This window comes from Salvia hispanica, chromosome 1 (assembly GCF_029641045.1).
Source record: "Salvia hispanica isolate PSC_SH4W2 chromosome 1, Shi_PSC_v1, whole genome shotgun sequence".
Lineage (NCBI taxonomy): Eukaryota > Viridiplantae > Streptophyta > Magnoliopsida > Lamiales > Lamiaceae > Salvia > Salvia hispanica.
The window spans coordinates 41,232,464-41,367,998 of record NC_142692.1 but is presented as its reverse complement, the minus strand read 5'-3'; the positions used below and the strand labels follow the sequence as shown (position 1 = coordinate 41,367,998).

Sequence of the window (135,535 nt, the reverse complement as noted above, 5' to 3'; positions counted from 1 at the left end):
GACACATCTCTTGAGACAACTGGATGCCATGTCTAAAAGGTAGGAAACCTTTCTTGGCATCTTGCATGCTAAAGCGTCTAAGTACCGTTTCGATGTAAGATTCTTGGGATAAGCACAACATTTTCTTACCTCGGTTCCTAAGAACCTTGATACCGAGAATGTGTCCCGCATCACCCATATCTTTCATCTCGAACTGGCTGGACAACCAAGTTCGCACTGATGACAACATCTTCTTATTGTTTCCAATTAGAAGAATGTCATCTACATACAAAACTAAGAACACAACATTTCCTTTTTCAACCTTCTTATACACGCAGCTTTCATTAGGGCATTTTTCGAATCCAAACTTTTGAACAGTTTGATCGAAACACTGGTTCCATGATCTAGATGCTTGCTTGAGACCATAAATGGCCTTCTTAAGCTTCCAAACCATGTGTTCCTTGCCCTTCACTACATAGCCTTCGGGTTGTTCCATGTAGATGGTCTCCTCAAGACTCCCGTTTAGAAACGCAGTCTTAACGTCCATCTGCCATACTTCCCAATCCATGTAAGCTGCTATAGACAAAAGTATACGGATCGATTTGAGCATGGCCACTGGGGAGAAGGTCTCATCGTAATCGATACCTTCCTTTTGGGTATACCCCTTAGCCACTAGTCTTGCCTTGAAGACTTTAACTCGTCCATCGGGTCCACGTTTACGTTTGTATATCCACTTGCTCCCAATGGCAGTACAGCCTTCGGGTAGGACAGACAAATCGTAGACGTCTTTGTCTAACATAGATTGTAGTTCCGAATCCATTGCTTTCACCCATTCGCAATGATCGACATCAGCCTGCGCCTCTTCAAAATTCCAGGGATCCAGTACATTGCTGTCCGAGGAGTGATCCATACACTCACCCAAACCAATGTATCTATCGGGCTCATGAGAGACCCTCCCACTGCGGCGCGGCACTACAATATCTGGAGTATTAGTTGAAGTTTCTGGAATTGTTGTTACACTTGGTAATTGTTCTTGGTTAATGGAAGTTGAAACTTGAGTTAGCTCTTCTAGAGCAATCTCACTGCTGGACTTATGATTCATTACATAGTCTTCCTCTAAGAATGTGGCATGAGTGCTCACAATCACTTTCTGATCTCTGAGACTATAGAATTCATAAGCTTTCGTTCCTCTAGGGTATCCTATAAACACGCAAACCTCAGTCCTAGATTCCAGCTTAGTTGGATCCTTTTCCAATACATGAGCCGGACACCCCCATACTCTGAGATGTTCTAGATTGGGCTTACGCCCATTCCACAACTCATATGGGGTAGTAGGAACAGATTTAGAAGGTAAGACGTCTAAGAGATAGTTTGCAGAAAGCAAAGCATGACCCCAAAACGAAACAGGTAACCGTGCATAACTCATCATCGATCTGACCATATTTAATAAGGTCCTATTCCTTCTTTCAGCCATGCCATTCTGCTGGGGTGTGCCCGGCGCAGTCGTTTGGGATTCAATCCCAGCTACCGATAAATAGTCCAAAAACTCGGCACTTAGGTATTCGCCTCCGCGATCAGATCGCAGGCATTTGATACTCTTACCATGTTGCGTCTCTACTTTAGCCTTAAACTCCTTGAACTTGTCAAAAGTTTCAGACTTGTAGCGCATCAAATAGATGTATCCGATTTTCGAGTAGTCATCTGTAAAGGTGACGAAATATCGAAAACCGCCCCTTGCCTCGGTTGACATTGGTCCACACACATCAGTATGAATGAGCTCAAGTACTTCTTTGGCCCTATTCCCCTTTGATCTAAAAGATCTCTTAGTCATCTTGCCTTCGAGACAGGACTCACACTTCGAAAACGGTTCCTTCTCAAGACCTTTAATAAGATCTTGATCAACCATCGCATGAATCCTTCTTTCGTTGGCATGACCAAGTCTAAGGTGCCATAAGTACGTTTCATTCATTGAAGTTGAAGGTTCTTTTCTTTTCTTAGAAATTTTCGATGTAGCATTGAGTTCTGATTTACGTTGATTAAATTGTGTAGAAGTGATCGTGTACAGATTGTTTTCCATGATACCGCGACAGATATAAGAACCATCTTTCTTAATAACGTAATTGTCATTAAAAGAAATCGAATATCCATCATAAGACAATTTAGAAACTGAAATTAAATTTCTTCTAAAAGAGGGTATCAACAAAACATTCTTCAAAATCAAAAATCTATCACTAGAAAAACGTAAATAAACGTCTCCCACTGCAACGGCCGCCACTTTCGTAGCGTCGCCCAGCTGGACCTCTATCTCACGATCATGTAGCCGTCTTGTCACCTGCATCAAGTCAGGATCAAAACATATATGATCAGTTGCTCCAGTATCAATAACCCAAGTATGAGTAGATGTCAAAGCCAAACATGACTCGACTACTAGAGCATGGTGCATACCTGTAGCCTTGCCCTTTTTAGGACAATCTGGCTTCCAATGACCTTTCTCTCCACACTTGAAGCATTTTCCAGTTTGCTTCTTGTCACCCCGCTGTTTCTTCTTTCCCTTAGCATTGTTGACTGCTACTTGGTTCGGTGCCTTTTTCTTTCCTCTTCTAGCCTTAGAGCCAGAGGAATTAGGCGCGATACTCATCATAGCTACTTTAGCTTGAACCATAAGGTCCTCCGCCGACTGAAGTTCAGTCAGCAACTCTGCTAAAGTATAATTCCGTTTGTTCATCTCAAAGTTGAGCTTGAACTGCTGGAAGCTAGGGGGAAGACTCTGAAGGATTATAGTAACCTGGGACTCGGGATCGATCGTCCCTCCCAATACCTCAATCTGGTTGAGGTGACTCATCATCTCGAGGACGTGTTGCCTCACAGACGAGCCTTCCTTCATAGACTTCGTCATGATACTCCGAAAGGCTTGAGACTTAGCCGTTCGATTCTGAGTACCAAAAAGATTTGCGAGATTTGTCATGATCTCGGCGGCAGTTTCCATGGCAGAATGCTGATGCTTGAGTACTGATGACATAGAAGCCAACATGTAGCACTTAGCCATCTCATTCGCCTTATGCCACCGTCTATGCGCATCTCGCAATGCTTGGCTGGCACTAGCAGCCGGGACAGCTGGGCGTGGAGTAGTGAGTACGAACTTGTACTCTTCTGCTGTGAGAACGATATCCAAGTTTTGTTTCCATTCGATGTAATTTTGGCCTTCGAGTTTGTTTTCTTTGAGAATGGCAGAAAGAGGATTAAAAGACATCTTGACGAATTTTATTGCACTGCTAACAGAAGATTTTACTATTTGTCATAAACTTATGTAAGGAAATTGAGTAGATTAACCATAAAACTTTTCAAAATCTTACAACAGCAAAATTAATAAATTGTATCCTCCTCAGGAGGTTAATACGCATTAAAATTTCGACAATTTACTGGTCACAACACCGACATATCAATAGCTTCCTCCTCTGGAGGTTGACATGTCAAATGCTTCCTAAGCACGACCACCTGGTTTAGCATTACAGTATTTTATTTCTACAACACACTCCCATAACAATGTTCATGTGTTGATAACAAAATCAAGCTATCTCATAAATTCCGATTGAACCCTGAAACTCGCAATTCCTTAGGATTATTGTCCCTACTCTGTAGGTGGCGATAATATTAGGAATCACTTTCTAGTTCACTCTATTCATTATTTGAGAAGTCCGCCCTTATGAACTTACTGTTTTCGTAGGATTATTGTCCCTACTCTGTAGGTGGCGATAATATTAGAAAATCAGCTTCACAAAATTTGGCAGTCCAACCGATGGAGACCATATATAAACCATTAGTTCATAATTATCGCTTAGATATTTGGGTTATGGTTTTAATTAATTATCCTTTAGCCTTAAGGCAGATTAAGACTAATTAAATTCTGTTGGTATTTAATTTACTGGATAATTAAATCTTTTATAATCTTTAATATCTTAATATAGAAACTATTAATCTAGAATTTAATTCTCATTCATGTCTTACTATAAGATATATCTAAAATAAAATACATTATTTATAATCTTAATTAGACATGAAAAATCAAATTCATATAATTTCCAAGTTCAAGATTAGGAAGAATATCAATTATATTATTTAATGTATTCTTATATATATCATATCTTATAATAGATTCTAGATATATATTATAATTAGGAAACTATTAAATTATTCTTATCTATATCATCTAGGATATAAAATATTCATAGATATAGAAAATAATCCAAATATTCCTAAAATCTAGGGAAATCTTCCCAAAATGTTTTATTTCATTAAATAATATTATTTTTAATGATATCTATTAATTAAACAATTAAATAATCATTAAAATAATCTTTCGTCAATTTCTAGAGATTCGAGGTTGGCACGAATCTACACAACGAAGATACGAAGATATCCCCGGAGATTCTCGCCGGGACGGCGTGTTCGCCCCCCGACGACCGCCGGAAAACCCGCGCCTTACGGCGCGCTCTTCCTTCTCCCTTCTTCCTCCCGGCGGACAACCGCCGAGATTTCACCCTCCGTCGTCGTCGAGCCAGAAGGCGCAGCCAGAGCCACGACCTCCCGGCGATCTCCCACTGCCCGACGAGCTCGCGCGCACCAGCAGCCGGCGGCTGCTCTCGGTTGCGCCTCGCTAGGGCTGGGTCGGCTAGGGTTTCGGTATTAGGGTTAGGGTTAGGGTTTTGCGAAGAAGACCGGCGCCTCGGTGGTTCTCGGACGAGCCACCGTGCCAGGCTTCCTCCGTCCGACGCGTCTGGTGCCGCCTGGGCTCGCGGTCTCGATCGGCGGCGCGCGCGAGCCCCTGCTCGCATGCGCGTCGCCGCGTGATCGCACGTCCTCGGCTCCTGTCGCGTCGCATCGCGTTTGATCGGGGCCGGCTAGGGTTTGGCGGGCTTGGCCGGTGGCGCGCGCGAGCCCTTGCTCGCCGGCGCGTCGCCCCATGCCCGTCGCCCTCGGCTCCCACTCGATTGGCAACCCTCTTCGATCGATCATAGCGCAATTCGTCCCGGCGCAAGCGCCGACGAATCGCACATCTAGTTCGTTCGAATAATTCAAGTTCTATGATTCGAATGTTCTTGAGTTCAACATGCATAAACATAAAAAATAAAAACACAAGAACATGCTTCGTAATCAATCAAGACATGCATACATGAATTTCGCGAAATTTAAATCCAAATAATCAGAGCCAAAGACTGGCTCTGATACCAATTGTTGGTGCACGCAGCGGAAGAGCATGTAAATAAATCACATAATAATCAGATCTATTTAGCAGATTATTTAGACAAAATCTATTCGCGTAATTATCACATGTATCATGCTCATAACTTGAATTAATCATGCTTTAAGAATATTGAAAACCTAAAACATGCTTTTCTACGGAGTAGAATAATACCTAATTAATTCTCCAAAGAATTGAAGATGGCTAGCGACTTCTCCACGTGTAGCTTTAAGTACTAGACCACAAATCTTCTCTCTGGTTCCCGAACTGTACTCTAATATCAGTGTGGGCTGATCTTACTAGAATACTAGGACTTAAATAAAGAAGACAGAAGAAATCCTTTTTGGAATAGGACTCAAATTCGAAATCTCCTACAGCTGGGAGAGATCGAAATTTTCGAAAATTGCAATATGAGATATTGTGTATTTTCTGTCTCCTTTATTCTCCTATTTATATTAAGTTCCTTTTGGGCCCAGACAGGGATCTATGGAAGGCTTTGGATATGGGCTCATCCAATTTACTTTTTACTAATTAAATTGAACCCACAATTTAATATAAGTTATAATTGGAATATTACGAGCAGCCACTACAGAAGTAATATTGAACTCTCCCCATCCAAATCCGAAATTATAAGTAATCCGGGTTTCCGTTTATCTTTCATTTCCCGTGCTTAAGATTAATATGTCCATTAATTAATTAATGTCTGCTATTGACTTAATTAATTAACTTCTTATTAATTCCAAGAGTGGACTTAGCATGAAACACTCATTTATTATTCATAGAGTAATCATACTCCAACTAGCTAGGTTCCGAATAATAAAACTTAGTTTCGCGCTCCTCTTGAGGACATTATCAAACGAGACTCACCTCGTGCACGATTCAATATAATAGCAATCCTAGCACCGCTAGATATCGATCACCACTGCCCAATATATCAGGATAATTGGGCTACGAAAAACCCGCACCATTTGATAAGTCAAAGCAATGCATAATCAATACCGTATGCTCAATGCTAACCTACATTGATTAAGAAATAAATATTTATCAAGACCTCGCCTTTCAGTAGATAGCCCAAGGCAAGTCTTGCTGTTAGATCCGTTCAGTGCTATACCACACCAATGTCATCTTATTTCAGTAAGGCTTAGAAATATACGGACTGACATTGCAACCTTTCTCGATGGGTAGTCTAATTCCATCTAGGTTGTGAAATTCATATTTTTCTTTGTTTAGAACTGACCGTATTACCTTAAAGTGGACGACGCCCACAACCGGTCTACTAAAACAAAGACTTAGACTTTGTTAAGTTAACTTATACATTTAAACATGCATTAACATCCATTAAATGTAAAACATAACAACATTATGACAAAAATAATCTGTTTTATTCATTGGAAAATAAAATAAGAGTTTTACAGTATTCAATCACTCGAAACGTGATTTCTAGTATACAAACTCTAACATTTGGTGCCTCGGGTCTTTCTAAAGTTAAAACCCCGATGGACACTTGAAAATGGCATGATAATTACTATTGTTGATAAAACTGTTTTTGTCCACTGAGTATGATTATAAGTACTCAGCCCTGCATGTGTTTTCCCTATGTGCAGGTTGAGCAGTGGCGAGCGGGCGGCGGTGTTGAGAAGGAAATAATATCATGATCTGTTGGAACTTTAAGTGTCGTTGTGTCTCCATACATAGCTTCACTTCTCTCTTGATCGCTTCCGCTATATTATGAAAACTTGTGATCTTTTGGTTGGGTTAAACTCTTTTATCTCGTGGGAATATTTTGGATATGGAACAGTTGAGAATATTTTGGAAACGTTGATAAGCATTTATTGCGATAGCCTTTTGTTGGATTCCTTTGCTAAGGCATTATTCTTCTTCTACTTAATTGTTCATTAAATGTTTTGGTTAAATCCCTTTTTAAATGGAACCCTAGCCTATGATCTTTGATGCATTTAAGTCCGCCTAGTTAACGATCGCCGCATTTATTATACCCTAGATGGGCGGGTCGTTACAGTTTATGGTTTCTTGTACTCCGCAACCATCTTCTCCACATCTATCGGTCCTCTCTTTTTTGCCTCCTCGAACTGATGTGACGCAATTCTCCTCAACACATAGTCAAAGGCCCTATTGTCGTTGTTATACAGCATTGTTGTACAATATTTGGCACGAAGAAACTACAAAGACTTTGATTGTTTGTTTGTATGATAACATTTCCGGTCGGTGACCTTCGTTCCCATACGACGCATTGCATAAAGGTCACAATCTATGGTGTCATCTTTTGTACTCCGTTTCAGCTCTAGAACATTCACTTTTTCTTTTCGAGCGATTTTTCCGTAGCTAGAACATTCACCTAAACTACAAAAAAAGATAGTATTTCCATCATGATAACCAATACTGCAATATTGTAAACGATGCACTGCAATCTATAACTTACAATACTGCAATATTATAAATGATGCACTGCAATATTTGGTGATATACAATACTGCAATATTGTAAATAATGCACTGCAATATATAATCAGCAAAATTGCAATATCAGTATACATATATAACTAGAACAACTCAGTAGTTTGGGAATGCAACTGTACAAATATGTAAAAGATGAACTATATGAAACTAGAATTCCAATATGAACATCACAATAAACATGAATCAAGATAGGGCACAATGCACTACACAAACTCCATAAATCAGTCAGTAAACAAAAAGCATAGAGCAAGCAACATAATTCAGATTCATCAATGTTTAGTAATACTAAACATATTACATAACTTAGATTCATCAATAGTTTGAGAAAGCAAACAATTGAGTCATGAATCGAAATTGAGAAACCAAACATGCAAAGAATAAAAATTCTCAAAAAATATACATGTTCAAAATTCATTACACATGACACCAACCACAAACATGCACTATATAGTGCATTAGTATGCAATCACATAATATAAGATATGCGATTTTTCAAACCAACATGAACTACGCAAAATAGAATTACAAACCTACCAAAATGAACATAATATAAACAAACATCTTCTAAATTAAAGTAATTAGTGAGTAGAAAAATAGGAAAAAAAAAAAAAAAAAAAAAAAAAGAAGAATCAAGTACTAGTCCACAAATCATATAGCAAGCAAAAAACATAGATCTAGCAACATAGTTCAGATTCATCAATGTTTAGTTATACTCCCTCCGTCTCCCATAATTTGTCACATTTGACCCGGCACGGGTTTTAACAAATGTAACAGAACGTGGGTTGAAAAAGTTGGTGGCATGTGGGTCCTACTTTTATATATTAGTTTTATAATAAAATGTGAGTAGGAATGAGTTAGTGGAATATGGGGTCCACTACCAAAAATGGTAAAAGTGAAAGGTGACAAATTTTTAGGGATGGACGAAAAAGGAAATAGGTGACAAATTTTCAGGGACTGGGGGAGTACTAAACACATTACATAACTCAGATTCATCAATAGTTTGAAAAAAAAAAGAGCAATTGAGTCATGAATCAGGATTGAGAAAGCAAACATAATCATAAACCAACCAAATCAGAATTGAGAAACACAAACCCTCCAATTGCACCGCTAAACAGAGTAACTCAGATATTTACCTAGGTGTAGTCAGAGAAACAAGCAACTAAACTCAATTCACAATCGCCAACAAAATTTCTTCATTTGGACAAGCAAATTCCTTCTAATCGTCGATGAAATTGGATTTTTGAGGGTTTCCTTTCGATTCACCATCGTCGTCCCTTCGTAATCGCAATTATTCACCGATCATTGATGGCAATTCACGTTAGGTTTCAGAAAAGAGTCAGAGTGGTAGGAGAATTTGGGTAATGGGGAGAGAGAAAGGGTTTTGGCAGAGAGAGAGCATCGCTGATTTTGTGGAGTGAATCATCACACCTAATTTGGGGGATTTACCATATTAGTTATTATTTGATGTGACAAATTATGGGTTGTGAGGATGACAAAGAAATGCAGCTATTTCTGAGGCCGGCTCAAATTGGTTTTATAACTTTATTTGTTCTTTAGGATGAATTAATTAGTATTTAATGATTATTAGTATTTAATGATTATGTATTACAATGATTATAGTTTCTAGAAGGTGTTACTCCTCCGTCCTACAAAATAGTCTCATTTTGACTCGGCATGGGTTTTAAGAAATGTAATGAAAAGTGAGTTGAAAAAGTTGGTGGGATGTGGGTCCTACTTTTAAAGTATTGGTTTTATAATAAAATGTGAGTAGGAATGAGTTAGTGGAATATGGGGTCCACTACTAAAAATGGTAAAAGTGAAATGGGAAAAACTTTGAGGGACAGACGGAAATGGAAAAATAGGACAATCTTTGTGGTGACGGAGGGAGTATGATTTATTTCTTATTTTTTTGTTAGTAAATAAACATAAATTTTAAAGGTGGATAGTGGAGATTGAGATGTTATGAACTTGTGATTTAATTATTGATTTATGATCATGTATTCATAGTAAATCTTATTTACTTATTTTATTTTTATTTTGTAAATAGACTACATAGTTTACAAAATTATTACACTCACATTTTATTACTCTCTCTGTCCGCTATTAGAAGACATTTAAGTTTGGCATGGATTTTTAAAAATATGAATGTCAAACTCATTTATTTATATATATATAGAGAGGTGTATTCATATACTTTTCCTATATTATATGCTTTTTCCTTTTTAATCCCATCCATTTATTCTTATCATCTAATGGCCGAAATTAAGGCCTGATCATGCATTTTTTATTAATTAAAAAAAGGGAAAAGGACTTTTAAGGGAATGACAATGTTGGTGGTTATGGAAAGTCCATGGTTTTCTCCTCACTGAATATTGCGTCGTTTGTTCTCTTCTTCTCCCAGAAATTTTTCTTCTCTTTCCACGATAAATTAACCTTTCTTCTATTTCATCTTTCAACGTTTCTTCTTTGTTAAAAATCAAATCGCACGATTGTGCGTTTGTGCGCTTTTTTTGGGAGTGTTCCCGGAATATTATCGTTAATACAATGGAGAAGGTGGTTCTTCAACAATGGACGAAGCTTATGATTCAAACATGGACGAAGGTAATTTTTTTCGAGAAGTCATAGTTTTTTGGTAAAGGGGGGCGCCTAGGGTTTAGAATTGAGCATGAGTTTGCTTAAGGGAGTCGCCTAGGGTTTAGAATTGAGTTTGCATGGGCTAGGGTTTAGGGACGGGCGGCTTGGATGTTGTATTATTTTTTAATCTTAATGTTCATTCATTACTGGATAATGTAAGGTTGTGAAAAAATAATTCAAGTAGTAGTTTCTCTTGTTTATGGTTTTCAAACGTTGATTAATCTAGGGTGTTGTGTTATTAGCTAAAAATAATGTAGTTTTAGTACTATATAATGTACATTATAAGATAGCTAATGCACGTTTTATGTTGCCTTTGTTATGGTTTAGACACGTTAATTAAACTAGGGTGTTGTGTTATTAGATACATATAATGTACATTTAGTTCTGGATAATGTAAATTTGTAGATAGATAATGCAAGTTTTATGGTTCATAATGTTTGTGTTAGCTGAGTTTTGTTTTTTGTGATTGTGTGCAGTGGTTGTTGTACCTGAGTGTTCGAAAGAGTTGAAGCCTGTGGTTGGCCAGAAGTTCAAATCACTGGATTTTTGTTTTGCGTTCTACAATGTGTATGCGCGGGTTGTTGGTTTTGATACTCGCAAATCACAAATGAGGAAAACTGATGGTATAATTACTTGGTACAACGTGGTATGCAACAGGGAAGGCAGTAAGAAGTCGAGCGAGGATGACCAAGCAAATGCACGGTCTGGTTTTTCGTTAAAACGTCGACGTTTATCCAAGCGTTGTGGTTGTAAAGCCAGTATCTCATTCAAGTTCTTCTCCGACGAAGGATTTTCAGGTTATGCTGTTGAGGAGTTTAACGAAGTTCATAACCTTTACATGGTTGGGACCGAGCATCAGCAGTTTATGTCAATCAATCGAAAGTTGGACGACGTACATCACCAATTTATCCTTGATTGTTCAAAGGCTAACATAGGTCCCACGCTCACGTTTAATGTGCTGAAGGAAATTATGGGTGGTTTTCAGCTCGTTGGCTGCAATGTTGGGGATATAAGGAATGCTTCACGAGACATCAAGGCATACGCTCATGGTTTTGACGTACAAATGGTTTTGGATGATATGGCTAGGAAGAAGGAGATGTCTGAAGCATTCACATACAAGTACGAGGTTAATGCTAGCAACCAGCTTGTTGCTTTGTTCTGGTGTGATGGTTTGATGAAGAGGAATTACCACATGTTCGGTGATATTGTGGCTTTTGACACCACCTACAACACCAATAGGTATACCTGCCGTGCATTATAACATTTCAATATGTACATTATTGTATGCATTACAATGTATTTTGCATGGATTATATATGCAATTTTCTTGAATTATGTTGGCTTATGTTACGCAGGTATTGTATGATCTTCGCGCCATTCACGGGAAAGGACAATCATGGACGACCAGTGACTTTTGCTGCTGGTTTGGTAAGCAACGAGAAGACAGGCGCTTTTGCATGGCTGTTTAGACATTTTGTCCAATGTATGGGGTTTGCTCCGAAGATGATTGTTACAGATCAAGATTTGGGGATGAGATCGGCTATTGAAGAGATTCTTGTCGGGACTCGCCACAGATGGTGTATGTGGCATATCATGCATAAGTTGGCCAATAAAGTTCCTGGTCGGTTGTTGCGGGACGAAGATTTCAAGAAAGAGTTCAATGCCTGCGTCTGGTCGGATCTGCTTGAACCCGACGAGTTCGAAGAAGAGTGGAATGGAGTACTTGAACGTTACGACCTGGAAGACCATGGTTAGTTGAAGACATTGTACGAGTACAGGCAATTATGGATACCTGCATACTTCAGAGATTTCCCGATGGGCTCGATGATTAGGACCACCTCTATTTCTGAGTCAGAGAACAGCTTCTATAAAAAATTTCTCAAGCCACGCAACAACATTGCCGAATTCTACTTGAATTTCAACCAAGCTGTGGATTTTCAGCGGAATAGTAGAACAAAGCTGGACTACCAAGACGCGACTGCCCTGCCTATATTGGCCACTACTCTGCCTTTCGAGAAACATGCTTCTACTTTGTACACAGATAGTATGTTCAAGAAAATACAAGAGGAGATCGTTGAGGGAAATGATAGATGTCGCGTTTTGGGGTTCTCATCCGCAGACAGTGTTGACACCTACAAACTTGGAGACAGCCTTCGCCATTCCTACTTTGTGAGACATGATAGGACTGACGACTCATATTCTTGTGATTGCAAACTATTCAGTAGGCAGGGCTATCTGTGCAGCCATGTCTTCTTTTTGTTCCGTAACAATGAAGTAAAAAAGATTCATGATAACTACTGTGCAAGTAGATGGATGAAGACTCTGCTGGTTAAGGCTGTCCATGGACATGTTGATGAGACTTTACCTACACAGTCCGTTTTTTATGAAAGGCAAAACGTTTCAAAGCAAGGGATCTCACTGTTCTATGGATTTCTTCGTCGATTTGAGACGGACATTGATGTGCTTCGTGCATTCGTTGGTGGATTGGAGGAACTTGGTAATTCACTTCACGCTGGAACTCCTTTGCCAACCGCTTCCGAAAAGAGGCGAATGATTGAACAGTTTTATGGAATGGAAAGGCCGGAAGTCGTCGAGGTCCACCCACCGGATGTGGTAAAGACGAAGGGGCACGCGAGCAGCTCCGCTAGTCGTCTGATTTCGAAGAGAGAAAAGGCTATCAAGGATGCTACTAGGCCCCTTAGACGGTGTAAGGCGTGCGATGAGTTGTGTCATCACGACTCTAGAAATTGTCCTATGCTTAAAGAGCTTGAAACGGAGAATGAGATGCGTAAGGAAAAGAGGAAATGTTGACTAATTTTCATTATAACATCATTATTGTTCTTGGTTTTGCGTTTTATGCTTAGTGTTTTAGTCTATTTATTCCCACTTTGAACTAGATTGTGTAAATGAATATTCATTATAAAAGTTTTATTGTGCATTATTGTTATCTATTTGTTACATTATTTGTTATATGCACTGGTATGTCACTTCATTAACCTCACGAAAAATTGCATTATAAATCAATTTATTTACATTATTTGTATAGTTATATGCATTGTAGTTTGCATAATGTATAACATTAATATGTTCGACAGCTTTGTTATACATTATTCCTTGTATATTGTTCATTATTAGGCATAATGTTGTAATTATTAAGCTATCTGAAGCAATTACCACTTTTCTGGAGCAAACATTTTGTACCTACATATCCAAAACATTCTAAATCACCTAGTTCAGGAGTATCCAAAACATTTAGTTCCAAAAAATCGAAAACATTTCAAGATATCCAAAGCATTCGAACCCACAAATTCGATGTTCACCCTTCCCATCCTAAAAAAACATCTAGTTCATATCCAAATCAAAAACCATCAAATTCACTCGAGCCCATAATTCTCGACCCACTTTTCAAAGCTGAATTTAGGCGGCCTATCCATCCAATGCTTCGTGGCTTGTGTTTGGTTGGTCCCAGTCTTCGAGTTGTGTGGAGAAGTTAGCAGCGCCGTCGCAAACTTCATGCGCAACAATTCCAGGCTCTTTGTTCCTTTTGCAGTTAGACCGCAGTCCCAATCCTTCTCCTTCTCTTCGAAGTACGTCTCCATATGCCTCATCACATACACCCCCGTGTCCACGGTGCCACCGTTGTTCCTCCACGGCATTGTCACGACATGCGCCCTACATTTTTTTACTTGAGCCGCCATTTTTGAAACCTTGGACTTCGTAAGTGCTGCTGCAAAGAATTTTTTCTACACGCCAAAACAAAACAAATTTGAACAATTGAACATAATGTACAATTTGTGATGTATAATGCACGAAATATAATGTGTAATGTATATTACCAGAACAGAGGGTGTGTCCCCATATTTCTCTCCAAATGTCCTGTGTGTCTCAGCCAATGTGTGATCAATGATGTTCATCTTGGAATCACCAATATCAAAACAGATCACATACTGATGGGATGCCCCCCAAACTGGGAAGAAAAACTGCACAACGGAAGCAGCATTAGCAAACACAATTCTCTCCAGTACATATAAGAAATGACTACATTATTTAACTACAACTCACCATTTCATACTTGTCCCACTGATAGCTTCCCGTTCCAATTGTTTCCTCCAACACCCTGGTCCAGAATGTATCGAACTGGAATTCTTGTGTCCATTCGGGTTGTGCGTCCACCATTGACTGAATCTGTAGTTTGTTTGTGTTAGCCGTTACAAACTTTAGATAATTATAGTAACGAGACATAAACATGGAGAGAATGGTGTTCACTCACGCATGGTCTTGTTGAGAAGAAAAGCCTGGAAACTGTCTCCGGCGCCTTGTTCTTTTCCATTGTATTCAGGTAAGAGCTCCATGTGTCGATAACATCGGGGCTCACAAGCTTGAATGGCGCTAATGACTACATCTCAATCTGCACAGTACTCTTCCAGTTGTCGTGGTACACAACTTGATTCATGTACATGTTTAACCAGTTAAAACAGTTTCATATGTCCCAAAAGTAAGAATATCTAAAGTATAAATTTTACCTGTTCGTTTTCGCCGTGCTAAGCACCCAGTAGTACAGTTGCTTGTCCACTGTGTGTGGCTTGGCGGTCAGTCTAACAGCTCTCTCGTGGAATGGAGACCGGGTAGCCAGACTTGGCTTCTTCATTCGTCTGGTTGCTTTCTGCAAAATAATAAAGACACATAACAATCGTTTAGTAGATCTATTACTTTAGTCCTTGTATTAACTACACTATTCGATACCTCATCCGCATCCGAATCCTGTGCGATCTGTTTCCCTCTTGCCTTTTTTTTATCACCAGCCTTTCCACCTGCATGTTTTGGATCTACAAGTTGCAGTGGCTCACTTGTTCGCACAACACCAATCACTACGCCCTTACGGGGTGCAGCAGCCTGTACCTATAAACAAGAAATAATATAACATTTCAATAATGCATGGCTACAAACTAATAATGCAGAAAATGAAGGCTTCCTTTAGATACTCAACCTCCTGCCGAATGTCCATCTGTTTGTCCATTGCTGCCTTTGAAGGTCCATCCCTAGCTGGCTGTTTTCTCTTCGCTGCCGGAACCTCAGCCCGTTTCCCTTTAGTTGTCTGGTTTTTTTTCAAAAATTAAATAATCTAAATGCACTGAATAATGCATACATATATACATATAATGTACAGAAGTTCTGAAAATAATGCAAGTTATACTTGAGATTATATTATTACACAATGCAAGTTGTGATTGAGATTTTTTTACCTTGACGGTGTCCCCTACTGCTGCACTCTTTGTTTTGTCTTTATTTTTCTCGGCTTTACTCGTTGCTGCTGCATCCACCCTATCCTTCACTTCATTGTCACCACTGCTTCTAGGCACCTTCAAACAAACGACCAAAAAAGAAAAACTGTAATATTGTTACTAATTAATAACACTTAATAATTTAGTATCTTACAACATACCTCAGTCGCTGCTAAACTGGAAGTTTTCTCATGCTGGCCACCACCATCTTTTGCTGTTGTGTCCCCACCCTGGTCAGCAGCGCCACCCGGTTCATCTTGTGCTGTATCATCAGTGGTTTTAGTCCCTAAACCACCAGCCCCGTCTGTCGTGTGTAGCAAACGGGTCAGGACATTCAAACCCGTCCAGCACAAAAGATGGCCTATCGAAGCCTCTTGCAATCGTCTTCTTCTTGTCGTATGCCGACATCATCTTTTCCATCTCATCAATCCACTCTTGACTGTACTCCTCTTCATCCTCCCTCGCTTGAGTCAAACGTGTAACTATCTTTTCTTGCTCAACCACATGTTCCTCCTCCAACCCCAACAACTTCTTCCCAATTTGAGTACCTACTCGTACGCAGTCATCCTCCATCATTTCAATAGGAATCATTTTGAAATCATCTATCCACGTTGAAATCGCGTAGCCCAAGAGAGTGCTTGACTTGATAAACTTATCTCTTATACGCTTAGCTCTGTTCTGGCTGGGTCCTGCACCGCCTCCTTTGTTCACATCTTCCACTCTCCTTGCTTCCTCTTCCACCAAATACTTATCTTTGTCTATCCGGTCCTCCAATCTCCCAGTACCGAATTGGTCTCGCTCAGCCTCCTCTCTTTGTTTTAAAGTTTTCCATCGTCCAGCCTTTTACTGTTGGCCAGGCCCGGCTGACTCGCCTCCGGATGTGAACCACGCGGTCCACATACGCCAACTGGTAAATACAGAGGTACTGAAATCCATTTTCTGGTATGCTTAATGCATGAATACACTATTTTTAATGCAAGAAATGACGGACAGTAATGCATAAGTAAAACAAAATATGAAATATGCTTCAATATGACCAAAATTCACTTTTAATGCAGAAAGGGTTTCACTTACCAATAAAAAGTGCATAGGCCCGGTGAAATATACAGTGTCCCCTTCTTCCATGTAGGATAGGTGGCCTCCAATACTGATAAGACGTAGCCGCACCAGTTGAGGCTCCTAATCTCATCAACATCGTCGATGAAGTGTAGAATCTTCGGCTTCAAGTTACCGTCCGCCGGTGTCTCAATTACTGCATTTTCTAGCATGAACATGAACATCCGCTTGAAATCAGGACCACCGTTCACCTCCTGCTTAATCACTTTCGCAACATCACCCGCTGTCATTTTGTAACGACTCTTTCCACAACGTTCTGCAACGTAGTCGTTGAACTGGAATTCGATTTGCTTATCAACTGGCCTTAAGATTGGTGTTGGCCCTTTTGGAAAACCTAACGTCAGATGGACATCGTCCTCATCGATCGTCAAGCCTCCACCCCCACACAACGGTATCTAGCAGCGTGCAAGATTCAATGAGTTGAGAACCCAGTAGGTGATGTACCCGGGGATCTCGCTGATGTTGTAGTGTAGCATGGCCCCGAATCCAAGTTCTTCCACTGCTTCCTTTTGCCGTGGGGTCAGCTCTTTCAAACAATTCACAAAGTCTGTGATGCTCCTTGTGTATAAATGGTCAACCTTTTTCCCTCGAGTCTTCCTCTTGTCCGCATCTTCAGTTGAGGTACTAGCCTCTGCCCTCTGCTGTTCCTTAAGTCTATCTCTAAACTTTTGTGCTACTGATAAAGGCAGTACATCATCCACAGCCTGATCTATATCCAATCTTGGGTGTTTGGAAGCTGCAAAAAGGAATAAGTGCACATTTACAATTAATGCATAATAATAACTAGATAATGTTAATGAACCGTATCATAATGCAGAAACTGTACTTAATAATGTAGCAATCACGTTTACAATCAGCTATGGAATACAGTTGTAATGCAAAAAAACATGACCAAAATGCAAAAAAAATGTTAAATAATGTTGAAATATTGACTGCAATGCACCAAATAAGCACTACAACTATACACCTTCATCAACAAAACTAACACAAACACAAATAATGCAGAAAAAGAACTGAATAATGTAAAAAAAAAAAGGTAAACCACTTCTAGCAACATTAAAGCAGAGATGGAATACAGTTGTAATGCAAAAAAATAGGAACAAAATGCACCAAAAATGTTAAATCATGCAGTAAATTTTTCTCTACCCACATTGTAGAATAATAATGATGCAAACCAAACAAATAATTCAGAAAATTTAATGAATACTTTTTAAAAATTTGCAACCAACTTCTATAATGTTGATATCCAACCGAATAATGCAGAAAAATAACTGCATAATGTAAACAAAAGGTAAAGCACTTCTAGCAACATTATGTCAGATATGGAATACAGTTTTACTGTCAAAAAACATGAACAAAATGCACAAAAACTGTTAAATAATGTTGAAATATTGACTGCAATGCACCAAATAAGCACTACAACTACACACCTTCATCAACAAAACTAACACAAACACAAAGAATGCAGAAAAAGAAGTGAATAATTAAAAAAAAGGTAAACCACTTCTAGCAACATTAAAGCAGAGATGGAATACAGTTGTAATGCAAAAAAACAGGAATAAAATGCACCAAAAATTTTGAATACAGTATGAAACTTCTCCTTAGCCGCACTGCAGAACAATAATGATGAAACCCAAACGAATAACCATAAAATGCACAACAAACGTTAAATAATGAAACAAACAATGGAAAAACACACAATCAGTTTCTTATAATGGCGCAGCATTCTCACCTTCGGTCTGCGTGGGCTGGCTCTTGTAGGGGCGGCCTCTTTTCGACATCGCAAAACTAACACACACAACAACACCACCAGAAAGCGCGTTAGAAAATACACCAGAACCACAAAATTCGAACATTTAAAGCAAAGTCGACAATAATCGTCAAATTGAGGACGAATACAACCGAAAACCCTAAAATCAAACCAAATTCTACTCAGAAACCAACAATAAACATCCAAATATTGATAACCCATCATCTAATGCTCACTATTTCACATTTTTCAAAGAAAATTTACTAAAAAGCGAGACTTAATACTCATACCTTACACGAAGAACGGAGATGTATACTTGACCGACGGCGCTCGCGCTCTTAATACTGAACTTTGAGACCCGGAATCGTCGACCCACGTCGCTTTTCACTGTCAAATTCTGCTTCGAAGTCGCCGCCGGTTCAAAGCTATTTCAACGGCGGCGGTTCAATGGCGGCGGCTAGGGTTCGGCTTGTTTGGAAAAATGAGAGAATTTTGGTTGATCGTGTTTGATTTGATAGAATGAGAGAGAGAGAGTAAAAAGTTGGAAGGTGTATCAAAATCCCGCTTAATTATCGGAACTGCCGTTTTGAAACGTGCTCCAGACATTATATTTTTACTATTATAACCTTATAATGCACAGAATGCTAATCATAATGCAACACGGGATTAATTTCATAAATCTAATCTTGACCGTCCACTACTATAATCTAATGGATGTGATTAAGAAGGAAATAGTACTCTAAGGGGTAAAAGTAGCTTAATGCTCCCCTATATATATATATATATATATATATATATATAGGGGAGCACTAGGGTGCCCCCTTATTTAGAGTCAAACGTACATCCAATCTAGTACTGCCATGTGGCACAAAACATGCAATATTTTATACACAAAAATGCAATCTAGTTGTATATGCATTTTCGCAGATTGCATTTTTGTTGTATGTAAATTGCATTTTATAGTGTTGAGTTTTGCATTTTCACATAAATTGCATTTTTTATTGTTAAGTTTTGCATTTTCACATATAAAAATGCAATCCGTCTATATATAAAATGCAATTTAAACAGTCAATATCTAAAATGCAAAACTTAGCAATAAAAAATGCAATCTGCATATAACAAAAATGCAATCTGCCGAAATTCATTTATACCTTCTACAAATGCATATTGCATTTTTCTGTATACAATATTGCATTTTTCGTGCCATGTGGCAGCACGTGGTTGGATGTACGTTGTAACTTTAAAATTAGTTGTTATACTAGTACACCCCTATATATATATATATATATATATTATATATATATATATATATATATTATATATATATATATATATATATATCAGTTTTATAATAAAACGTGAGTGAAATGAGTTAATGGAATATGGACTCTATCATTTAACTTTCTATCACTTTATCTTATAAAATCAAACAATTTTTTAAAATTTAAGCTGATAAAAAAATAAGACATTTATCGGCAGACTACCTAAGCAAAAGTTCCTCAACAAAATTCTGAATATTACTAGTAGAAGTCCCACCACATCCCACTGCCTCCTTAGCCAATCTCTTCAACTCACAAGCCTTCCTTCTCAACCCAACCCCTCTCTCCCCTCCCACAACTCCTTCAATGCACACAGCAATCTCCTTCCTCCCCACAATCCCACTCTCACACAATCCCATCCCAACCCCAACTCCCCACACATCCTCAATAAACTTGGCGTCCGTCTTCTGGTCCATCCACTGTGGCACGGCCACGACGGGCACCCCGTGCCCGACCGCCTCCAGAGTCGAGTTCCACCCGCAGTGGCTCAAGAAGCACGCCACGGCGCGGTGGGCCAGCACTGCGGGCTGGTCGCACCACGCCACCACGAGGCCCCTCTCCCCCGGGTCAAAGTCCCGGGGGAGCTTGTTGGCCTCGGACGCCCTGACCACCCACAGGAAGGGGCGGTTGGTGGCTGCGAGGCCGTGCGCGAGCTCCTCCATCTGCGGCTTTCCGAGGGAGGCGACGCTGCCGAAGGAGACGTAGACGACGGAGGCGGGTTCTTTCGAGTCGAGCCATTGTGTGATGCAGGCGTCGTGTTTCGGTTCGAACATGTTGATGGTGGTGTGCTTGTTGTTGTTGTCGTCTTTGTGGTTTAGGAGGATGGTTGGGCCGATGGTCTTAATTGGCCATTTTTTGGTCATCCACTCTAATATCTGGTTTTCACATATAATAAGAATTAAAATGGTTTAAGTCAGACTATGAACAACTTAGATGGTAAAACGTTTTATGATTAATTAATATGCATCCAGTGCTAATAGTATTGGTAGTGGAAAAAATAGAAAATAGAATGATTGATTCAAAACTAATAAAGTATTTATCAATTGTAGAAAATTCCCGTGGAAAAAAAACAGAAAGTTCAGTCAAATTTTAGCCTATTGTGTGACGCTAAAAATCCCCAGGAATAATCATGAATTTTAGATTTGTTCTCCATCATCACATCAAGTTTGTGTAATATGGCAGCCAAAACAATTTTATACCAATGAGGTAAACGATGTCGTCAACAATATATTATTAGGCAAACGGATTGTTTCACCGTGAGATACAAACTTGATGTTTTCTAGGTGATTTTTTAAAAGTTGTCCGGCGAACCAAAATTTGACGTTTTAAGGTAATTAGCCCAATTTAATTTGTTACATGAATCTGAACAAATTTTCAACCATGATTTTGGTTGGGTATTATTAGACGACGACAATCAAATTCCAACACGCACACACCTCTTTCTCGAGCATGTCGAACGTGTTGATGAAGATCCAATCCGCCTTGTCAAGATTCAAGAACTGGCCACAGAGATGTTTGAGAATGGTCTGCTTGTCATCCATAAACGCAGCGAGGTAAGGCAAATCCTTGACCCCAAGACAAGGCAGCGAAGGCAGCCTCACCTCCCCACGTTCCTCATAAGGATACCTCAAACCCCCATTCCCCAAATGGTAGAAAATCGCGGAGGCCGCCGCGGACATCGTGAAGAGCGACGCGCAGAGCAGGCCCCGGGCCCGGGCCACGTCGAGGGCCCAGGGCATGGTGGAGTCGTAGACGAGGAGCTTGGCGGGGGAGGCGGAGCGCTGGTTTTGGTCGAGGAATTGGGCGAGGCTGGCTGGGAGGATGGATGTGAAGCGGCGGAAGTAGGCCTCGAAGGACTCGGAGGCGGGGATATTCTCCTTGCCGTCGGAGATGGGGGCGATGGAGACGGAGGGGGAGGAGGAGGAGGAGGAGACGGTTGCTTTGGTGATGAAGTCGGTGGTGACGAGGACGGTGACAGAGAGGCGCATGGAGGCGAGGCGGGTGGCCAAGGCGAGGGCCGGGTTGATGTGGCCCTGCGCCGGGTAGGGGAGGATTAGGACGTGTGGTGGTGCTGCCATTGTTGTGTGTGGAGATTTGAGAAATTTGGTTACAAAGATATGCAGCTCTTTATGAGGCTGGTGCAATTGTGCGGTGATTAATGTTAAGTGGATATTTGTGATATTTTTATAGTCTCATTTTTACATGATACAAGTTTTATACTATAATTTTTTGACTTTATGCAAAAATAAATTTAAAAAAATTAAATTAATGAAATATGGATTCTATTTTAATATATTAATTTTAAAATAAAATATAAGTGTTATGATTTAGTTGAGGGGTATTAAAAATCAAACAGGACTCTTATGATTTATTGATTTATATGTATAGATGGTGTTATGATTATATTACTCCCTCTGTCTCATAAAATTATGTGCACTATTTATTTTCGTCCGTCTTACAAATATATGTGCATTTCGTTTTTGGAAAGAATTATCAATCTAATAATGTAGGTCTCACTATCTACTATCACAGTTTTAACTACCATTCTCATCCTCTCTCTTATTTTACCATACAATTCTCTTCATCTTTCTTAGCGCAGTTGGTTCCGGAGGAGCAGATATTACTACAAGGAGCTGGATTCGAATCCCACTACTGGCGTGTGGGAGCTTCCATCTCTCAGGCACAAGTGTGAGGCCTTGGGAGATGGGCTCCTGTCAGGATAGTGGGTTGAAGGTCTCCTCTCTAACGGGCCGCTGTGTACCCTGATTGAACCCCCTCATAAACTGTCGGGCCGGGGTGTGGGGGCGGCCAGGGTGACCACGTCACCTTTTGCTACAAGGAGGCAAAACTTTTCGGCACGGAGATTAAGAAAAATTGTGTTAGGTGAATTAAGTAAAGAGATAATAAAGTGGAAAATGAAAAAGGTAGAGAGATGAAGATAGAAAAAAGTAAGAGAGAGTAAAGTAGATGTGGAAAAATGTGTTGACTTTTACTAAAAGGGGAAATGACTCTATTACTATGGAACGGACGGAAATGATAAAACGCCCCTATTACATGGAAAGGGGGGAGTACAATTTTAATTGGGAAAATTCCAAGGATTTATGACGTCGTGAATTAGAAACCGATGCCCCAATTTTCCCTTTTCATCAAATATCAACATAATTTTTGTAGAAGGTAATTTATGCGATGATTAAAGATTCACGTGAAATTTACTAGTATAATTTTTGCATGAATTTATACTATCGCACCAAATTACTTGTTTGCACGATATCGTTGGTATTTATATTGTGTTAATATAATTTATTTATACAAGTATAGCAAAACTAGGTGCTGATTTAACCTATAAGATAGAAATGTGACAGTGTTTATGCAGGGGTGGCAACCGTCCAATCTTGGAATTTAGCAGCCATCCAAACCCCACCCACATTCTATTATTTTTCTAGAAAATTCGAATAAATCGAGATCTTCCTAAGAAAAGAAATTGGGCCAAAAGACTTAACAATTCTGTAGTTATTCTTTTCCATTTTTTAAAATTGATTTCTTCACCATATTTATATGGTAGAAGTATCTAATTACTAACTTGACTCCCTTTAACAAAGTAAATCTCGTCATCCATGAATCATTGTCCTCAAAACAGGAAAGAGAAATATAAATTCTAATCTTGTCTGTGAATTTGCACAATTTTGTCATTATGCCTGTTGGAAATAAATCAAGAAGTTGTCTCTTTCAAAATACGGGTCAGTTTTTATTTTTTAAGTAATCAAATTTTTTTAGGAAAACAAGAATGCATTTAATCTCATCATTAAGGAATTTATCATAATATTAAAGTGACTTCCGTAGCATATTTGGTATGAAATTTGTATGCAGTTCTCATAATATTAGTATTGGTCTATTTGTAATTCATAAATCAGGTTAAAGCATGGTTAAATTGTTAATCGTTACTTCATTTTTTTAGAAAATTATTAAATATGAACCAAAATATATCGACTATAAGCTAACACATTTAATGTGTTATCAAAAAAGTGTCTTTGAGCAAATGTACAATACTAATTTTTTACTTTAGTCTAAAGGAAATGGGTGGAAAAATTAGTAAAATATTAATAACATTTTTATATATTAATATTATTGTAGAATGTGATTGTAACTAATTAGTGGAACTGGATTATGTGGTCTATTCACTATAAATGAAAAAGAGTAAATATGTATTTTATTAACGAATATCCCAAAATGACAAAAGGCCTCTTTTATTCGCAGGCAAATAGAGTACTTTTATCCATTATTAATAATCTTGGTATGGATTGTACGAATTTTAATCCCAATCTAGTACTATGAAAGAGATGAAAAACATAAAATTATCTCATCCATTATTAGTGAAAAATAGTCTATCTTGTTAGACAGAAGAATCTATCAAATATGGAATGAAATTAATTTTAGAGTCTATCTCAATCCCAATAGATAGAAACACCTACTCAAATGAATTAAATTATTTTTATGGACGAATTAAAATGAAAAATCAGAATGTATTAGTCGATAAATTATAGAATATACTGTTACAAATTAAAAAATAAAAATCGTAAGAAATAAGCAGAGACAAGAAAATCATACTATCAAATGATTATATAGTGCTAAAACAACAACTCAAAATTCTAAAGCTATGGTGAATATTAGGTATACATACGCCAAATCATGAATCTTGTCAGTTGAAATTAGTGGTCGGAGAAAAACAATAAATGAATCCACGTCATTCATCGAAAAAGCAAAGACTATTCACAAGACTTTCTAAAGCCATCCACCACCAACAGCCAAAAACCTTCTCTTTCTCTATTACAGTTCACAAATATTGAGTTTATCTCCACAGCCACCTTTTCTCCATTTCTTTTCCCTTGATTTCAGCTACAAAAGCTGCATTCACCAATTGTATTTTGATAATTAATCAAATTGATCAAAAAAAATCACTTGTCACTCTGTTTTGAGGTAAGCTTCACAGCTTGTGCTCTGTTTTCTACTGTTGCATTTATGAATTATTGGTTCCTTTTTTGGATTGGTTGAATGTGGCGTGCATATTTTGGCTCTTTGATTCTGAATGTGTGAAAAGTTTTGATCTTTAAAAGAGGGAAGCTTTGTTTTCAATGGTTTAGATTGTAAAGCTTTGATCTTTTAATGTTTCTTGAAGAAGACAATCTTGATACTTAGATTTTCTGATGTTTGGTTTATGTCTACAATTTTGTTTAATTCAACAGTTAGAATATTGATATTCATTAATTGCAAGGCCTGTTTATCTGGATTTCAATGGTGAGCTTGAGTTAATCTTCAATGGCGGATGGGAGGGTTCGAGGGGGGTGGGGTTAAGGGAAAATTTCCGAAAGAATCAACAAGTTTGGTCGATTTCTGGTCAATCCCGCAACTTTTAAAAATAGTTTTAGAACATATGTAAATTATGGACTTTGTTGAGAAAACCTTGATTTACTTTTCTCATTAGTTGATGATGAAGCGCATCTTAGTTGGTAGGACGTTTTCCGTTGATCCTTTCCACTGATAGGTCGGGGTTCTGAACCATTATTGATCATTTAGAAAACCAGTGTGGACAATTCTTTTCTTTTGATGGAAGTTCTTTCAAGAAAAGTGTATATGTGGTGGGGCACCTGAAATGAATTTTGTGCTGTCTTAATCCTCTTAGCCAATGGTAGTCCTCTTAGTTGGATCTCTTTCCAAGAATAGGTTGTTTCCATTGCAAGCTTCCCACAAACCTCAAATGGAAAAATTCTTAGACTTTTGCTCTTGTAAGGAGAAGCCTCAAAGCTTTCTAATGCTGCTGATTCCATACCCGTTTCCTTCCGTGCTGGATTTGTCACGCCTTGTTACTTACTTATAATGTTCCACAATGCAGGTAAACAATAGAGGTTCATGGGCTCTTCGGCTGTTGAGATCTCGTGGCCATCCTCCTCTATTGACTCGTTTGAGCCCTCTTTCGTTATACAGATAGAGGGAGGGAATTCATCGGATAATTTGGACTTCCTTGAGAGTGCAAGGCCTTCACCACGTCCCCGTCTAGATATTCCAAAACCTCCTCCACTTCCTAGGAGAAGATCGAATAGGGGACTTGCAGCATCATGTTTCGTTCCAAAGGAAACGAAAGATATATGGGAGAAGCTCTTCAGTGAGGGGTATGGAGCCGATGTGCACATTTTGACAGACTATGAATCGATAATTGCTGCTCATCAAAGTATTCTGGTGAGCATAGTTTAGCAATCACTCCATTGTTTTATATTCAAAGTTTTGAGTTTCTGATTAGTTTGTTTTTTTTGTTTTTCGTTTCGTTGATCTGTAGAGCATTGCATCTCCAGTCCTTAGGAATCTTTTACAGCAGTCTAAAATCAAGAATCATGTGAGAACTATTCGGATTCCTGGTGTACCGTGTGATGCGGTTCGTGCATTCATCCGTTTCCTCTATTCATCTTGGTAGGAAAAAAAGCATTCACTCTTTCATATTCTGATGATTTCAGATGTCAAAATTCTGGTTTTTATGGTGCAGCTATGGAGAAGAGGTGATGCAGAAGTTTGTCCTCCATTTACTGGTTCTATCACACTCTTACGTCGTTCCATCGCTTAAAAGAGTCTGTGAACAAACGCTCGAACGAGGCTGGCTGACCAAAGAAAACGTTATTGACGTGCTGCAGCTAGCTAGAGGTTGTGACGCTCCACGCCTTGCCTTCGTCTGCTTGCGTATGATAGTTCGCGACTTCAAAAGCATCTCCACTACCGAGGCGTGGAAGGTGATGAGGCACGCTGATCCCACCCTCGAGCAAGAGCTAGTGGAGTCCGTTGTCGAAGAAGATTCAGTGAGTCACCAATCCTTTACTACATACTAGTGGAAAGTGACCTCGAAGAGAGCTGTCTTATGTTCTAACCGTGTCGCAGAGGAGGCAAGAGAGGTCGAAGAAAGTCGAAGAGAAGAAGGTGTACGTCCAGCTGTACGAGGCAATGGAGGCTCTGCTCCACATCTGCAAGGACGGGTGCAGGACAATCGGGCCTCGCGACAAGGCTCTCAAAGGGAGCCAGGTTGCCTGTGGCTTTCCCGCGTGCAAGGGGCTCGAGGCCCTGATCCGCCATTTCTCGGGATGCAGGACGAAAGTCCCCGGCGGGTGCGTGCACTGCAAGCGCATGTGGCAGCTGCTCGAGCTGCACTCGCGCATGTGCAACGACCCCGACTTCTGCAAGGTCCCTCTTTGCAGGTAAGAGTGACATGACACACCACTTTTGTGAATGTAAATTGATTTTTATCAAAGATTTGATTGGAAATGTTTGGAAAATGTTAGGCATTTTAAGGTGAAGATGATGCAACAGAGCAAGAAAGAGGAGGTTAAGTGGAAAATGTTGGTGAGAAAAGTGACAGCAGCAAAGAATGCTCAGAAACTGCTCTCATTTAGAAGGTTTTAGTTTTTAGTAATGTGAATACATATGGCCAATATTTTAGCAGGCCTTATTCAGATTGAAATAATCAATGTAATAATTTAGATGAAATGAAAAAAATATAAATGTACAGAACAATTTAAGTGTCTTCTTATAAAGTTGTTGTCTTGGATTTCTTCTGTTAATTTTCCCTTTTTCTCCTTGCATTTCATGTGTTCATGCTACCATTTTCATCAGCAGAAATGTCGAAACATCGCAATCGAAAAGCAAAAAGTGGAAATGAATGAACATTATGATTCATGTTCAATTGAATTCATAACTTATTCAAAGGCAATTCTGGTGAAAACACACATCTACTGAGATGGAGATGTTTCTTGAATGACCTTTCCTTTATCTCTAAGCTTAGCAATGGTTTCCTTCAAGGCTTCTTTCCTCTTCTTGCTAGCAAGAACCTTTGCTGCCAAACCAGTCACATTTGGGTCCTTCTTCTCCTCGGGCGGGGGAGGAGGAGGCCTTCTCGCGGCTCCCCACGCATTTCCACCACCAACACTCAGTCCCAACAACACACCAGCCAACCCCATTGCAACATCCCTACATTCCACACATTCTTACTTAGAAAATATAATCAAGAGTCTTAAAAAAAATGTAGTGATCAAGAAAATCAGACACAAACCTCCTTTGCACAGATGTTTTCTGATGAGGAAGTGCAGCATTGCAAGCATAGAATCTTGTGGAGGTTGAGGGTTTTGGTGCATGGGGAGTAATAGGGGCTATGCCTATATGGCTCATGCTTATTTTACCTAGCTTTATTTTTGGGGGAATTTGGAACTTTGAAGAGTATATATTTTTATGTGCATCAAGAAATTTAGTTTGTGGATAGTGTTGGCCTTTACATCCTTTGATTAACTAGGTGGTGAGACTTCATTGGTTGCTATTTGATAAGAGGGCTAAATCTTGTGGCCCTAATTCAATGAAATTTGACCCTTTACAACATGTGTATGTGTGCTCTTTATCAATTTGTCAAAATTTTATTCCAAATAAAATTTAAGGTAAGGGAATATTATTTTGGCACCCCTTCAACGAAATACTCCATATGTCTTCCTCAAACCAAATGTGCGAAACATACTTTTGTAAAAAAGTCATAAATTGAGTGAACTATAACTATATTTTGATGTTTGCACATTCATGATCCCTTAAAGAATTTGTGGGAAGTCCTTGAACTTGAATTCAAAAAAATGTAAGAGAATCTAAAATGCAAAGCACAAAGCTCAATAAATTTCCAATAATATGGTGATTTGCATTATTATTTATTTTTTACTTCTTAATGATTTGAATTTTGACATGGGAAATGAAAGTTCCAACAAAAGTGGAGGCCCAAGAAAAAAGGATGGGCCCAATCTAGCCCATTATTGAAGGCCCACCAAAATAAAAAATTTCCTTTCCCCTCCATTTTTTCCAATCAAATCTTCAGCTGTTCCAGACTTCCAGTGTTGAAGAGCCCTAGGTTAGGGTTTCGGAACTACCTCTTAAACCAAGGTAATGTTTCTACGATTGCATAATTTTAGTGTTTACGAGCTTCTCTTTGATGCATAATTCATACTTTTCCCCGATTGTAATGTGCATAATTTTGCTCTGCGTCTTCCCCATTTCGGGTTTGTTAATTAGATGATCGATTTTCATTTTTGTCGTGGCTGGTTGTTTTCTCTCTATTCGTTTACTTTTTTATGGTTGATTTGCGCTGTGCGTACTGGAATTTGTAATTGCCACTGGAGATTTAGTTTTGCTTGTTTTAGATTTGGCAAGTCATTGCTTTGGATAGCTGTGGACTGTTTTCAGTAGATTTGTTTTTGATCGACACTCTCTCTCTCTTTTCTTTCATGTTCATGATTTTGCTTATGCTTGGGTGGTGTCCAGGAAGGAGTAGTTGGTGCTCAAAACGTTGTGGATTTATCTTTTGCTGGATTTGATGTGAATATTGTAAGAAGGCTGCGGTGTTGATTTTGTTTATGAAGGAATACATATGAAATCTACGGAATGCTTTGAGTGTGGGAAATTTATTCTTGCTGATTAGGGTGGAAGAGTAGATATAGTTTGTTATTTGTATCATGCTCTTTGATCCTACAATTCTTATTTTTCCTACTAGTATTGTTTAATTCTGTATCTTGTCTGATTTGATGGCATCATGAATTGTGTAATCAGGCAGAGCTAAAGTTCACGGCTATTTTCTTCATATTCAATCAAAGGTCTAACAGAAACATAAACGACAATGCAAGTCGAAAGTGCTCTTTCGGTGGTTGGTCCAAAGCCAACAGAGTTGTCAACTTTCACACACAGCTTTGGCCCACCTGGTTCAGGACCCAATGGGAAACAGCGGACATCAAGCTTAGAAGCGCCTATAATGTTACTGGCTGGGCATCAAAGTGCAGTCTACTCAATGAAGTTTAATCCTGCTGGGACTGTCATTGCATCTGGTTCACATGACAGGGATATCTTTTTGTGGAATGTGCACGGTGACTGCAAAAATTTTATGGTCTTGAGAGGGCACAAGAATGCTGTCTTGGATGTTCAGTGGAATACTGATGGTTCGCAGATAATATCAACAAGCCCTGATAAAACTTTAAGGGCATGGGATGTTGAGACTGGGAAACAGATTAAGAAGATGGTCGGGCACTTGTTTGTTGTGAACTCGTGTTGCCCTGCTCGGAGGGGCCCTCCTCTTATCGTCAGCGGATCGGATGATGGAACTGCAAAACTTTGGGATATGCGTCAAAGGGGTTCCATTCAGAGTTTCCCAGACAAATACCAGATCACAGCAGTCAGTTTTTCTGATGCATCTGATAAGATTTACACTGGTGGCATCGACAATGATGTCAAGGTGTGGGATTTACGAAGAACTGATCCTGTTATGAAGCTTCAAGGACATCATGATATGATCACTGGTTTGCAGCTGAGTCCAGATGGGTCTTACCTTCTAACAAACAGCATGGATTGCTCCCTTCGAATATGGGATATGCGGCCATATGCCCCCCAGAATCGCTGCGTGAAGATTCTTGAAGGTCATCAACACAATTTTGAGAAGAACCTGCTGAGGTGTAGCTGGTCACCTGATGGAAGCAAAGTTACTGCTGGTAGTAGCGACTGCATGGTCTACGTATGGGACACTACTTCAAGACGCATACTGTACAAGCTCCCTGGCCATACTGGGTCAGTGAATGAATGCGTCTTTCATCCCAATGAACCGATAATCGGGTCTTGCAGCAGCGACAAGCAGATATATCTTGGTGAAATTTAGTTCTCTTATCCAACGTCGATCCTGTATGGTTGAGAAGTGAAACTCTTAATTGTAGGATTACTGTCTGTTTGGTTTCTGTGGTTATGTGCTTTGTAGAAGAGATTGAGTTACGCCATGCCAAATTTTACGAATCTCTTTTTAACATGTATCAATTTGCCGATGATCAAAATAACTGTGCCTTACTTCTATTGATTCTGATGTATCATCTCGATGTTAGTTGAACAGTTCTTCATTTATTTCAAATCGTTCAAGTGTAATACAATTTCTAGTTGCTAGCTCAGTTAGATTAGGGCATTTTAAGCATTTATTTCAAATCGTTGAAGTGTAATACAATTTCTAGCTGCTAGCTCAGTTGGATTCGGGCATTTTAAAGTATTGTGCTGCTTGTGATATGTTATTTATATGGTAGTTGTTATCTTGTGAAATACTCCTTTATATAAGTATTTTTTGCCATATCTTTTGATTATCATCAATCTTTCTAATAACAACTTTGATATTGATATAGTACATGATACATCTGCATATTGTAATGGGAATTAACGCAAACAGCCTACTATTCCATTGCATACTCCAAACCCTCTTAAGAGGTGTTTTAAGTATCCATGATGATACTCTCTAGATAAAGAATTAACAATGCACTGCAAAAAAAGAGCTGCTCCAAGAATAGACCAACAATAGAAGGAACAACTGTAATTCAATCCCAGCACCTATCTCTAACTAGGTTTTGACCTCGACAACAGACCCTTCGAAGCAGGAATAAAAGGGACGTCCTCATCTATCACAACCTCTATATGCCCACTCCTTGCGTTCTTTAATCCCATACCATTGTTTGAGGAGTTGTCGTCCAGACCATACATATTGGAAGATCTCAGATCCTGTACCAGAACACAATTTTGTTGGTTTATCAAGAGTTGACGAAATAGTCATTTAGGAGTGATGTGAAAAATATTGGAAGATTGTGAGAATTGTTTTTAACGAAGAAGAATTTTTACCTTTGCTGTTCGTTCACCATCTCCGGGAGATTGGGATGACCTAACATCATTGGCCTTCAAGTAATTGTACATGACAACACCACAAAGGGCTGTAGAAACAATGATAACTTCAAAACATGGTCTTCAAGCAGACTACTTTCAGAGAAATACAAATTTAGCATGGAATAAGATTTGTACCAACAGCATAACCGATGATATTAAGCTTTGTGATGGCTGACTCCGGGAAAATGACAGTTGAAAGGGCGATAAGAATCCAGTCTTTCAGAACACCAGCAACTCGAATAGTAATAGCACTGGTTCTACCAATTACCAGGAAGATTGAGAAATTTAAAGCCAATGCACAGAGTGCATTTGAGAAGAATATCCAAAAATTGAACCGGATCTGTGATACTTCAATCCCGGGCATCTCCAAGAGGTACCATGGTACAAAGAGGAACACAAAACTGCAAAGACAAGGAAAAAGGACATATCAAGTATTATCCATGTTCAATACATATAATAAAGCTAAATACTGAAAAGTCAATATGGCCACCAAGCATCCATAGCATGTTTAGTTGGAGATGCCATAACCCAGATCATCAAAGTTGGTACAATTTCACTGTCATACTGGATCAGCACAGATTTTAATTTTGCAAGATGTAAGGCATGCACTTTCCTATGTGCATTTCTCAGAAATTTTATTTTATCAATGGAAGAAGTGTACCTGCATGGAGCAATGTAATACAAGCTTGTGATAGGATTGAGTGTTAAGCCCTTCTTTTGAAGAAGAACTTGGGTGAGAACCAATCTAAGAGCTTCTGCAAATATTCCGGTAACTTGATACACCGTGCCCACTACATTAAAATGGATTTCCCCATATGATGATATCACAACCCCAAAACTGACCAACAGCATGTTCAGAAATAAATCACATCTTAATTTGTCGGTTCCACAAAGAACAGCCATGAGAAAAGTGGCAACTGGCACTGCCATCAAGTATAATTATAAAATAATAATCAGTCATCTTCCTGTGCCTGAAATTGATATAGAGGAGGTCAAATGAAAATAGGTAAACATACTCAAGGCTTTGAGCATCTGGATGAAGGCCACAGAGATGAATAAGTAGGCTGTATTTCCAAACCTGTACAAAAAGTATAGACCTAAGTAAACGTAGAAAAGAACATGGCATATAAAACATAGTCTGGCATAACCAAACACAAACACTCACTTATCCACAGCTGTTAGGGAATTTCATACTTAAATCCTATACTTTCAAAGGCCAAAGCAAAACTATGAGTAGATTTTATGTTTGGTTTTTTGTAAATTCTGTTCCTGTATCTCAGGCCTCTGCATATTTATTACCCAGTTTATATTTAGTTTGTGAAAGATTACTTTGTAAGCATCGACCTAATATAAGTGTGATGGGAATTACTGAGAACAGCTATAAATTTAAGGATAAGAAACAAAGGTGTATTTAACATTTAATCTTACCATAAGAAACAAAGGTGATAGTTGATACTATAATCTCTTGAACATTTATTTCCATGCATATCATTAAGAGATTAACCATAGTAAATTCAACTTGTACTAAATTGAGAGAAAAACTGAACTACACACTTCAGAACAAACAATGTGTTGTTGTAAACATCACGATTCATTTTTGCAGGGGCTGTTAGCACTGATGGTAATATTTAACAAGGTAAAACTCCAGTATATAAAAGAACACAGACAAACTCATGATACTCTTAAGTAGTCACTAGTCAATTTTTAAGTCTCCTAGTAATAGGTGATTAACAATTACTGCATAAAAGGTAGCAAGTCTCTGATGTAGCATACAAAACCGTGAAAGCGAGCAAGGAACTTATAATCTGTGGAAAAATCATCACATACCAAAGACTTGCCGCAAAGAATGCACTGATAGGAATCACACATGTCGCATATCTGCAAACACCAAAAGACATGATCAGACTAGATGCTATATGAGGTGAGTAAGAAAGAGGTGAACATCTCTTACATTTCAAAAGTCATCTTCACAGGTGATACAACCTGAAAAGGGGGGGAGGAAATGATATTGAATGAAGGAATATAAAAGGCAAAGGAAATAAGACGAGATTACAAACTGACAACTGTAGTAGGCTGTAGGAAATCACCGAAGGATAGAAGACAAAACAGTTACCAAACTTCAACAAATTAAACTCAAACATAATTTTCTCTCACAAGAGTTATCTACAAAGCTGTGGTGCCTTATTTCAATTTGAATCTAGAGTATAGTATTGGCTAGAGATAACACCTAACCTAGAACATCAAAATTCAAACTACAAAGTATAAACTTTTAAGTAGATGATAAAAAAAACTATCATAGGGGCACAAATGATACTCATGGTAGCAAGAGAACAGCAAGAATAATGAACTACTATAACATAAAAGAAGCAAAACAATCTGTACCTTAAGAACACGGATCAGAACGAATGCCACAAAACCTGAAAAGCCCATATGAATCATGGTAAGAGTTATCGGCAATGGGAAATTGAAATACTTTGGCGACAGAACCCACTGCAAACAAGAAAACGTAAAAGGGGGGTAAATGTGAGGTCATAAATATTGAAGAAAGCAACAACAAACTATTTTGTATACTAATGGAAACTATAATGGTTACAATAGTTAAAAAATTTATTTCTTGTGCATATATAACAAAATAACTAAACATCTAAGCTTAGTATGTTCATATATTTTTAATATTTATCAATTATATACAAGAGTCTGGGAACATTTGAGGGTTGAGACCTGGCCCTCTATCATGTAAATAGACAGAGACAAAACACATCAGCATTTACACCTTTTCCTTTTTTTGTTTTCTTTCAGTTTTGCTACATGCAAAAAGTGGATTATTTTCGAGTATCTTAGGTACAAGATCGCTATCCTCTTTAATGGACAGCACAGAGTTCAGGAACCACAAACTAATGTGCACTGTATAACATTTTTGCAGAAAATGAGTATAAGCGAATCTTTTAATCGTATTCTGTATCATATCTTGGCCATTTTGTCCAAACATAACCCCGTATGAACAATGCAAATCACTTAAACTCTAACTGGAAGTTTAACATGGTTAAGGGTATCAACCATACACAATGCAAATATGCAAAACTATGGCTGTGATATCATGGCCATTAAGCAGGCTATACATACCTTGTTATACAGAATAACTCCCGAGGATAGTGTTATGTACACTAAGAGATACAGGTAGGTCAGCAGAAGGTGTTTGCTGATCATTGTGCCTAATTTGGTCCCTTCCAATCTATGCACTCATGCCCCGAATATCACAACCTGAAATTCGTCCCTACTAAATCTAACTAAACTAGTTATTTTACAACAAATCGACTGAACAAGATGCTAGATCTTCTGAAGATTCTCTCATTCATTCCCTTGACAAATGACAAAAATTCGCCTTTCCGGACAGAATAGCTAATGCTGCAACTCCAACAGCCATTCCAACCTAGACAATGATCAGAATCCATCAATACATCGGCATTACAAATGAATTACGGTCCATTAATTTCATCAAAAATCTACATTGTCAGTTTAATACACCAAAATAGCAGCTACAGGCTGGCATTGCGAAGAAACGTCGCAAAACATTACAGCAAACACGTAACGCGCAGAGTCGAAAAATGTTAATATTAGCAAAATCATAGAATTTGAGAAAAGATCGAACCTGAATGCTACAATTAGAGGTGCAACTTCAACTTTGCCTCTGTAAAGGCAGTCGATTTGAGTTGGGGAAAACAGAAAAGAGTTGAAAAAATCTTGCTAGTCGAGTTGGAACTCTCGTAGCTAACAATGGATTTAGGATCTACAATTTTAGTGGGGAAAAGTGTGATTTAGTGAGGAAGATTGGATGAATGTTGGTGGCGATGAATCAGAGAAGAAAAAACCTCTTCCAGATCTCAGTGCCTCACTAAATCGAATGGTTTTTCGTTTTCCTCTTCAATATTTTAAGATTGCTGTAATTTCATTTTTTTCTATTTATTATTTGGGGAAATGCAAGTTATTTAGGTGGGGTTATAAATATATTAGCAATAAATTAGTAAAAATAGCTGTCAATGATTTATGTTTTTGTCCTATTTGACTAATAATGCCAATATAACATTTGACATATTTTACCAAATAATCACAATTTTACAAGTATAGTGTAATTATGGATTATAGTATCCCCTCTGTGTGCCATTAAGAGTCTCGATTTACCATTTTAGTCCGTCAGCAATTAAGAGTCTCGTTTATCATTCACATTTTGTTATAAAACTAATACTCCCTCCGTCCTAGTTTAGGAGTGCAATTTAGTTAGGCACATATTTTAAGAAATTGTTGGAGTGTGTAATAGTTGAAGTAAGGTAGTGGAAGGTGAGACCCTTTTGACTTTTTGTATGTTTAGGATTTTGTTTTATTTTACTTTTATGAAAGTAATGACATTTGAGTGTAAATTTCATCAACAATAAGGTTAAATTTTATGTCCAAATATGGTAAATTCTAAATGAGACTTTTAAACTGGGACAGGGCAAAATAGGACTCTTAAACTGGGACAGAGAGAGTATGTAAAAATGAGTCACATTCCACTGTCTTTTCTCATTCACTTTCCTTAACATTTCTTAAAACTCATGTCGAACTCAAATGAGATTCCTAATGGCAGAACGAAGGGAGTACTTTTTGTTTTGCATTAACGTTGGTGATGTGTCCATGAAAATTGTCAGACTTACATCTTAAGCACCATTCCGTAGTCGAGAAATTGCAAGTTCAAATTTATCTTGGCTAGAAGTTCAGCCACATTCGCTTGGACTTGTTGGAAAGATGGTCTCGACGCACTCTCATGCACAACTTGATGTGTTGTTGTTGTTGCACGACTCTTTGTTCATTGCTTTTCTCGTCACTTTTCTCTTTTGCTTAAGACCACCTCCAACCATACACCAAATCCCATTTTTGGTGTAAAAATGTGCTCCAACCATACTCTATACCCATACCCATTTTTGGGTTTTTTAATCAAACAACACCAAATTTGAAGTGAATACCAAAATTGAGTATCTACTGCCAAAATTTTTTAAATATTGCATAATAGTCCTTATTATTAATTTGATAGTTGAATCAGCCGGCGGCCAATTTGTATACTGTCAATTTGTGTACTAGTACTAGTACTTGATAGTTGATTCAAACTATCAGCAGCATAATTTAAGCCATCTCCAACCATTTACACCAAACTCAAACCCATTTTTGAGTTTGGGTCACACCAAAAAGTAGTTTTACTCCAATCATTTACTCCAAACTCAAACCCAAAAGAATATTCCATATTTATATTCTTTTTATACCTTTTCAATTATACCTACATATTTACTTAAATTACATATTAATCCCATAATATTTTATCAATAATTTATGTAACTTAAATAATTATACAATTTTTTTTTATTAATATATTTATGTATTAAATATATTTTATATTAAAAAATTACACTACTTTTAAAATTAAATACACTAAACTTGCAATAATAAAATTCAAAATATAAATTGAAACTCATTTAAATATATCGCAATTACATAAAACATATCACGATAAACATAAAAAATAGCTAAAATTCAAGACTCGAAATTTGTGTATTGTTCCCACAAATGATCAACTAGCGCATTTTGAAGTTCCAGATAAGCACTTTTATTTCTTATTGTGTCATATCAGGCCATATACTCTTGAAATAATAACAAGATTTTTTCTGCAATATTCATTCCTATTTAGTTATTATTTGTAAAAAAACATAATTTATTATAATATAGTCAGCTTGCTAATTTCTATTTAATTATTTTGATTAGAAAAATATATGTAAATTCCATGAACAAATTGTGTCTAAATTATGTGGCTGATAGTTTGAATCAATTATCAAGTAATACTGTACTAGTACATAAATTGACAGTATACAAATTGGCCGCCGGCTGATTCAACAATCAAAATAATAATAAGGACTATTATGCAATATTTAAAATTTTTTTGCAGTAGATACTCAATTTTGGTGTTCACTTCAAATTTGGTGTTGTTTGATTAAAAAACCCAAAAATGGGTATGAGTATGGAGTATGGTTGGAGCACATTTTTACACCAAAAATGGGATTTGGTGTATGGTTGGAGGTGGTCTTAGACACAATTTGTTCATGGAATTTACATATATTTTTCTAATAAAAATAATTAAATAAAAATGATCAAGCTGGCCATATTATAATAAATTATATTTTTTTACAAATAATAACTAATAAATTTACTAAATAGGAACGAATATTGCTAAAAAAATCTTGTTATTATTTCAAGAGTATATGACCCGATATGACGCAATAAGAAATAAAAGTGCTCATCTGGAACTTCAAAATACGCTAGTTGATCATTTGTGGGAACAATACACAAATTTCGAGTCTTGAATTTTAGCTATTTTTTATGTTTATCGTGATATGTTTTATGTAATTGCGATATATTTAAATGAGTTTCAATTTATATTTGAATTTTATTATTGCAAGTTTAGTGTATTTAATTTTAAAAGTAGTGTAATTTTTTTAAATATAAAGTATATTTAATATATAAATATATTAATAAAAAAAATTTGTATAATTATTTAAGTTACATAAATTATTGATAAAATATTGTGGAACTAATATGTAATTTAAGTAAACATGTAGGTATAATTGAAAAGGTATAAAAAGAATATAAATATAGAATATTCTTTTGGGTTTGAGTTTAGAGTAAATGATTGGAGTAAAACTACTTTTTGGTGTGACCCAAACTCAAAAATGGTTGGAGATGGCCTAAGAACTAAATATGACCTCTGGAGTGATGTTTGCACTCTACCAGTTGATTTCATGTCCGAAATATCAGTCATTTATAATTATTTCGGAATTGCGAGTATTTGAGATTTTGATTTATAACTATGTTGTTGATACTAATTACTGTATCCCCACTTCATTCCAATCCATCTATATTGGCAAGAGTGTGATAACTGTAACATGTGAGCTACAACAATAACTGCTCTATATTAAATGCTTATATTTTGAGCTAAAAGTAGCAAATAAATTTTCGTAACAACATACTATAATTACTTATTCTAGTAATAAATCTTTTCCAAGCAATAAATTTTTGAAAAGGTTTAATTTAGTGTAGAAACAATAAACAAAAATTTATACTAGTAGTGTTCTACTCCTAGTGTATATTGGGAAATTGTGTACTCCGCATTGATACGAAGAAAAAAAAATCTAAGCATGTGGCTAATTCTTGGACATAACCAAAATATCTTCTTCTGTTTTTTTTCTTGGTCACGACAGTAGTTAATATTGGCCATCAATTGAATTGTTATACTTATCCCTCCTTTTTTTAGATTTTTCGAATGATGTATGTCAATTGAACTTTTAATATTGGCCATCAATGATGTATGTTTGATTGTGATTCGTCTCCTTGTGTTATTTTGCCAAAATTGAACATGTATTTTGATTTTTAACTTGAATATAAAGAACACAATGTCAAAAAGTAAAATACCAAGTTTAATTGACATGAATATAACAATTCAATATCATAGCTGTTTAATTATTTCAAAATTTGGAAAATTTTTATTACATCCAACTAAAACAACAATATCATCAAGTTTGTGGCTATTTTTTGATGTTTCATAATAGTATTTATTCGCATTATATCTACGCATTGTTGACCATGTCAATGCCGATTTTTTTGTGTATTACTACTACTATACAATTCCGATTATAATTATAGGTTTGAATCAAGTTTAATAATATGATTTATTTGATCTATATATGAGATTTTGTTATCACGTTAAAGCAAAGATTTTGATATACTAATACTTGAATGTTGGATGAGCATGAAAACGAGTTTTGTTTGGAAAGAAGGAATAATGAACATTGTCACATTTTTAACAAAAATTGTGGAATAGTCAAGTAGAACGATCAACAATTAACCTAAACTTTACATTATTATTGCTGACCTATAGCTAAACAATACCTAAAATTGAGATTAATAAGGAGAATTTTGAAATTCGACCTATAAATTAAATCGGACAAAACGTCGTCGTATGCGACCCCTCGTCAGCTCGAAAGGATAATAAATGGCTTTTCTTGTCATCCATCGTCTCTGTATCTAGACACACACTCCCACACAATACACAAGCTTCAGAAGAGGTAATCCAATGGCGTCGCTCGTGAACAAGCCGCTCACTTCTCTGTGCACCGTCAACAAGTCATCGGACAGCCGTTCGCCGGCGTTATTCGCCGCCAAACGCTGTCGCATCGGTGCGCCGAAGCTCGGAAACAGCGCCAGGATTTCCACCGGGGGCGATTTGAGTAGAAAGATTAGCGCCAATTCTAATAGAATTGTTTGTAAAGCAATTTCTCTGGAGGCGGAGACGGAGATTGAAGGACTCAATATTGCTGAAGATGTTACTCAGGTCACTCTGTCGTTCTAATATTTATGAAATGTGTTGATTGTGTGTTTGGATTCGGATTCGATGGTTTTTTTTAGATGCGATATGAAATTGGTTTGCGAAGTTGAAAGTTTTAGATTATTATAAAAATGGAAACCGTGTGCTTTTATTAGTGAAATGTACTTAGTGAGTGCCTTTTAAAGATGTACTTAGTGAGTGCCTTTTAAAGAGAGTGTTATTGGAATGGAATATCAAGGTCATATTTTTCTGTTTATTAGAGTGCTATTGCTGGTTGCCTATGGAGATTCGTGAATCACCATTGAACTTAATCATGGAAGGAAATGGAAGGGTCTATAGAGAGGCTTTTGTCGTGTGTAAGCTTAGTTTTTGGTATGTGCAGTTATTCTCTAAATTGGTGATAAGATCAGCTTATAATTTAGCAAATTTAACATGACTTGATGCTGAAGGGGAAGTGTAATATTGCTATACCTTTTTGTTGAATTGCTTTTCAAATAATTTGAATATCATAGTTAATGAATGTCCGTACAATACATGCTTTCAGTTATTGGGTGCATTGATGCAGGCATTATGTCTCTGGGAGTACATCTTATATATTTCATTGTTTATTTCGTTTGGCTGGTGTCTTTTTTTTATAGCTGTGCTTCGGAGTTATCTTCTAATTTTTTTTTCTCAATGTTTGTTACCTTATAACAGCTCATTGGAAATACACCAATGGTTTACTTGAACAATGTTGTAAAAGGCTGTGTTGCAAATATAGCTGCAAAGCTTGAAATTATGGAGCCATGTTGCAGTGTCAAGGATAGGTGAGAGCTTCTTTTTATCATCGTGCAGTCTTTTGTATCTGGGGCATTAGCAGATATATTCATCATTGAGCATAAGTGAACATGTTTTTTGCCTTCTGACTCATTATTCATTAAATATTCCAATTTTGCAGCCTGAAAAATTATTCAAAAGTTAATTTTGACATGTTCCCATGTTAGCTTATTATTTATGGTAATGTCTTTCTTTCAGGATAGGACTCAGTATGGTTACTGATGCTGAGCAGAAAGGTCTTATTACTCCAGGAAAGGTAAGATGGAGAATCACAACTGTTTTGTGCACAAAATTTTCCAACAGCTGGTTTCTTTGTTTTATTTTCTGGTTCTTTCGTTACATGCCTAATATGAGGATAATCCTGGTTTGGCTTCTATAAGTGATCATGTGTGGCTCACTTGTTAGTTGTTAATTGTTAATAGTAGTACTTCCCCACATGGTGATATTTGTTTGTGTTGGATGTACTGCGTTCTAATTGGTGAAATTTGGCTATTTTGTAGAGTGTATTGGTTGAACCTACCAGTGGAAATACGGGAATAGGTCTTGCATTCATTGCTGCTTCAAAAGGATACAAGCTCATCTTGACAATGCCGGCATCCATGAGTCTTGAGAGAAGGGTTCTCTTGAAAGCATTTGGAGCTGAGCTAGTTTTAACTGATGCAGCTAAAGGCATGAAAGGAGCTGTTCAAAAGGCTGAAGAGATAGTCAATAACACCCCAAATGCATACATGCTTCAACAGTTTGATAACCCTGCAAATCCCAAGGTTCCTACTAATGTTCCAACTATATTTATAATATTTGGATGCCCTCTTTTCTTTAAATGAAATTGTGGAATAGTTTCTTAGTGTGTGAACCCTGGCCTTACCAATCCTAGTCACCAAGTTCACAAATAATAGCATGTTTTGCATCTATTTCATCATTCATTCTTTATGCTTGCACCATGTGATCCAAAATCTGAATTTAGGAATAGCCTTTGGTGTGCTGCACTTTTACTGGCACTGAAGTGAATAGGGATGAAACTGGAGTCATAGATGAGATCATGAGGATTCTAAAATTCTAATTGCATTGACCCCACAGATTCACTTTGAAACCACTGGCCCTGAGATCTGGGAAGATACAAAAGGTAAGGTGGATATACTTGTAGCTGGCATTGGCACTGGTGGAACCATTACAGGAGTTGGCCGTTATCTCAAAAAATACAACCCTAACGTCAAGGTAATTCATTTTCTTCAATAAAATGGCCTGTATGCCAGTCTAATATAGACAATGGCCAGCTTAATTCCTTGTCCATTTCATTTTAAATTCCTTGTTGGCTTCAGGTTATTGGTGTGGAGCCTACTGAAAGCAACATACTGTCTGGTGGAAAGCCTGGTATGAGTGCAGCCTATTATGTCTTTGCTAAGTTACTTTTCCTGGTTAAATTAGTGTACGGTTTTGGTATTTTCAATTTGAAACTGCAGGACCTCACAAAATTCAAGGGATTGGAGCAGGTTTTATTCCGAAGAATTTAGATCAAGATGTGATGGATGAAGTTATAGAGGTCTGGTTTTATCTTCATTCTTCAAGCTATCTATTTATCTATGTGCAACTGGCTGCAGCTTTAAGCCTGATTTTCAAACTTCATACTACTGACACATATATTTTGTGAATGTTTATTAACTTAACTTGAGCTGTTCAAAATAGTACTCCCTATTTTCCAAGATTCCAATAAATATACACATTTGATTTGTAAGCTTTTTCTTTTTCTGCTGAATGATTAAATCCTTGTCAGATATCAAGTGATGAAGCTGTGGAAACTGCAAAGCAATTAGCTCTCCAAGAGGGCCTGCTGGTTAGTTCATTTTATAGTTATTTTGTTAAACCAACAATATCTATATGTGACATCATGCTTAACTACTTGCTCATCTTCTATATAAAACATCTGCAGTCATTGCATGTTATCTCAGCTCTTATTATTCACCCGATTACCAATAACAACCCAAACAAGTATTGATACTAGAAGTTTCTATAGGGCTTTTGTTTGATTGTTGATATTTTTCTCCATGAAGTCATATGGTTGTCAAGGTTGTGTGGGTATCTTCTACTTTTAAATGAGTTTTATGCTGTATCAGTAACATTATAACTTGAATTGTTGGATAAATTAGAGTTTGATATATTTTAATGCAAGCAAAGCGCTATAAATTGTATGTTAGTCTGTGACATCTCTCTGAGTTTTCACTTTCAAGGAACATTTTCACTTTAAATATTGAAATTTAGTCGTTCCACAAGCTTGTCATCATTAAATGAATATTTGCTTAAAACGCTATCGAACTTTTCTAAGTCCATGCATCTTTTGGAACTCTCTGCCCAGGTGGGTATATCTTCTGGAGCCGCTGCCGCTGCTGCTATCAGAGTTGGAAAGAGACCTGAGAATGCAGGAAAGCTTATAGCGGTAATATATTTATACACATATATATTGAATTTATTTCACGTTTGATGACATCATAGCTGCTATAAATTGCTATTGAATTTGAGTGAAGTTAGATGCACAAGCTGTCATCTTCTTACCACATTTATCCACCTAGGTGTATAAATGAAATAAAAATACAAAACTGATATTGCTTCTTTGTATCCTAAATTGAAATGATGTGTTGTAGGTGGTGTTTCCTAGCTTCGGTGAGAGATACTTATCGACGGTTCTTTTCCAGTCCATAAGAGAAGAATGTGAGAAGATGCAGCCCGAAGCATGAAATTTGTTCCAGTAGAATCGAATAGCTTAATAAGAGTGTAGATTGGTGGATTTTGCACTCCATTTGTTGACGACATCCGAGAAGGGTGAGTTTTTGTCGTAGCGATGTAACAATGGTGCATTTGTTGAAGGAGGTCAAATTCTAGTAATTCCGCCAAACTGAATATTTCTATTGGATTTGTGTTCGGTTTCCATAGTTAATTTGGTGTTGTTTGGGTTTACACAGAGAAGAATTCGGTTTTCAAGTTATTTATATTCTATTTTTATTCAAACAAACAGAAGCCTTTTTTACTTGGACTACAAAACATAAAATTTTAAAATAAAACAACTAAAAGTAAAGATTAAGCTTGCAATAAAAATTACTATGAATTTTAGTAAAATATTTAGTCCATTTTGCAATTTTCAAAAATAAATAAAATTTTATTAAATTTGAAAATTGTTTTAAATTATCACACAATAAGATTTGTAGTGAATTTGTATATTTGATCTATTTATAAATATTTGTTTGATTGATAAATATCAACAATATTACGCTTAAAGTCATTTCTGACGAACTTTTAAAGTTGCGAACTAATTATAAATTGATGAAACTTCTTCATTTTTCTAGATGAAACTTATTGATTTTTCTTGCAATTTGTCCAAATTATACTATTTTCATAGTATAAAATATGCTCCCTCCGTCCATAAAAAATAGGACAATTGGTGTATGACACGGGTTTTAACGTAGAATTGATAAAACAAGAAAGAAGGGAGAAAAGTAAGAGAAAAAGGAGAAAAGTAAGTGAGAAGTAGTATCAGTGGATTGATGTGAAGGGTTATTATTTGTTGAAAACTTTTCATTAATGAATATGCTCTAATTTTTTTTGGACGGTCAAAAATGGTAATTGCGTCCCATTTTTTTTTGTCCGGAGTGAGTATAAAATACACAATAAATAGATCTGTATCTGTACTTGGTCGAGCCCAAGTACGGCCCATTTTCATATAAACAGTTAAACCGAACTCGGTTTCAGTATTGCAATTTCAGTAGAAACTGTGCAAACAAGCTGTAGGGTTTGCGATCAGGTGCGGCATCTCTCTTATTCTTTTTCTTTTAAATTTAATGTTTGAATTGAATGATTAATGAGAATGATATTGTTGGAGTAGTGAACGGAATTTCACGATGAGTTGTTTGATTTTATCTTACACAACTGTTTTTGCCGACGTTTTTGCAATCAATTGAATCCGGGAAATGTTTCACAGTTTGGGTTGTGAGTAGAGAAATCTATGCAATTGCAAAGGAAAATGGGGTAATAGTTCAATCTAACAATTGGGGCAACCTAATATTTAGTGAAAAATACGAAATTTAGGAACCCTTTAGTGAAAAATACGATAGTTCAATCTATCAATCTATGCAATTGCAAAGGAAAATGGTAGAACAGTGTTAGACTAAAAAAGGTGCCTCCTTTGAAGATTGACAGATATAGAACATAAATAGTAGTAGTAGTAGTAACCTTTTGAGCTAGGAGCCCTTTAATGAAGAGTCTGTTTTCATCATAGTGTGCTTCCTTTGAGGATTGACAGATATAGAACTTCAATAATTTTCCGAATTAGGAAGCTGGTTGTGTCCATGTTCTAGTGTCAGTTCTACTTCTACAGGTGAGGTGCAAGACAAATTCTGAGTTACTAAACAGTACTATGTTATAATTGTGCAGGGCATGCATGTTTGTTTCCATATTGACAGTTGAAGCCTGTATGTTGGTTAGCAATTAATTAAGCCTTTGTTTGTTTAGCTTGCAACAGGAAGCATTGCCTAGAGCTGTTCATTCTGAGATGTCGGGGATTCCAGTATTTCGTGCGCTTGCACCAAAGACCAAGAATGCAGTTGTTGCTGGAGGTCTGACTGCGTTTGTCTTTGGGGTGTATTTCTACACGATGAGAGCAGTCGGTGGTACTGATGAACTTCAGGTGGCTATTGACAAGTTTGAAGATCAGAAGCATCGAAACGAGGAATAAGCTATTACTACAAGATTATATATTTATGTATAATTAGGTGAATGTTGTTGCCCTCAGTTTCTTTATATTTAAATAAAGTCTGAATTTATAAACTCTTTGTTGAACTAAAAAAAGTAGTAGAGAGTCGATACATCTTTTTTGCGACGAAAGGAATAATATATGTTATTTTTCAAGGTAGCAAATAGCTGAGTTCTGAACATTCGACCACCTAAATCCACTTGCATTTTAGAAATGAAAGCATTGTAAGCAGCCATTTCACACGCTTTTAACATCATTTTTGGGATGAAAGTATTCATGGGAAGCAAACGTGTAACAAGACTTCATAAAATGAAACTCTTCAGAAAAGAACTTTTATGGTATTCCCTCTCATGGTAGTAGCTTCATTGTGAATTTTAATACAGATCAAATATTGATCATCCCATCTATTAAGGCAAAAGAGAAAAAAAGAACATGGTGATGTAGCTTCTAATTATCCATTGACAGATGCGCTTTCAGTTTTCCAGCAACGTGTGGGATCAAATCAATGCTTTCTTTAACAGAAAGGTCCACGCATGACTCCAAATCGCCAAGGGAAGCACTGCTGTTGTTTGTTTGGAGCTTGGCTGCCTCATATTTATCTTGGCAGACTGCCAGAGACCTGCTCAATCGTTCCTGCATGTACCAACAACAACAAATCACAACCAGCCTTGGTATATATAATCATTTTCTTGAAGATACTTCAGAATGAGTTCTAACCAACCCAACCAAGCATGATCATTCATACAAGGCATATGAACACCCAACTTTACCGATGGCCAGAAACAAACAGCAATAGATTTAAAGAATATGAATCGACAAACTTTTATGTTAGCTAAATCAACTTGATATTGTGGTTCATGTTACTACTAATAAAGTTCTTAAGTTCGAGTAGTAATAGTTGTGGTTAAGGCTTTAGGCTTATTCGTGTAACTTCTTGTGAGAAGAAATTTGGTGAAACAACAATGCACAATAACCAATCTTCATAGGCTGGAAGTGCCATACATTTAGGTTTAAAAAACGATCATAGGCGCAAAACAAGGGAAAATGTCTTGCAGTCATGGTGGATGAATCTAAATTGAGGATCACTGAAGTTAGCTAGCACTGGATGGCCTAAGCACCTCTAAATAAGAACATTTTCAAAACAAAATCTTGAGAAGTGAATGGCATAAATCCAGAATCTTGTTTACAAAATGAAATCACATAGCTTAAGGAGTTCATTTCACAGTGAAACATTAAACAATATATCAAATGCATCATAATTCAACCACCCTAATCAACTTCAATCATCGAGAGCAAATAGAAAAATGAAGGTGGGAGGAACATGTACTTGAAACTTAGCCATTTCGGTTTCGACGAGATTTTGCGCCTTGAGCACGGGCACGCTGCAATGCTCCACGCAGTTGCTTATCTCCTCCTGCTTCATCCTCCTATCGAAGCACTCGTACGCGCACTTGAAGTACGATTGCTGCACGAAGCGAATTCAAAAATCAATTGGTTCAAATTGGATATGATTGTAGAAATAGGAAAGGGGGAAAAACCTGGAGGGTGAAATTGATGTGGTCCTGGACGGCGGCGAGATGCTGCTGGGCGGCGGTGTTGACCTCGTTGAGCTTCCGTCTCAGCCTCTCGTTCACCATTGCCTCTTCTGCTGCAGCTATGTGATCCATGATTGTTCGTTTTCCGATGAATTTGGAATTGGGAATTCGGAATTAGGGGTTTAGGGTTTAAAGGTGGATCACCAAATTTCTTATGGTTGCTTGGGGAGGGGAAGGGATAAAATGGTCAATACCGAAATTGTTTATTTTGGTGAAAGGCCCAAAATATTACATAAAAAAGCCCATTTCTTTTGGGTTTTGGTATCGTTATTAGCTATAATATGTTTCATGAGGTATGCTAGAGTGTCCACTATAGTTATAGTTGGTCGGACCAAGTTACAAAGTGTGGCCAGACTATAAAATCGTGGTCAGGCCACCAGCGTCCATGTTTTCCACTATAGTGGACATGCCCAAGCCATACAATCATTTATTTTTTCCATTTTGTTTATATTTTAATTTTACTACAATAAAAATTGTTAGACTATAATAAAAAATAAGAGTTGAATTTTAGGTATATATGTAATTATTTTTGATTTTTTTTTAAAAAATAAAATTCAGAAAATAGGGGAGCCGCGGCCCGTGGCCGCTGCAATAGGAGCGTCGCGGCTCACGCCCAAGCGCCGCGGCCGGGCCACTATCGTGGCGCTCTCGTGGGCGCCCTCCCCTGCCACGGCCGCCCATCCCATGCACTATAGGAGCCGCGGCCGGGCCACGCCCGAGCCGCGGCTCTACTATGGTGGACACTCTAATCATATCAAAAAAACTATTTCCTCCAATCTACCAAATATTGTTCATATTTAACTTATCATTTATACTCCATTCGTCACAATTAAATTGAATCATATTTCTTCTCGAGACGTTCCAACAAAATATCTAATAATTTTTACTTTATCTCCTACTTTTTTTTTATCATTTTTATTTTAGTTTATTTTTATTTAATCTATTCAACACTATTTAATTTTTGTGCTTAAAAGTTTTGATTCATCTTAATTGAAAGGAAAGGAGTAATAAAATGTAATTATATGAGTTAGAGAAAATGAGACTCACTTGTTAAAAAAAAAATACAGTGGATAACATATGTGGATGGACTAAAATGAGTAATGAATGAGAGTATAACATAAGAATAAGACGATATCAAAAATTGAATAGCTAATATGCAAATTTTGAAGGTGGTGATAAAATTAGAAAATACAGTAGGAAAAGAATTAATTGCGAAGGGTAATTTGGCCAATGCCTAGCTAGGGTTTCGGAGTCGCTTACGCCTATAAATACCTTCTTACGTTTCAACCTAAATGTCAGTAGCTTCATCGCTTCAATATCTCTACGTGCTTCATCAAAGATCGATAAGCCGTTATAGTTGAAATCGTCGTTTTTTTTTCATGATTTTAGTCCTTTATTTTTGTCTCTCAAAAATTGTTATTCCTGAAATTTTTGGAAAAAGCCAATTTGCAGAGCAAGGACGCTGATTTTATATCAATGGCGAAAACTTGCATTGAAGGTTGGCAATATCAAAGCGATTCTCCGTGCCTTTCATCTCTTTTCGGTTTTGATTGCGGCCTCGAACAAATCGCTACATGTTTTAATCTCATTCATTTTCACTTGGAAAAAGCAGTCGATTGTGAAATCAAACGGTTTATTAGTTAGCAGCCAATTTGCAGAGCAAGGACGTCGATTTTTAATCAAATGACGAAAATTTGCATTGAAGGTTGGCAACATCGAAGCGATTCTCCGTGCCTTTCATCTCTTATCGGTTTTGATTGCGGCCTCGAACAAATCGCTACATATTTTAGTTTGATTCATTTTTACCCGATTCGATTGGAAAAAGTTAATTGATTGACAAATCAAACGGTTTATTAGCTGTGTTAACAGCCAATTTGCAGAGCAAGGTCGTCGATTTTACATCAAATGGCGAAAATTTGCATTGAAGGTTGGCAACATCGACGCGATTCTCCGTGCCTTTCATCTTTTGGGTTTTGATTGCGGCCTCGAACAAATCGCCACATTTTTCCAATTTAGATAATTTCTAGTATTATTTTGACATTCCGACATTTCTAAAATTAAATTTCTAGTATTGATTCTTTATATCAAAAATTGATTGTGTAGAGCCACTACAAATATTATGTTTCATCAATTTTGTTGTCTAAGTGAATAAACTAATGTTGATGCAATGAAAAACTCTTTATCTGTACTACCGTCGTGTAATTGGGTACCCAAATTAGCTATGATGGCGGAAACTCATTTGTAATTTTTATTGTTTTTCCTCAAGGGAATAGACACTCAAAGTGAATGAACAAACGACCGATATATAACAATCAAAACATTGGAAATACAATAAGGCGAAAATGATGTGGCTATGATCAGTTTAAAAATCAACATTGTATTAATCAAGGTTGTTAATTTGCAGCATTGGCTCATCTCCTAAGAACTGCTCTAGTGCTGCCACAACATCGCTTATTATCGGTCTCGACTCTGGATCAATGTTTATGCACCTCAATGCCAGCTTCACAACTTCATACGCATCATCACGAGGGTACTGGCTGCTTAATCGCACATCCATATTCATCTGCTGCAATGTTGTCTTTGTAACAATACATGACTTTTTCAACTTCAGATCTGATGCTCGAGTGCCGGATAGCAACTCTAGTAAAACAACTCCAAAGGTGTACACATTTGACTTAGTGGTTAGGTGACCTGTTCAGAAGAGGAGTTTAGGACGACACTTTGAACATGAAGTAACGGAGGAACGATCGAGAACCTTTTGTTGTATATTCAGGTGCAGTGTAACTGGGATTAATGAATACTTGAGGAGTTTGAAAGCTAGTCGTTTCATCGACAGGATCATCTGTACCGTAACAATAGTTCGATAGCTTTGCATTCAGTTCCTACACACCAAATATATAAAACATAGTGTCATTGGTAGTTAATTTCAATTAACCACCAAAGCAACAAGAAAAGTTAAATCACATCTACCCAATCTAGAAGAATGTTAGAACTCTTGAAATCTCGGTGTATGGTTGGTATATCTCTTTCATGCAAGTAGCTAAGCCCTCTAGCAATGTCGAGAGCGACTTTGATTCTCCTCGCCCAAGAAAATGATGGGTATCCATCTATGAAGCAACAAGGTAAATCAAGTCTACCACAAAATAAGATCATATCGAAATTTAGGTTGTTTTTTCTCATGACTTTTAAAATTTGTCCCAACACAAAATATGTTATGAATGCTCATCCAACAAAAAAAGTTACTTGTGAACAAGTGATCCTTCAATTTTCCATTGGGCACGAACTCATAAACCAACATCATGTGGTGTTTCTCCGTGCAGTAGCCAATTAGATTGACCAAGTTTGGATGACTAAGTTGAACCATATAATCAATTTCCTTCTGCATAAGTGGTTCGTGATTTGTAAAACATCATCTCATAAATTTAGTTCTAAGAAGTAATCTTCGGAAGCACAAACCTACCAACCAATCTTGTTTCACGAAATTCTTCCATTTCTTAATTGCAACAGCCAATCCCGATTCAGGATTCGAAGCAATGAGGGTGTGCTCATCGATCCACGCCCTAAAAGCTTGACACATGCCTCCTTCCCCAATGAACATGGCTGGTTGAAAGTTTTCTGTTGCTTTTATAATCTCTTTCAGCTCCATGGGCAGTGCAATGTGATAGGCTGGCGATAAAAATAACAAGAATTTTAAATGAAAATTTCGATTTGACCGTTCAGTATTCATACACATATATTAGTAGTAGTAGTAGTAGTAGTATTACAACCATACCGGTGGAGTCATAACTGAAGCCCGAGGAGTAATCGGAAAAACTGGAGCCGAGGCTGGAGCTGGGGCTGGAACGAAGGGCAAGTCGCCGGAGCTCCTCCCTGTCAAGAACAGCACCAACCAGTTTCTCCCAAAGATCATAAACCCTTGACATTTTGAATCAAAATGAATAAAACGCATGCTTAATAGTAATACTCCTATTTAACAAGATTTTAAGGCTGAGGCCATTGACTTTGGCCATCCAAACCCCCATAAGACGACAAGGTATTTGATTGTTATTGCTACCAAGAATCTTACTTACTACCAACATAGTATAACCCCTATAGCCACAATTGTTGAAGAGAGATACCAAAGGTGGACTTATGTAGTGTAAATACTGCCATTTGCATTCTATTGCATTTTTCTCAATATCTTCACCATTAATCTTTTATGGTCAAAGATGGTGGCTTCCACATGGGGGTGGGTATACTCAACACTCAGTGGAAGGTGGAAGATTTAGACTTTGGTCTCATGCTTTTTCCTGATTTGGATTTTCTACGTAAAATTTTCGTCTCATGTTTTTATTCTGCACCAAATTTATTTTCTTAGTTTGATCCCATTATTTAATCTAGCAAGAGGGAAAAGAATTATCTTGATTCCGTTGTGCAAGTATCAATTTATTTTGATACTCTTTGATAATTATCACCACTTTTCCCAATAGTAAGTGAAATGCAGGAACTATTAATTCACGATTCAAATGGTCGGATCGAAATATCTTGATCTATGATAACTAAACCCTTATGCATTAGGAGTAATATTAGTTAGTGGAGAGAAAATTTTGATACAGTATTTCATATAGAATACATATTAATTCAAATTTAATACTGCCTCCCTTCCAAAGAATATGACCCATTTCTTGGGCGGCACAAGATTTTATGCAATTTTATTTTTTGTGTTAGGTGAAGAGAGTAAAGTTGAAATGTCCACTAGTTTTATAGGTTAAACCTTACCGGATAAAGCTCCAGTTCAAGGCCAAATCGACCGGTCATGTCCGGTTTTTAAAATATTGATAATAGTGTTATCCATATCATAGTTGGTAGATAACAATGTGTTTTTAAGGCAAATGAGGTTTTTGTCTCTAACAATGTAAGCGTACATACAACTATACAACTAATACAAGTACTATCAACTAATCAAAGAGTGTTGAAAAATCCTACTCTCTCCGTTCCATAGTATTAGAGTCATTTTGTCATTTTGGTACGTTCTATAGTAGTGGGGTCATTTTTTTTTTTAAGTAAAAGTCAACACTTTTCTTCTCACTTACTTTTTCCGCTCTCTTACTTTATTATCTTTATATTTACTACATTACACACATTTTTTTAATCTTCGTACCGGAAAGAAATATCTCTACTACTATGGAACGGAGTGAGTATATTGAATGCGTCCATGTCAACTGTCATGTTAGTTGCGTTTTGATGTTATAATTTATAGGAGTAAACAACTTCTATAGCATTGTCGGTTGGCGTTTTTATAGTATTCCTTTTGCATGAATAAATATTTGTTTAGTCAAATAATTGAATATTATATTAAAACTGTATTTTATAGACGAATAACATTCACAAATTTAGTGCGGATTTGTCCTCAAAGTTATGTCTCGTTAAGAAAGTGTGACATGCGTTTAACACAACTTTATCATTAACTAATAAGAAGGCGTATACACATCCATACATTTAATTAGTTCGAAATTGGATTTGCCCATTTTAAGTTGTCTCTCATCAAGAAGGTGTGACAAGCCTTTAAATAGATTCGACGTATACACATTCACAAATTTAGTTTGAAAATGGATTTGATCACTTGAAGTTGTATGTCATTAACAAGGTGTGGAAGTGTGACATGTCTTTAAAACAACGTATCATAGTAACTAATAAGATTAGACGCTTACACATTCACAAATTTAGTTTGAAATTGGATTTGAACACTTTTAAGTTGTTTCTCATTAAGAAGGTGTGATAGTATGTATGTGTTTAAAACAACTTACCGTAACTAATAATCCTAGTTGTATAGATGTTTGACACCGTGCAAACTTTTTAAAAATGTGGAGTACAACATAGTAGTACTACTATATTTGTGTCTCATGCATAAAATATTGGGAAAATTGCCGAAAAAAACCCTGAAATTTGGTTAAATTCTAGTTCGTCCCGCATTTTAAGTTGTTCGCAATTATTCCACAACGAATTTTTTGGGTGAAACTATATCTAATATGGCAGCCGAAAAATCATATGTGGACGCCGCCACCGATGAGTTAACAAACGATGTCTATTCATAAAGAAAACAATGTCGATTCGTTGAAAAACATCAATTGTATTGCACATAGATGAACATATTGTTCACCATGGAATAATTGCGAACAAATAAAAACGTTATGCTTTTCCCTGCTGATTTTTAAAATTACTAGAGACTTGATCAAACAAAACCGACCAAATCTCATAGCTTTTCAACAATTTGCCCTAAAATATTAGGATTCAGACAACTTGCATATACTCCATGTTTTAGAAATCGAGTAAATTTTTTAAAAAAATCATGTATTATCTTAGCCATTAACTTGACTGAACATGTCACAAAAGGTTGGAGCTTACAAACTCATTAAAACAAGTGTAGCCATAGATCCTTTCAAATGGAAACTAGAGAAAAAAATTGGTTCAAAGGCACTAGTTATACAAATCCTTTCATGGAAGTTTATTATATATAACCAAATTGAAGCATAAGCAGAATTCTTAGTCCAAAATTCCCTTGCAACAATTGACAGTTTAATAGTTCCCAAACTTAGACGAACATTGTAAAACTAGAGAGCTACGCCTATATGAAGATCTGATATCATGATTTCAGCAAACTGGTATCTACAATCTCCGAATCGCTACAGACAAAGCAGCGAATTCGAACTGTAACATTCGAGCACGTGAACTTAGAGTTGCACCTCTCTGTCATGTACCCAGCTAAACGGGATCCGTGGTCCTTGTTTGGCCCTCGTCTGTGCTCTCTCCTGCAACTTTCTGATTCTCGGAGGCAGTCCACAGACATAATCCTGAGCTTCCTGCCCTTCAGCGGACAGTCCTCTTAACTGAGACACATTCCATCTCTTGACCAAGTGCTCTAGGATGTCGGCGTAGTCTTTGGCAGTGTATATGCCAAGGCGCTGAGCGACAGCTGAGAAGTTGTCGAAAAGGTTGTCATCGCGGCCATCATACATCAAATGGGCTGGCATAGCGATCTTCTTCCTCATCATGTCAGCAAAAGCTAGCACTGTTGCATCAGGGTCGATCTCAAATAGCTTTTCTGTTATCTTGGTGTATGCAGTTTCATGGCGCTTCTCGTCTGCTGCAATAGTACCACAGATTTGAGCTAGTTTCATGTCCCCGTGCTCCCTGGCTAGCCTGGCAGTGTTGCCATGGGAAACGAAAGTAGCTCTTTCTTGGAAGGACGTGTATATAAATCCAAGGTACGGATTGTTCTCTGTCCGAGGATCCTGAAAAAAGTATCGATGAGTACACATCATATTGTTAGTCATATAATAGCAAAAGCACGAACGAAAAAGCAAATAAACCCAAGACTCACCATTCCTGAACCAATCAGATATTGGATAGTCTTCTCAATCTGTTTCATATCGACTCGTCCAGACAGGTAGAGATACTTATTAAGAAGGTCGCCATGCCTATTTTCCTCGGCAGTCCATGCCCTAGTCCAAACAGCCCAAGGAGTCGGGCTAGCCCCTGTTTCATCGCGCACACCATCTAATGTATTGATCATGGTTTGATAAGTAGGAAGCGCTTCCTCGGTGACCATATCACCAACCAAAACAACAAAATAATCATCTGGAATCTCTTTGGCTCTTTCCCTCAATTCCTTCACCTGATCATGAAATCCATCACTGCTTGGATCCGGCAGGAAATCCTGAGGCTGCCAGCATTTTTCTACAGGCTTAAGGTGGACTAGTAGATTATCCTCAGCCCAACCTTCCAGAGATTTAAAGATCTCGACTTTTTCTGGAGGCATAGAGTGCGTTACTTGAACATGCACCTCGCGTGGTGGACTAAAAGGCTTCTTGACAGTCTCAACCTCTCTGCAAAAGATCAGTGCAAGCATATACAGATTATTGCTATTAGAAGACAGAAAGATGAAATATGAACATAGAAGAATGATTGTTTCTGATAGCGGCATGTTTAGGTATTTCTACTGAACAGAAGTACTCTCTTCATGATGACTGAACCACAACATCAAAGGTTTCTTCACTGTGTGTGTGAGTGTGTTTGCCAAATGGTAGAGTGGTCAATGTCTAAGGCCAAAGGTCTTACGTTCGAGTCAAACGTTGCTTAACTATGATTCAAAGTTCAAAACTGGAAACTACCCTTGTAAACTCCCATATGGTTTCAGGAACAGAGCAATTATACCATGAAACCTGATAATAGAGAGTAAAACATAATCTCTCTCTTCTAAACAAGAGAAAGCACACTTCAGTAACAACAAACAAGAAGGATCATAGTAAATTAACTACGTTTTGCGGGATTCCTAATATGCAGCTATGAACAATACAATAAAATAGGCTAAGAGAAAGAAGTCTTGAAAATTCTACAAACTGAACTATATCTGATACCAAATACGTCTGCATACGATAATCGTAGTTTTTTAATTTCTTCACCTAAATAAACATGTGAAAGATGTTTACTTCCATATGAACACAATATGTTAACAATGTAAACGAGTAAGTACGCCTATATCAATCTAAACCACACAAATCCAAAGAGGTTGGGACCAGCATCAGCTAGCTGGATAGAAATCCAAAATTTCTCACCAAATCACATGCCTCTGTTCCTAAATAAAATAAAAAAGGACACCTATACAACAGCCTAAAACTTAGTCCAAATCCAGAAACGAAAATCCTGCATACTTGTTCACATGGAAAGGGAAATTGGGCACAAAATTACATTCTCCAGCATTACTAGGACTATTACATCCCTAGAAAGAGGGGAAAATTTAACCTAAAATCTTCAGAAAAAAGCGAGTCTCGATTGAATGAAATTATTCAGAAAATCAGAAGCAGCTCACACATCAATCCATTCTCACAAACACAATATGAAACAAATTAGAAGAAAAGGTGAGATCGGGGAAAACGGTTAATTAGAAAGGAAAATTGGAGAAAATGTGAAGTGAGGAGGTTACTTGGAAGCGGAGCGAAGAGAGGAGGCCATGCATAAGGTGGGAGATCGGTGGGGTGCGAAGGAGGGGCGTTTTGGGGATTGAAAGGCGATGGCATTCAGCGTCATGGCCATTGTGATTGTCGATTGTTGAAGCGTATTCGAGAGAGAGAGAGAGGTGGTGGTGGGGACACGAGGTGTGGTGGGAAAGATGGTGAAGAGAGGCTGAGATGAGAGCTGAGATGGCCTTTGATTTTGGAAGTCTCTTCAATCTCTGCGTCCATATATATATAGAAAGAGAGACTCATACTCACCTATATTTGGCATTTGCTATTTCCAAATAACTGTCGACTACTTTCATTTAACTATATTATTTTAAATACCAGAAAATACCCAATAAATTTTTTAAAAAATTGTCAAAAAAGTCGTCATGCTCAATTTCTGATCAAAAATAGTAAACGCAATTTTAAAATTTCTCTCAATTATATAGGAGTAGCAAAAAATTTGCCGTCCTACGCTTTTAGTAATTTTTCTTGCCTTATTTATAAGCCAAAGATGGACTATACATAAGAAATGATACTCCACGGATTACTATTAGTTAACTACTCCCTCCGTTCCATAGTAAGGGAGGAAAAACTTTTCAGCACGGAAATTAAGAAAAATTGTGTTAGGTGAGTTAAGTAAAGAGAGAATAAAGTGGAAAATAAAAAAGGTAGAGAGATGAAGATAGAAAAAAGTAAGAGAGAGTAAAGTAGGTGTGGAAAAATTGTAATGACTTTTACTAAAAAGGGAAATGACTCTATTACTATGGAACGGACGGAAATGGAAAAACGCCTCTATTACTATGGAACGGAAGGAGTATGAAATATGGTAGCAGTTGTTAAAATTGTAAAAGTTATTTGTATTCATCTGCTAGTATTTCTAAAAGTTATGGGATTGACCAAACTGAGTGTTTTTTTCCGACAATTTGCATATTTGTTTGCCCTTGTGATGACTTGAAAATTGAATCATTCATTCAAATTAAATCCATTGAATGGAGGAGAAGTATTTTGCCAACGGGTCCAAATCTAAATGTAACTTGATTTGTTCCTTTTGCCTTTAATCAAGGGCGAACACTTGTTTTAGTAGAGTCCGAGACTATGTAATCTAAATTATGACATAATGCTCGAACTCTCGACTAATGAAATGGATGAGAAGTATCTTACCAGACGAGCTTAATTTTTAAAGAGATTAAATAAAATCATAAAACTGAATTTGATTTATTTGATTTGTAAATTCTGTAATTTAAATATAAAATAAACTAGTACTAATATTTTAAAAATATTGACGTACAATAGTGCTTACAAATAATACTTGCACGGGACATGGTACGGTGCCCTTGTTTGGTAATGTGTTTATTGCAGAAATTGGTTGTATTAATAATTTAGGAATGAGTGGTGAATCAGCCACTTTATTTTCAATCATATTATTTGGCCTCAAAGTTAGGTAACGAGAATCTCATCAAATGCTATCAAATTAATTGACGATAATCTATATGTAAATAACAAATAAACAAACAAAATGGTCATATGCATTGAAGTAATTTATGCACGATTGAGTTGTTACAATCTAATTTGTTGCTTAAGCCGAATGGTGTATTGGACTCATCGTATTCTCGATAGTATATTCTTTTGTTCTAACTGTATAAATATTTGACGAGTTTTGTAGATAATTTTATTTTTGGAGACATTTAATTCTAGCCTATTTTTATAAAGTTTAGTTGAAGAAATTTCCGACTCAATATTACTACGAATAATAGTCATTTAACTAATGATTTTTTTTTCAAATGTATGAAGTTCGAAAACAAAATAATAGTATTAAATTAGAAAGTTCTAATCTTTTTTCAATTTGTCTCATCCACATGCAAAACAATGTTATTTCAAGTAAAGAAAAGAAAAATAAAGGAATATCAAAGGAAAAATATTTATTTTAATGAAACAATATTGTTTTGAGCATCACCAAAAGACGTTGTTTTGTACAATGATATGACATAATTTGATTAAATTTCATGATTTAAATGACTATTTCATACTATTATTATGATGTATTGTCTGCTATTTATCTTTATGCCTCGTTATCCCTTGGGACCGATGTGTGTCCCTCGTTATCTCTAACAACCGAAGTTATCGCATCCCTATAGTCTAAAGATCTCTAGGATGCATTAGTGTATAAAACTTACAAGAACAACCTCAATAATCTTACAACATAAACATACACTAAAATCACACAAATCTGTTTAATGGTTTTCTCCCAACTAAACCTGCAGGAATAGAAACCGGCGAATCCACGCTGAGATCTCCGATGGAACGAGCATCCTCGCATGTATACGTTCCCACTCGCGAGTCAGAGTCCCTACTAGACGACCCTTTATTCCACTTGCACGAACCAGCATTCGGGGTCAGAGGAAATGAGAACCTTCTCTTGGAGTCGCTGCTTCCCGGAGTCCCCGGGAACCTCTCCCACGGATTACTATACACTCTCGCTCTGGCTTTGGCCGAGACAGTAGGTGCCATGTAGTTAGGAACGGAGAACAGAGGGCAACTCACGAGACTATTCGATGATCGGGGCGTGGCAGACTCGTGATTGTCGAACATGAGATTCCCATGAGGCTGAGGGCTCGGCTTGAACTCAAAAGCGGCCCGGGTTAACGAGATGCCCCTCGCTGCAGCTCGAGGTAGCTTACGTTCCAACCAGTTCCACGACCAAGGGAATCCATCCGATCGAACGTCCGCAGAATTTTGTGTTGATTTTGGATTAGATTTCCGGAGCTGTTGTGACAGATAATAAGGGAAGCAAAACAAATCAAACATCTCAAAAAATCTAAGCATACTAAGATTTTACCAGCGACCTTTTTGGGACGTCCGACTCAAAGTGACACGTTTCCTAATAAAGTGGAACCATCACTCTCTATATTTTACTCTCCCACCACTTAACTCACAAAACAGCACTACGTACATATAATATCGTACGAACAGAAATTGGTCTACTTTAAAAGGACATTTTTCCATTTGAACTTCATCGAGGCCTGTAGTTTTCGCAGGTAAATCGAGACAGGACAAAAAAGGGTGAACCGTTTACCTGTTTCGAGTACGCATAGGCCATTGCCCTCTCTCTCTTAACGACAGCCTCCACGCGTTTCTGCACCCTTGCTTCAGCTTCCCCCTTCGATAGCCTACTATCATCCCAATCTTCATTCTGGCCGGCCTTGTCACTCTTACGCGTGTGGTGCTGGAACGTTTGGATCCTTCGCGACTGGATTTGTGTCTGAACCCGGACCAGGAACTGCATTTGTTTCATGGCACTCCTTGTCTGCTGTTTCACATTCTGTCCTTTAACCGCTACTTGAAGCCTCACTAAGCCCCTAAAAGGTCGAAAACTCCCCCTTGCCTATCATGTTCAAACGCACGAGTCAATCACACTGCACGAGCGAGTGGGGGACGAAAGAGAATACATTACCACGTAGCCTCTATACGCTGCCTGGATTTTGGTGGCTGAGAGTTGCTGATCTCTCAAAGTCGTTTCTGGCCTCTGCACTCGCTCGATTTCCCCTCTGCCTTGAGCTGCCTCGGAAGTGAAAGCCGGGGGTGAAGCAGCCTTTGGAGAAGCAGGAATAGGAGAAGGAACTCTCGGAGAAGGCCTAATCAGCAGCTGATCAGCTTCCCCTAATATTTTTTCGATGCTGCTTGGCTCTCCGAACAGGGGAATAAACGACTGCGATTCTCCACGCCTCAAAATCCCCTTCCCCTTCTTCTTTTCCTTGCTGCTGCTCTTCTTGTCAGATCCCTGAAACGGTATATATTTCTTCGAAATCTAAATAGATAAACGATAATGCTACAATGGCGCACGCAACAAACGCAATAAAATAGACAAAACGACACCAAGATTTTACGTGGAAACCCCAAGAAAGCATCCAAATATGCACTAGAGAATCGTATACATCGATAATGACTTAACCCGACGATTGAACAACCCCTTAACGAGGGGGTACGGATTGCAAATTAACCAATAACCGGCACATACATATTTATCTCTGGTGAAATTCATTGAAACAAAGGAGAAAAGCAGGAGATTATGTGAGTTATAGTTATAGACAACTTTGAAATGATTAGGTTATCTACTTTCTAAAGCTCCTAAACTCCATCAATACATTCAAAAGGTTATTTTCAAACTTAAAACAGACATATGCTAATAGCAAAATCACATCATTTAACACAGGGAAAAAAAAAGCCTACATCACTTTGCTATGGTTAATAGAGACTTACATTGGATCCCTTTTCCTTTGAATTGTTTGTGAAAACCCTTTTGATTGCTGAAAACCAGCTTCCCTTCTTCCCCATATTCTCAGCATTACTGTTTGTGAAATAACAAGACTTCCATCAACTTCAAGAAATTATCCATAATATTAAATCAAGATCAAATTTTTAAACCCAACATCCAAATTCAAGGAATCATACATCATAGAAACAAACCTAATCCCAAGAGATCATGCAATTGAAAAAAGATTGATTTTGTATCATCACCGTAACTGCAAAACCTGATAACACTCTAGGAAAAAGAGCTAAATGTTTCATTCAAGAGAAAAAGAAAGAATTATTTGAAGATAAAATAATTTTAAAAGGAAGCATCATTAATCTCTTTAATGAACTAAATTAATAACCATGTCATGCATAATTATCTATCTGTATGTATAACATAAATAATCCTAGTGTCAAAATTATTGTTAGTAAATAAGGTTACAATTCCAAAAATGTTTGAAATTTAAATTTCTATTTCATCAAAATTAATATAATTCGAACCAACAGAATATAAAATAGAGTTTTCAACTGAACCCGGCTTTAATTCGGTTGTAACAAACCAAAATATTGTCAATCATTTAAGTTATACCTAGTTTTCATCCATCAATTTTGAATTTAATACAGTTTGAGTCATGACATTAAACTTATCAGTAATTGTAATTCAACCAACATTACTTGAATGGGAAACACTAATTCAATTTGTGACAGCAACATCATATCTTATTTTACCCACCCACTAATTCATAACCATTTGGTCTTTATTGTATTATTATCTTAATCATTATTTTTTGTTGTGACATTAATTTGCAGTTTAATTTAATCAATATCCACAATTATTAATAATTTTACCAACAATTTTCAGAATTATTAAGAATTTTATTACCAATTTTTCTAGTGATATATTCATTGGAAAACTTATCCACCTTAACCTTAGATGTTACTACCTTTTTCTTGACAATGATAGTTTAATGATACTAGGAATAAACCAAATTAATAATTATATTCAAAAGGTAAGGAAAGTTAGGAAACTCAAAAAAGTGTTGATTTATTTCCAACCATTCCCATAAATTTACATCTTAGTTCATACATACACTATCATCATCACTTCATTCCCAGATCAATAGCTTCTAATAACTAAAATGTGATCTTTCTCATTCGCAGACAGTCACTCCGACACTGAAGCTTCTAACTCTGGGTTATGACTGAAGCTTCCTCGGATATAGCTCGTTTGGAAGTCGCAGGGCTTGTCTTGATGGGTGCCCAGATATCTGCACCGTTGCTGTTAGCAACTCCAACAGTGAATGAGACAGGCACAACGCATAAGCCTTTGGCACTGAGGCTGGATCCTTCTTCGCCCTTCAGAACAAACACAAACTGGTTTTAGGCTGGATTAAGTAACGTGCATTTAGTTTATCGATAAGAACCATGGAGTACAAAAAAATCGTCGAGAGTGATTCGAAAAAAAGCATACCTGTAATTGTGTTGGTGTACTGTACAAGTATGGAGCACTTAGTACCTGAAAAGTAGGAAAATGATGCATTAAAACAAAATTCATCCTTATTTGATGTTAATTTTATTGATTCCCTATCTTCTAGGGCCTTGTTTCATTCTTTGAGAGCCCTTTCATTGTTACATCGGAAGAACAGCCAACAGGTAAGCTCAGAACAACAACGATGTCTATCTAAAGGCAACTAAGGAAGATACGAGTAAACTGATATATAGACTGAGAGAAATTGTAAGCGCCTTACTCCAGAGGAGGATTTCGAAATGGCACGTACAAGACAGATGTTACTAGTCGGAACGTGTTTACATCTTTCACCGAATCAGTGAGGTTTTTTCGATGTGATGAAAGCAAGATTCTACTTATCTAATTACAATTACATTTTTTGGGCAATTCTCAGGTGCAACATGAAAATGGGTGATTCGTTGATGAAGTCAATTCTCGAAATGATCATATTTCAGTTCACAGCAACAGATATCATTGTAATGTACTAGCATTACTTAATTATGGTGAAGAAACAAAAATTCATACCTTAACCTGTTCATGAAGAAACCTTATGTACTCCATTGCTTCTAAGAGGACCGAAGCTGTATCAGTCTGTAGCAAAGGTGAAGAGTTAGGCAAGGAAAATTATCTGGAAAACGTAAACAGACTGATGGATGAAGTGAGCATACAATGAATCAATTACACATTTTTCCTCACCTATCCAAGAAAGTCACGTTGTGTTGAATGATCAACGGTTATAAATTTCTGAAAATCACATGCAAAAACACAAAATTTTCCTTTTTACTGCACCTACCTTCCCATATGGTGAGACAAGCTGTTGAAGAGCAGAAATCCGTTCGCTAAATTTCTCTTTCTTTTCCTGTTCCAGTGAGCAGTGGTAAACATGGATGGGAATACATGAAATGCTCTAAACTTTGTGAACTAAAAAAAATTAAAATAAACTGCATTAAGCCATTAGTTACATGTGAACTTGCTAAGCCAGTAGTATAACACAGAGGTTTGGCACTTAACCAGATGAAGCAATCAGAAATACGATTACTGGATCAACAACTAACCTTTGAAGAAAGAGAGTCATCCGTCTTTAATCGTTTTGGCATGATATCCATGAAGCTGCTTTGCTCAAGAGATATAAGGCCTCTTTTATGTTGCAACATCTTCTCCTACAAAAATTCCTCTTAGTAGACGGCAAATGGAAAAAGTGCTAATTCTATGCAAAATCCAATTAAAACAGTCACTTGGGTACTTTCATGCTAAAAAAAGAGTTCGAGTCCAAAACCATACATATGAAACACTTAGGACCAAAAGCAATTATTCGCAGAATCATATATTTCTTTGTTCTCTACCTAAAAGAAAGATCCACAGATTCAAAGTTAAGAGTGTAATCATCAACCATGAAATGTCCTAAGTAGTTCTATAAATAGGTAGAGAATAAACTATAGCTTCCAAATTTTGGAAACATCTGAGGTGGAATATGAGACTGCAACGCAGTAGGTTTGGTTCCTATAAAAGAATATATGCATACATTATAAAAAAGAATATAGTGTATCGATTTTGGTCAAAAATTCCTTAGTTAGGCCTAAACATCCCTTTGTTTAATATGAATGTCCCCTCAAAACAACCAACAGGCCTCGACCAAGATGATATCAGATAACATAATTTAATGACAACCCCACAAACAGACAAGGCTACTATAAAATATCAACAAACTTCATATTCCAATACAAAGCATACAATATACAACACGGGATTCTACGTCTCCAATCACGATCCGATTTCGTATTTACTTCACCATTGCGGCATTGCCTACCAAATTACATGTAACATGACATAAAAAATGATTATGACTACAAAAGAGACAATCCTCATCTCTCAAAACTGTTATCATTTTTATCCTTACTCATTTAAAGACATTCATTATGATACACCAAACTCAACATCTATCAACCACAGAATCCACACCAGAAGCAAGATTCTCTTGGCTGTTCAACAGCATGCACATTTTCTTGAGTAAAAGAAGCAGTAGAAAGCAACTATCCAACCACCAAAAACATAAATCCAAACACTATTAAACCTTGAGGCTGCTATCTAACATTAGAAAACAAAAAACCTTCACATCCAGATTCAACATTATTACTGACTTTTTCCCTTTGCCATATTGAAATTTTGATTCTCCAAATATACTGTGAGTGTGACCGAAAACAACACAATCGAGTATATTAACTCCTGGGGGCCCCATGATTTTTGCACATATAAAATTAAAAAACTTTTTTTCAAATTTTAATTGGGGTAAACTAGGGATTAGAAAATGATTAAATAGCAGAGCCATGCATGTTAACCTTATAAAACTATTATCCCAATAATCTATAATATTCAAAATCAACGAATTCATCATGTCAAACATCTGCATTAGGATTAATTAGCATTGAATGAAACAACTAATAAGCACCAATAAACGCATATTCATGACGCATCAAACTCGGGAGAAAAAAAAAATGAAAATTAAATAACGCGAGTTGACATAAAAAAAAACAGGGGAAAATATTCATAGACGGAAACGGAGGCTAGAAAGGGCTTACCAACGCAAAATCTGGATCAGAATCAGTCAGGAAGAGATGAAAACCAAAAATCTCAACTTTCGCGGCGGAATCCAGAGCTCGAATTCGAGAATTCCATAGGCGGAGCCCTTTTTAGGTAGATATGGAATAGTAATTTTGGCCAACGGCGTAGGGATTTGTGCCAACACATGTATTGTACAGCAGCAGTTACGAGTGTATGTACGTTTTCACACGCGGAAATACACGCATAAATCAACAAACAAAGCGAAAGGGAAAGCAGAGTTGAAATTGTGAAGAGGATCACGAAATTGGGGGTGTGATAGGAGTTTGAAAGTGTGTATATATACGTATAAAGAGTTAATCAATGAAGTGAAAAGGGGGGAGAGAGAGAGATGAGGAAAATGGAAGAGTATTTAGTAGAGACAGCTAATATACAGAGACTGCAGTGAAAGAGAAAGGAGGAGTGGTTTGAAATGAGGTCACTTCAATTTCACTTTTGACTATGTAAAGACTCAATTTTTGTACCCTTTTTTAAAAATGAAATAAATTTTGATACTACTAAATTCAAAAGGTATAAGTAAAATGAAGAGAAAAAAAAAGTGAAAATTTTTATATTCAGAATTGAGACTAATTTTGTGAATATGTTAAAATAAAAAGTAATATGAGAACATTTTAGTTTGGGTTGGCTTCTCTTACTATTGCTTGAATGTTTTAATTACGAAAAAATAAAAAGTAAAAGAAAAATGATTTATATGCATATAATCTTTTATGTGCAACTCTTGTGATCATTCTCACCCGTACACTCTCACCTCCTCTCAACTAGCTCGAAAGATCATTGCTTTTATCCTGTTACTCTCCCCATCCCAAGATATTAGATCCTTATTCTTTTTGGAGTGTCCTAATATATTTGAATCATTTTTATTTATAGTAAAAATTTACTTTAGTACTAACTCCATTTACACCACTTTACACTATCTCCTAAATTCTTGTGCCAAAAGAAAGGACTCTAATATCTTAGGACGGAGGGAATACTATTTAGCGTGGTATGTTCAACAATCTGAAGTTGAAAAATTCTAGTGGACTGAATAAGTCAGTAGTGTTGCTCTAAATACAAACATTGAATACTCATATGCAATACATGCATTACGTTATTTACTTTATTGTTGATTGACTTGAGTTTTCGACATTTCTCACTTAATATAGTATTCAAATGTTCAACTGTTTTATCTAATGCTAAAATGATCTATCTATCTTTGTTTGTAATTTTAGCTTAATGTCTAATTATAGAATTTATCCAATATTCCTCACTTCATGTGATTTTGAGAGAGTCTAACACTATTATCTAATGCCAAAATTTCATCTAAATCTACAAATATTGGAATTATGTTAATTAGCCCAAAGTCGAATTACTTCCACTTTTTTGACTATATATGTGATGTCCTATCTTTGATTTAAAATCCATAGCCTTTTAAAAGACCTCTGTTAGTAGAAAAATTGGAGCATTTGTTTGGTTCTTGGCGCCAATTCGCTATCTGACAGAGCTGGGTAAGCAGTATTAGCGGCCCCACCTCTGAGACGTGATAGGAACCGTACACGTGTAACATCAGCCTCATCACGGACACGTGTAAGACGGGCAGAGTAGGGGAAGAAATCTGGTGCGGGCCCCCCTTGCGGTACAGGTACTGGACCGTGCACAAAAGTCCAACGTTGGGGAGTGCAATTCTAGAAAATGGGCCCACGCGGTTTGGACTTTGCTTCACTTCCATTTACACTTTACATTGTCTTTGTACACTTTTGCCCTTGTCCTTTTTTATTGTGTCAAAAAGAAAAATTATACCTTTTCATGAAAATTGACTTCATAAAATAAAAATATTCAAAACTGATTTAAGCAAATGTGAGTAATGCTATCTGTAGTCAACATATTTTTTTTTTAGTTAACTTATATGCATCACCCACCTTGGATAAATGTTCTATAATACTCCCTCAGTCCCCAAAGAGTATGAACATTTAGTTCGACACGATTTTTAATATATAATTGGTAAAGTAAGAGAAAGATAGAAAGATTTTTTTTTAAAGTACTTCATTTGTTAGTAGAGAATAGGTCTCACCTCATTAGAGAGAAAAAAGTTCTCAAAATTAGAAAGTTTATACCTTTTAGGAACGAAATTAAAAGGAAATAGTTCATATTTTTCAGAAACAAATGGAGTAGTACTAGTAATAAGAAGTATCGTTACCAATCTCAATATGAAGTACTCGTGATCAATTACTAAATTTACTATACGTGAGAAGTCTTCCTACTAAATATAATTGTCATTGTGCAGGAATTTGTCCTATAAATATAATTGTCACTGTGGCATTTAGTATAATTTTGATGAAAACATATAGTGGAGTAATATTTATGATTGGTCAATTTTACAACTTAGGAGATTGGGCATTTTTATTTTCAACCATATATTTTCACTCACAAATTTTATCTTCTTGGAGGACTACGAAAAGTTAATAAGTCATCATGAGAGAATGATAAATTGACCAGTAATGCAATATTTTATCACTGCCTTTTAAAATCCTTTGTCATAGGTACTATCGATTTTCAAACAGAGTAACGATAAACAATCAAATTTTGTACAACCAAAACAAGATTATATTAGTAATTTTAATGTGTTAATTAAATATTAAAATACTAAATATAGTTGGTTAACAAATTAAAAACACTTTATTAGTTTTTGGCCTCATTTTCAATTTTTTATTTTTATATTTTGAATTATTTCTCTATTATTTTTCAAATTTGAATTAAAATATGCATTAATTATATTTTATGATTAAAAAAAATTTAAAAAATTATACACAAATATCATAATATTATGAACGTTCCCTATACTATATGTATGTCTATACTTTTTAATTAAATGCATAAATAAATTATATTTTTTCTTAAATAAACTAATTTTTGATTGTACAAAATTTGGTTACATAGCTTTATTGTTTCAAATATCTGAAATTCAAATTTCAGTATCTAAAAATCAACATGGATGGAGGGATATTATACCTAGAAACAAAAAAACCGTTCAAATGTTACAATCAAAATCACCTCAAGTGGGCGATATGACTTGTTTTGTTTATTTGATTCCTTCACACGAATTAATCTTTTTTCATTTTCTTAATATGACTACTAAAATTAATGGTAATGAACATAGGAATATGTTTGTAGTTTGATTAAGGAAAAACAATTTACAAAAATACGATGAAGATTTAATGTTGCTGTTGATTTTGGAGCAATTTTTTCTCTACCGGAGATTGTGGCACAAATCAAGGGAGTTTAATATCAATAATTTATTTTCCCGTCACATCTATTAAATCAACTTGACATTCTCATTTTTTTTGGCTTGAAATTCTCAGTCACTCATATAGTCATATTTCTAATCTTTCATTTGCCAATTCCAAAAAAACAGACTAAAATGGTCTAGCAATTTTTACGATTTTTATTTAAGTTTTCTGATCTCATTAAACTTATTTTGGTTCAAATTGAATCCAGGACAATTTAGTTGACGTATGATATTACTCCATTTACTAGGAAAATTGAATCGAATATTAAGTGATACTACTTCGTACTAGGACAAAATACTACCACTAACAAATTACTACTAGAATGCATTCGAAAACAAATTAGAATTCAATATCCAACTTAATATAAGTATAAAATATGCACACTCATTATAAAACGATATATACAACTATAAAATTTATACATTAATTAAGTTAATAGGAAGAGATATACCTATAAACCCATGAAAGAAATTGGAAATGTGCATGAATTATTACACATAATTGTCTCTTTCACTTCTTTTTGTGACAAGCCAAGTAGAAATATTATCAAAGCCACCTAATAATGTTGCGATATTTTTGTCCAATTTGTTTGGTGTCATTACATGCTTTCGGCTATTTTAATTTATTTGGACTTTGAAAGGAAGTTAAAACCAAACAAACTGTCTTGCAATTGCACCCTATTATAACTCATACCAAAAATTAAAATAAATCATGCATAATCTATGTAAAATTTCAAAAGTTTATGATATAGGATTATCAAAATTGTTTCTTAGTATACATATTGCTTGTAATATTTCTTTCATTGTATGTATATGAACTTTTTTTTTCTTTGATGATTTAACCAATTCGATGTTGCGATTACCTTACGTGTTTCTTTTAGCTTCGTTCACTGAAACCATGTTTTTGTTCATTTCAATTTTTTTATGGTTCCAAAAACATTTGTACTTGATGTGTTATTGTAACGTTTTTTTTTATATTCAGTGTGTTTAAAGATATTAATAATTAAACTTACATAAACCGAGCACTAATTTTGGTAACACAACAGATTGAAATAACATACTACCAAACAATATACTACAAGTGTGCAGAATTGGATGAAAGGCAGGACTATCTTCCTAGAGCTACACAAGTTCATAAAGTTTACAATATGAAAAGACAGGAAAAGAGAGATTGCAGATTCATCCAGAACTCGAAGCTGCCACCTCAACACGTTCGGTTTCAAAGATGGCCGACTTTTGTGAGAAATCAGGAGCTTTGGGAGTGAGCCCGAGCAGCTTAAACATGGTCTGGTCGGCATCATAGTCGTTGTTGGGAGTTGTCAAGAGCTTCTCTCCCGTGAAAATGGAATTTGCGCCAGCAAGAAAGCAAAGTGCCTGCTCGGGCATTGAGAAACGAACTCTCCCAGCTGAGAGCCTCACCATCGCCTTTGGCATCACAATGCGTGCTGTTGCAATCATCCTGATCATCTCCCATATTTCAACTGGCTGCATAATAATATCACCGATCAATCAGTTTGTCATACTAGTAACCGCAGACTCAAAAGCATTAGACTCTATTTTCACCTAACTTTATGTATACATAAGCTCTAATATACCTTGTGAAATTTTGTATGTATAAGAAACCACCTCCACTGCTCACAAAATTCATGTTTGATAGTAATACAGTTAATCCTTAGACCCTTTCTATAGTTTTATTCTTTCCAGAAATAAATTTCCTTAATCCCCTGAAAAAGTATTACTCCATAATTGTAGGATTGGCTAAAATCTAATCATAGGATTACCTTTTGATCTTCCAGGGGTGTGCCTTGTACAGCAATGAGCGCATTAATGGGAACACTCTCAGGGTGCGCCGGGAGAGTTGCCAATGTATGTAACAAGCCAACTCTATCCTCCTCGGCTTCACCAAGCCCTATTATTCCACCTGAAACAGAAAGTTGGAAGCAAAATTTGGCTATAATAAGCTAGGCAGTATTACACGACATAGTCAAGATTTATTTGCACGAAAAAGTAAGCAAATACCTGAACAGACGTTGATGCCCGCGTCACGGACATACTCAATGGTCTGGAGCCGTTCATCATAGCTTCTAGTGGTTATAATATTTGGGTAGTATTCTCTTGAGGTGTCGAGATTATGATTGTAAGCTGTAAGTCCTGCCTCCTTGAGTGCTAAAGCTTGCTGCTTCTCTATCATCCCCAGAGTGCAGCAAACCTCCAAACCCATACCCCTTATAAAGGAAAAACATTTCTGATAATTCAGACAATTAATGCAGATGGAGGATGAACAAGTTTGGCAATCAGCAAAATAGAAATAGGAAGAACCCAGAACGTGCTAGAGCAAACAGATGTAACATACGATACAAAAAGGACAACGTAACATTTTGCTGCAGTATAAGCATCCATGTAAGGAAAGAGGAAAGGTCCATTAACCATGCACATGAACGGGCTTATTTTTCCACAAGCATATATGCCATGTGTCTTGACTACACCAGTTAGATGGTTACACAATTAAACATATAAATAAGTCGATAAATATTAATAAAAAGGGCTTTATCATACCATATCAAGTTACTAGAGAATTTTTCAACAACACTTGTAACATGTATAACAGAGATTATTAGTCCATTACCTTATTTCTTTAACATACTCAAGGATTTGGTTGAAATTAGTTTTCCTTCCTATAGTGTCTCGCCATGCTGCACCCATACAAAACCGAGTGCTACCAGCCTCTTTTGCCTGTTTCATAACAAAACAACAAGATGCTTTAGAAGTTCGATGCACATGCATATGAAAGCAATTTGCTCAAGTAGGATAATCAAAGAGAAATCACGCAGCAAATCAATAGCACGCTCTACTATAGCTACTATGAGTTGTCTTTGACACCACCGATTGAGCTATAAATATAATTCTCACATGCATATGAAAGCAAGTTGCTCAAGCTAATAAAGCACACAAATTTCATGCACAACTTTCCAAATGCCGGTTTCCACAAGAATCTCGGGATTCAAGGGAATTGCCAATTTGCTATAGTTAGGGATGTCAATGTAGCCCGCAACCCGTGGGCCGGCCCGAATAGCCCGCCAAATTTACAGGGTTAGGGCTGAAAATTTCTAGCCCGATTAGCCCGCACCCGATTAACCTGCAACCCGTTAGGGCCAGACCCGAAAACCCGATAAAATTTCTATCGTTCTATTTTTTTTACTCTAATTCGACACTTCATTGGTTATTTTATAATATAGATTACTAAAAAAATAACTTTCAATTATATATATTAAATATATAAATTATATATAAAATTATTATTATTAAAATAATAGATCTATATATTAGAAACTTCAAATTCACTGAAAAATATATTTAAATTTCTAAAACATGCTTTAAAATTTCTTGATGTTTATGTTTTATTTTGCATAAATCTCAAAATATTAGTATTTGATCATATGTTTTGTGTTTAAGCATATATCTCAAATTTATCATAATTAAATATTTTACATTTCTAAATATAACTAATTTTCACCATTATTTATTGGATTGAAAAAGCGCGGTAGCAACCTGATTAGCCCGTTGGGCTAGCCCGAAACCTAAGCTTTTAGGGTTAGGGTTGAACTTTTATAACCCGAAAAAATCACAGCCCGATTAGCCCGCACCCGATTGACCCGCAACCCGAATAGGGTTGGCCCGAAACTCGGTGGGCTGGCCCGATTGACATTCCTAGCTATAGTCATCAACACATACCAATTCAACAGTCCCTAACTAAACCTCCATTGCTTCTCCATAAAATCTAAGTTCACATTATGAATTGAGTATAGAAAATATGAATTGAACCTTTTCAGCAGCCTCCAAGACTGCGTCTTTATTCATAAGCTTATGCGCTTTGACGCCGGTGCTGTATCTGGACGACTGCGGGCAATAGGAACAATCTTCGCTGCATCCACCGGTCTTAATTGATAGAAGCGTGCACTGCTGCACCTCTCTGAAATTGTGAGCATGTCTATGAACTTGAGCCTGAAAAAAGGCAATTCGAGAAGATAATTAAATTAACCTAACAGTGATTGCAGGAGAAATGCAGACGACGTACAGCGTGGAATAGCAGATCGAGAACAGGGGAATCGTAGATGGAGCTGATTTCTTCTCTCTTCCAGTCGTTCCTGGCCCCATCTCTTATGCACCTCTCCGCCTCCACCGCCGCCGCGGAGGATGAGAAATTCGCGGCGGTCTGAAATTGGGGCAGTGGGCGTCGAATTAATCTCGTTATCCACATCATTGAGCCACCGATGGAGAATTGGATGCAATTCTCCTTGATAATTCCGCTGCTTGAGATTGACGAGAGCTCTCACGCTTTCAGTGCCGCGAATTGGTTGGAGATTTGACTTTTTCAAATGAAAATAGTAAAAACTAAATTCTTACCATTTTAAGATACTTTAAAAACAATAAATAATCTTGGCCTAACGGTATAATTGTTGCATCTTTGGTAGCTGATTAGGCTCGGTGTTGTAATTAGCTGAATTTATAATTAATTAACTAATCAAGTTTTGTTTAGCATTCAAAGTTAAACATGAATTGTATCAACAATTCAACATCATTACATAAAAGGGCTGATACAACGAAAAACTATTGGGCCAAACTTGAACTGTTCAGAGCCCTACAAATGATTTCAAAGTAATTCAAAATTGCTAGCAATGCCTGTAAATTTTCCATCTTAATGTAGCTTAGCTATGAAGATGTGTTAAATAAAACATCTTTCCTAACTCCAATAAATACGACAGAATTAGTTCTTGAATCTGACACTGCGGCTGATCCCTGCGTTAATACCCGATGCTTCACCTCCATAGCTGCCGGTTGGCTTTCTGATTTCACGGACCTGCCCCTTTCTACGCACTTCTGCCTTTTTGTGCTTCAACTGTTGACACAAAAATACATGTTACCATTCAGAGTGTTTTTACTCTACGTATTTTTAACTATTCAATCTGCGAGAGGGAGCTATTTCGCTCAAATACCTTGTACTTCTTCCTAGGATTTTTAGTCAGTTTCTTCCGCGCGCGAGTTAAACCTCTATTCTTTTCAATCTGGAAGGATACAAATAAGACCTGAGTGAGTCGAGCAAAGAAAAAGTTCGATGTAAAGCAGAGGATATATATAAAGGGAAATATTTCAGTACTTGATTAGTGATATGGCGCTTTCCGTCTTCAGCAAGAATGTCTGGCAGCGATGGAACTTCTGGAACTCTGTTGGTTATTAAATTGGGTCAGTACTCAGTAGACGATAAATTCATCGTATGATCTAGGAAAACAGATTCTAGCTACACGGGTCAGCAGACGATAAATTCATCAAATAATCTGGGAAAACAGATTCTAGCATTATGACACGTGAAAAGTAAAATGATAGATGAGATATATATTGAGGGAGGTCAAAGGCATGCGCAATCGTGCATATGAAATACTTACTCCATATTTATTTTTCAAGCACATAGGATCATCGATATACAGAAGTTATGCAATAATCGGCAAGCAAAATGATACCTGGAGTACTTGGCAGATTTTTCAGCAAGCCTTGCAGCATGTTTGCTTTCCACTTGTTTGTAGAATTCTAAATCAGAATCAGCATCGCTTTCTCCATTCGCATCATCAGCTTCATCACTAGAGAGGCTACCAGTCTCATCTTCAACATCTTCACCGGATCTAATTCCAGCTCCTGCCAGAACTCTTAGCTCGTGCTTTCTTCGCCTTTCCCCAATATCATCTCGTTTTGGTATATCATCATCACCAGCAATAACCTTTCAAAGACACTGTTAGTTCCAAGGGAATTCTGAACAAGGAAATTCAAATGATCTCAGACTATGAATGGGGCACATATTAAGTATCTCATGTATATTACTTTGACTACTAATTGATCAGTGAATGTTATGTTATACTATTGACAATACAAACATTAATCGAAGTTCAAGGATCACCAGCCATTCTGCGTTCATTCTTTTTACAGTTATGATAAGTGGAAGTCTTTCAGCGTCATTTTACAACTGTAATTCCATCAAGTTCTTTCTGCCATCACCCGCTTTATCTGAATCATTAATCACCCCAGAGAATTACAGAGTTTACACACCATGCCTTTTGTTTTTTATTGCTACAAGAATTTTCGGCACCTTTGTTTACCCTTAGACAAATTTAAACTATTCATACTGAATAGAAATTCCATTGAATCGCAGCAAAAATGCTACCATAAAAGAAGAGATATTCCTTAAATGCCTTACACACCTTGCGTTTATTTGAGCGAAGAGCTGTTTTGTGATTTGACGCAGCATCTATTTCCATGGCCTCATCAACAAAATCATCAAATGTCTCAAGTTGCCTATGAAATATACAGAATGACATGCATTTCAATTAGCATAAGAGCATCGCATTAATCATTACATGGAAAACCATATACTCATTCACGGGAAAAGAGAGACCTGTTAACTGGTTGCTGACTTTTATTAGACTTAACAGCCTTTGGTGCCATGGAACTATAAACACCTTGTTGTTTCAGTTTCTCCTCAAGGGAAGCTCTTATTTTCAACATTTCCATGCTCTGCTGTCCAACTACTTGCTTATCCTGTGATAATTCAATAATATCAATGTCGTCAACCTAGGCCCACTACTCTCAAACACAAAACCTATAACTGGAAACCTCAGTTGGTACTGGTAAGAAAACAAAGCCATGGTAGCTTACTTGATGCTTGTTTTGTGATCCCTTCGCTTTTATTAAGGTATTCAAGCCAGTTTCTTTGTTGGGCTACAAGTTAAACATTTGAAAAGAACAAAGAGTGAGGCTACAGATTTCAGAAAACTCAGCATAGGGTCAGGCTAACAGACCAATCTAAAAGGATCCCACCTCTACTTTTGCTTGTTCTGCCGATGATACGATGGCACACATCTCGTTGTTAGAATTAGATTCCACTGGAACAGCTTTATCCATCAACTTAACAGCTGCAGCACTGTTCACTTCCTTCTTTAAAGTTTCTTCCATGTCGAAAGAAAGGTTATCGTCTATGTTTTTTATCTGCCAAAAGGTTAACAAATCAATAGTCAGTAACAAGAAAGGACATGTTAGCATCTTTCAGTCAAGACAAAGTGATCCCTACTGAGATTACAGATAAGATATTGAGGAACAATGAAAGCATATTTAAGTGCTTCATTATCTTATATTCTACATAGGCATACAAATTTGAATTATAAAAGTTTCCAAAAATAAAAAATTAAGTTCACCAGAAAATGATAAACACTAACCTTATCCAATAAACTCTTGATCTCTACAAGATGAGAAACAACTGGATGATCACGAACAGGCTGCCCCTCGGACTTGAGAAGAAGATAAAAGGTTATAGCCTGGCAATAGGATTGCAATAGAAGCTGCTTGACCTCAATATAGTGCATCGTTCCCTTCTTTCCACTCTCTTGTCCTTTAATCTTCATATGTAATGGAATAGTTAACAGAATGCATAATAAAACTCCAACTCATAAATTAATGAGCTTCTCCATAAAAAAAAACACTAGTGTAATAATATACATATTAACATATGGCACAAAGCATTAAGCGAAATAAAGTAGAGAAAATACAACTATCATAGTCATTAGTTATTAAAGAATGATCATACCTTTTCTGCAAGTGGGTTCACTTTGTTCTCAAGTTGGTCAAGGGAATCTTTCAGCTCTGATAAAAGGCCAATTAATTCTGGTGCAGAGCTGTAAAACCGGTCATAAGGTTAACCCGTGAGCATAAACAAATAGCAGTAGTCCCTTTTGCAACTGCACCATGACTTTTAACTATTACGCTTATAACACTAACTTTCATTTTATAAAATGTAAATCATTAAATAAAATTCAGGTAAAATGTGACAACATGCATCAACATAGTTTTAATTGATCAGAATACATCAGATATGGATCCACTTTATATAGACTTGGTTGATGTTCTAATTGTGAATAATTGTATGTCAGTGATGTACTCAGTCGAAGTTGAAAATTTTACAGGAACTAACTAATCTTTTAAAAACTAAAACTAAACTAACCTGTACACAACATCCATTTGCTCTTGCTTTGTCAATGCATTTAAATCTTTCTTTACTATTTCATATGACATTCCTTCTTCAACGTTGATTCCTTTGTCGACGGAAGGTTTTGATGGGGGTTTTCCATGGTCCAAGATTTCCTTATATGTGACAAAATGACCAGTAATCAACAAATCTCCTTTCAAACCCCAGATAATGACATTGAAGCATGAAAATTTGTTTGGCATAATTGTTATGCATATATTCTCACCTGAAATGTGGGCTCCCTATCAGTCTCGTCTGCACTAGTATCTTCAACACCATAATCCTCCATTGATAGATTATTTGCTATGGTCATTTGCCGTTTCAAAACTGCATCCTCCTCTTCAGCTGCATCTTCATTGTCACTTGATTGTGGCTTAAGATAAGGACAAAATGTTAAAAAAGTCACGACACTCAGATAAGTAGCAAATATGTCAAGCGTTAAGCACGAAGGATTGGTGGGTAAACAAACCTCATTGCCAACATCAGCGCCGTACAGGTCACTTTTTTTACCCCAAAAATCCTTCCCCTCTTCTTCTTCATCAGCATCATCAAGAGTTTCATCCTCAACATCACCAAATTTAGCCCGCAAGTACTTTTGTGTTCTTGCGACTACAGAAACCCCATAATCAACTTAGATTACAACACATTTAACATAAAAAGTATTTCGCAAAATAATTGAGCCACAAAATGGAAAGAGGTGACCAACTACAAGTCAAATCAACTAAAACTACCAGGAAATTCTACTCCTTTAAATTAAAATGACACTCTTGTAAGTTGCAGGCATATATACAAGTTACAACAGTCATGTTATATCACAATAATGGAGTTTGCAATTGCAATCAGTCTAATAACTACAGCGATTAATCGTGTGATATTGCTCTATACCCATTACATATATTACTATCAACACTTAGTTAGCAGGATTCATCACAAGCTTTCCCTGACATAGATCCAAACTGTTGAACTATTCATGTGAAAACTAAACAAGCCTTATCATCCATAGAGATATATCCATGACATACTCATACTGGGCAAACAACAACAAAAGGCTATATGCATAAAACAGTATTTAACCAAACAGAGAGGCTCTCTTACTTTTTGCAGCCAGACCCTTTGGTGGCTTATCATCATCATCGTCTTCATCTTCCTCATCCTCCTCCTCCTAATAAAAAACCAAACTTTATTAAAAGACTAGTTACAAGAGTAATATAGGTAACAACCCAATGATCTCTAGTCCCCGGCATCACAAGCAAATACTATATAAAATGTCCTTCAATCTTCATCATAACCACGCAACATCCAGATAAAAATATATATGTATCAACATGATAATGATACTAAATCATTAAATACAAGCTGGAAGCATAATACATAGCCAAATTCCATTGTTTCTATGACAAGATGCTGTAATTGTATTACTAGTCCTGGAAGAAAATGTGAGTTACTCGAGAGCCAAAAAAGGACACAAGGGGCTCAACCTCAAAATCAAGCACAGGCTGCTCGGCATCCTCGTCGGATTCTTCCGCATCCTCGTTTATGTTCAGTGGTACAACATCCCTTTTCTTGTGAACTGAAATAACAATAAGTGAACCAAAAAGGGCATAATTAAAAACCATAGCTTGAAATGAAGCATCGTGTATTGAGCAAAAAATCACATACAAACATCAATTTCGTCGTCCATCATGTCTTCGTTATCAGAATCAAATCTAATTGATTTCTTCTTCGGGCGGCCATCATCTTCCTTCTTCTTGAACTTCCCTGATTTTCTCCCCATGATTATTCCTCTCAGCAACTACGAAAACCTAATTAATCCTGCTCGGCAGATGGTCAGGGAAAAAGGGGAAAGAATCGCAACAATTTGAACGGTGGCGATGCGTTGATAGAGAGGTGGCGGGAAAATGCCGGCGGTGGAGTAGAGAGAGAAACCCTTGCAGGGTTTTGCTTTTCGGTTTAGTAATGATAAAAAGCTTTCACCTTTTAAAAATATTGTTTAAACAAAATTAAAAAAAGTAATAAGGGCTATATCGGAAACGACAGCGTTTCGGCGTGCTAATCCACATCTACAATCCAATTTTAAGGGAAAAAATGCGATGGAGCATCTGCAATCTGGTGTTAATTATCCCTGATTATTTATTTATCTGAGTGATCAGGTCTATCAAACGGGACCTTAACTTGCCGTGCTATTTGATTTCTCTACCGATTTTGCCGACTTGCCGTGATAACGCTATTGATTATTTAGCTATTGATGTAAGTTATTACTCTGATAGTTGAGATATGATAGTTGAGGCCGGATTTATTTTATTTTATTTGTTGTGGCTGGATTGAGCTATTTGTTTAGACTTTAGATTCTCCGTACCATTAAAAATGCAATGTTTACTTTTGCGCACTTATTTTAAAAAAATTGTAATAAATAACTAAAGTGGTGAAAAAATAAAGTATGAGAGAGAATAATGTAGATGAGAGTCCCCTTTATATTATTCTCTTTTTTACTTAATTTTTTCTCTACTTTAACTATTTATTATTATTTTTTCAAAATATGTGTGAAAAAGCAAACGTTTCATTTCTAATGGGACAGAGGGAGTATTTGATTTCTTTGCAGCAATTAGATTGGGTTTAGTTTTTTGGATTTACTGTGCTTGCTTGTAATTTGCCAAAATTTAAGACATAAAAGAAATACATCTGGATTAGCTTTGAAGTAGTGTGGTGTGTTTTTAATTGACTCAAATAAGATTTTGTCGCCTTTTATTTCAGCATGTCAAGTGATATCACAGTAGGCTCCACCATAGCTGCAATCAAGTATCCAAAGAGTATATTGAACTTTCTACGATCATGTCTGGTTGGTAGCTAATGTGACCTTAATTGTATTGCTGCAAACAATGCTAGAACTTGTAAATACACTTCATAACTTATTAGAATAGTGTTAGTATTATATTTCTAATTAGTTTTCTCTTTTAGATGGTGATAATGGCTGACTGTGCCACTTTTCATGGTGTACTAGCTAGAGTAAAACTATCAATATTATATTGTTAAAAATATACTAGAACCCTCTAGCATTGCAATGTTGGTCATTAACAACTTATAGATTTCTTATAAACAAGGCACTAGATCTTTATGGCTAAATACACAAGTAGAAAGTGTGCGTGCAGTATTAAGAAGTGTGAGAAACATTGAAAGGGTAGGGGTAAGAGATACAAAGAGAAAGGCAGGGTGAGAGAAATATCTTAGAGAGGATGAGAAAAAGTGAATGATGAGTTCGAGAGAGATACCGAAGGAGAAGATTGCCTTAAATTATTATACTATAACATCTCACATTGTGAGTTTATGTGTAGTTTATAAATAAAGAAAACAACTAGAGACTTTTACTAAAAGATTTTTGTAGAAATTTCAGTAAAGTTATCACATTTTTCTAATTCATATACATTTGAATTGAGTTTTTGTGCAATTTGTAATTAAAGAAAACATACATATTACAAATCTCTAGATATATTTACAATTTAGGAATTGATCATTTTTTGGAGATTTTCCGAACCACTCTCTAGCTGAAAACTATTACGAAGACACTGCAACAAAACAACCGAAAACAAAATAGTATAATATATATTTTGAGTAGTATACTCATCTTGGTAAAACGAAATCTTTTGTACGCATTAGAATTCTTCAAACGAATTCACAGTCAAATACATAAAAAAAATCCTGATAGTATATTTTGATAGAATTGCAGATCATGAACGAATACCTTTAAATCCAGTGGTGAAGCCAAGTTAGGGCCATTGGAACCCAAGGTCCCCAGCATTTTGAGTCATTAGTATTAAGGATATGTATCTATAACTAACCAACTAGTGCTCTAGCTCAATTGGTAATCACATAAATTTTAACTTTAAAAGTAGAAAATTACGTATTCTATTCTCTCTTTTTTTCCCCCTTGTTATTTCTCTTATGAAGAAGTTAATTTTTCTTTTTTATTGTTTACATAAAATTATATAAGAAATTAACACATTAAAATAATGATATCTGCAATCTTTTCTAGAGTTCTAGTGTTCCAGTGCATATTAAGAATAACCCATCATTATTATCTCTTTGTGACCGTCCTACCATTTATAATGCAGTTGTTTATAATGACTATAACCTAGAAAATTTTCATAAAAGTTCATATAATTTGGGCCTCAAATATACAAGTTCTGGTTTCGCCTCTGTTTAAATCCTCCGGCAGCTTACTTAGCATTGAATTTCTGAATTCTGACTCATCATATGCCAAAACTAAATGAACACACATTATTGAAAAGATAGGAAAAGAAGCACAAATGAAAATATATTACTACCAAAAGAATGAAAAAACCATCCGATAAATATGTTAACGTAGTACTTTCCCCATCCCTTGTTAATTGAGGCGTTATCTTTTGATATGGTGTTTAAAAATAATTTATTAAGTGGATAACGAATAAAGTAAGAGATTAAGAAAGAATACAATGGAAAATTTTTAATTTCTTGAAAACGCAAACTGGTGTTTTTCTTGAGCAAATGATCTTAAAAAATAATTGAATTTATAAACAGTAAAATATGGAACTTGATCCTATCTTCTGATCTTCATTTCGTGCCAAATTTAACCAAAAATTTGGTTTTGTGGGCATTATATTGGTACAAAGCTCCAGAATTTAATTGATACTTCGTAAATCTATGTTTCTTTAGCATTACGCTAAATACACAATAAATTGAATGAATATTTCTATTTTCAAGATTGAAATATTTCAAAATTAGAGCATCCGCAGCGGTTGGAGGAATTGCGTCCGTTCGTCCGTGCAGCTGAGCAGGCGGCGTCGGTCCACCGTTGCAGCGTCTGATTGGCCAACGGCATAGCCGTTGGTAAATTCGATTTTTTATTATTATTTTTTTAAATTAGAAATTTATTCAAAAAATTGTTTTTAAATAAAAAAAAATATTTTCCCACTTCCCAAAAAATTATATCCGTTTTCTACCCACTTTTAAATTATTTTTCAATTTTTTTCCCGAAATTCACATTTTCATCTATAAATATCCCCACTTCAACAAAAAAAATTCCCATAACACTTTAATTATGTGAATTTTTAATTTGTAGGATTTTAATTATGTATTTTTTTTTATTTTTTAGGATTTTAATTATGTTTTTTTATTTTTTAGGATTTTAATTATGTAATTTTTATTTTTAGGATTTTAATTATGTAATTTTTATTTTTTAATGTATTTTTTATAATTTATAAATATTTTTAGTAATTGAAGTATTTAAATTGAATAATAGAATGACGGGAACTTGTTCTTAGCTAAGAGCACGGATGTGAGTGTTATACTCTTAGCTAAGGATAAGGAGTAAAAGTGGGCGAGCCCACCTCCATACTCTTAGCTAAGAGCACATACGAGGATGCTCTTGAATCATACCATTGCTAACCAATTGATTGAAATGAAAATAACCATTTCAAAATTATATCATACATTTCCTTTCAGCTACCTGTGTAATAAAATGGGAATAAGCTTCTCCTTTAAACATTTTCTTCAACTATACATATTAAAGATCAAAATTAAAATAATAAAATGGACTATTCAAAAATATCAGTAAAATAATAATAATAATAATAATAATAGTAATAAATGTGTGTGACTCCATCATTCTTCAGAGTTCAGACTCATCCAATCTCCCCGCCGATAACCACCCGCCACCACTGCGCCGCTCCTCCACCCTCTCTCACTACTCAAGTCGACGAGAACGCAGCTGAAGCCACGGTAATTTTTGTAGTGTGTTGTTCTATTTATTGTATTCTTATCCGTATTCCTTCTTCATTTTACTGTAATTGATTGAGCGTTTTTTCTTCTTCTGAAAATCAGCTAATTCCGATTGAAGTATGATATGCAAATGTTTGCTACTCTCTGTTGCAAAACCGTTCACCGAAATGCTTAGATAAATAGGCAAATTTTTCATGGCTTGCTTTCAAATTCCGCACCAGCAGCTTCATGTTTTCTGGAGGAGTCTTTCGGTGAATCAGAAGTTAGGCCACAAATTGACGTCAATTGTAGATTCGAGAAGGTCTTATTCACTCCTTTTTAGAAAGGTAGATGTTTCATCACTTTTGACTACTTAGCATTTCATGATTTCTGTTATTTTAGCTCTCTGATTGTGTGTAGGACTCGTGCAAAGCGCGACCTAGTTCGAGTTCTGGATTTTGTAAACTTCTCCATTTGAGAGGTGTCAGTTCAGCTGCTCAAAGCGCAGCGCTTGGACAGAGTACACTCGTTGATACCGCTCTACGTGAAGATGGTTCCACCGCGATAAATCCATCGAATGGAAGAGTAATGCTCATTGATGGCACTTCAATAATATACAGAGCCTATTACAAGCTTATTGGTATGTAAAATGATGATGCAGATGTATTTGCTAATTTCCTTGATAGTTCATTTTCTACAATCTACTCTTATTGGTAAAACAATAACATAATTTACCCATTGAACAAACTACTAAAGACAAAACTATAATAATGTATTCTACCAATCGACTTGATATCCAAAAGGAACCCAAAAGGAATTCTGTTTCGATTTGAAACTTTGATCAGCTTCACTGCCTATACATATGCTAGCTCATCTGGGGTTATTGGTAGCTGGCTTTCTTCTCCCCGTCTCTATCATCTACCACTAGTTTGGGCACTCATCATTTCCGGTGTTTCATTGTGTTTCTTCTTATAGCAAAACTGCACCATGGTCATCTATCTCATGCCGATGGCAACGGAGATTGGGTCCTAACAATTTTCAGTGCATTGTCCCTGGTAAGATTTCCTGAACGGTATATATGTCTAACTCGTGTTAGTTTTGTATATTGCTCACTGATCTTCGACTTCTTGCAGATAATTGATGTATTGGAATATATTCCTACACATGTAGTGGTATGCCCTCGTTCTCCCTATGTAATTTGATTTCTTTAATGCCCCATGTCAGTTTTGTGCCTTTTGTGCACTGACATATAGCTGCTGATGTGTCTGCTCTAACACGAGCTTTTTTCCCTTATGTTTTTGCTTTTATTCTGAACGACGTCCAGGTGGTTTTTGACTATGATGGTAAGCTTGCTTTCTAACTATATTACATTCTATTTATTCCATTTGTTTATATAGCTCCTAATTTCACTGTTTGTATCTTCTTTATTTGTAAATACTCATCGAGTTTCTATGATTATGTCCTGGTACTTAAGGGGCTGTGTGCTTGTTTGTTTTTGTCATTTATCAGGAATGGTCCAAGTTTGCTTGCATCTTTATTTATGTTGTCTGCCTCTAGGTTACTTTATGCTTGTACTCTGACTTAATAAAGGTGTATTTAACTTCTGCTGCTTGTCGGAGCCCATTTTGACTGGAGCTGGGTGTCATATTGCCTGGTCATTGTGCATGCATCTTTTTCCTTTCTAATTGATCTGTTTCAAATTTAAGCCTTGAACTAATCTATCTCATCAAATTATTTAATCTGCCGGATAGTACTGAATTTTGTTAAGACGTGAGCGGAAAGAATAGACGGTTTGTGTTTGATAGGAAAGTTCTAAATGGGTGGAATTCTTCTATTTTCATTAAGTTGTTGCTTCGCAGCTAATGGAGAATATTCATCAAATTAACCATTACTGTTCTCATCTTTTTTCGGTCTGACTGTTTATTTTCATGTCCACTCAACATGGGTGCAAATAGTCATTTTATGTTTGGTGGCTCTTGATAAAATGAAGGAAAACACACGGTTGGATATGCTTCTTATTCTTAGGTGGGGGTGGGGAATAGGGGTTCAGAATGGGCCTAAAATGATGTCTTTCAGATGTAATTTCTGTATAAAATGTTAATATATGTTTACTTATATTGACTATAGCCCTATAATGATTAATAACAAAAGAAAGATGGGTGTGGCTTTGAGTGAATTATTTTGATAAAACAAAGTTTTTCTTTACAGGGGGTCCTTATGGTCATGCGTCTCTTTCGTCCAAACAAAGTTTTGTTGGAAAAGGTATGCTATTTGATTTTTTATTTTTTTCTTCATTTATGACTAGCTAACAAGGGACGGCTTTTACCCAGTAGTCCATATGCGTAAGCAGTTACCTGGATCCCTTCATATTTTATTTGCTATTACTATAGTACTTGAAACTATATCTAAGTTTGAATCTTGAGCTTTGAGTATAGTTCTGTCGAGCTAGGCGTCTGAAGTTTTACTTGCCCAAAGATATTAATTACTATGATAGAGAAAAACCTTCATCGTGCATACAAATATCTTGATGTCAAAATTTGCACTCTTGAAGAGATCTTGTGTTGGAGACGAGATTTACAAGGGCTATTTTATTTGTTTTCTTGCTTGGTTTACTTATTTCAGTTAGTTAATTATCAGTTTGTGCTATGAGCTCCTTAGCAGGCTGGAAACTTTAGGTTGGATAAAAGTAATCGCCTGATCTACATGTTAGTTACCTTATAAGACCATTTAGAGGCTACATCTGTGGTAGGAGAATTTTCTTGAGTTCTTGCTTTGTTCTTCTTTCAGTTTAACCCCTGCAGTAATGTATCAATTTCCTTTGTTTTGAGATTGCTTTTCTTCTCTTTTACTCTTCTACCCATCCTTTGCTTAGTTTGGTATGTTGAACTCTGTTTAAACTGAACCTGGAATTTAAAACAAGTTACTCAGAAGCTTTCGTTATACTGAAATCTTTATGACAGCAGTTCTGAAGCTTCCATCATGTGATGTGATGTTGGTTTTTTAATCAGGTGAAAGCTTCTTTGTCAGTGATATATAATGGATATGTCCAACCATACTAACTTTATTCGGTCAATCCCCAACCCCGCGCACACACAAGAAAAAAATGTGCACCCTGAACTGATAACCTGGATTGCTTGGTAAACGATCTGGATCGTTTATGATACTTCTTTTCCCTTACGATGTTCTTAGCATTAATTTACCATAAAAGGCATTTCAATAGAAAGAGAGGGGTAAAAGAGGCGGATCTGTAGATGAAAGTGGTTACATTATAAAAGTTGCAATGAAAGTGGTGATAGTAAAAAAAGCAATACGAAGGTGGGTGGCTAAGGACAGTATCACGTATTTGAAACATATACGATAATCGAGTAAATTTTAGAAACCCTTAAACTTGTCACATGTAGTTGGCTATGTCGTGTGGAATGCTGTATGTTTTGATGTGAAATGGTATGAACTTGTTTTAAAAAAACGTGCACTGAGAACTTATCTGCTCCCCCCCCCACCAACACACTCACACACACAAAAGGAAGGTTTGCCGGTGTGTAAATTCCTCTCCTATATAATCAATATACTGGGAAAATAGAATTGATTGGTGAATTTCTTGTAGGCATGAATTTTCGTCACACCCTATACCCTTCTTACAAGAGCAATCGGCCTCCAACCCCTGATACTGTAGTCCAGGGGCTTCAGTACTTGAAAGCTTCCATCAAGGCTATGTCTATCAAAGTGATTGAGGTATACACTCTTGCATATCATTTCTTTGTTGATTACAAAGGTAGCAGAAGCATGTGATATAATCTTTCATTTCTTAAGCAGGTTCCAGGTGTTGAAGCTGATGATGTAATTGGGACACTGGCCGTTAAAAGCGTAAATGATGGGTTCAAGGTATTCTTACTGCCTATTCCATTATCAGAGAGTCTTTTCCCAAACAATTTTCACATCGTAATTATCCTACAACGTTGAATATCTAGTAGATTTTTTTTTCTTTCACTTTTGTTCCATTCTTCATTGGCACATGACTCTTTTTTAAGATAATCGGTACAGGTGCGAGTTGTCTCCCCAGACAAAGATTTTTTCCAGATTCTATCTCCTTCATTGCGCCTGTTGCGAATCGCTCCCCGTGGCTTTGAGTTAGTATCCTCTTAGCCATTTGCCTTTGATTTGCTATTCATGTGTTCAAAATGTCTGTCACTTTCAGCTGTAAAGCTATGACCAACTGCAACCACTAAAAGTTCCATTTCCTACACTAAAACTTCTTATTTTATTACTTCTTGCCTTAAAAATATAATTTCATGATAATTTTCTCAAAATTGAAACTTGCAATTGAGTTTCCCCTGCAGTCATTTTATAGGAATAATTTGATAATTTGATATCCTTGTTTCGATTCACACGTGAACTCCCTGATTGATTTAGTAGTTTGTCGAAAATTTTGTTTAACATGAACAAAGAACGAAGGATAATTAATTTGATTATTTTGTTTAATATTGTTAGTCCTATTTATGTTTATTTACTTTGTTTTATGTTTATAGTACTCCCCTTTTTTCCACTCATGTTATATGCTTCTGTTTACTTATGCAACTTTTTAGCTACTATCTTTCTTGTTCTTACCACACTTCTGACTCGTTTTAGGATGTCCTCTTTTGGGATGGAAGACTTTGCTAAGAAATATGGGACACTGGATCCATCACAGTTTGTCGATGTAGTTTCACTTGTGGGAGACAAATCTGATAACATTCCAGGTTCTTTTATGTTTCAAAGACTGCATTCACCTGAAGCATTATTCTTGTGTGAATTCATCTGCATTACGAAACAGTTGTATAACGATGATTGTACATCAAACATCAGTTAACGACTAATGTCACAACTGCTAAACGAAAATTGTAAGATTTGTAGACTTCAAAAAAATTGGTACTACAATAAACAACTTGATAGATAGATTGACTAAGGTATAAATTGAGTTTGATGAAGCTAGTTGTTTTTCCTTCCATCCACATATTGGTTACCCAGTCCCAGTTGATGTGTTACCTTTTAAAGCTAAATTTAATAAAATTGCAACTGCACTCTGCAGAAAATTTATTCATCTCTGATCTGTAATGCAGGAGTTGATGGTATTGGAGATGTTCACGCTATTCGACTTATTACCAAGTTTGGTACGTTTATATGAAACCTGTAACTATTTCTCAAACAATAGCATGTTAAGAGCCTTAGTATATGCTTACGAAGGCTATTTGGTCATCCTAAAAAGTAGTGTTGTCAATGTCAATCAGAATTGAACTACTGACGTATGATGAACTATCATAAACGAAATTTTATTTTCTGAAGTTCGTATGATATTTTTTTCACATGGCATGATTATGTAGTTCCTAAGTTGACTTGATCCTATTATATTTTGTTAGGTTCATTGGAGAACTTATTGCATCATGTCGACGAAGTTGAGGAGGAGCGAATCAAAAAGGTTGGTTGACTATACCGTTGATTCCTTAAACCTTTTCTTTTTATATCTGTTTGGCTTGAACTTTACATATAAATTTACCGAATCTGCTGTGAAATTTACTGCCCTAAAAAATGAAATTTTCTCCCCCTCCGGGATTCTAACACAGATAAATTTCATTTCTAGTGCAGTATGATAAACGGATTCACTAATTTTATACGTTCGAATATCCAATTAGATATATAGTGCTGCCGATGATCTTGGTCACTTATCCTTGGCGTATTTTCATAGTACTGTCGATGTTTACGACTATTCTGAAACTTGATTGCTAATTTCAAACAAAGGCAAAACTGTGATGCAAATGGAGTATATATTATGAGCTTTAATTATGAATTATGATCTCTGTCCTATCTGCTGTCTCTGTTGAAAATTTCTTGAAATTAAACACTGTTTCTCCAGGCACTGATTGCGAATGCCGAGCAGGCTATTCTAAGCAAGAATCTTGTAAGTTTTTTTGTGCGTTAGCCGATTACTTTCAGTTTACTGATACTCAAAAGCTCTAAGCTCATTGCTTCATGTAATGTAGGCTATGCTACGTTCCGACCTCCCATCCTACATGGTCCCGTATACCACCAAAGATCTGCCTTTTATCAAACCAGATGTCAGTTGATTATGCTGTGTTCTGCTCATTTGATGAAACATTTAAAGTTCTAACATGCTTGTTGGCATTCAATACAGGATGATGGGCAGAAATTCACAAGCCTACTGACAGCCATTAGTGCTTATGCAGAAGGATTTTCTGCAGATACTATTATTAGAAGGGCTTCTAATTTGTGGAAGAAGCTTGAAACTCAAGGAATCCACTAACTCATTCATTCTTGTTTTTTTCTTCCCTACTTTTGGGTCATTCTATATTGAAGGTTTCCGAAATAGGAATTTTTTTTTTAAATTTCATTAACTTGTTTAAATTAGAGTTATTCAATGTTAACATAACTCGGAATTAAAAAGAAAACTAAAATTGACATAGGTTTGAAATAGAATTGCATTTGAACCTAGTCCACGCAATGCACGTGAGTTAAGGCTATCCCTTTTAAGTACGAAACATTGATAATGAAGGCATCCCTTTTAAGTACGAAACATTGATAATGAAGTGAACGCAGTTTAGTTGATAAAATGTCTTTTCTCTATGTTATTTCGAGGTGAATAAGTAATTATTGTTGATCATCTTTTGGAAAAGTACATTAAACATATAAGATGTGGGAATTATTTGGAAAAAAAACGAGACGACATATGCCATGAGATCAGAAACTATCAAGTGCATTTGTTGAAATCGTAAAACCACTAGCATTAAAATATGGATAAGATCACAAATGGACTTTGAATAAATAAAATTTCATCAAGATTGTCCATTTCAATTGAATAGAATGGATTCATGAAAATAGTTGAATGTAAAATATCTTAAATTCTTCTTGTCACTCAAAATAAACGTTTGTTTACATTAATTAAAAAGTCCAAATATGATAACTGAATCCGGATTCGGAAAAGCGGATAGCCCGACCCGTTATATATTTCTGAATTGGGTCAATTGAAGTAAAATTTCTGTTGCAAAAGAGCGAAGGAAAAAACCTCAAATTTGACTAAGTTTCTCTCCACCATCCGTTGCCGGAAACAGCATGGTATGTTGATCTGAACCTAATTCAATTAGTAATCTTTTCATTTTATTGTATTCGTCTTTGTTAAATTGAACTCTTACTTTTGCCGATCTGCCAATTATATGAATTTTAATTTCACGGATTGATAGATAGACGCATGTCAACTAATGTAAGTGAATCAATTGTATTCTTAGGTTCAATTATTTGATATTGAGGGAAATGAATTTTGAGATTATGTAGAGCTTGAACTAAATGTTCAATTGCAGCTGGATCAGAGAATTGAGATTTATATGGCCAAGTTGATGCAGCATAGAATATACTAGTAATATATTAGCATTGTGAACATGATTTGGGGAATTGTTATAGGGTTTGACTAAGAGCTGTTCTCAAACTGAGCAACATAAATTATGTACGAAGCAGATTTCTCGATGACTGTAAAAGTTGAAAGGGGAAACAGAGTAGAATTTTCCAAGTTTGTTTAACCACCGATACCCGTGGAATATATTTTGGCTACTGGGATCAAGAAGCATGTGGTATATATGATGGTGAATTCTTTCTCAGTATTTTTTGGTTTGTGTTGCCGTGGTACAGTTGGATATGTGAATACTTCTTAGTGTTCTGGACTAGTTTGTATAGATTAATGTGCATGTCCAGTTTGCATTGGCTAATGCCTAGATCAATCACCGTGCAAAATGAAATTGATTTGTTGACTAAATCCCATCACATGTTGCTAATCTTTCGTTTTCTTTTGCTAGGTACGATTACAGCCTGATCCCTTCCTCAATGAACTCACCAATATGTTTGAGCGGACTACAGAAAAGGGCTCTGTGTGGGTTACTTTGAAGCACTGTGAGTTTTCACCAATAAATGCAAGTTTTTTTTTTTTTTTTTTTTTTTCCGTTTTTACCTCTTTGTATCTGTTGGTAGACAGATTCTTAACTGCTGCAGCTGTTGGAAATTGAGAGTGGTCTGTTGCTTCCTTTTATTCCAGCTTCTGACAAGTCCAAGGTTAAGAGGAATAAGATGAAGACCGCCGGGGAAAAGATTGAATTTAAGTGCCTCATTCGAGCTACAGATGGAAAGAAAACTATTTCAACAATGGTATAGTAACTAGCTTCCCTTCCCTTTCATATATATCTTCATTCTATTTTTAATTATGAGAACATTTAAGAACTATGAATTCAAGTATATGCAGGCAATGATCATATCGAAAAGTGATGTTGGGGGATTACGTAATGTTCTGAAACTGATTGATATATTGCATCAGTGATGCCAATTCCATTCATAATGTGAATAAATTCTGATAGTCTGATGAATTGGTGATAGTTGCGAATTTGCTTTAACGTTGATGATAGTCGGTTTTATCTTGTGTTGACTAGCCTATAATTGTAGTGAGGGACAACTTTTATTGAAAAACAAAACACTTGATTTGAATGACAGGTCGGTCCAAAAGATCACCAACGATTCCAGTCCAGTTATGCAACTATCTTGAAAGCCCGGATGACTGCCTTGAAAAAGAGGGAGAGGAAGGACAAGCGAAAGGTGGCAGATTCCGATAAAAAGCAGGACCAGAAGAAGCAACCCACCAAACCCTCTAACTAAACCGGTAATGGCTGACTGATTTTCTTTTAAAGTGTTCATTTTATAATTTATATTGTATGAATACGTCTGAGTCATATGATATTTTACGAAATCTTAACAATTTTTGCGAAGTTTGATAATCGAACATTTTGGAGAAATCTTAACAATTTTTTGCTCTCTATATGTGTATTTTTTCTTAGGTACAAGTTTTCCATCATGAAGTTTGTGTATTTTCTATTATAAATTTTGAAAATGGTTTCTTTATTGAAACGATGTACATAAAATTGCATCGAGTAGAAACTACAAAACTATCATAAGAAAAAATATCAACTTAAAGACGCAAAACTAAATAACTAATCGTGTTTTATGGAGTATCTAACATGGCTACGCGCTGCATTGAATCCCCTTCCAATATAAACTAGATACTAGCTTTCGCAACAGCTTGCACCGTGATTTCAACATCCACAAAACAACAGTCGCGATGAAGGAAGCCTCCAGCATCCATATCAGCAATTTTTATAAATTCAGGAAATCCTTGTTCTCCGCCAGAAGCTGTAAACCAATGATTAACTGCAACGAAAACGTAGAGTAGTTATCAGCAACACACTAGCTAGTACTGTATTTAACATGGAACTATATGCACATAATGCTTTTGATGTAGTGTTGTATTCTACTACTACATTTTTTTAAGGTTTTGGATGCTTAAAATAGGGGTTATTATAGAATAGTGAAAAAACGTAACATGTTTTAGAGCGTTCACAGCCATTGAGTATGGATACGATGCGCATCAAAACCTCTGCCTTCACTCTACGATGAGGTGGGAAGCCCTTTGGCTCAAGAAACAAGGACATGTAGCTGCCTTTTGGCAATGAAACAACTCCCTTTGGATGAAGGTTAACTTTCCTAAAGCAGCAAAGTAATGTCACCAAACATTAGAAAACTGAGCTAAGATGTTAAGTAAGTACTACAATTAAATCAGGTAATAGCTATAACATAAAAAGAAGATGGGATACCATTTGTATTTTTCAACGGAAAACTCTTCCGAACCCCAAACATCCCCTAACTTGGAAAAGTTGGGAATCGTCCATTTGCGCTTTGTCGGAGTCGTGTGTTCCACCAACCTCAGACACTCACTAATAAGTTGTTCCTTCTTGATAACAAAAACATCAGCCCCAAACACACAGCTGTCGCCTACGACGTACCCTTTGCTCGGATCCATCAAAGTCTTCTTAGAGATCACTTTGGAAATTCCACATTTTGTTCCAAGGGCATGGATGCGTCTGGGAATTCCTGAGATCATCATGTTTTAGTGATAACATACAATGATTCTGATGTAAAAGTCGTTGTCACGACCGCACTTTGCTAAGGATAGCGAAAGCGGGTAAATCGCGACTAATGGGAGGGATTAAAGAAACGGGGAAAGAAAAGGGGAAAGAACTTGTGAATGTGCCCGAAGGCCAAGTCGATCATATCATAGAATAGAAGTCAAATGTACCATTACATGATCTTAGAACTAGAATAAACATTACATCAATAAATCATAGTTCGAAGATGAGATTCTAAGATGTCTCACTTCACAAAAGAGCAGCGGAATAAGTCCATACTAGACGACTTCGTGTATGAAGACACGAATCGTGAAAAGATCCACTGATTATTTAGTAGCATCGACTCCGATCATTTCTCCATCCTCTTGACGTTCAACCTGCACATTTATAAATACATGCAGGGCTGAGTACAGGAGTACTCAGTGGACACATGCCGAAAACAAAACATACAATATATAGTTGTCATCCATCCACAGTATCGCACGGGGGTTTTTCTTAAAAGGCCCGAGCATACTAAATTCTCTGTGATCTTAAAAGTCCGACTGCAGTCTAAGTTCTTTTGGATCCTCGCCTTATCTGAGAATCGTGTACCGTGAAGGTGGCCACCTTCAGCGGACACATCGCCGGCCAACAGCTGATGGCTCACGGCTCTCGTGCACGTTATTCCGAACAGGATTTGCGGTCCTATTGGGAACCGAATTCGTTAAACTCGGGCTGGCATCGCCAAAACCCGCGGGCTATTACCCCAACAGATAGGCCTCAAAACAAACATTTTATGGCATGAAAACAACTTTAAAATAATCGCTGCTTCATTTTTGAGAAAATGATTTTTCATAACTTCAAAAGTATTAGCTTTATATCCACACTATAGTGCTGGATATTAAAAGAAAGCCCACCTGATATGCTTATGTCTCAACTCAATTACTCGCTTTGGCCTCACTCGCCCTCGAGCAATTTATCCCTTGAAAATAAATAGCGTAGCACGCTAATTAATACTTGAATTATTTCTCTTTAGAAAGAATGCATGAATCCTATTGGATAACACCTATATCTCAGGCTCGGCCTATAGGATTTTTCTTAATCCTACCTCGGCTTTACTACTCTGCAGAGTTTATTTATTCTCTTTATTAACTTGGAGAAATTCTATTTTCTCTAAACAAGTACTCGGCCCTTATTTACAAGAATAGGAATTCTTGGAAAGTCTCTTCAAAATTTCTTTTCTTCGGATTTTTCTTAAGGCCGCCCATGGCGTCGCGGGGCGACGCCGGTCGGCTTTTGCGTCTCCCACTCTACTACTTTATTCTCCCGGAATCTAAATAAATTATTTGGAAATTAATTCCTCGACCTTCGAGCTCCAACTCAAATATTTTCCATCTCCGGAACTTAGTAGATTATTCGGGAATTAAATTATTGAGTTCCATCTCAACTTCTTAAATTAATTCCAACCTTTCATAATTAAGTTCTTGGCCCGAAGCCCACTGCATTCACTTTCTTAACTACTAGAGCCCCACTTAATAAATTAAAGTGGCCCAAGAATAGACAAAAAAAACAACCTCATCCTATTTAAATTATTCGAGCCCATACTTTTAATTTCCTCCGGCCCAGCTACTCAATTCAAGTGGCCCAATCTTAATTAAATTCAGCCCAATACTCCTTCCATTTGTCGGCTACTTCCCCTCTTCTACCAACATCTCCAAAAATTAACTTCCTTAGATTGATGAACAGAGATGCAGGCGGCGGTTTCTCTCCTCGGCTCGTCGCCGCCTCCGGCGAGAATGGCGCTGCTCCGCATCGCCGGAGCTCGCCCCCTTCTCTTTCTCCATTCCTCTTTTCTTCCGATCGTCCAATTTAGCTCTAGACTCCTAATTGAAGATTCAAAATTATAGTTTAGGGGAAATGTCTATGGCGGCTCCCCTCCCAATTCGCCGCCGCCGCCGCTCCAAGCTTGCGGCTGCTCCTCCTCGGCGGCCTTGACTCCGCCGGTTCTCCATTCGGTGAAGTCCCGGTTAGGGAGAAGGCGTCGCCTCTCCCTCCGTCGGCTTCTCTCTCTCGCTCGGCGGCCTCACCGCACGGCCGCCAACGTCGCTCGCCGTCGGCCTCGACAAGGATGCCGCCGTCCGCCTCGCCTCTGTTGCCGCCGTGATCCGCAGCTTCTCCGCGGAAGTTCTTCGGCTCCGTCGACACTCGCCGTCGCCCGGTCGCCCCTCCGCCTAAGCTAAGTCCTCTCCCCCTACCCCTTACTCCTTCCTCTCCTCTCCGTCGCCCCGCGCTTAGTGTCGTGAGTGGGTGGTGGTGTCGAGAGTGGGGTGTCGGAGGTGAAGGGGAAGGTGGCTCTTATATGGTGCTAATCTACTGGAAGCTAGGTTTGAGACTTGGAGCCAAAGGCTCCTATTTTGGGCTTGCTAGCTCTCTCACTTTCGAGCTTGATGATTGTGAGATTCTTGCCGTTTTGGTGATGGTGGCTGATCTTCTTGGCTGATTTCTCGGCCTTGATCGACTGGGAGATGAGAGTTTGTCTCATCTTCTACTTTGGGCTTGTGTAGGAGCTCTTTCTCCTATGCCTTCTTTGTCTTGACTCACTTTTGATGTTAGATGAAGTGGTGACAAAAATTGGCTTACCTCATGCTCTATCTTGTAGCTCTTCTAGCTGCACTATTCACCTACTTGCTCCATCTCTTGTTTAGCTTGTGCTCCCCTCCCTCTTTACTTGTGTGTAACTTTCTAACCCCCAATTTGGTGTAAACTTTGTAGGTACATGGAGGCATTCTTGGAGCTTGTGGGGGAAGCAAAATCGAGATTAAGAAAGAGAGGGAAAGAAAGGAGATGCTCCTCTTGAGCTCATTTGGTTCTATTCCTTATTTAGTTTGCTTCCAAACTTGAGAATTAAAGAAGTAGGATAGATAGCGTAGAATAGGTGCATGTTGATTTTATCACACTTGTAGGCATGTACTATTTCCATCATCCATGTATTTTATTCCTCAAGGTGTATCCACATTTCTCTAATAAAAGTATTTTCTCCACTTTTATTCTTGAAACTTAAATTTTCCTTGCATTTTATTTCCTCCAACGAAGATACTTAAATTACTCCAAAGTCGAATACAACGAGGAAAGTACGATTACACATCTTCTAAAAGAAATTAATTAAGCTAATAAATCCGATTTATCTCGAAAGAAGGGAACGAAATTCTGGGGCGTCACATTCTAAGAAATTTCGTCCCGAAATTTGTGCAGCTCTACTTGAAAAGTTCGGGGTAACGTTCCTTCATCTTATCCTCCAACTCCCACGTGGCTTCTTTTTGCCCGTGGTGCTCCCACAGTACTTTCACTGAAGTGATCGCCTTATTCCTCAATTGTTGCACTTTTCTATCCAAAAATTTCTTTGGCTTTTCCTCATAGCTCAGATCCGGATTAATTATCATCTCTTCTTGGTGGATCACGTGTTTCGGATCGAACACATACTTCCTTAGCTGGGATACATGGAACACGTTGCGAATGCTTCCAAAGCTTGGCGGTAGCGCCAATCGATAAGCTACTGGTCCGACCGCTTCCAAAATCTCATACGGTCCTATGTAGCGGGGTCGGAGTTTTACCTTGACTCCAAATTTGGTGATCCCTTTCGAGGGAGATACTCTCAAGAAAACCTTATCTCCTACTGTAAACTGCAAATCTGTCCGCCGAAGATCTGCATAGGACTTCTGTCTATCCTGAGCCTCTTTGATCCTCTCTCGGATTTTTCTGACAACTTCTATCATCTCTTCGACCGCATCTGGGCCCAGAATTTTCCTCTCACCAACCTCGTCCCAATAGAGGGGTGATCTACACTTCTTCCCGTGTAAAGCTTCGTACGGAGCCATATCAATCGTTGCCTGGTAGCTATTGTCATAGGCAAACTCTATTAGCGGCAGTACTTGTTCCCAATTGCTCCCTCTATCGAGCACTACTACCCTTAGCATGTCTTCCAGTGTTTGAATCGTTCTCTCCGACTGTCCGTCGGTCTGTGGATGAAAAGCAGTGCTAAAATTCAGCTGCGTCCCTAGCTCTTTCTGTAGGCTCTTCCAAAATCTGGACGTGAATTTAGCATCTCTGTCCAACGTGATCGTCGCTGGTATGCCGTGCAGGCGAATGATCTCCCTCACGTACAACTGGGCTAGCTTCTCTGACCCGTACGTGATAGGTATCGGTACAAAATGGGCGCTCTTAGTGTGACGATCACTATCACCCAGATTGCAGTATTTCCTTTTTGAGATTTCGGCAATCCCGTAATGAAATCCATAGCTATGTGTTCCCACTTCCACTCGGGAATTTCCAATGGCTGCAACTTCCCATAAGGTCGCTGGTGTAGTGCCTTCACTTGTTGACAGGCAAGACACCTCTCAACGAAAGATGCTACATCTCTCTTCATACCTGAAAAGCCAAATCTTCGTGTGTATGTGAATATTCAGAAATAGAGAATAACAGGTTCCCTAGATCCAGCAAATCCACTAGATCACGTGGTCTAGGAACTCGTTGAACGCGAGGAATCCCGGTCGTCGGACACACAAGGAACTGCTTTCAAAAACCCTCAACCACTTTACTAAACATAGCATAGGGAAGTAGGGATCGATCCCACAGAGAAGGATGCGTAATACTCATGTTCAAGGATTTGGGTGTGTTTTTGGTGTTGGCTGCTGCCACGCATTTTCTTGGGTTGAGGAAAATCAAAATTAACTTGACTTGGGAACTTTTAAAAAATTCTTAAGCTAACAGCTAGACCTAGGAAATAAACCTACTGTGGGGACCATGTCTGAAAAAGCAAGGTACGAATGAAAAGTTGGCAGAATAACTAACTCTCGTACTAACTGACAGCGACATCGTCTTCTACAACCAAATTGCGTAAAACTTCTTAAGGAAAGCAACATAAGCAAAATTAAAACAGAGCAACTGACTTGAAATCAAATTAATGCATAACAAACGAAGAACTAAACAGATCTGCATACTCTAGACGAAGTAAAATAGAAATCAAGAAGAAAAACAGAATCTATCGAACAACTATCTTTCCACACGTCGAATCCAACCTCAGACGCTAAATCCACTCCGGATCCAAGCGTCCGACATGAACTCCAAACAACAGAAACCCTCCATCACGTCAGATTTAAGCCAGCAACTCCGAATACTCAAACAACCACAGATCTGTCACCAAAGTCCATATCAAACACCTCAACATCAAAAATAAACAGAGATCGACATAACATTTGAAGAAATAAACTAACAGCAGAGAGATCTATGCAAATTGACTTGAAATTTAACTGCTAAACGCAGATCAACAAACGGTAAAACAAATAAGCATCATCATCATCAAGGTCGACTCCCAAAAGTGAAGTTCGACAGTAAAAAGAAGCAAAAGAACTGAAATTAAAAGTAATTGTATCTTTGCCCTCACTCGGATGGTGTTGCCAACCACGAAATTTTCTAAAAAGTAACCTTCCGTTCCCGACTACCCCAGATCCATTCCCAAGTGTGTGTGTAAAGTGTGTGAGCTAAGAAGAGTGAAAAAGTGCCTTTTTTTTGCGTTGCATGCTCTTCTATATATAGGCGTTTGAGTGGGCCCAGCGAGGTATAGATAAGACTTTGATGCCCTCAGCTATTGACTCCTCTGTCACGCCAATTTCCTTGTAATTCCTGCTCACTTTGCTCCTTTCCTTTGATAGACCATCTCCTTCAGTACTTCCTTGATCTAGCGATTTTCTTCACACACCTGGCTTAGGAAAAGTGTTAGACCCAGCAAATTATAACATTTTTTCACACATTACCGATGCATGAAATTAGCCTTATCAATACCGTCCCACCAGAACTTCTTCTTCAAGTCCTGATACATCTTTGTACTCCCTGGGTGGGCGGTGTATGGAGTATCGTGCGCCTCGCTCATTATCTCGTTCCTGAGCTCTTCTTGGTTCGGCACACACAATCTCCCTTCGAATGTGAGGGCGTTATCTGCCTCCTCCTGGTAGTTCTTTTGTTCGCCCGTTCTCACTTTTAGGCGCAACTTCTCTAGAGTTTCATCCCGTCTCTGGGCCTCGATGATTCTGCCTCTCAAATCGGGAATAACTACTAGAGTAGAAACTATGCCTTCTACAGTTTCGGGTGCTCGCACCATTTCTAAACTCATTCTATCGAATTCTCGCAGCAATTCCTCTTCCTGAGTGAACATAACTGCCACTTGGTGCTGAGTCTTCCGGCTCAACGCGTCTGCCACAACGTTGGCCTTGCCTGGGTGGTAATTTATGCCGCAGTCATAGTCTTTTACTAATTCGAGCCATCTCCTCTGTCGCATATTCAAATCCTTTTTCTCGAAGAAGTACTTGAGACTCTTGTGGTCCGTGAAAATTTCACACCTAACTCCATATAGGTGGTGTCTCCAAATTTTCATGGCGTGGACCACTGCCGCCAGTTCTAGGTCGTGTGTTGGATAGTTGAGCTCATGTGGCCTGAGTTGCCGTGACACATAAGCGATCACCTTCCCATTCTGCATCAACACACATCCAAGTCCGCTCTTGGAGGCATCAGTATACACAACGTAGTCCGTCCCTGGCTCTGGGACTGCTAGTACGGGTGCGCTGGTCAATTTCTCTTTTAACAGCTGAAAACTTGCCTCGCACTCAGGAGACCATGAGACTTTGGTTCCCTTCTTGAGTTGCTGAGTCATCGGCCGTGCAATCTTCAAGAATCCTTCAATGAATCTTCTATAGTAGCCGGCCAGTCCTAAGAAACTTCGGATCTCGTTGGGAGTAGTTGGTACCTTCCAATTTCGTACCGCCTCCACTTTTGCAGGGTCCACTCGGATCCCTTCCGCTGTCACAATATGTCCAAGAAAATTCACCTCATTGAGCCAGAATTCGCACTTGCTGAATTTGGCATACAACTTCTCCGCCCGAAGCGTCTCTAGAGCAGTCCTTAAATGCTCTTCATGTTCCTTCCTGTTCTTAGAGTATATCAGCACATCGTCGATAAAGACTAGGACAAACTTGTCGAGGTAAGGATGAAAAACGCGGTTCATCAGGTCCATGAACACTGCCGGTGCATTCGTTAGTCCAAACGGCACCACGGTAAACTCATAGTGACCATATCTGGTTCGGAAGGCCGTCTTGGGCACATCCGCCTGGTTTAATCTTCAGCTGGTGGTATCCCGACTTCAGATCCATCTTAGAAAATACGCTAGCTCCTTTGAGCTGGTCAAACAAATCGTCGATCCTGGGTAAGGGATACTTGTTCTTGAGAGTCAGCTTGTTAAGCTCTCGGTAGTCCACACATATCCTCATGGTCCCGTCTTTCTTCTTGACGAACAGTACAGGTGCTCCCCATGGCGAGACGCTGGGTCTGATAAATCCCAGGTCCAGGAGTTCTTGCAGCTGTACCTTCAGTTCATCTAGTTCCTTTGGGGCCATTCGGTATGGTGCCTTTGATACTGGAGCAGATCCTGGTTCTAGATCTATAGTGAACTCCACTTGCCTGTCTGGCGGCAAACCCGGTAGTGTGTCAGGAAACACATCCAGAAATTCGCGAGCGATGTCGACTTCTTCCAATTTCCTTTCGTCTTTCTCCTCTTTGTTCAAGTAGACAAGGTATGCGGGGCATCCTTTCCCCATCAGCTTGTTGGCTTGCAACATCGAGATTACAGATTTTCGCGTTCCTAAAGAAATTCCGTGAAAGCGAGTAGCTTCACCTTCGGGGTTTCCAAAAGAAATTTGCCTCTCTTTGCAAATGATCATGGCATGGTTTTTAGCCAGCCAATCCATTCCTAGTATTATGTCCACATCCCACATGATCATAACACTCAAGTTGTTCGCTACAACCTTAAGTTCGCCCAGAGTGATTTCTAAGTTCGAGCAAGTACGAGAAATCTCTATACGACCTCCTAATGGGGAAACTACTTCCATTCTATGTTCTGACTCCTTAGTAGCGAGTTTCAAAGTAGTCACGCAATTTGCAGAAATAAACGAATGCGAAGCACCAGTATCAAACAGAAGCATAACAGGGGTATCGAAGAGCTTACCCATGCCTGCCAAGTTTCCCTGGTTCACCTCTGGCTGCTTCTGCCTCATTGCATAAGCTCGAGCCTGTGATGGGAGTTTTGGCCTCTGCTGCTGATTCCTCGGTGCCTGTCGTGGATTTGCTCCAGGTTGAACATTCATTGCGCGCAGTTGTGGGCGCTGAGCTGACGGGTGAGATTTTGCTCCCGTCCCTGAAGTCTTGTCTGGGAAGTATTTGGCAAAGTGCCCAGTCTTCCCGCAGTTGAAGCAACCATCAGTCCCTGACTTGCAGATGCCGCTGTGCAGTCTGTTGCATTTGGGGCATAAGTTGGACTTTGGGGTATTCCCCTTGAATGACCCAGGGGTAGTTTGATATCCGCCACCCTGTGGCTTGCCTGGTTCATAACCTCCCCTCTTAGGTTCAGGTTGGGCTCGTGGTCCTTCCCACTTCCTCTTGTCCCTGGATGCTTGGGACTGAGCTGGGGGTGGAGCATGATTCACAGCTGACCCGGTTTCCCGGCATAGCTGCCTCAATGTCCAGTGCTCGTCCTAGAGCTTCAGTGTAGGACAATCCTTCATGACTGGCCAGAGTCATCCTTATCTCGTACCTCAGACCGGTACAGAATTTCTCGGCCATCTTTTGGTCGGTGTCCACCTGATCTGGTGCATACCGAGCCATCTCACAGAACATACGATCATAATCAGTCACTGACATCCGTCCTTGTTTTAGATGGTAGAATTCTACCTCCTTCTTCCGGTAGCTCTTAGGGATGTACTTGCCATAGACCTCAGCTTTAAATTCCTCCCAAGTCATCTCCCTGAGCTGCTCCGGAGTCATGGTCTTCTTCCTTGCTTTCCACCAGAAGTCAGCAGGTCCGATCAGTTGAAAAGTCACGCAAGATAGACGCTCTTGGTCTGTGCAGTGCAAAAAGTTGAATATGTGCTCCAGTGCGCGTATCCAAGTTTCAGCAACAGTTGGGTCTCCTAACCCATTGAACACTGGTGGGTTCTGTCTCAGAAACATCTCTTCGACCCTACGGTCCTGTGGCTGAGGTGGTGGTGGGGGTAGTGAAGGCGGTGGAACAGGTGATGGGGGTGGTGTCACTTCATACCAATCTCCTTGAACTTCTTCCTCCAAGATAGGGAGTTCTCTTCGGCCTCGACCTCGGCCTCTCCCACGTCCTCGGCCTCGTGGCCCATCAGCTCTCCTTGGAGGCATCCTAATTGTTCGTGCAATTACTCGATAAGTACTATCAAAATTTTGAGGGCAAAACATAACAACTGAATCATAGAAGCGAACACAACTTTTCCAAGATAACTAATTTTCCATAAAAACCATCAGATCAGTACATCGTCATAGGGATAAAGAGTCTGCCTCGAAAGGACTTTTTACAAAGGTGAATCCTAAAACGTACACCCAAGTACGTATTGTGAAGCCCCGATACCGCGGAACATCACTAAAGTACTTAGCCACTGCCCTCCTAACATCCCGGGTCTTATGTGCTAACAGAATGTGATCTACTGAAAGTCCTAGAAAGAAAAGAACAACTACATCAGAACGCCATCATACTAGGACGTTTCTGATGGTACAACCTCCCTACTGTTCACCGTCTGATCCCTCTGAGCTCACTCCCGAGCTCCCCTCGAAGTCGTCATCACTGTCCTCGACCAGAATGGGATCATCCCCCACTGCTCCTGGTAGATCCTCGTGTGCGGGCTGGGGCACCTCATCGACTGGGAACAGAGCCTCATCTAGGTCCATCTCAACTCGGAGGGCTTGCAGCCAAGCCTCCCACTCCTCTGACTGTTGCCGCAGACCGGCGTAAAACTCCTCATCCCAAACGTGGGCCCGTGGTGGCACGTGCACCTCTAGCCTCTGCCCCTCCCTCTCAGGGGCTCTCTCCTATGCTACCACCGCACGGTCCATCCATGGATCCCCTAGGTCCTCCTCCTCATCCATAGCAACCATCGGGGCCTTGCCCCGCCCCTCGGGGTCGTACCCTGCGCCATATAGCCGGCGTATCCCTGGCTCTCGGCTGGGACCTGGGGGTAGATCTGTAACAGGCTGCCGGGACGACCCTGCCTCGTGGTCGTGGACTCCCTGTGTGCCGCCCTCGGGAGACATCGACCCACACCACTGAAGTGGGGGTGGCGGTAAGTGGCCTTCCGGAATAGGCGGAACATCTCGGTAATGTACGTACTGCAGGAAGATGAAAGACACAAAGCCACGGAAATCCCCCACCTCCTCCTGGGTGTCGATCCTCCTATAGATATAGCTACTGGACAGCCACTCGGCCCATGCCTGCCACTCCTCGGGGAGTACGGAAGTCAACTGATGGATGCCATCGAGCTCAGTAGTGCCACCGTACCGGTGGGTCTTCTCCCACAACTGAAAAAATCTGCTCACGATCGGTACTATGTTCTCCCCCTCGTACGGTCGGTAAGATCGGTACACGCGGAGCACATACTCTGCACAGCTCTCATAAACACTCGACGGGGGGCTAGTGGGATCACGTCCCTCCATCTACACAAAGGGTACGTCACAGGTCAGAAGGAGGTACTCAAAGAAGAACGTAGCGTAAAAGCGATGCATGAGAGTCTAAGTCAAAGGAATCCTCAACTAGAGCCACTATACTGTGTGATCTAACGTCAACAAACTAAGCTCACACCTCAAATCTAACGTTTCTATAGGGTCTCGGGAAACGTGATGGAATCGATATTCTCTTTCGGATCTAATCGAGTGGCATAGCCACAGTGAGGATCTATCTTGTGCTATTCCCTTATAGAATCGTTCCTCATTTTCATTTTCAACATTTGCCCCTCTTGTGCTCTCATGCACTGGGCGTCGGCTCTTCTCACGCAAAAGTCGTGTCACCGCGGATCACGCTTTCGTGCCTAACTCTGTCTAGCATCGTCTCAAAATTGTTGCTTAGGAAAGCAATTATAGGATTTATAGTTCATCCTTTGTAGTCTCATCTCGAGCTACATTCTTCAAGGAAACTCTTTTTCACACTATGTCTTTCATTCTCGACTGGGTATATCTTTTGTCACACTTGCATCGGTTATCTCAAAACTTCACTTCTTTACTTCCAACTTGGTTGAACGTCATGGAAATGATCGAGTCGATTACTTGGAATGATCTAGTTAACAAGTCTAGATCTTGACTGAAGAAAGTTTGGATCTCAGAGCATGAAAGAAACCGAGTGCTCTGATACCACTCTGTCACGACCGCACTTTCCTAAGGATAGCGAAAGCGGGTAAATCGTGACTAATGGGAGGGATTAAAGAAACGGGGAAAGAAAAGGGGAAAGAACTTGTGAATGTGCCCGAAGGCCAAGTCGATCATATCATAGAATAGAAGTCAAATGTACCATTACATGGTCTTAGAACTAGAATAAACATTACATCAATAAATCAGAGTTCGAAGGTGAGATTCTAAGATGTCTCACTTCACAAAAGAGCAGCGGAATAAGTCCATACTAGACGACTTCGTGTATGAAGACACGAATCGTGAAAAGATCCACTGATTGTTTAGTAGCATCGACTCCGATAATTTCTCCATCCTCTTGACGTTCAACCTGCACATTTATAAATACATGCAGGGCTGAGTACAGGAGTACTCAGTGGACACATGCCGAAAACAAAACATACAATATATAGTTGTCATCCATCCACAGTATCGCACGGGGGTTTTTCTTAAAAGGCCCGAGCATACTAAATTCTCTGTGATCTTAAAAGTCCGACTGCAGTCTAAGTTCTTTTGGATCCTAGCCTTATCTGAGAATCGTGTACCGTGAAGGTGGCCACCTTCAGCGGACACATCGCCGGCCAACAGCTGATGGCTCACGACTCTCGTGCACGTTATTCCGAACAGGATTTGCGGTCCTATTGGGGACCGAATTCGTTAAACTCGGGCTGGCATCGCCAAAACCCGCGGGCTATTACCCCAACAGATAGGCCTCAAAACAAACATTTTATGGCATGACAACAACTTTAAAATAATCGCTGCTTCATTTTTGAGAAAATGATTTTTCATAACTTCAAAAGTATTTGCTTTATATCCACACTATAGTGCTGGATATTAAAAGAAAGCCCACCTGATATGCTTATGTCTCAACTCAATTACTCGCTTTGGCCTCACTCGCCCTCGAGCAATTTATCCCTTGAAAATAAATAGCGTAGCACGCTAACTAATACTTGAATTATTTCTCTTTAGAAAGAATGCATGCATCCTATTGGATAGCACCTATATCTCAGTCTCGGCCTTAGGATTTTTCTTAATCCTACCTCGGCTTTACTACTCTGCAGAGTTTATTTATTCTCTTTATTAACTTGGAGAAATTCTATTTTCTCTAAACAAGTACTCGACCCTTATTTACAAGAATAGGAATTCTTGGAAAGTCTCTTCAAAATTTCTTTTCTTCGGATATTTCTTAAGGCCGCCCATGGCGTCGCGGGGCGACGGCGGTCGGCTTTTGCGTCTCCCACTCTACTACTTTATTCTCCCGGAATCTAAATAAATTATTTGGAAATTAATTCCTCGACCTTCGAGCTCCAACTCAAATATTTTCCATCTCCGGAACTTAGTAGATTATTCGGGAATTAAATTATTGAGTTCCATCTCAACTTCTTAAATTAATTCCAACCTTTCATAATTAAGTTCTTGGCCCGAAGCCCACTGCATTCACTTTCTTAACTACTAGAGCCCCACTTAATAAATTAAAGTGGCCCAAGAATAGACAAAAAAAACAACCTCATCCTATTTAAATTATTCGAGCCCATACTTTTAATTTCCTCCGGCCCAGCTACTCAATTCAAGTGGCCCAATCTTAATTAAAGTCAGCCCAATACTCCTTCCATTTGTCGGCTACTTCCCCTCTTCTACCAACATCTCCAAAAATTAACTTCCTTAGATTGATGAACAGAGATGCAGGCGGCGGTTTCTCTCCTCGGCTCGTCGCCGCCTCCGGCGAGAATGGCGCTGCTCCGCATCGCCGGAGCTCGCCCCCTTCTCTTTCTCCATTCCTCTTTTCTTCCGATCCTCCAATTTAGCTCTAGACTCCTAACTGAAGATTCAAAATTATAGTTTAGGGGAAATGTCTATGGCGGCTCCTATCCCAATTCGCCGCCGCCGCCGCTCCAAGCTCGCGGCTGCTCCTCCTCGGCGGCCTTGACTCCGCCGGTTCTCCATTCGGTGAAGTCCTGGTTAGGGAGAAGGCGTCGCCTCTCCCTCCGTCGGCTTCTCTCTCTCGCTCGGCGGCCTCACCGCACCGCCGCCGACGTCGCTCGCCGTCGGCCTCGGCAAGGATGCCGCCGTCTGCCTCGCCCCTGTTGCCGCCGTGATCCGCAGCTTCTCCGCGGAAGTTCTTCGGCTCTGTCGACACTCGCCGTCGCCCGGTCGCCCCTCCGCCTAAGCTAAGTCCTCTCCCCCTACCCCTTACTCCTTTTTCAAGTTATGACAGTAGCTTATTTTTGGAAAAAAAATCTCCATTGGAGTCTTGTGTGGCTTATGGTGATATATTGCTCAATTTCGAGATCTTGCTATATTCTTGCTTATGATATTTTGCCACCGAATTCATATGGAGGGGGTATCATGCGGCTATCTCTAATTTGCATAGCTCTAAGCTCTTGAGCTTCAACTTAGTGTTACATGATTGCTATTGTTTTCATCCTTGCTGTGAGGATCCTATGAAAATTCCAAGTTCTTGTGCTGTCTATTGTTGTCCTACATGATGCGAAGATTATTGGTGTTGAGGTTGTTTACCTCGCTTGGTGATTTCGGTTCGGTGGTGGCGGTCTCTCGCCTTCGCTGCCGCTTCCTCTCCTCTCCGTCGCCCCGCGCTTAGTGTCGTGAGTGGGTGGTGGTGTCGAGAGTGGGGTGTCGGAGGTGAAGGGGAAGGTGGCTCTTATATGGTGCTAATCTACTGGAAGCTAGGTTTGAGACTTGGAGCCTAAGGCTCCTATTTTGGGCTTGCTAGCTCTCTCACTTTCGAGCTTGATGATTGTGAGATTCTTGCCGTTTTGGTGATGGTGGCTGATCTTCTTGGCTGATTTCTCGGCCTTGATCGACGAGGAGATGAGAGTTTGTCTCATCTTCTACTTTGGGCTTGTGTAGGAGCTCTTTCTCCTATGCCTTCTTTGTCTTGACTCACTTTTGATGTTAGATGAAGTGGTGACAAAAATTGGCTTACCTCATGCTCTATCTTGTAGCTCTTCTAGCTGCACTATTCACCTACTTGCTCCATCTCTTGTTTAGCTTGTGCTCCTCTCCCTCTTTACTTGTGTGTAACTTTCTAACCCCCAATTTGGTGTAAACTTTGTAGGTACATGGAGGCATTCTTGGAGCTTGTGGGGGAAGCAAAATCGAGATTAAGAAAGAGAGGGAAAGAAAGGAGATGCTCCTCTTGAGCTCATTTGGTTCTATTCCCCATTTAGTTTGCTTCCAAACTTGAGAATTAAAGAAGTAGGATAGATAGCGTAGAATAGGTGCATGTTGATTTTATCACACTTGTAGGCATGTACTATTTCCATCATCCATGTATTTTATTCCTCAAGGTGTATCCACATTTCTCTAATAAAAGTATTTTCTCCACTTTTATTCTTGAAACTTAAATTTTCCTTGCATTTTATTTCCTCCAACGAAGATACTTAAATTACTCCAAAGTCGAATACAACGAGGAAAGTACGATTACACATCTTCTAAAAGAAATTAATTAAGCTAATAAATCCGATTTATCTCGAAAGAAGGGAACGAAATTCTGGGGCGTCACAGTCGTAAATTCACAGAAACCCTAGTTTCTTGTAATTTGTAAAATAAGAGAGAATAAAGAGCAAATGTGGGTAAAACTATGTAGTAAAACTTGAGAAAATTAACTACCTCGAAACGAGGTGTACTTGTTCCGTTTTTGATTGTATATATATGGAAGGTAAAGATGGCTCTAATCTCCCAGTCAACGGGGAAAGAATAAGTGTCGACAATGGAAAAGTAGACTGCAACGTTGTCGTAGTCGTCACCAAAGTATCCATTAGGATAGATTATCATTTTCCTGTCCAAACACTGAAATCTTAGACTAAACTTAACCAACTCAAAACAAATTAATTATATCATTTTCCTTGTCCAAATACTGAAATCTTACACTAAACTAAACCAACTCAAAACAAATTAATAATAACCATTTATAATAACCCTAAACTCAAAACAAATCAATAATAGTAACAAACAAAGTGAAGATATGACGAGAAAACAACAGTAAACTAACTAACCATTTATAGCCTCCGGATTCAAATGCCCCAGATTTGAACTTGTCAATTCCACACTTTGAGAATGAGGAAAGGGATTCAATTTTCATCAGCAAGTTTCCAGGCGTAGCATAAGTAGTTTCTATGCTCATTTAACACGAATTACACCTTAATTAATCTTCAACTAATAACAAAAATAAACAACACTAAACAAAAATAAACAACACTAAACAAAACAAATATTGAAAAGAACACAAAAAATATTGTAAAGAACACAAACCGATGACAAAAACGTGCATGAATCATAAGGATAGTCATAAGCATTGTCATCAACCATTGTTATTGGAAGAGGATGTTTATTTAACTTGTTTATAGCCAAGACTAAAGCAATATATATCAATAATTACGAAAGACGTGTGGTGTATATATACATTTATTTTATGCCTGCGCATCTTCAAAAGGAAATAGATAGATTGACAAGTATATTATGCAAAAATAACTAGCAAAAGAAAGGTAAATATAGTATAATATCTTCTCAAAAATTTGTTTAATTGGAGACGCTCTTATATTATACTAATACTATTACAATTTATTTCTATAAGTAACTAGTTAAAATTTGAAACGGTGGTATAAAATTATATTGATTACAAACCAAACACTAACTGTCCCTATGGAACTAAATATAAAAATAGGTTAAGAATAATATGGAGTAATTAAGAACCCTGCTAGGTCCTTCTACAGTATAAAAACAGTTACCCTAAAAAATATTACTACAAATTAAGTTGATGAATACCTATATAATGTGTCCAAAACAGAAACCAACTGATGATCAGCTAAACATTCTCCATATCAATTTTTATCCAAACAAGTACTAAACATTCACATATTATCAAAGCTACAAAAAATGGGGTCTAATCGCAGCACGACTACAAAACGGGGTCTAATCCCAGCAATTGAATCCCCTCACAATAAACCATCATGACATGTGTTTCCCACACAGCAACATTAACTAGACAGCTTTGATAGGTGTTTCACACACACATCAGCATTAAACTAGATAGCTAGTTGGAGTACATGATAGGTGTTTCACACACTTCGGCTTGCATTGTGATACGAAAGCCCAAGAGACAGGTGTTGCGAGCAAGGAAGCGCTCTGAGCTCATACGATCAGTTGATATAAATTGCTTGAATCCCCAATCTTTACAAGAAGATGTAAACCAGATGCTATCTGCAACGAAAAAGTAGAGTCGTCGTTATCAGCAAAAAGAAGATCATCAAAATGAAAAGGATGATATAAACAGTTAAACAACTAACATGTACTAGAGAAGCTGACACCACTGATCTTGTTTCTGATGCGGAACACAACCAGAACCTTCAATCTGCGATGACGAGGGAAGTCCTTTGTCTCAAGAAACAAGGACACATAGTTGCTGGTTTCCGGCAATGAAGGATTTCCCCTTGGATACAGTACAACTTTCCTAAAATTACAACGCAACAATTTAAGTAGCTATAGTGTTAGGTAAAGCAACATATCATACCATTTGTAATCTTGAGCATGGATCTCGTCCGAAGACCAGACATCTCCCACACTGACAAAAATCAGTAATCTCCCATTCACGCTTAGTCACAACCTTGTGTTCGAATAACCTCATACAATCGTTGATACGCACACCTTTGCTCACTTCAACTTCAGCCCCGAACAGACATTCGTCATCCATCACATATCCTTTGCCCCCATCCATCAACCTCTCCCTAGAGATCAGTTTGGTAAGTTCACATCGAAGCTTACTAACATTGAAGCAGCGTGGGTAGACTCCTGAGATAATCAAGTTAGTGACATCCTCCTACCATGTTTGGACAACTATATCAAAAGATTGACAAAATTAATAACCTTGAAAGTATGTGAATCTCTACTTTATATTATTGAATATAAAGAAGGAAAAGGTAGCATTAACCTCCCACCCGACCGGCAACAAATGAGTGTCGACAATGGCCAAGTATGCAGAAACACAATCATGATTGTCTTGATAGATTGTGACTTTCCTATCAAAATAAAATATTGTAATAAACCTACTAAAACGAGAATATATAATAATACAAGATATGTTAGAATTGACCAAATAGAAGTTACTAACCATTTATAGCCTCTGGATTCAAATGCTCTAGACTCGTACGTGTCAATTTCATACTTTGTGAGTAAGGAAAGGGATTCAATTCTCACCAATAAGTTGACAGGCTTAGCATCTCTACTTCCCTTAAAAACCCTGTCATAGTGTCATTTATTTAACACAAATAACATAGTAGCATTAAATTTCAAAAGAAAATGACCAATATTGAAAAGATAGTCATGATCATAAACAAACCGCCAAAATGTCATTTAATTAACATTTGGAACTTTGATAGATCACTAAACTTATATTCAACCACAAATATGAATAGTCAATTTTTAGGATTCATAAGAATGAGTGTGTGTCGAGGAGCACATAGCGGTGGTAACAGCAGTCGGTAGGAGCGTGATCAGCCATTGCTAAGAAAGAAGAAATAGTAGTAGGAAATAAAAAGAGATGGATACGATAAAGTCAGGGGCTAAGTAATTATGTTGGGTAAAAATGGATAAACTCAGGGGTTATTTAAACCTTAGTTTGTGAGTGGCTAATGACCCTATTTGCTGAAACAGATTATGTATGTTGCTCTGTTTAGTCCTAGCCTAATTTTAACTAGAAATATGAGAGATTGTGAGTGGCTAAAGCTTTGGTGATACATGTGTATACTAACTATTATTGAGGCTCAAGACAAGATCTATAAGCAATTGATACATTTTCAAAAGTTTTCATTAGCAAAACTGAGAATGTATCTCACATATTGCAGATTTCATAAGCAACTTCATGCGGTCAAGTCAACGATCCCAAACTTAAGACCCTCACGTATTATCAAAATACATGTTAAATCCTATGAATGATTCATGTTTTGAACATAATATACACTAAAAATCAATAAAAAATCAAAATGTAAAAGAATCATGTATACCAAAATGCAACAAGCTTATTCCCAATGTAACCTAAGATTTATATGTATAATTAAAATTTAATCACAGACTCTAGATACACAAAATCTGCACTAATAATCCACAAAATCGCAGCTAGATTCTAAGTTAATACAAAAATTCTGCATTAATAAATGTAATATGAACTATTAGACAAAATTCTGAATATAATCAAATGTAAATAAAAAAACATAATCGAATGTTTCATGCGTATATCATTAGGATTTAGGGCACAAATATTGAAAAATAGTTATGATTCTAAGAATAAGTGTAAGTAAACTAGTTGGGGAACACATACCGGTGAAAGTAGCCGGTAGCAATGTGATCGTCCATAGGCCCCAGAAAGCCTATGTGGAGGACGCGAGTGCTCTCCTCTGAAGCCATGCAAGTAGTTCAATCTTTGAAATTGGTGCAAAAGTCTCCTTCTAAATTCCCTATATTTATATTTGCCGATCGCGTACTTTGTTGACAATGAAAATGATAGAATTTTCATCAACAAGCTGGCAAAATGTCATTGAACACAAATAACATCTTAAATTTCAAAACAAAATAAAGAAAATTAAACTTATGTAATTTTTTAGAATGTTTCATGCATATATCATTAGGATTTAGGGCACAAATATTGAAAAATTGTTATGATTCTAAGAATGAGGGTACGTAAACTAGTTGGGGAACACATACCGGTGAAAGTAGCTGGTAGCAATGTGATCGTCCATAGCTAAAGAAGGAATGAATTATGTTACATAAAAAAAATAGGTGGACAAAGTCGGTGGCTAAACTATAAATACACTAATTCGGCTTTCAAACACAAATACTCCATGAATCGTTAATTTTTATACTGTCTCAGATCACAAAACTTAAACAAAACAAAAAACAAAGTTTTTTCATATTTCTTTTTAGTCCTATAGTAAATTAATAACATTGATAAATGATGAATAATGTGGGGAATTATGATTAAGTTTCACTACCTGAGATATCTAAAGACTCTCATTCCATTTTATTTGGGTATTTGTCTAATTAAAATCTAATTTATTAAATACTGGTTAATTACTCCAGATATTATCGTGTAAATATATTATAATGTAGCAATAGTTATTGACCGATGGTCCTTAGTCTGATGTTCACCGATGGAAACCCATGATTGTGGCTCTCCAAGCCGCCTTCTACAAATGTTGTCCCAACTGTGGCGACAAAATGTATTGGCCAAGTATGGATACCCAAGATTTGGACACGGTTCCACCATTGACCAAAAAACAATAGATTTTTGCAATTAATTTCATTTCAATATAATGTAATTTTGGTGGTATTCAGTGTATTATAGGAGTACTAGTAATAAATCTTTGTCAGATCATCAATTTTTATGTTATTGTTTGCTGGATTTGATGGGATTTATATTAGACTTCATAAGCTCCTACATATTTGGATTTTTTTTTTTCAAATAATAATGTATTTACACATGAATGATTTTCATAATTGTGTGTCAGTGACTATTTTCTATAAAGATATGCTATTTCCAGCTTTTATAGGTTTTATTAAACCTTTCTAGCTAATACCATTAGGATGAGAGAAAAAAACTATTTGCAACAAATGATATTTTGTAGTGAAAATATTTTAGTTTTTGCCATTATAAAAAATAGCAATATGGAGTACACGCTTATTAATATTATTTACATCGACAATAAATTCTAACTAATTTTCATAATTATTTTGACATTTGCATGTAAACAAAAGCTATTGAGTTAGATGTAATTATGATTTAATTTAGTAGGGGAGTGATCAATTGCTAATTCATCAATTAATTGCTAACTACAACTAATTTAAGACCATAGGATTTTAAAAATTTGTGGTCTACAATTTGTCACGTGTAATTTTCATTTTTATTAATTAAATCGAAAAAGATAAAAAAATACCAAATTAGAGTTTTGGATGAAAATGTCAACATAGTGTTTCAAAAATATCAACACAATGTTTTGAGAATGTTAACAATTGCTTGACATTCTACATGTATTATATTGGCATATTTTATATACTATATTGACATTCGAGCTGTACAAAAAAAATAAAAAATTTCGAATTTTTTTTTTCAAATTTTGAAGTCGGAACATATGCAAGTGAGATCTCATTAGAATCCTCATGAAATTATCTTTAATTCGATATATGTTGTGCGAAAAAATAATTTAAATCGAGAAAGTTATATGCGTTTTAAAGTTATGGGATATTTTCCAAAAATTAGTTACAACTAATTTATTGTAAATTGACCTTAATACCCTTGTTGACGTTTTTTGTTAATCGTATTGACATCTCAGAATTGATGATCTAGACCCTTAATTTGAATATCTAATGGTTATTATTTAGTATTGAGTTAGCAATATAACACTCCCCGAATTTAGTAAATCATACCTTTGAAAAATAGATGGATTTAATATGCGTGTGATAAATTGTTAAGAGTTAATATAAAAAACCACGAATGAAGTAAACTAGCAACGCGATTTGAACAAGAGATATAATGACACATCATACATCTAACATTAAATAATGCTAATGTGTTTTTTTTTTCCAATCAATAGGTCATAGATTATGTCATTTTGGGTGTGTGTAAATCTCAAACAAAAAACATATTTGTTCAAACTTCTCGAAAACATTAAAGAATATTGAAAAAATGGAATAAAGAAAAATAAAGAATACGAAAAACTTCTTAATCTATAAGAATAAGCTAGTTAGTGGCTTGGTCCTCTGGGGCTAGGTCCTGATGCTAGCTGTTGAAACCAAAACGACATCGTTTCCTTTGCGTTCTCGTACATTTGTGGAAGGTTGAGTTGATTCGTTTGTGACGAATTTTCTGACAACATTCTTATTGCATCCACCACTCGTACTTTACACATGCACGTAATAACAAAAACTAAGAATATGATTGAGAGAATGCTCATTTTATGGGAATTCATCTTCACAAACTTATGAAAGAATATCGTATGTATTTGGAGCCAAGTGGATAACTATATGTTTTGTGTTGTGAGTTGAGATGGAGAATAATGATTTGATTTTCTGAATCATATTTCTCAGTTTTTGTGTGGACCAAGGGGTATACAAGAACAAGTCGTGGTGGAAATATATAAAAATTAAATATGTCAAATTTGTATAGTATGAATATTGGAAAGTCAAATATCATGACCTTGAGGCTGAGATAGAAATTATGACTTAGACCCACTATTTTAGTTTCTAATATATATAAACACTGGGGAGTGTTATATTGCTAACTCCACATCTAATTGCTAACTACAACTTAATTTGATGCATTAGATTATTAAATATAGGGTCAAGATTTGTTAGAAAAAAATATCAATGCTTAGTGTAAATAAAATGACGGAGGGGTATAATTTTCCATCCCAACAATAATGTAGTTGAAGAGTTAATTGAAGGTAATTAATTATTTTACTTCCCAAGAAAAATTACTCTCGACGTTCCATCTTCCGCTCTATACATTCTTCCGAAAAATATGAAACCGATTCAAAATTCTGGCGATTGAAGTTCGAAATCCTAGCGATTTAAGTTCGACTTTGCGTTGAGTGTTCGAAACTGATGAAGAAAACGATGGAGAAAGGAAAGAGGAAGAGGAACTCGACGGAGGAAGAACCGGATAAAGGTAAATGCATGTTTAATTATTCTTTGAATTCGACTAGAAAACGTTTTATAGATTAATGTTTTGAGAATGAGAAGTTTGTAATATAAGTATTTTGTTTGATTTCTTCGATTTCAGTTTTGAGAATAATGAAGTTTGATTTCGTTGTGAATATGCTGATATTTCTGTGCTCCTAGGTCTGATTTTGTTGTGAATAAGTTATAGGTTTTTTAGTTTCCGGATAAACATATATTGATATAGATTTCTAGATTTGTTCCTGTTCTAGCTTGATTTATGTTGTTCTAGCTTGAATCAATGTTGATATTTCTGTGCTTCTTCGATTTCTGGAAATTTGTTTAAAATCTCAACGCTCTGCAACGTGAGCTTTGTTTGTTGTCTACATTTGAATGATTTCACTTATTTTTGTATATTTGGGGACTGATCATCACATTTAAGCTCTATATCAACAATTGGATGTAGTTGATGCTATGCAATGAACTGAAATAGTATAGATCTTGGAGAAGAATGCATGTTGAAACCTTATATTTCTGTTTTTTTAAACTAAATGGACATTTTAGAAATTATACTTTGATTTTGAGTAAAGGTAAATGTGTATGCATTGACATTATATGGGCTTATGTTTTGTATACAATAAATTGACATTTTAGTTTAACTAGATTGGGCTAAAAATATGTTTGTGTTGACATTACATGTGTTTGTATTGACATTATATGGGCTTATATTTTGTATACAGTAAATTGACATTTTAGTTTAACTAGAGTGAGCTAAAAATATGTCTGTGTTGACATTGAGTGCATTGTAGATAAGAATGCAAAAAAGGGTTTGCTTACAATAGAGTACACGAATGAAACAGAGGAAGTACCACAAGAAGAAACAGAGGAAGTACCAGAAGAAGCAGAAGAGATGGAAGAAAAAATAGAGTTGAACAAGTTGTTGGTCAAAAGAGCACCGAGGGATTTTGTCAAAACATTAAAATTACTGAATGAGGAACAAAAGGAAGGAGTAAGAAGGATAGGTTTTGGAACTTTGTTAGATTACAGTTTGTGTTCTGTTCCTAATGCATTGGCCTATTGGATTCTTGGCAACTTTAATCCATATAGCCGTGAGTTGAAGCTGCAAAGTGGGAAACGTATACGCATAGTAGATAGGGATGTGGAGTTGACTATGGGCTTTCCTAGGGGTTCTATTAATGTTGAACGTATTGACAAGCAAGATGATACGACCTTTATGGATGAAATTGCAGAGATGCTTAAAGTCCCAAAGGGGACATTTCACCTAAAAAGTTTGAAACACTTATGTTAAAGGATAAAACAGGTGGGGTTTGGTTCCAGAAACTATTCTTGATAATGATGGAGTCTGTACTTATAGAGACTTCAGCGTGTGGTAGTTTGAGCCTAAAATCTTGCATTTCACTGAAGACGTGGATAATGTGGCAGACATAAACTGGTGTGGGTATCTGTTGTCAGTGTTATCGAAAACACACATATATTGGTCGAAGAACAAAACAAAAGCTTTCAGTGGGCCTTTGCATTTCATGGTTGTAAGTACTAAATGCCCTACATTGATATTTTCAACAGATGGTATTGATATTTATAATGCAGTGAGTTGACATTTATTCTAACATTATTTTTTTTCGTTTCTGCAGTTATTCTATGTGGACCGAGTTGTCCACTTGAAAAGAACTGTTGAACGTCAATATCCAACCTGGATGGGTTGGACTGATGTACTACTAAAGAAAAGGCAAGAAGAAGAATTAAAGGCTGGTAAATTTGGTATGGGATTTCTAGTGCCACCGTTTGAAGTACCCTTGCATATAACAAATGAACCACATCAAGATAATGTTGGCAAGGTAAGTAAGATTCAGAAGAAACTGAAACATAATGGTGAAGGGATGTCACAAAGCCCTGAAGCGAAGTTTGTGAACGATGTTATGAATGCTTCGAAGATATTGACAGATGCTACTACAAGTTTGATAAATTTATTGAAGCAGGCACCAAATGAAATACGGAGGAAAGACTGGTTCAAAATAATTTGTGATGTAGCAAGAAAAGCAACTGGGAATGATAATCCAGGACTTGATGCTATCGTGGATCCTATTTCATCTTTATCACAGTCAATGCCTGAAGAAAACTACATTAACAATGACTGGAATGATGCATTGGAATCCTTACAGAAAGCAACACAGGAACGAGAGTTACTACACAACAGAAATGAATTTCCAAGCTTCAGTCTAGGTTTATCTGATAATGAAGTAAGTCAACTTTTCTTTAACTACTACTAGGTCCATTTTGTTACTTTGTGATTTAATTATTGATTTGGTTTGTGAAAATTCTTAGAAAGAAAATGATCCACACATTTATAATCAAGAACGTGAGCATATACCTCTTGGTGATGATAGTGTGAGGAATAAGACAAAAAGTGATGGTGAAGTAACTCTGGAAAAGGTTAAAGCACTATTTTCATTTATATGATATATACTTCTTAGTGACATTATTAATGCATATTACTGATATTTTTCATTCATGCTATGTTCTTATATGCATGCTAAGACCAATGAAGAGAATGTGCATGAGAAAACATTGGAAATGCCCAACAACAATGATGATGATATGAACACAGTTGAAGTGCCCATCAATATCAATGTGACAACAGACATACCAAGCAAAGTCAGTATGGACAAAGAAAAAAAGACGGTCAGTGTTAAAACATTGAACAAAACATGTTAATGGCATTGTAGATTGAGATGTCTTCACACTGATATTTATGCTTTTCTTTTTAAATTTACATACAGGAACAAGAGAAGGATAATATCCATGGACAAACATCAGACATGCCAAGCAACATGATTCCGAATAAGGAGATAGTAAGAAATTAATTATTAAAACAATAATTTAATATAGAGTAATATTGATATGATTAGATGCTATTGAGTCTACAGATATAAATCAAATTATAAATAACACAATGCAAGCTATAATTAATGAGGTCATCCAACAGATTGACTTGGAAGATTCAATATCATGTTCAGCTGTTGAAGTATTGATGGAGGCAGGTCTAGGATGTCTTGATTTGACTCCTGGTGAATTGGAAAAATTTTGTGGATCTGACAAGGGGCAACGTAAGGTAAATAAAGCTACAACCGAAGAATCAGCAATACAGAGTGAATGTCTAACAACAAATGCTCAAATACAGGTTTTGTATTGAATAACCATATATTAATTTAATATATTTGACATGTTAGGATGCTAATATATTGATATTCATAGGAAGCAGTACCAATAAGTGCGATTCCCATGAGAGAGATGCGGAAAAGAGAACACAAACGCCTAACTCCAGCAATGTGCTCCCCTTTCAATCAACGAATCTTGCAAGTAGGTCCAAAACTGACGAGTGATGAAAAGGACATGTATTACTACATTCTAGGAACATGAGAGAATGAAAAGTAAGTATAGTTTCATCTTTTTTTTAATCCATATTTATATTCTTGAATTACTCAGTTTAAAAATATTTTTGAAACATTATTCAATATTTACTATTTCATGCAGAAACACACCAGTGTATTCTGACAATATTGTTTGGTTAACAAAAGAACAAATTGGCTCGCTAAAACCACATGTCCATATAGAAGTTTGGGTGATCGATGCTTGGGCATCATACTTGAATAATATGGAATCCTACAGAGCACCCACATCTCCAACACGACTGTTTATGACTAGTTTCCCATGTGTGAGTGAAAAATATTGTTTTACACACATATTATTTACTTCAATTACTGAATAATTATGTTGAATGCAGGTAAACACTGTAGTCAATAGGCCAAAGAATTGGGATGAAACAAAAGCAAGGTATAACTTTATAGGACATATTGAGACTCAAGTTCAAAAGATGAAAAAAATTGACCTCACTAAATTTGAAATGGTAAGTATTGTTCAACATAAACTATATTGATATTTGTTGACATTAAAGTTAGTGATCCAGAATTTCTGTAAAATAGGTATTCTTTCCAATGTGTTCCCATGAACATTACTACCTTGTTTGCTTTGGAATGAAGTCTGGAATGATGGATATCATTGACAACAGTCTCCCAATTCAAGGGAAGTCAGACCTATTGAAATATGGGAATGATCTTGAATTATTGGTACGTAATAACTAAAATTGATTCTGATGCATACTAGATAAATGAAATTGATGTGTGGTTAATAATCATTATTTGTATTGAATGCAAAGAAAATTCTTCATGACATACCTTAATAGGAAAAAATTGTATAACTTGGAGAAAGTAGTGAAGGGAGTTGAAATTCGGAAAATAGATGTGCAGTGGAAAACATCCGAAAACATAAATGATTGTGGTGTGTTTCTGATGAGGCACATGGAGACATACTTTGGCCAGAAGCCAAAGGATTGGGACATCGGACTTACAAGCAAATCTGTAAAGAATGTCCAGATTCTGAGGGGAAAGTATTGCCGAGCTTTGATCGGGGCATCCTTCAATCATAATAGTTTGGAGAACAAGTGGAAGGCGCTAGAATATTTCAAGAAAAACAAGGGTAGGAAAGCTGAATTGGATGAGCTATTTGCTAATATGGTTGCCAAGTACTGAATTTTAATGCTTGTAGCTGATATGATATTATCAGACCATGGTTGTTGTATTTTGATAAGAATTTGGATGACTTTTAGATAACAAGTACTTTGGATGATTTAGATTACTAGTATTTTTGCTGAAAACATCTCAATGTATGGTTTGGATATTAAAACTCTTTCCAATTTCGTATTTTGGCAATTTGTTATTACGTTTACAATTATGATGGCGTATGTTGATGTTAATTAAAATCAGATTTGATGTTATTTACAATCCTTTCTAATATTTCAAATGCATGTTAAAAATTACTAAATTCTAGTTGACATTTGTTATTATATTGACAATTATAATGGCGTATGTTGATGTTATTTAAACTCTTAGGTGATATTTCAAATGCAGCTAAAATGGCCAATGGAAAAAAAAACACAAGTAAACTGCATATGAAAGTACAAGATTACATCCATCTCAAAGTGATACATATTAGGATTTGTGTTGAAGTTCGTAAGACACCATATTTCTATCAAAATCATTTGAGTAGTTAATTGAACAATTAAAATATATCTCAACAATTAAAATGTACCTTATTCATTGGAAATAGAATGTAATAATGAAAACATAAAATTCACTGTAAAACATAACTACTTTTGCTTCAGTTTCTCCTTGATCCTATCACAATTTCTGGAATCATGATTCCCAAACTCACGGCACTTTGAACATCGCCTAGGAGGTTTATATGATTGCCTGATTGCCTTCTCTTTAATTGACACATATCTGCGACCAGAACCCTTAGTTTTTACCACATTTGGAGGGTGAGCAATAATAACATCTGGTCGAGTAGTACCATATATATTATGAATACTCCGATCCTTATCTATTGAGGGCAATAAAGAATCACAATCTGCAAAAAGTTCCTCTTCAACTCTCTCAAGTGCATTTTCCAGTGCATTAAAACCATCAATTTGACTATCAGCACGTTGAAATAACCGAAAGTATATCGTGTGCAACTTATTAGCTTGCTTCTGTTTGTCATTAACAGTTGAATCTGAACAGAAATATCAACAGTGAATACCAACAATATCAATAGAATGTGCATATTATGTAAATAGAAAAGAAGATTTAAAACATGGAATTACCTTGGCAGGAGACATGCTCGTCGCTAGGATCACAATGAACAGCCTTTAATAAGGATTTCTTCAGCCATCGAGTGCTAATATATTTCTCTGGTATAGTCTTCACATCATTATTTTTTAGCACAAGAAAAATGTGGCAACACAAAATACCTTTCCTCCCATACAACTTACAGTCACATTCATATGAGTCAGTTGCTGATTCCTGTTTAACATAACAAATATTATGTTTACTGTCAACCACTTTGAAAATCTTCGTGTTTGCCACAGTCAAAATATCAGTCAATCGGCACCTACGATCTGCCTCCAAAATCTCATTTTGTACTACTTTAAGCATCTGATCTGTGTATAACGATGCTGCATGCTTCTCAAATGCCAAATCAGTTGATAAAATTGGGATGGTCGTAGAATCAATATAATCAAACCTTTCAGTTTGATTCCTTTGAGAATCCAATGCATGGTTGTACTGCAGAGTAAAATCAGCAAGGCTAAAATGAGGCTTTGTGTAACTTTTGAAAAAGCTATTTTCACACTCGGATAGTGATGTTGTCTTCATCAACGAGCTCATTGGAAAGTCCCTAAAATAAGCTGGAATCCAGAAACGCCTATTATCATACATGGTCTTGAACCAATTTATATCTTCCAAGCCATATTGTTGCATAATATAATCCCACATTTCTTCAAACTCATCAGGCTCCAAGAGTTCTGACCATACACAATATTTCAAATCCTTTTTAAAATCTTCAATTTCCAATACAGATTTTGGGACCTTATCAAACAATTTGTTCATTATATGCCACATACACCAACGATGGCGAGTACCGACCAAAACTTTTTCTATAGCAATCCTCATTCCCCAGTCTTGATCGGTAATTAATAGCTTAGGCGCGACCCCCATGCATTCAACGAACACATTGAATAACCAACAAAATGAATCTGAATTTTCACTACAAACAAATCCAGCTCCAAATGACACGGGGCAGCCATGGTTATCTTTGCCCGTAAAAGGACCAAAAACCATACAATACCTGTTAAATAAAATATCAAACTCATAATCTAAATGCTAAAGCATATAAATATCAACCCAGCACAACAGAAATGTAAATATAACGACATATTAGAAATTGCATAAACATATCAATGCAACAAGTTCCAAATATGAAATCACAACACAATTGTACCTGTTTGTCGAGTACGTAGTATCGAATGCTACAATGTCTCCAAACATATGATAATGTCTCCTGGACTCAGCATCAGACTAGAACAAACTTATGAGCTTTCCATCGGGACCTAACTGGAATTTGTAAAAAAAATCCATCACATAAGCTCTTCTTCTCAGACATTTGATTGAGAATCATTTGAACATCAACACCCTTCATTTTTTCTTTTATATCTCTAGAACAATTTCTAATGTCATTAGCCGTGCATCCAACAGTTTCATACCCACCAAAAAACTCTTTCAATAGATTAAAAGTTGAGCTAGGTCCAATATTTGCCTTCGTACAATCTTCAACAAATTTCAGATGGACTTGATTCAACTTTCGATTGGCTTTCATAAAACGTTTATGTTGCTTTTCAACCATACCATGATTATGCTTTTTGACAAAGGTATGAACAACTAATGAACCACACCCCATTCCGATACAAACTTGAAAACAATTTTTGCTTCGCAACCACATCTTTTTGACCCACGTCTACGTTTGTTTGAAGGTCCTTGTTGTGATATTAATAAATCATCATCTTCATACCTATGCACACCTTGCCGATTGCATACTAAGTACTGCCATATCGTTACATCACCACTAGATTTGTGACCTCCCTTTCGTGTGTAAAAACAAGCGTCACGAGCATATTCTTCATAAAATGCAATGGCATCATCAAGTGACTTAAACTTCTGGCCAACATATGGCCTCAATTCATCTTTGCAAACAGGAATGATCAAGCCTGGAGGAGAAACAAAATATAGTAACTGTAGTGTAACTATATAAGAAATGGTATAAATTGTAGTGTACAAAAAATCACCCTATACACATGTAAATATGAATATACAACATACAAAATATCAAAATAACATCAATTCATTGTGATATACACATCAATCCACAATAATAAATGTATCAACCCAACGTTAATTTGTATGCTCTTAAAAATATAATGTTTGCAGATTTACAATGACAACATTAAAGGATTGAATCAACAAACAAATCAAACATTATGTATGAACAACTAATCTATCCAATCCAAACCAAAATTGATAGCAGTAAAACTGAATAAACAATGCAGATGGAAAGAAACAGAATTTCAAATTCTGAGTTAGATTACGAACCTTCTGTGTTTGATATATCATCCATAGAGAAACAACTAAAATTCGAACTTCAACAGATATTCAACGTAAACCTTCCACTTCAATTGGATATGAATTGTAGAACGAATACTAATTCCGCGATCAATGAGAGAGCAACCAATCAAACAATTCTACGATTGAACAAATGGAAAATTATGAGAATGCAATCGATTATGGAAAATGAAACGAAAGCGAGCTAATTACGGGAAGGAGATTGCAGAATCGTTTGATTTTGGAGAGAGAATCGTTTGATTTTGGAAAGGGAATCATTTGAATGAAAAACGAAATGTTTGAGAAGTTAAATTGATTGAAGGAGTGAATTGATTACAAAATGACATTACTACCCTTCCAGCATAAAAAAAATTAAAAATTAAATTTTACATAGTATTATTTGCCACCATTAGATGGCTGCATCTTAGGGTGTTTAATGAGTTGTAGTTAGCAATTAGATGTGGAGTTAGCAATTGATCACTCTCCTATAAACACTAATTTAATTATTCTCATTACCTGGTTGTTGCACTAAATATATTTCCCACAGTTTAATTCTACTAATATATAATCCGAAAAGGAAAATTGAGAAACCTTGACATAAGTTACTCCTATCAAGACAGAGTCTACATAAGAAAATGGTATTATTTATATGTTTTGTAAAAAGTAAATAGTAGTATTCGTTCATGGAGGCTTATTATCAAATGAAAAATAAGGTTATTTTAGGTTGAATCAAAGTGAGAGTAAATGTATTCAACAAGTCGAAGGAAAATACGTATATATATATTCGTATGTCAAACGAACCCAAATTCATGCAAGTATAAATGGACTTGTTCTATCTATTTCTTTAAAATTCGTCATAAATAGAGTGGCCTTGTAAAATATCCTGATTAGGAGTACTATATTTTAACAAGATAAAAATAGATATATTCACTAGTTTACTTGCACATAAAATTAACGGATTAATTAGTATTAAGTCTTATCGTGTTCGTATCCTTACCGGTTTGATCCGCTAAGACCGTGATAATTTTGGGTTGAGTTCGATTTAGGTTCAGGCCGATCAAGTTCAAACAGTCCGTTAAAATGTTAATATTATTTTTATTTCTTATTTTGTATTATTAGAGTTCAGATTATATTTTTATTTTAGCACTTTTCATATGTCGTCTTAATTTCGTTCCATGTCTTCAATTTTCATAAGTCGCGTAAATATAGCTTATTTTCATATGTCGTCTTGACCCACTATTTTAGTTTCTCATAATTTCAAATATTTATAAGCACTAATTTATTTAATCTTATTGCCTGGACGCTGTTGCACTATATACATCATATACATGTTTGTTATACTCGATGATCTCACGTTGTGTTTATTCAAAATAAAAAAAAGTTTCGGGTGGTATATTTAAATTTTCTAATAATATATATATTTAAGTATTATGTTGGTTTTATTTATAATTGGATATTATAGCCTATTTTCCAGGTCAATTAGAACTTAGAAGAATAAAAAATTGATCGATAGCGTCAAGCACTAAATTTATGTCTCTTTTGCGGTTGGGTTGGTGTGATTTTGTAGCTCTTTTTCGGTTGGGCTTGGGCTACGAACTTAAACAATTTATTTGGGCCCACCAACTACGACCACAGGAATTAATAAATTAAAAGCAAATCTAGTTATTTTATTTTCTTTTAATTTGCTATTCCCATTTTTATTGTTGATTAATACTCACAACACATAAGTTAATAAGTGAAATGCCAATCTGATTTTTTTTTTGTTCTTTTGAGCACAACAGCATTAAATTTATTTATAATTGCTCTTTTGATAAAATGATCAGCTCTAGATAGTGCATGCCTTTTTTGAGAATTATTCTAATGCATAAGATTTAAGGAAGAATGAAGATTCATGCCCAAAACAAAACCATCTTAACAAACATCACCCGTATCAACCTAAAAAAAACTAATCTTGTAATTCATCTTAAAATGGCTAATCACAACAAGGCTACCAAATAGGGGTTAAATAGCAAAGAGCATCGTTTCAAAATAAACCATCCAAATTTTGTTCTAAGAGAAAAACAACAACAATTAAAGTAGCTAGATTTCATGTGACTCACGCGCAACAGCTTGCACCATGATTTCAATTTCCACAAAGCAACAATTGTTGGCAAGGAAGCCTTTAGCGTACATATCAGCAATAGATAAAAACTCACAAAATCTCCAATCCACACGTGAAGATGTAAACCAATCTGTAACTGCATGCAACGACAAAGGTAGAGTTGTAAAATCTCAATAGATGTAATTAATGAACCATATAACATGGGAACATTGGAATTTATTTGGAATAAAAGGCCATATATTAGGGATTTTAAACACTTGTTTAGTTTATCATCCTGTATTACGCAAAATTCAGAATCGAAACCACGAGGATAGGTGTGTTCAAATTGAAACGAACGATGAAAAAACTAACATTTTTTACAGATGTGGCGGCAACCATTGAGCCCGGTTTTGATGCTCATAAACACCTTGGCCTTCACCCTTTGATGAGGAGGTATGCCCTTTGGAACAAGTAACAATGACATGTAGCTGTTTTTCGACAATGAAGGAACTCCCCTTGGATAGAGCTCAACATTCCTAAGCAAACAAAATCAAAAAGTTTCAAATTAATCTCTTAAAAATTAGATAAACTCAAAACAAACAAGTGTAAATAGTTATAACCACCATTTGTAATTTCCAACATCGAACTCTTCAGAACGCCAAACATCCCCTAGCATAAAAAAGTCGGGAATCTTCCATGTGTGCTTAGTATGAGCCTCGTCTTCAACCAACCTCATACAACAATTAACACGTTCACTTTTGATAACAAAAACTTCAGCACCAAACACACAATTGTCGTCAACAACAAAACCATTACTAGGATCCATCAAAGTCTCCTTAGAGATTACATTCGAAAGTCCCCATCTTGGAATAACGGCATTGAAGCAACAAGTAGGTCCTGAGACATCATCATGTTACTAACAGCAAAAACTGTTTCTCCACTATTTATATACTTACTACTGTACATAAATGAGAACAAAACTTGTGAAAATTAACTACCTCGAAAGCAGACATAGTTGTCCTTTATTTGGTTGTGTATAAAAAAGGCAAAGATGGCATTAACCTCCCACCCGGCGGGGAGGGAATCAGTGTCAGCAACGGAGAAGGACACTGAAAAGGTGTCGTATTCATCTGTGTATCCATTAGGATGGATTACAAGTTTCCTGTCCGAATATAGAGTTCCTAGAAATCTCAGTAAAAACCAACTCAAAACAGAATGTCAAAATGAGAGATGTGACTACATGTCCTAAAATGGCAAAATGTTCCAACAAGTGTTAAGATAAGTAAACTAACCATTTATAGCCTCCGGATTCAAATGCCCTGGATTCATACTTGTGAATTTCATTCGTGGAGAATGAGGAAAAGTATTGGATCTTCATAAGCAAGTTCGAAGGCGAAGCATATCTAGTTTCATTCGTGGAGAATGAGGAAAAGTATTGGATCTTCATAAGCAAGTTCGAAGGCGAAGCATATCTAGTTTCCTTATGAAATCTGCCAAAATATCATTAACACATACTGATAAAATAATACTCTAAACTTAGAAAATAGGGTTTAGACACTAAAATTGAAAAGAAAACCAACTGTTGACATCTGGTTGAAGAATTGTCATCACTCATGGCTTGTTGGAAGAAAATGTTTTTAACTGAGAATTAATTGGAAAGATAATGGAGTCATTCAATTTACAACTCTAAACCCTAAATTTATACCCCCAATACAAAATACGTATATGAATCACTTTGACTTCTCGGCTTCCTAATTTTTTTTTAATATTATTTAAAACGATTGAACCACAAATTTTTCTTATGAGCACGAAGCGTCATTTGACTTCTCGGCTTTCTAAAAAGTACTTCCATTGCCCATAGATGATGACACCCTTGTTGAAGATCATGAGATTTTATTAGGAGATTTTATTTTATTTATTAAGTAACAGAGAAAATATAATTTTACAATAGGAGAGATAACATTTTTTTGAAATAGAAATACGATACCTTAATTTTATGGGACAAATTAAAAATAAAATGAAACATCTCTTATGTGACGGAAAAAGTACTAAAAAGTATGATAGTCACATTCAGAAATGCGACTGATAATTAGGGCGATTAAGAAAAAGTTGCCTTTATTTGGATTCATATTATCAGTATAAATCACAAAATTTATTCAAATTCTAATTACCCACTTTTTTTTTTAATTTATAATATTGCATCATGAAGGTTTAATTTTTTAAATTATCTCACCCATGTACAAAATATCATCTTTAGATGATTTCTAAAACTTGTTTCATTAAAATACATATTTTTATATTAATATTCTTTTATATTCTTATTTTATTCAAACTATGTCATTTATAACATCACCAAAAATAAAATAAAAATTAGAACTCCTTAATATAATATTTCAATTTTAAATATTACTAGACGGATTAGTATTTGACCAACTCTATATTAAAATGACCATTATCCCTTATCATTTGTAAATTTAATAGTCCAATAGATATTTTTAGAAATATAGTAGTATTATAAAAGCAGCATAAACAGAATGAATGTAGGAGTACTAATATTTTCCCAGTTTGAGAGATATAGATAGATCCATTCTACGAGTGAAGTATAAAAGAAGGAAATGAATCCCAATATTTCAAAATAAGCAATGCAAACAATACCACTAGCATCAAGAAACAAGAGCTTCAACGCAGACTTCTACTTGTAATGAACAACAATCTTCATTCAGATAGTTTTTCATCTCACTAATTGATATAAACTCATTATCTCCCCAATGATCCATTGATGACCTAAACCAATGACCAACTGCAACAAATAAAAAGGTAAATGTATACTACTATTATCTCAAAACAACACTGATCACATGGAAAAATTAAGACCAAAATTACTTACAGTTGATGTAGTGGAAAAGGTAATCATCTTGGTCGTAATCACGGATGCGAATCTCAACTTCTGCCTTAATCTTCTGGTGTTGAGCAAAGCTCTTTGCTGATACACATTCAAGATGCACGGACACGAATCGACCCTTGGCCTCCGAATCATTTCCTTTAGGATACACCTGCACCCTCCTAAAAACAAAGACATGGGAATATAGAGTATAACTTATAAGTATAAAAGAAGCTATCATACCATATGTTATCCGCAACCATAAACTCTTCCGAAACCCACATATCCACCAGTTTGGAGAAGCCATGGATCTTCCAATCCCGCGTGACCGTAGCTCTGTTTTGTACCCAGCTTAAGATTCAACGAGTGGCTGGGTTTTTACAACAAAAACTTCAGCCCCGAACACACATTTGTCGTCCACAATATACCCTTTTAAACGGTTGAGCGGCATCAGTTTTGAAAATCCCCATTTGTTGTTAACGGCATTGAAGCGCCGTGTCTTTCCTGATCACATATCAAGACATAAGTTCATTTTTGTTGGGAAATAAACAGTCAAGCCAGAAATTTCACTATATATATAATTTTCAGGATGATTTTACAATTAAGGGAACACCTCTATGTATAAACACAACACAAAACCCTAATTCTAATCAGGAAACATATTTCACAAAGAAATATACTACAATGAAACGGATATTTTAGGCTTCATAATTAACAATTCAACGAGCAGAGGTCAATATTTAACAAGGTTACCTCGAAAGGAGGAGTAATTGTCAGAGAAATGATTGTGGAGAAAGAAGGTGCAGATGGCATTAACCTCCCACCCCAATGCCAAGGAATCACAATCAGCAACAAAAAAGTATACAGATACATAATCTTTTCCATCTGTTTTCAACGTATCCTCAAAATTGATCATCAATTTCCTGCCCAAATATAAATTTATTGAGTATCTGGAATTTAAAATAATAGTAGTACTAATAATTATATCGGATAGGATCAACATACACACCATGTATAGCCTCCGGCCTCAAATGCCCTCGTTTCGTAACTCCCGACTACATGCTTTGATAATAACGAAAACCCGTCAATTTTCATTACAATATTGGATGGTGAAGCCTCTCTTGTCTCCTCATAAAATTCTGTATTTATACAAAAAATATTGAATATTACGTTAATTAATAGTAAAAAAACTATTCAAGACGATCGATGGGAAACCTTCAAGACTTACCTTTCATATTTGCAGGAAGCTGCGCCATTGTTGTCTGAAGATGCTATCAGAGATTAGTGTTACTGATTGATTATAAAGCTTTGGAAGTGTAAGAGTTGGAGAAAATTAAGAAGCATGCAAGGGATAATTGAGAAGTGCAAGAGTCGGAGCAAAAGTTGTACTACTATCAACATTCTTGCGATTAATTTAATTTGAATATAATGTGATTTTGGTGGTCTATAATGTATTGAATTGTGCATTGATATACGTATTTAATGTGATTTTTATCTTTGAAATTGCATTTGGTTTTTAGGATTTATTGTAGAATATACGTGCGCGATTTGTGGACACATATGCATAGACTAAATATAATATTTGAATACGAGTCAAATTGAGAATTCACCTAAATGCATAAGGTCATAGACATAGGTTATACAATTCACCTAAAGAATGGAATAGAGAAAAATAAAGAATAACCAAGTAAAATACTATACGCTAATTCTTAAACTCACAATGAATAATCTAGCTAGTGGCCTGGTCCTCTGGGGCTAGGTCCGGATGCTGGCCGTTGAAACTAAAACGACATTGTTTCCTTTATGTTCTCGTACATTAGTGGAAGGCTGAGTTGATTTGTTTGTGATGAATCTTCAGACAATATTCTTGCTGCATCCACCACTCGGACTTTACACATACACATAATAACAAAAATTAAGAATATGATTGAGAGAATGCTCATTTTCTGGGAATTCATTTTCACAACATTCTGAAAGAATATCGATTATATTTGGAGCCAAGTGGAGGACTATATGTTTTGTGTTGTGAGTTGAAGATGGAGAATTATGATTTGATTTTCTGAATTTATAAGTAACATATTTCTCAGTTTTGTGTTGACCAAGGGGTATATTAGAACAAGTCATAGTGGAAATATATAAAAATTAAATATGTCAAGTATGTATGGACTTGTTTTATCTATTTCTTTAAACTTTCGTCATAAATAGAGTGGACTTGTAAAATATCCAAATTACTAGAATGTTTTAACAAGATAAAAATAGATATACTTACTAGTTTACTTGCACATAAAATTAATGGATTAGTGTTATGTCTTATCGTGTTCGTATCCTTATCAGCTTGATCCGCTAAGGCCATGCTAATATATTAATATTATTTTAATATCTTAATTTTAATACTTTATAAGAGTTAAGATTATATTTTTATTTTATCCCTTTTCATATGTCGTCTTAATTTCATTCCATGTCTTCACTTTTCATAAGCCGCGTAAATATAAAAATTGAATATGCCAATATCAATTTGTGGTCTTGACCCACTATTTTAGTTTCTCATAATTTCAAATATTTATAAGCACTAATTTAATAATCTTATTGCCTGGACGTTGTTGCACTATATATACATGTTTGTTCTACTTGATGATCACACGTTGTGTTTATTCAAAATAAAAGAAGTTTCGCATGGTATATTTAATTTTTCCCATAGTATAAAACTTTAAGTATTATGTTTGTTTTAATTATATTGAATTTGATATTATAGCCTATTTTTCCAAGCCACGTAGAAGAATAGAATATGATCGATAGCATCACGCACTAAATTTATGTCTCTTTTGCGGGTGGGCTGTGGTGAATTTGTGGCTCTTTTTTTATTGGGCTTGGGCTTGAACTTGTACAATTTATTTGGGTCTACCAACTTCAACCACAGAAATTAATAAATGCAAAGCAAATCTAGTTATTTAATTTAGTTTCTTTTTTATTTGCTATTTTGATTTTTATTGTGGATTAATTTCTCAGAACACATAAGTTAATAAATGATCAGCTCAAGATAGTGCATGCCTAGAGAAATATTCTTCAAAACATAAGTACTAACAAGGAAGAATGAAGATTCATGCACAAAACGAAACCATCTTAATAAGCAATACCCTTATCAACTTAGACAAAAACTTATCTTGTAATTCATCTAAAATGGCTAGTCCCAAAAAGGTTACCAAATAGGGTTTAAATAGCAAAGAGCATCCTTTCAAAATAAACCATCCAAATTTTGTTCCAGAGCAAAACAACATTTATAAAGTAGCTAGATTTCAGGTGCTTCAAGCACAACAGCTTGCAACCTGATTTCAATTTCCAGAAAACAACAGTCATCAGCAAGGAAGCCTTTAGTGCTCATATCAGCAATCGATACAAACTCATGAATTCCCCAATCCTCACATGAAGATGTAAACCAATGTGTAACTGCAACGAAAAGGGTAGAGTCGTTATCAGCAAATCCCAATAGATATATATGTGTGTTCAAATTGAAATGAAAGATGAAAAAACCGTGAAAAACCTAACATGATCTAGAGCAGTGGCAATCATCAAGCTTTGTTTCGATGCTCATCAAAACCTCAGCCTTCACCCTTTGATGAGGACTTTGGAACAACAAACAAGGACATGTAGCGGTTTTTTGGCAGTAGAGGAAATCCCTTAGGATAGAGGGAAACTTTCCTAAGTAAATAAAATTAAAAAAAAAGTTTCAAATTAACCTCTAAAAAATTAGTTAAAACTTAAAACAGATAAATTTATACCATTTGTAATTTCCAACATCGAACGTTAACTCTTCCAAATCCATAACTTCATCCAGCTTAGAAAAGTCAGAAATCTTCCATTCGCGCTTAACTGAAGCCGCGTCTTTTGCCAACCTAAGACATTTGTTAACACATTCACTTTTGATGACTAAAACTTCAGCACCAAACACACAATTGTCATTGACAACATAACCATTACTAGGTTCCATGAGAGTCTCCTTGGAGATTAATTTGGAAAGTCCCCATCTTGGAATAACAGCATTGAAGCGACGAGTAGGTCCTGAGACATCATCATGTTTCAGTGACATAAACCTACTTACTAACTAACAGCAAAAACAATTGAGAAAATTAACTACCCCGAAAGCAAATATAGTTGTCCTTTATTTGGTTGTGTATAAAGAAGGCAAAGACAGCATTAACCTCCCACCTGACGGGCAGGGAATCAGTGTCAGCAATGGAGAAGGACACTGAAAAGGTGCTGTCTTCATTAGGATAGATTACAAGTTTCCTGTCCAAATATAGAGTTACTCTTTCCGTTCCTCTTTAATTGTCTCACTTGAGATCAGCGTGAGTTTGGTTTTAGAAAATAAGTGGAACAAGTTAACGAAATGCGATACTACTTAGAAAGTACAGTAAAAAGGTCAAATGAGACGTGTAACGATGGACATTCCAAAATGGTAAAAAAAAGTCACAAAGAAAGCAAGATAAGTAAACTAACCATTTATAGCCTCCAGATTCAAACACCCTAGATTCGCACTCGTCAATTGCATAATTCGATAATAAGGAAAAGGATTGGATGCTCATCAGCAAGTTGCCGGCAGGCGAAGCAGATCTAGTTTCCTTAAGAAATCTGCCAAAATATCATTAACACATACTAATAAAATAATATAGAGCACTAAACTTAGAAAATAGGGTTTAGACACTAAAGATTGAAAAGAAAACAAGCTGTTGACATCCGGTTGAAGAATTGTATCACTCATGGCTTGTTGGAAGAGAATGTTGCAACTTGCAACGATTGTTTTGTTTATGCAACGAGAATTAATTGGAAAGATAATGGAGTAATTTATACTCTGTTTATATTTTCAGAAATATTTCCCATATCTCTATTATTATATTATCATATCTTTTCCATATCTTTATTATCTTGTTCACAAAGTTAGATTATTCTTAGGAATTATTATATTATCATATCTTTTTCATATCTTTATTATTTTGTTCACAAAGTTAGATTATTCATAGGAGCAGTATAAATAAGACCTATTGTTATTCTCCTGAATCGATCAATAAAATCATAATTATTTATCTTTTATCTTTATTTAGTTTATGTACAGAATCATAATTTGTTTATGCATCATATTTAACACTACACGAAATACTACTAGTATTATTTAAAACGATTGAACTACAAATTTGAATCCTCATTTTCCTTATGAATACGAATCGTCGTCATTTGACTTCTTGGCTCTCTAAAAAGTATGATTGTCGCGCTCGGGCGTTTGATAATTACAGCGTTAAGCCGTTAATTAAGGAGAAGTTTATTTTTTATTTGGATTAATATCAATATAACTCATGAAATATATTAGTCACATTTTTGAATTCGTAATACTCATGATGTTTCAACTTTTTTTTGATCATGTAAAAAAGTATTTGATAATTTTTAAAACTTATTTGATTATTAATTAGTATTTTTATATTAATATTTCTTTATTTTATTGAAACTATGTTATTTTAATATCACCAAAGTTAAAAGTAGATTTATATTACTAGTATCTTAAAACAACACTGATCGCAAGGAAAAATTAAGACCAAAATTACTTACATTTGATGTAGTGGAAAAAGAAATCATCGTCTTGGATGCGAATATTAACGTCTGCCTTAATCTTCTGGTGTTGAGCAAAGCTCCTTGCTGATACACATTCAATGCAGCTAGCTTATTCACAATGTGACCTAGAATTATAAGTATAACTGAAATTTAATCACAGGCACAAAATCTGCACTAATAATCCACAAAATCGAAGCTAGATTCTAAGTTAATACAAAAATTCTTGCATTAAAAAATGTAATCTGAACTAATAGACACAAAATTCTGAATATAATCAAATGTAAATCACCAAACATAATCGACATTATCAAATTAACAATAAACTGCTTAAATTAATCTAAATGTAATCTAAGTTAAATAAGTTATTCGTGCAATTAATATTAATATAATTAAAAAACAATGTAATTTTGACGGTCTTAATTTGTTACTCCCTCTGTCCCGGATAATTTGGGTTATTTTGACCGGGCACGAGTTTTAAGAATTGTAATGAAAAATGAGTTGAAAAATTAGTGGAATGTGGGTTCTACCTTTATATATTAGTTTTATAATAAAATGTGAGTAGAAATTAGTTAGTGGAATATGAGGTCCACTAACAAAAATGGTAAAAATCGAATGAGACAAATTATGTAGGACGAACCGAAATAGAAAATTGAGACGAATTATCTGGGACGGAGGGAGTAGTATACAAGATTCAACGTCAAACTGAAATTAGTAACGATCCATAAGATTAAAATTTAAATAAAGATAATGCTAGAACTTTTTATGTGTTACGAATATACCCGACTTTGTGTTGGATATTAAATGATTTCAGAAAAAACCTGAAAAAAAAAATTAGGGAAAATTCGAATATAATGTGATTTGGTGGTCTACAATTTATTATAAGGTGATTGAATTGTGCATTGATATACGTATTTGTGATTTTTATCTATGAAATTGCATTTCGCTATACTTTTAGGATTTATTGTAGAATATACACACGCGATTTGTGGACACATGCATAGATTTATTTAAAAAGTAGTATAATATTTGAAATCGAGTCAAATTGAAAATTTACCTAAATGCATAATGTCATAGTCATAGGTTATATATTTCCTTCAATAATAAGTCCCAGGTTATATCATTTCCGTTGTACGTGTGTAAATTAAAAAACAATATCTGCCCTAACATCATGAAAATATAGCACAGTGGCCTTGTAAGATATCCAAATTACTATATTTTAACAAGATATATTTACTTAGTTTACTTGCACATAAAATTAATGGATTAGTGTTAAGTGTTATTGTGTTTTTATCTCTTACAAGCTTGATCCGCTAAGGCCACAATCATTGTGGGTTGAGTTCGATCGAGTTCAAATAATCCGTTAATATATTAATATTATTTTAATTTCTTATTTTTAATACTTTATTATAAGAGTTAAGATTATGTTTTTATTTTTATCACTTTTCATATGTCGTCTTAATTTCATTCCATGTCTTCACTTTTTATAAGTCGCGTAAATATAAAAATTGAATATGCCAATGTCGATTCTGTGGTCTTGACCCACTATTTTAGCTTCTCATAATTTCAAATATTTATAAACACTAACTTAATTAATCTTATTGCCTAGACGTTGTCGCACACTATAGTCTATATATACATGTTTGTTCTACTCGATGATCACAAACGCGTTGTGTTTATTCAAAATAAAATAAGTTTCGCGGGGTATATTTAATTTTTCCCATAATATAAAAATTTAAGTATTATGTTAGTTTTAATTATATTGAATTTGATATTATAGCCTATTTTTCCAGGTCACTTAGAAGAAAAAAAAATTGGTCGATAGCTTCAAGCACTAAATTTATGTCTCTTTTGCGGTTGGGCTGGGGTAAATTTGTGGGTCTTTTTCGATTGGGCTTGGGCTTCGAATTTGAACAATTTATTTGGGTCTTCAACCACAGAAATTAATAAATGAAAAGCAAATCTAGTTATTTAATTCAGTTTCTTTTTCTATGCTATTTTGATTTTTATTGTCACAACACATTAAGTTAATAAATGATCGGCTCAAGATAGTGCATGTCTAGAGTAATATGCTTCAAAACATAAGTTCTAACAAGAAAGATCGAAGATTCTGCACAAAACAAAACCATCTTAATAAACATCACCCATATCAACTAAGACAAAAACTTATCTTGTAATTCATCTAAAAATGGCTAATCCCAACAAGGCTAGCAAATAGGGACTAAATAGCCTTTCAAAATACACCATCCAAATTATGTTCTCAGAGCAATACACCAACACTTAAAAGAAGCTAGATTTCAGGTGCTTCAAGCACAACACCTTGCACTGTGATTTCAATTTCCAGAAAACAACAGTCGTCAGCAAGGAAGCCCTTAGCGCTCATATCAGCAATCGATACAAACTCATGATATCCCCATTCAGGACAAGAAGATGTAAACCAATTTGTATCTGCAATGAAAAAGGTTGAGCTGTTATCAGCAAATCCCAATAGATAGAGAGGTAAAGAACCCTATAACATGGGAATATTGAGATTTATTTGGAAGAAACAGGCATATTTTAGAGATGTTAAACACGTGTTTAGTCTAAAAGATAAAACAACTAACATGTTTTAGATCGGTGGCAATCATCGAGCTTGGTTTTGAATCTCATTAAAACCTCAGCCTTCACCCTTTGATGAGGAGGTATGCCCTCTAGAGCAACAAACAAGGACATGTAGCTGTTTTTTGGCAGTGAAGAAACTCCGTTTGGATAGAGGTTAACTTTCCTAAGTATATAAAATAAAAAAAGTTTCAAATGAATAGAAAAAATGAAAACAAACAAGCGATAATAGTTATAGCATCACAAAAGATACCATTGGTAATTTCCAACATCGAACTCTTCAGAAACCCAAACTTCACCCTGCTTAGAAAAGTCAGAAATCTTCCATTCGCGCTTAACTGAAGCCCCGTTTTTTACCAACCTAAGACATTCGTTAACATGTTCACTTTTGATGACTAAAACTTCTGCACCAAACACACAATTGTCGTTGACAACATAACCATTACTAGGTTCCATGAGAGTCTCCTTGGAGATTAATTTGGAAAGTCCCCATCTTGGAATAACAGCATTGAAGCGACGAGTAGGTCCTGAGACATCACCATGTTTCAGTGACATAAACCTACTTACTAACTAACAGCAAAAACAGTTTCTCCAATATTTATATACTTCATAAATGAGAACAAAACTTGAGAAAAATAACTACCTCGAAAGCACACGTAGTTGTCCTTCATTTGGTTGTGTATAAAGAAGGCAAAGATAGCATTAACCTCCCAACCGGCGGGCAGGGAATCTGTGTCAGCAATGGAGAAGGACACTGAAAAGGTGCCTTCTTCATCGGTGTCTCCGTTAGGATAGATTGTAAGTTTCCTGTCCAAATATAGAGTTACCCTTTTCCGTCCATCATTAATTGTCTCACTTGAGATTAGCATGAGTTTGGTTTTAGAAAATGAGAAGGTTAA

At 36.6% G+C, this 135,535-nt stretch overlaps 23 protein-coding genes, 3 non-coding genes and 3 pseudogenes across 40 annotated transcripts in view; 11 read left to right on the top strand and 18 right to left on the bottom strand.

Annotated features, from left to right (window-relative positions):
• The first annotated feature begins 10,933 nt into the window (after positions 1 to 10,933).
• On the top strand, positions 10,934 to 12,081 carry LOC125220661 (protein FAR1-RELATED SEQUENCE 5-like). The gene is made up of 2 exons (XM_048122814.2): positions 10,934 to 11,565; positions 11,682 to 12,081. Exons 1-2 carry the CDS (start codon positions 10,934 to 10,936, stop codon positions 12,079 to 12,081), a joined length of 1,032 nt encoding a protein of 343 aa, XP_047978771.2.
• A 60-nt stretch (positions 12,082 to 12,141) lies between these two features.
• On the top strand, positions 12,142 to 13,137 carry LOC125220660 (protein FAR1-RELATED SEQUENCE 9-like). Its single transcript, XM_048122813.2, has one exon. It carries the CDS (start codon positions 12,142 to 12,144, stop codon positions 13,135 to 13,137), a length of 996 nt encoding a protein of 331 aa, XP_047978770.2.
• Positions 13,138 to 13,700: 563 nt separating this feature from the next.
• LOC148933820 (uncharacterized) lies at positions 13,701 to 14,656 on the bottom strand. The gene is made up of 4 exons (XM_089061655.1): positions 14,597 to 14,656; positions 14,389 to 14,511; positions 14,163 to 14,306; positions 13,701 to 14,069 (listed from the first exon to the last, which is right to left on the bottom strand). The coding sequence occupies exons 1-4, from the start codon at positions 14,654 to 14,656 to the stop codon at positions 13,701 to 13,703; spliced, it is 696 nt and encodes a 231-aa protein (XP_088917781.1).
• Positions 14,657 to 19,954: 5,298 nt separating this feature from the next.
• On the bottom strand, positions 19,955 to 21,921 carry LOC125220659 (UDP glycosyltransferase 9-like). Its single transcript, XM_048122812.2, has 2 exons — positions 21,230 to 21,921; positions 19,955 to 20,668 (listed from the first exon to the last, which is right to left on the bottom strand). Exons 1-2 carry the CDS (start codon positions 21,869 to 21,871, stop codon positions 19,955 to 19,957), a joined length of 1,356 nt encoding a protein of 451 aa, XP_047978769.2. The 5' UTR covers positions 21,872 to 21,921.
• Positions 21,922 to 24,556: 2,635 nt separating this feature from the next.
• BT3 (BTB and TAZ domain protein 3) lies at positions 24,557 to 27,388 on the top strand. Of its 2 annotated transcripts, none has more exons than XM_048126716.2 (6): positions 24,557 to 24,767; positions 25,681 to 26,024; positions 26,122 to 26,217; positions 26,297 to 26,632; positions 26,712 to 27,025; positions 27,110 to 27,388. In XM_048126716.2, the coding sequence occupies exons 2-6, from the start codon at positions 25,698 to 25,700 to the stop codon at positions 27,228 to 27,230; spliced, it is 1,194 nt and encodes a 397-aa protein (XP_047982673.1). In that variant the 5' UTR covers positions 24,557 to 24,767; positions 25,681 to 25,697; the 3' UTR covers positions 27,231 to 27,388. The 2 variants fall into 2 exon arrangements, with proteins under 2 accessions (XP_047982673.1, XP_047982672.1); XM_048126715.2 differs by having other exon boundaries at positions 24,560 to 24,767; positions 26,122 to 26,252; positions 26,326 to 26,632.
• A 111-nt stretch (positions 27,389 to 27,499) lies between these two features.
• LOC148933819 (uncharacterized) lies at positions 27,500 to 28,034 on the bottom strand. The gene is made up of 2 exons (XM_089063183.1): positions 27,877 to 28,034; positions 27,500 to 27,794 (listed from the first exon to the last, which is right to left on the bottom strand). Exons 1-2 carry the CDS (start codon positions 27,990 to 27,992, stop codon positions 27,557 to 27,559), a joined length of 354 nt encoding a protein of 117 aa, XP_088919309.1. The 5' UTR covers positions 27,993 to 28,034; the 3' UTR covers positions 27,500 to 27,556.
• A 272-nt stretch (positions 28,035 to 28,306) lies between these two features.
• On the top strand, positions 28,307 to 30,683 carry LOC125223533 (uncharacterized; annotated as a pseudogene). Of its 2 annotated transcripts, XR_016134677.1 has the most exons (3): positions 28,307 to 28,739; positions 29,118 to 29,180; positions 29,403 to 30,683. The product of XR_016134677.1 is annotated as an uncharacterized LOC125223533, transcript variant X2 (transcript). The 2 variants fall into 2 exon arrangements; XR_016134676.1 differs by lacking the exon at positions 29,118 to 29,180 and having other exon boundaries at positions 28,308 to 28,739.
• A 348-nt stretch (positions 30,684 to 31,031) lies between these two features.
• LOC125223532 (putative sugar phosphate/phosphate translocator At1g48230) lies at positions 31,032 to 35,474 on the bottom strand. The gene is made up of 10 exons (XM_089063181.1): positions 35,179 to 35,474; positions 34,653 to 34,959; positions 33,912 to 34,019; positions 33,481 to 33,512; positions 33,357 to 33,407; positions 32,546 to 32,607; positions 32,191 to 32,452; positions 31,665 to 31,930; positions 31,488 to 31,576; positions 31,032 to 31,370 (listed from the first exon to the last, which is right to left on the bottom strand). Exons 2-10 carry the CDS (start codon positions 34,734 to 34,736, stop codon positions 31,209 to 31,211), a joined length of 1,116 nt encoding a protein of 371 aa, XP_088919307.1. The 5' UTR covers positions 34,737 to 34,959; positions 35,179 to 35,474; the 3' UTR covers positions 31,032 to 31,208.
• Positions 35,475 to 39,620: 4,146 nt separating this feature from the next.
• LOC125222370 (cysteine synthase, chloroplastic/chromoplastic-like) lies at positions 39,621 to 43,675 on the top strand. 2 transcript variants are annotated; one of them, XM_048124925.2, is made up of 10 exons: positions 39,621 to 39,936; positions 40,627 to 40,736; positions 40,945 to 41,002; positions 41,247 to 41,510; positions 41,824 to 41,961; positions 42,066 to 42,117; positions 42,237 to 42,286; positions 42,518 to 42,577; positions 43,097 to 43,177; positions 43,383 to 43,675. In XM_048124925.2, exons 1-10 carry the CDS (start codon positions 39,679 to 39,681, stop codon positions 43,473 to 43,475), a joined length of 1,164 nt encoding a protein of 387 aa, XP_047980882.1. In that variant the 5' UTR covers positions 39,621 to 39,678; the 3' UTR covers positions 43,476 to 43,675. The 2 variants fall into 2 exon arrangements, with proteins under 2 accessions (XP_047980882.1, XP_047980881.1); XM_048124924.2 differs by having other exon boundaries at positions 39,622 to 39,936; positions 42,207 to 42,286.
• A 719-nt stretch (positions 43,676 to 44,394) lies between these two features.
• On the top strand, positions 44,395 to 45,558 carry LOC125218437 (cytochrome oxidase assembly protein). 2 transcript variants are annotated; one of them, XM_089066569.1, is made up of 2 exons: positions 44,395 to 44,536; positions 45,244 to 45,558. In XM_089066569.1, exon 2 carries the CDS (start codon positions 45,284 to 45,286, stop codon positions 45,464 to 45,466), a length of 183 nt encoding a protein of 60 aa, XP_088922695.1. In that variant the 5' UTR covers positions 44,395 to 44,536; positions 45,244 to 45,283; the 3' UTR covers positions 45,467 to 45,558. The 2 variants fall into 2 exon arrangements, with proteins under 2 accessions (XP_088922695.1, XP_088922696.1); XM_089066570.1 differs by having other exon boundaries at positions 44,439 to 44,536; positions 45,254 to 45,558.
• Positions 45,559 to 45,802: 244 nt separating this feature from the next.
• LOC125218436 (uncharacterized) lies at positions 45,803 to 47,249 on the bottom strand. Its single transcript, XM_048120105.2, has 3 exons — positions 47,023 to 47,249; positions 46,812 to 46,949; positions 45,803 to 46,117 (listed from the first exon to the last, which is right to left on the bottom strand). The coding sequence occupies exons 1-3, from the start codon at positions 47,149 to 47,151 to the stop codon at positions 45,932 to 45,934; spliced, it is 453 nt and encodes a 150-aa protein (XP_047976062.1). The 5' UTR covers positions 47,152 to 47,249; the 3' UTR covers positions 45,803 to 45,931.
• Positions 47,250 to 48,530: 1,281 nt separating this feature from the next.
• Positions 48,531 to 48,656, top strand: LOC125199750 (small nucleolar RNA snoR86). Its single transcript, XR_007172627.1, has one exon. It is a non-coding gene; the product is annotated as a small nucleolar RNA snoR86 (small nucleolar RNA).
• An 80-nt stretch (positions 48,657 to 48,736) lies between these two features.
• Positions 48,737 to 48,863, top strand: LOC125199748 (small nucleolar RNA snoR86). Its single transcript, XR_007172625.1, has one exon. It is a non-coding gene; the product is annotated as a small nucleolar RNA snoR86 (small nucleolar RNA).
• A 95-nt stretch (positions 48,864 to 48,958) lies between these two features.
• LOC125199749 (small nucleolar RNA snoR86) lies at positions 48,959 to 49,083 on the top strand. The gene has a single exon (XR_007172626.1). It is a non-coding gene; the product is annotated as a small nucleolar RNA snoR86 (small nucleolar RNA).
• Positions 49,084 to 49,366: 283 nt separating this feature from the next.
• On the bottom strand, positions 49,367 to 51,055 carry LOC125220049 (putative serine/threonine-protein kinase PBL3). The gene is made up of 6 exons (XM_048122165.2): positions 50,852 to 51,055; positions 50,540 to 50,745; positions 50,323 to 50,458; positions 50,050 to 50,186; positions 49,835 to 49,961; positions 49,367 to 49,770 (listed from the first exon to the last, which is right to left on the bottom strand). Exons 1-6 carry the CDS (start codon positions 51,000 to 51,002, stop codon positions 49,460 to 49,462), a joined length of 1,068 nt encoding a protein of 355 aa, XP_047978122.1. The 5' UTR covers positions 51,003 to 51,055; the 3' UTR covers positions 49,367 to 49,459.
• Positions 51,056 to 53,539: 2,484 nt separating this feature from the next.
• Positions 53,540 to 56,287, bottom strand: LOC125223686 (stearoyl-[acyl-carrier-protein] 9-desaturase, chloroplastic-like). The gene is made up of 3 exons (XM_048126940.2): positions 56,042 to 56,287; positions 54,440 to 54,944; positions 53,540 to 54,350 (listed from the first exon to the last, which is right to left on the bottom strand). Exons 1-3 carry the CDS (start codon positions 56,149 to 56,151, stop codon positions 53,790 to 53,792), a joined length of 1,176 nt encoding a protein of 391 aa, XP_047982897.1. The 5' UTR covers positions 56,152 to 56,287; the 3' UTR covers positions 53,540 to 53,789.
• A 1,905-nt stretch (positions 56,288 to 58,192) lies between these two features.
• On the bottom strand, positions 58,193 to 60,632 carry LOC125217515 (protein IQ-DOMAIN 13-like). The gene is made up of 5 exons (XM_048119033.2): positions 60,525 to 60,632; positions 60,318 to 60,405; positions 59,512 to 59,838; positions 59,134 to 59,442; positions 58,193 to 58,823 (listed from the first exon to the last, which is right to left on the bottom strand). The coding sequence occupies exons 2-5, from the start codon at positions 60,390 to 60,392 to the stop codon at positions 58,278 to 58,280; spliced, it is 1,257 nt and encodes a 418-aa protein (XP_047974990.1). The 5' UTR covers positions 60,393 to 60,405; positions 60,525 to 60,632; the 3' UTR covers positions 58,193 to 58,277.
• Positions 60,633 to 61,376: 744 nt separating this feature from the next.
• Positions 61,377 to 64,827, bottom strand: LOC125218583 (transcription factor bHLH153). Of its 4 annotated transcripts, none has more exons than XM_048120275.2 (6): positions 64,434 to 64,827; positions 62,913 to 63,011; positions 62,651 to 62,716; positions 62,383 to 62,448; positions 61,822 to 61,866; positions 61,377 to 61,706 (listed from the first exon to the last, which is right to left on the bottom strand). In XM_048120275.2, the coding sequence occupies exons 2-6, from the start codon at positions 63,009 to 63,011 to the stop codon at positions 61,536 to 61,538; spliced, it is 447 nt and encodes a 148-aa protein (XP_047976232.1). In that variant the 5' UTR covers positions 64,434 to 64,827; the 3' UTR covers positions 61,377 to 61,535. The 4 variants fall into 4 exon arrangements, with proteins under 4 accessions (XP_047976232.1, XP_047976229.1, XP_047976230.1 ...); XM_048120272.2 differs by having other exon boundaries at positions 62,913 to 63,017; positions 64,434 to 64,822; XM_048120273.2 differs by lacking the exon at positions 64,434 to 64,827 and adding an exon at positions 63,755 to 63,896 and having other exon boundaries at positions 62,913 to 63,017.
• A 3,934-nt stretch (positions 64,828 to 68,761) lies between these two features.
• On the bottom strand, positions 68,762 to 72,119 carry LOC125218582 (biotin synthase, mitochondrial-like). The gene is made up of 6 exons (XM_048120271.2): positions 71,811 to 72,119; positions 71,558 to 71,737; positions 70,362 to 70,468; positions 69,755 to 69,960; positions 69,517 to 69,656; positions 68,762 to 69,220 (listed from the first exon to the last, which is right to left on the bottom strand). Exons 1-6 carry the CDS (start codon positions 71,994 to 71,996, stop codon positions 68,915 to 68,917), a joined length of 1,125 nt encoding a protein of 374 aa, XP_047976228.1. The 5' UTR covers positions 71,997 to 72,119; the 3' UTR covers positions 68,762 to 68,914.
• Positions 72,120 to 72,249: 130 nt separating this feature from the next.
• LOC125218581 (protein THALLO) lies at positions 72,250 to 77,762 on the bottom strand. The gene is made up of 16 exons (XM_048120270.2): positions 77,460 to 77,762; positions 77,279 to 77,370; positions 76,896 to 76,962; positions 76,270 to 76,409; positions 76,027 to 76,173; positions 75,777 to 75,916; positions 75,363 to 75,450; positions 74,995 to 75,174; positions 74,600 to 74,767; positions 74,438 to 74,500; positions 74,178 to 74,320; positions 73,984 to 74,077; positions 73,252 to 73,505; positions 72,891 to 72,957; positions 72,730 to 72,798; positions 72,250 to 72,632 (listed from the first exon to the last, which is right to left on the bottom strand). Exons 1-16 carry the CDS (start codon positions 77,572 to 77,574, stop codon positions 72,501 to 72,503), a joined length of 1,959 nt encoding a protein of 652 aa, XP_047976227.1. The 5' UTR covers positions 77,575 to 77,762; the 3' UTR covers positions 72,250 to 72,500.
• A 3,662-nt stretch (positions 77,763 to 81,424) lies between these two features.
• On the top strand, positions 81,425 to 87,912 carry LOC125222008 (5'-3' exonuclease family protein). Of its 4 annotated transcripts, none has more exons than XM_048124381.2 (16): positions 81,425 to 81,551; positions 81,654 to 81,877; positions 81,951 to 82,170; positions 82,506 to 82,585; positions 82,664 to 82,702; positions 82,855 to 82,873; positions 83,739 to 83,792; positions 85,135 to 85,262; positions 85,344 to 85,412; positions 85,572 to 85,657; positions 86,157 to 86,266; positions 86,627 to 86,677; positions 86,924 to 86,982; positions 87,418 to 87,462; positions 87,545 to 87,619; positions 87,697 to 87,912. In XM_048124381.2, exons 2-16 carry the CDS (start codon positions 81,746 to 81,748, stop codon positions 87,823 to 87,825), a joined length of 1,296 nt encoding a protein of 431 aa, XP_047980338.1. In that variant the 5' UTR covers positions 81,425 to 81,551; positions 81,654 to 81,745; the 3' UTR covers positions 87,826 to 87,912. The 4 variants fall into 4 exon arrangements, with proteins under 4 accessions (XP_047980338.1, XP_047980337.1, XP_047980340.1 ...); XM_048124380.2 differs by having other exon boundaries at positions 85,341 to 85,412; XM_048124383.2 differs by lacking the exon at positions 83,739 to 83,792.
• A 474-nt stretch (positions 87,913 to 88,386) lies between these two features.
• Positions 88,387 to 94,542, top strand: LOC125222010 (signal recognition particle 14 kDa protein-like). 3 transcript variants are annotated; one of them, XM_089063178.1, is made up of 5 exons: positions 88,387 to 88,634; positions 89,366 to 89,459; positions 89,602 to 89,711; positions 90,051 to 90,216; positions 90,633 to 90,950. In XM_089063178.1, the coding sequence occupies exons 1-4, from the start codon at positions 88,632 to 88,634 to the stop codon at positions 90,210 to 90,212; spliced, it is 369 nt and encodes a 122-aa protein (XP_088919304.1). In that variant the 5' UTR covers positions 88,387 to 88,631; the 3' UTR covers positions 90,213 to 90,216; positions 90,633 to 90,950. The 3 variants fall into 3 exon arrangements, with proteins under 3 accessions (XP_088919304.1, XP_088919303.1, XP_047980342.1); XM_089063177.1 differs by having other exon boundaries at positions 90,614 to 90,950; XM_048124385.2 differs by lacking the exon at positions 90,633 to 90,950 and adding an exon at positions 94,268 to 94,542 and having other exon boundaries at positions 88,388 to 88,634.
• LOC125220662 (uncharacterized) lies at positions 90,610 to 106,913 on the bottom strand (annotated as a pseudogene).
• Positions 106,914 to 107,822: 909 nt separating this feature from the next.
• Positions 107,823 to 110,188, bottom strand: LOC125220664 (uncharacterized). The gene is made up of 7 exons (XM_048122816.1): positions 110,103 to 110,188; positions 108,897 to 109,025; positions 108,717 to 108,804; positions 108,409 to 108,605; positions 108,300 to 108,350; positions 108,076 to 108,239; positions 107,823 to 107,989 (listed from the first exon to the last, which is right to left on the bottom strand). The coding sequence occupies exons 1-7, from the start codon at positions 110,186 to 110,188 to the stop codon at positions 107,823 to 107,825; spliced, it is 882 nt and encodes a 293-aa protein (XP_047978773.1).
• Positions 110,189 to 118,658: 8,470 nt separating this feature from the next.
• Positions 118,659 to 120,784, bottom strand: LOC148933818 (protein FAR1-RELATED SEQUENCE 5-like). The gene is made up of 4 exons (XM_089061632.1): positions 120,489 to 120,784; positions 120,329 to 120,388; positions 119,154 to 120,175; positions 118,659 to 119,062 (listed from the first exon to the last, which is right to left on the bottom strand). The coding sequence occupies exons 1-4, from the start codon at positions 120,782 to 120,784 to the stop codon at positions 118,659 to 118,661; spliced, it is 1,782 nt and encodes a 593-aa protein (XP_088917758.1).
• A 2,777-nt stretch (positions 120,785 to 123,561) lies between these two features.
• Positions 123,562 to 125,177, bottom strand: LOC148933817 (uncharacterized). Its single transcript, XM_089067752.1, has 6 exons — positions 125,140 to 125,177; positions 124,855 to 124,980; positions 124,561 to 124,724; positions 124,186 to 124,459; positions 123,935 to 124,098; positions 123,562 to 123,719 (listed from the first exon to the last, which is right to left on the bottom strand). The coding sequence occupies exons 1-6, from the start codon at positions 125,175 to 125,177 to the stop codon at positions 123,562 to 123,564; spliced, it is 924 nt and encodes a 307-aa protein (XP_088923878.1).
• A 1,048-nt stretch (positions 125,178 to 126,225) lies between these two features.
• On the bottom strand, positions 126,226 to 127,699 carry LOC148933816 (uncharacterized). Its single transcript, XM_089061626.1, has 7 exons — positions 127,672 to 127,699; positions 127,453 to 127,582; positions 127,197 to 127,366; positions 126,872 to 126,947; positions 126,687 to 126,779; positions 126,450 to 126,625; positions 126,226 to 126,362 (listed from the first exon to the last, which is right to left on the bottom strand). Exons 1-7 carry the CDS (start codon positions 127,697 to 127,699, stop codon positions 126,226 to 126,228), a joined length of 810 nt encoding a protein of 269 aa, XP_088917752.1.
• A 1,972-nt stretch (positions 127,700 to 129,671) lies between these two features.
• On the bottom strand, positions 129,672 to 131,191 carry LOC125220665 (MATH domain and coiled-coil domain-containing protein At2g05410-like; annotated as a pseudogene). The gene is made up of 6 exons (XR_016132895.1): positions 131,166 to 131,191; positions 130,938 to 131,069; positions 130,576 to 130,727; positions 130,220 to 130,499; positions 129,987 to 130,139; positions 129,672 to 129,887 (listed from the first exon to the last, which is right to left on the bottom strand). The product of XR_016132895.1 is annotated as an MATH domain and coiled-coil domain-containing protein At2g05410-like (transcript).
• Positions 131,192 to 134,196: 3,005 nt separating this feature from the next.
• LOC148933815 (MATH domain and coiled-coil domain-containing protein At3g58250-like) overlaps positions 134,197 to 135,535 on the bottom strand; it is a 1,733-nt gene continuing 394 nt past the window's right edge. Inside the window, exons 3-6 of the mRNA XM_089064665.1 lie at positions 135,280 to 135,443; positions 134,890 to 135,163; positions 134,642 to 134,802; positions 134,197 to 134,486 (exon numbers count right to left, since the gene is read on the bottom strand). Coding sequence (XP_088920791.1) covers positions 134,329 to 134,486; positions 134,642 to 134,802; positions 134,890 to 135,163; positions 135,280 to 135,443 — 757 coding nt within the window. The 3' untranslated portion in view covers positions 134,197 to 134,328. The remainder of the gene's footprint in view (positions 134,487 to 134,641; positions 134,803 to 134,889; positions 135,164 to 135,279; positions 135,444 to 135,535) is intronic.

Coding starts and splice junctions, on each gene's coding strand:
- LOC125220661 (XM_048122814.2), top strand. CDS start 10,934: ATGAGGAAAACTGATGGTATAATTACTTGGTACAACGTGGTATGCAAC. Junction 11,566..11,681: donor ACCACCTACAACACCAATAG/GTATACCTGCCG, acceptor TATGTTACGCAG/GTATTGTATGATCTTCGCGC.
- LOC125220660 (XM_048122813.2), top strand. CDS start 12,142: ATGGGCTCGATGATTAGGACCACCTCTATTTCTGAGTCAGAGAACAGC.
- LOC148933820 (XM_089061655.1), bottom strand. CDS start 14,656: ATGGAAAAGAACAAGGCGCCGGAGACAGTTTCCAGGCTTTTCTTCTCA. Junction 14,307..14,388: donor AGTGGGACAAGTATGAAATG/GTGAGTTGTAGT, acceptor TCCGTTGTGCAG/TTTTTCTTCCCAGTTTGGGG. Junction 14,070..14,162: donor GGGACACACCCTCTGTTCTG/GTAATATACATT, acceptor TTTGGCGTGTAG/AAAAAATTCTTTGCAGCAGC.
- LOC125220659 (XM_048122812.2), bottom strand. CDS start 21,871: ATGGCAGCACCACCACACGTCCTAATCCTCCCCTACCCGGCGCAGGGC. Junction 20,669..21,229: donor TCGACATGCTCGAGAAAGAG/GTGTGTGCGTGT, acceptor TGTGAAAACCAG/ATATTAGAGTGGATGACCAA.
- BT3 (XM_048126715.2), top strand. CDS start 25,698: ATGGGCTCTTCGGCTGTTGAGATCTCGTGGCCATCCTCCTCTATTGAC. Junction 26,025..26,121: donor CTGCTCATCAAAGTATTCTG/GTGAGCATAGTT, acceptor GTTGATCTGTAG/AGCATTGCATCTCCAGTCCT. Junction 26,633..26,711: donor CCGTTGTCGAAGAAGATTCA/GTGAGTCACCAA, acceptor ACCGTGTCGCAG/AGGAGGCAAGAGAGGTCGAA.
- LOC148933819 (XM_089063183.1), bottom strand. CDS start 27,992: ATGAGCCATATAGGCATAGCCCCTATTACTCCCCATGCACCAAAACCC. Junction 27,795..27,876: donor AAAACATCTGTGCAAAGGAG/GTTTGTGTCTGA, acceptor TGTGGAATGTAG/GGATGTTGCAATGGGGTTGG.
- LOC125223532 (XM_089063181.1), bottom strand. CDS start 34,736: ATGATCAGCAAACACCTTCTGCTGACCTACCTGTATCTCTTAGTGTAC. Junction 34,020..34,652: donor GAGTTATTCTGTATAACAAG/GTATGTATAGCC, acceptor TCTTGTTTGCAG/TGGGTTCTGTCGCCAAAGTA. Junction 32,608..33,356: donor TTCTTTGCGGCAAGTCTTTG/GTATGTGATGAT, acceptor CTTTTTGTACAG/GTTTGGAAATACAGCCTACT.
- LOC125222370 (XM_048124924.2), top strand. CDS start 39,679: ATGGCGTCGCTCGTGAACAAGCCGCTCACTTCTCTGTGCACCGTCAAC. Junction 41,511..41,823: donor ATAACCCTGCAAATCCCAAG/GTTCCTACTAAT, acceptor TTGACCCCACAG/ATTCACTTTGAAACCACTGG. Junction 42,287..42,517: donor TGATGGATGAAGTTATAGAG/GTCTGGTTTTAT, acceptor AATCCTTGTCAG/ATATCAAGTGATGAAGCTGT.
- LOC125218437 (XM_089066569.1), top strand. CDS start 45,284: ATGTCGGGGATTCCAGTATTTCGTGCGCTTGCACCAAAGACCAAGAAT.
- LOC125218436 (XM_048120105.2), bottom strand. CDS start 47,151: ATGGATCACATAGCTGCAGCAGAAGAGGCAATGGTGAACGAGAGGCTG. Junction 46,950..47,022: donor ACATCAATTTCACCCTCCAG/GTTTTTCCCCCT, acceptor CGCTTCGTGCAG/CAATCGTACTTCAAGTGCGC. Junction 46,118..46,811: donor CCGAAATGGCTAAGTTTCAA/GTACATGTTCCT, acceptor TGGTACATGCAG/GAACGATTGAGCAGGTCTCT.
- LOC125220049 (XM_048122165.2), bottom strand. CDS start 51,002: ATGTCAAGGGTTTATGATCTTTGGGAGAAACTGGTTGGTGCTGTTCTT. Junction 50,459..50,539: donor TCGTGAAACAAGATTGGTTG/GTAGGTTTGTGC, acceptor CCACTTATGCAG/AAGGAAATTGATTATATGGT. Junction 50,187..50,322: donor GAAGGATCACTTGTTCACAA/GTAACTTTTTTT, acceptor GTTGCTTCATAG/ATGGATACCCATCATTTTCT.
- LOC125223686 (XM_048126940.2), bottom strand. CDS start 56,151: ATGGCCATGACGCTGAATGCCATCGCCTTTCAATCCCCAAAACGCCCC. Junction 54,945..56,041: donor TCTCTTCGCTCCGCTTCCAA/GTAACCTCCTCA, acceptor GATCTTTTGCAG/AGAGGTTGAGACTGTCAAGA. Junction 54,351..54,439: donor ATCTGATTGGTTCAGGAATG/GTGAGTCTTGGG, acceptor TACTTTTTTCAG/GATCCTCGGACAGAGAACAA.
- LOC125217515 (XM_048119033.2), bottom strand. CDS start 60,392: ATGGGGAAGAAGGGAAGCTGGTTTTCAGCAATCAAAAGGGTTTTCACA. Junction 59,839..60,317: donor CAAAGGAAAAGGGATCCAAT/GTAAGTCTCTAT, acceptor ATACCGTTTCAG/GGATCTGACAAGAAGAGCAG. Junction 59,443..59,511: donor CAGCGTATAGAGGCTACGTG/GTAATGTATTCT, acceptor TGAACATGATAG/GCAAGGGGGAGTTTTCGACC.
- LOC125218583 (XM_048120275.2), bottom strand. CDS start 63,011: ATGTTGCAACATAAAAGAGGCCTTATATCTCTTGAGCAAAGCAGCTTC. Junction 62,717..62,912: donor ATGACTCTCTTTCTTCAAAG/GTTAGTTGTTGA, acceptor TCACTGGAACAG/GAAAAGAAAGAGAAATTTAG. Junction 62,449..62,650: donor TTGTCTCACCATATGGGAAG/GTAGGTGCAGTA, acceptor CCTTTGCTACAG/ACTGATACAGCTTCGGTCCT.
- LOC125218582 (XM_048120271.2), bottom strand. CDS start 71,996: ATGATGTGGATAACGAGATTAATTCGACGCCCACTGCCCCAATTTCAG. Junction 70,469..71,557: donor TCTTGGAGGCTGCTGAAAAG/GTTCAATTCATA, acceptor GTTATGAAACAG/GCAAAAGAGGCTGGTAGCAC. Junction 69,961..70,361: donor GAGTATGTTAAAGAAATAAG/GTAATGGACTAA, acceptor TTCCTTTATAAG/GGGTATGGGTTTGGAGGTTT.
- LOC125218581 (XM_048120270.2), bottom strand. CDS start 77,574: ATGGGGAGAAAATCAGGGAAGTTCAAGAAGAAGGAAGATGATGGCCGC. Junction 77,371..77,459: donor GGACGACGAAATTGATGTTT/GTATGTGATTTT, acceptor TTGTTATTTCAG/TTCACAAGAAAAGGGATGTT. Junction 76,963..77,278: donor AGCCTGTGCTTGATTTTGAG/GTTGAGCCCCTT, acceptor GTTTTTTATTAG/GAGGAGGAGGATGAGGAAGA.
- LOC125222008 (XM_048124380.2), top strand. CDS start 81,746: ATGGCTTGCTTTCAAATTCCGCACCAGCAGCTTCATGTTTTCTGGAGG. Junction 82,171..82,505: donor AGCCTATTACAAGCTTATTG/GTATGTAAAATG, acceptor TTCTTCTTATAG/CAAAACTGCACCATGGTCAT. Junction 85,263..85,340: donor TGTCTATCAAAGTGATTGAG/GTATACACTCTT, acceptor TCATTTCTTAAG/CAGGTTCCAGGTGTTGAAGC.
- LOC125222010 (XM_048124385.2), top strand. Junction 89,460..89,601: donor GTGGGTTACTTTGAAGCACT/GTGAGTTTTCAC, acceptor CTTTTATTCCAG/CTTCTGACAAGTCCAAGGTT. Junction 89,712..90,050: donor AGAAAACTATTTCAACAATG/GTATAGTAACTA, acceptor TTTGAATGACAG/GTCGGTCCAAAAGATCACCA.
- LOC125220664 (XM_048122816.1), bottom strand. CDS start 110,188: ATGGCTTCAGAGGAGAGCACTCGCGTCCTCCACATAGGCTTTCTGGGG. Junction 108,240..108,299: donor CATGCTCAAGATTACAAATG/GTATGATATGTT, acceptor TTGTAATTTTAG/GAAAGTTGTACTGTATCCAA. Junction 107,990..108,075: donor TGTCAGCTTCTCTAGTACAT/GTTAGTTGTTTA, acceptor TTTTCGTTGCAG/ATAGCATCTGGTTTACATCT.
- LOC148933818 (XM_089061632.1), bottom strand. CDS start 120,784: ATGGGGTGTGGTTCATTAGTTGTTCATACCTTTGTCAAAAAGCATAAT. Junction 120,176..120,328: donor ACTACGTACTCGACAAACAG/GTACAATTGTGT, acceptor TTTATTTAACAG/GTATTGTATGGTTTTTGGTC. Junction 119,063..119,153: donor CGAGCATGTCTCCTGCCAAG/GTAATTCCATGT, acceptor ATTTCTGTTCAG/ATTCAACTGTTAATGACAAA.
- LOC148933817 (XM_089067752.1), bottom strand. CDS start 125,177: ATGAGTGATGACAATTCTTCAACCAGATGTCAACAGTT. Junction 124,099..124,185: donor GATGTTGGAAATTACAAATG/GTGGTTATAACT, acceptor TTGTTTGCTTAG/GAATGTTGAGCTCTATCCAA. Junction 123,720..123,934: donor CCGCCACATCTGTAAAAAAT/GTTAGTTTTTTC, acceptor CGTTGCATGCAG/TTACAGATTGGTTTACATCT.
- LOC148933816 (XM_089061626.1), bottom strand. CDS start 127,699: ATGGCGCAGCTTCCTGCAAATATGAAAG. Junction 126,626..126,686: donor ATGGTTGCGGATAACATATG/GTATGATAGCTT, acceptor CTTTGTTTTTAG/GAGGGTGCAGGTGTATCCTA. Junction 126,363..126,449: donor CCTTTTCCACTACATCAACT/GTAAGTAATTTT, acceptor TATTTGTTGCAG/TTGGTCATTGGTTTAGGTCA.